A 127,352-nucleotide genomic window follows, 5' to 3' on the forward strand; every position below is an offset into this window, starting at 1 on the left:
CGTGGGGGAGCGAGTCCTCTGGTGCGTCTGCCCCGAGGACAGAGGTGGGACGACGGCAGGAATTCCAGGGCAGCGATTCGCTGCAACATGAGGAAGAGCTCCTGCGATCGGAGCTGCCCAGTCCCGGCCATCGCTGAAACTGCCCTGCTGCTGCGGGCGCTGTGACTCTGGCGCTGCCCCGGCAGGGCAGAGCCCGGTCGCCTGGCGCCCTTGTGGAGCTGTCTGCTGCCTCTGCACAGGCCCGACAGGCCCTGGCTCCACCCGGCGTCCCTGGTTTCTCCTCGAGGCACGGCCCACCGGTCCAGGCCCCACGGGAGGATCCACGCTGGGGCGGCTGTGCCCCGCGGTGCGGGATGCTTTAGTCAGGCTTAAGGCTACCCACTGGCTTCCCACATCCTGCCGTAGTGGACGTCGTCATGTCCCCGCCCGGCATACCGTGCTGGTCCCTCCTGCCTGGTGCAGACACGCGGGGCCACGACGGGGACCACCGTGCTGCGTCCTCACCACCTGGACACCCCCCAGGCAGCGTGCACTCTGTGCAATGTCACCGCTATTCGATGTGGAACTGCTGCTAACGGCCGGGACGGGGTCACTCAGACAGAGGCCAGAGGCCTGACGGCGAAGTCACGGGGCGCGATCAGACCACGGCGCGGGCCTCGCCCTCCAGCCCTTGGAAGTGAGGCGGAGGGCGGCGGCGCTTTTTTCTTCACTTTTTGTGCAACCAGCTCTGCGTCCTGAGCAGCTCTCCACCCGCACCCGACCCTGTGCTTCCCGCTCTCTCGCACTCACAAGTGTTATACGCAGCCCGCAGAAGAGCCCAGTCAGATCCCTGCGGGAGCCTGTCCAGGGGGTCTGTGTGCTAACAGCCGACCCACAGGCCCCCGGCGGGCCCAGGTGGCCGTGGCGAGCAGCGAACTCTGGGGACGCGGGGCAGGTCCCCGCGAGGGCGCTGCGTGGGTGCCAGGCCCGGTGCAGCCGTACCACATGCCCTACGGTGAGGCCTCAGGCCCGGGCTGTGGTCCTGCCCAAGGCCCTGCCCCCAGCCCGGATGCTCTGCCGTGGCTGCGCTGCCTTAGAGGCCGGGGTGACCCGCCCATCGGCGCTGCCCACGCAGCCTGACGGGGTCTGTGCGAGCGGCACCCCGCCCCCACCGCGGACGGAAGAGGAAGCGGCACCTTCAGCCCGTTTGGTGGAATCACTTTTTGGGGTCGTATCTGAGCATCAGTCCTCAGTTCCACAGGCAATTAGGAACGGCCGGCTGAGCGCCACTAAGCATCTCGGCGCCCCGGCCCGGAGCTCTGGGCTGCCCTGTTCCGTCCCCTCTCAGGCTCATCTCAGAGGGCCGGGTGCCCGTCCCCGGGGGAGTGAACTGGGCGGCCCCCTGGGACAACGGGGGCTGTTGGGTGCCGGGAGCTCAACCTGCTTCCCTAGACCCGCCCCGCCCTCCGCAAGCCTGGGTCTCCTTCCTGATGGAGCCGGGCCAGCGATGTCCCCCCGCCCCATGGCTGAGTATCAGCCTGGCTTGGGCTTTGCCTTGTGCCCAGGGCGCGTGGCGGGATCTGAGCTGCGTCGGGAGGCTGGGGAGCGGCGAGTCCGGGGGGCGGGCGACGTCCGGACACAGTGGTCAGTGGATGGTCAGAGGGGCACGGGGTGGCCAGGTGGCCAGGAGGTGGGAGAGATGCTGCCCCGGGCCACCGAGAGGGCGGAGACCCTTCCAGCCGAGGCAGGGACGGAGCAGTAAGCCAGGCACAGGCTCGGCCACTGTGCCCCAGCGCCTCTCTGCCTACAGGCAACCCCAAGCCCGCCCTTCTTCAGACCCGCGCAGACAGCACCTCCCTCACCCTGCGTGCTGCTTCCAGAAGCTCTCGCTGAGCCTCGGCACCTGGGGAGAGAAGGGCCCCGAACACCCATGACCACGGCCAGCAAACGAGGGGCACCTGGCCCCACTCACCCCCCGTCAGGGCGGGCAGCCCCTCCCCCAGGACCCCCGTGGCCTCAGGCGGGAGGGCCCCTCCTGGGGAGAACGGCCTGCCCCAAGCCAGCCCTAACCCTCGCCCTGACCCCTGCAGACCCTCGGAGTCCCTCCCCAGTCGTCCGCCTGCCAGACCACACAGCCAGGGCAGCGGCAGCTGGACAGGTGGACCGGGGTCAAGTCGGTGGGGACGAGGCTGAGGAAAGCAGACGGGGAACCTGAGCCTGGTCTCTCCCCTGCTACCACTTTGACTAGAAAAACCAAGAATTCTAAGTTCAAAGCTGGGCTCTCAGGTGGTTATGAAGGCATAGTTTATACAATTTGCAAGCTTGATTTAATACTTTTCAATATTTAGGCAGCCTTGTACCCAGGCAGCAGGGGACCTGTGGCCTCCAGTGCAGAGAAAAAGTGGGTCTGGTTCTCAAAGTCACTGGCCCCAATGCCCAGCGGTCTCAGCCATCTCCGAAGGTCCCACTCAGCTCCCCTCCAGACGCAGCCTCTGGGCCGTCCTCTTGGCTTCTAGGACCGGCGACACCCTTTTCGTGGTTAGCTGCTGGCTCTCACCACCATGGGCCCCCAGATCCCCAAGAATGATGCTCCTGGACCACCTCTCTCCAGGCCCCGCAGGGGGCGGCCAGTCTTCCCACAAGCTGGCCACAGAGTGTCTCCTGGACATGTGTCTCCCGGCAGGTGCAGCGCTGTCTCGGGGTGAGGGGGCTTCACCCTAGAAACCACGGAGCTGCCCTGGCCTGGGAGACCCCGAGCCAGACGGGACAGCTGCTCGGGACAGCCGGCTCAGCCTGCAGACCTGTCTCCGTGACTTCCCGAAACCACCCCGAACGAGGGAGACGCAGCCCCCTGACCATGCTCCGTGACCGACTGGGCGAGTATCTCAAGCCAACTAGGGGCCTTGCCAGCCCTGGGCGGGGCCTCTGCCCCGGCCTCGCCCTCCAGCCATGGGCCTCCCAAGCCACCATCAAGTTGAAACAATGCAGCTTTTTTGTCTGAAAAAAAAAAAAAAGGAGGGGAGGAGAGAGTGGGGAGAAGAAATCATTTGCCTCCCGGTGGGTGGCAGGGCTCCAGTGTGGAAGCCACTGTGTGACCCCCACTTGCGACAACCTCAAAAGGACCGTTGCTTCAAGAGCTGGGACTAAATCAAGCAACGTGTCCGTGTTTGCAGGAACATCGAGCGCTCTGAAATGTGCTTTCCATCTACCACTTAGCGTTTAGGAAGATAAGCAAGGTGTGGCTTAAACAGCAGTTCCAAACTCCTGGGTATCTCACAGAGTTCTGCCAAGGTCTGAGGGAGAGGCCATCGGGCAGAGACTCATCGGTGGGGCGCGGGCGGGGTGCCTTGGTTCGGGGACCGCCGGCCAGCCTTCTGAGGTTCACCCAACACCCGCCGAAGGGCCAGGAAGGGGCAACACCCTCCTGACCGGCCAGGGATTCACAGTTACACGTGACCGTGCGCTGCGTTTGGACTTGGGCTAACTCCTCACTTCGTTTTTCAAGCCAAACTGCACAAACACACGAAACTGAACAGCCCCCGGGAAGAGATAGCCTCGCGGCTTTCAATCAGCCTCTGACAATGGCGGGCGGCGCCTAAGCTAGAGGCGGCTGTGCCACACGTTCGAATAAGGAGACGGTTTCCACCTGGAGAGTCAGCTGCGGGAATCAGCGATCAGAGCGATGTTGGAATTTCTAAGGGTCCTCGGTGGCAAAGCGAGCTCTCTCGGATGACGTGGTTCGAGGGGGCCAGGAGGACAGCCCTCCAGCAGAGGCTTGAAATCCCATCAGCTTCTTCAGGCCGTTAGCTTAAGGCGGGAAGGCAGAGGCCTCCTCCCAGGGTCCGAATGTGATTGCTGGGCAGTGGTTCCTGGAGCGCCAGGCTCATTTCTGTCTGGGCTCAGTGGGAGAGGATGCTGGGACCAACCAGCGATGTCTTCCGTGGGCGCGGAGAACGGGCTGGGAGCATGCGTGCTGTGGAGACCCCGCTGTTCTTTGAGGTTGTCAGCCGCTGTACCTCGGCGCGGTCTGAGAGGATTCAGAGGTGGAGCGGGGACAATGCGTGGAGCCAGGCGGCACCTGAAGGGACAGGAAGGGACACGAGGTGGCTTGGGGAAATGAGCCTGAACTCGTGTTCTTGTGTAGGGCCTAGACCTGCCACTGGGTCCAGGGTGTCGCCCTGACGGTGATGAGTTATGGGAATGAAACTTTACTGCCAGTTAACACGGAAAGCGTGGTCACAAGGGGAACTGCTGCTGGAGCAGGGCCTCTCTCCTGAGCCTCTTGTTCCCAGTTCTCCCAGCACCCAGTGCAGCTTCTCGTTCATTCCCTCGTTGCTTTATTCGCCTACGCGTTCACTCAGAGATCAGTATCCTGGGATGGGCTGTTTACTGCGGAAGGCAGCTTCCACGAGCTTGCGTCTCCGTGGGAAGACGGGGTCAGGCCGGGTCCGCCTCGGGAGAAGCCGGTTTCCCGCAGCGGGGCAGGCGTGGGGCTCAGACTCGGTGACTCAGCGGGTGGCGCCCAGTCACGTGGTCACGGAGAAGCCGCCCCGCGCTGAAGGTGTCTCCCTAGGTGTGACCGCTGGAACTGGGCCCACCGGTCGGAGGTAGATTTAGTGCTTCACTAACCTAATTTTAAAGTCACAGGACAGAAGCCTAAATGGCCTTTGGCAAGATCACCCTGAATTTCCATTTCTCTTGCTTCCCCAGCTTCCCAGGTGCTGCTGTTAATCCTATAAAAGCAGCTCCTCTGCCAGCCCTGGAGAAGCAGGTCCCAGGGCCGGGCCCACGTGGGCCCCCGGGGCCTCTGAGGCCTCCCCGCCCCGGGGGAGGTGACAGACGCAGAGCCGTCCGGCCTGGACTCCCACGTGTTCAGAGGCGATGCCAACTCCAGCTCCTCGGAGCAAATGCCAAGGAACACATTCCTCCCCGGCTGAGTCATGGCCCGCTGCTAGAGCCTTCTGCTCTGTGCTGTGGGGCTCGGGGAGCTCTGGGGGTAGGACAGCCGGCCGCACAGAGGGCGCGACCGTGGAAAGTCCCGGGAAGTCCACGCGGGGTCCTCGAGGCCTCAGCCGTGGGGCTCTGCAGGCCTCGCCTTCACAGGCTCAGGGCCCCGTCAGGGCCAGAGGGCCCCCCAGGAGGTGGGGCGGGCGGGCTCCCGGTCCCCCTGGAGCTGGTACACCTCTGGACGTGGGTGGGCAGATCTGCGAGGGGCCCGGCAGGGTGCGGACCGCGTCTTCAGGGCGCACGCAGCACACGAGAGGATTTAAAGCAAAAGCGACAGCACACTGTCCAGCCTCAGGCAGTCGGGGACAGCCGGCTGCCAACCCTGGAGCCAGAGAGCAGGGCCGAGGGCCGAGAACCTTGGAGAATATCCCTGTGCCTCCGGCCCAGAGCCGGCCGGTGCGCGAACACGGGGCGTCCAGCCCTGCCGTGGCTCTGCCTGCAGTACCTCTGCTCCTGGCGTGGGCGCGGACGGACTCAGGCCCCCAGGGTCAGGGTGCGAACCGTGCCTGAGCGGTCCACGGGGGCCAGCTTTCGTCTCTGTAGTTTTCTAGAGAAATCCTGCCCAGCTGTTCACTTTTCTTAGGTTAAATGAGGGCTTTAAAGAAAGATCACGCAGTAGAATACACGCGTTATCTTCTGTGTAAACTGGACTAGTTTCAGTTTGCACTGTGGTGAATTAAGTCTTGTTACCAAGGGAAATGTAAATATATTTTGTCTCGGTGACCAAAAGGAGAGAAAGGAGGGACAGTCGGTAGGAGAACAGTCCTTGGGGAAGCGGAGGCCAAACCCTGGGGAGACTGGACGAGGCCTGGGCGGAGGCGGCGGGATGGGGGGGGAGGGGGGAGGAGTGGCACAGGAGGCCCTGCTGGCGACTGGACAGCAAGTAGGAGGAAGCCCGGCGGCTGACTGCAGGCCTCTGCCGGGGCCCGAGTGTGTCTCCCCGGATGCACACGCTGGAGTCCGACCCCGGGGCCCCGAAGATGCCCCTCTTTGCACGTGACTGGTTAGGATGAGCTCGGGCTGGAGCAGGGTGGCCCTCGCCCAGCACGAGTGGTGTCCTTGTGAAAGGGGGACATTTGGACAGAGGCACACCTAGGGAGAGGCCACATGACCACACAGACAGAGATCGGGAACCCCAGCGATTTCAGGCGGCCACCAGAAGCTGGTGAGGGGCTGGGATGAGGTGCCCCGCACGGCTCGGAAGGCACCAGCCTGCCCACAGCTTGGTCTTGGTGTCCAGCCCCAGTCCCGTGAGGCGCTTAGGCTGCCGGCTGTGGGACCTGGTGCAGGCAGCCCAGGGAGGCGACAGCCTCCAGTGACTCCCGCCTTGTCTTCCTGCCTTTGCTCCCGCCCAACCAGGCACCTGGGTGTGAGGCCCTGTGTGCCCACCGGGTTTACAGTCATGCTAATTGGAACCAATTTGCCAGACACACTGGGCAGGTCCCAACAGGAGGTGCTGAAAGGATTGGCAGGAAATTCAGGTGACAGGGAACAGGCAAGGCAGAACCAGAAGCAGATAAAGTGAACAACGCCTTCTTGAAAACACAAATCCAGGTGGGGGGTTGGCTGGCACTGGGGGCTCCCGTCAGAAGGCAGGGAGGGCCGGCCGGGCCCAGGTGGAGGGAGGGCCCAGTCGGAGACAGGCGTCTGACCAGGGCATCTGGGCAAGGGGACCAGGTGTGTCCCCCGTGCGGGGCCCATGGGTGGTTTCGAGGCTGAGGGTGGAGTGACGGGAGGCCCGAGCTGCGGCCTTAGGATCCGAGGGGCCCTGGAGGCAGCCCTGGTCGGATGTGGCCATAGTCGCAGGGCTTGTTGCAGGTCCTGTCCCGGGTCTGAGCTGGACCACGTGCTGTAAGGACCCCCGACCTCTCCTTCCTTTGTTCCCCACCGGCCCTGGGCACCTGTGACCCCACCCCCGCCCCTCAGCCTCTAAACCAATCTCTGCGGGTGGCTTCCGTGCGGTCACGCCCTTCTCAGGGCCTGAGCTTCCCTTTCGCTGGGTTGTCAGGAAAATCCCTGCCTCACGCTCGGGCCCCACGGCCTGCAGCCCCGCAGGCCTCAGCCGGCTGCGGAGTTCCCGCTACGGCAGCGCCAGAGTCCCAGGGGGGTCCTGCGGATGGAGGACAGGCCACCGACTGCCCGGGGAGGGGCGTGACGCCCGGGGGGGGGGCGTGACACCCGGGGGAGGGCATGACGGTGTGCGGCAGCCCTGGAGGAAGACAGGACAAAGAGGAAGACAGGACACGGTGGCCTCGGGCACTTCTTGTCACAGGGTCACCTGCCCGCTGGCCTTTCCGTCCACGGGGCACGAGCCACAGCACAGAGCCCAGAAGATGTGGTATCAGCTCCACTGTCAGCCACGCGAGAGGGGGCCCTGAGACCGTCACCCCCCAGGCCACTGTAAGCTTTGCTCCATGGTGACAGACATGGTCTGAGTGGCCCTGGAGGCCAGCACCTGTTTTCCCAGATGCAGAGAAGGAGGCGTAGACGTCTAACTGAGTCAGCACGGATCTGCGTTTCATCAAATCCAAGGGCAGGTGCTCAGCTGCCCCTCTTGGACGGCGGGCACGGTCTGTCCCGTCTCCTCTCCCGTCAGCCGGCCTCGGCTGCTGGTGCGCTGAACGTGAGGCTCCCGGGCAGCGGACTCTGCGGAGGCCACGTGCCCCGGGCTTCACGCTGCAGTCGCCCATGACCGAGGACAGGGCCTCGTCACGGGAGCCTCTGGAACAGAGCAGGGGCCCCACCACGGAGACACCCACGCCACCCAGCGCAGTCCTTCCCCCCGGGCGGCTCTGCCAGTCGCTGGCTCTGTGGGGCCGAGTGCCCTCTGCTGTAAAGAGGGTGGACAGGTCCCTCTGCATCTGTGAGGACGGAGCGTCACCGCCCGCCTCGGCCGCGCGCCCTTGCCGGCAAGGGGACGAGCCACACGCGTGGCCGTCGTGTGCATCTCGCGAGGAGGGACTGCACCTGGGGGTCGGGGGGGGACGACAGCCAGACAGGGTCCGGGGGGGCGGGCGTCTTCTTCTTCCAACTCTCACTGTCCTGTCGCCACGCCCAGGCTCACGGGCCTCCTGGAGGCTTGTGTAGAGCTTACAGTTTAAACGGGGCCTCACAGGACCTTGACGTCCTGAACCACATTTGAAGCAAAGCTGAGGTTCGGCCTCAGAAGGTGGTGACACAGAGTAACCCTCAGTCGAAGCCCTGCTACGAGCGACGGCAAATTTGCTTTGCCAACCTCCACTTTAGTACCAAAAGTAACGCACCCACCAAGACCAAAGACGGGAGACAACGCGCCTAGGTTTCGGGAGCAAAGGCACTGACGGCTCTGCTCCAGGAGCGGCTGCCACTGTCCGGTCAACGGCGGGCCGTCAGCAGCGAGCCGGCACGTGCCGTCGACGTGTTTCCCCGGAGCCCCTAGCCCCCAGGAATCAGCACGGTGGGGCCCTCCCACACTCGTCTCCCGCGGTTCGGCCCCAAGCACCCTAGCCCAGGTCCCCCCTTTCTCCCCACGGCTTCTGGTACATCTGGGTCCACCTGCCCGGCCGGGCTCACCACCCGCACGGGTCCAGGGGCGTCCCTGGCAGAGGCCTCGTGCGCACGCGGAACAGGGTGGGGTCCGGCGGCCAGGAGAGTGTGACTCTGGGGCCGCGGGAGGGCGTCGAGTTTGGGTGACAGGGAAATGGCACTTGGACAAACTCGAGGCACCTGAAAGCAGCACGAGCTCAGCTTTAGGCCCCTAGGGGGTGCTGAGGCCGGCGTGGCCCCGCAGACGGCACGGCCAGCGAGGGAAAGGGCTACGAAAAGCCTAAGTCCTCTACGTACGGACAGAAATAAAACCGTTAGGTCATAGCAACCTGTGAGAATATCCGTGCTTCTTCACAGCGTCCGGAGGTGTGGGCCAAGCGAGGGAGAGGGTGCGAGCACGGAGCCCCCGTCCCTCGGGCGCGGCTGGTGACCCCCGCGCGTGTGCGCAGACCCAGCTGTCGGGTTGTGGTCGGGAGCGAGGGTCCACCGTTCCCTCGGGCGCCCGGCTCTCCTCCCCTTCTCGGGGGCTCCTGGAGGCCAGGGCCTGGGTACATTTTCTTTTGTAATAACGCCTTCCCAGCCCGGCCCTCGTTGGGCACTCGGACACCCCCACACACCCTGGGACTCAACCTGTCGAGCAGGGACGGCAGATATGGTGACTCTGCTGAGCTCAGGCCTTGGGGTCCCTTCCAGTCCCCGCGTGCAGTCGCCAAGGGCCAGCCCCCCAGTTGTGGGCGATGACTTCTTTCCTGAGAGCAGGGACGAGACGTCCCACGGGTTGAACAAAGCCAGTTCTCTCCCAGAGCCCAGAGGGGTCCCGGCACGAACACAAATGCTTCTAATGAGGACGCGGCCTGCGATGAAACGCCCTGTGACCCGGGAGTGTCCGAGGCCTGTGCTGACTGCTGTCCACAACCGGGGCGCCTCCTGCTTTGGGATCCAGACCCCGTCTCCCATCTCGCCCCTCCGCTGAGCGGCTTCCCGTCCTCAACATGCCCGTCTCCACTCACCCTCTGGAGCCCTGGGTCCCCCTAATTAGCTCTGTGCTCGAGCGTCTTTCTGTATCTCCTCGCTGCCCTGGCTGGGGCCTTGGCTAACCTCCCAGCTGAGCCAGCGAGGCAGGCAGCTCCACCGTTTAGGGGGCGCGGCCCCCAACTCCTCCTCCTTAAAGAAACACTGCCTGGGATTTCATCACAAGCCCATCAAAACATAATCCAGAAAGTTTTGCTTAATGGAATAATCAGGAAATAAATGATGTGGTTAATGGGCTTCCTGGTTGATGGGGGTTAAAACCTCTTTTGTCCGAGGTTTTCCTCAGATGTATCACTAGACCACCGCCTCCAGCACCTGCTGCCGCGTGACTCGGTCTCGAACCCTTAACTCCCACGGAACCCTAAGGATAAAGGCAGGCCTTTCCCGGCCCTGCGGCCAGACGTGGCCGTGTTTGTTCCCCAGGGCAGCCTGGCGCTCCCACCTGCGTGGGCTGGAGGATGGCAGCTCAGCTCAGCCGCGGGAGGACGTTCCGTGGAGGGGCAGCTGCACCCCGGGCGCCCACACAGCCGGCGCGCGGGAAGCTGGGCTGCGTGGATCCCGGCCGCAGGACAGAGCGGGTCCGGATCTGCTCACCTGCAGAGCCCGTGTCGATACCGCAGCTGCTTACCCGCCGCCCCTAGGCGGGCATGGCCACCCACCCCGCCCCAGCCCTGGGGACGACAGGCCCAGAGCGGAGCTGACCTGGGAGGCCTCGGGCAGGGCCGGGGGCTAAGAGGGAGAAGCAGCCAGCGCATGGCAGCGCGGAAGGCAGAGCGCTGAGCGCGTGCGCACCTGTCCCGGCCGCACGTGGGTCTCTCCGGGACCAGCTCTGAACACGCCTCACCGCTGCATAGCAGGTATGGGACGCCCGCAGACAGCTTCCGGGTCACTGTGAATGTCAAGTGCGGCAACACAGAAAACTTAGAAAGCTGCCGAAGTGCCATTGCTGGCAACTCAGGCTAAAAGCCCCGAAGTGCTACAAACATGGGGCCTCGAGCCACTCAGTCCCTCCCTTAACCCCCAGCACCACAGTCCCCTCGGCTTGGCAGCCACGGCCCCATCACAGCAGCTCACGCGTCCCGCTTTGGTGTATACAAGCACATCCCTCCCCCGAGGCCTCTGCCCCGCAGGCCCCACCTTCCAGATTTCTGGCCACGGGAAGTTCCAGGCAGGGGTGGCTAGGCCAGTGGGGGCCACAGGCGTTGCCTCCATCTTCCGCTTGGTTCTGGCTCCAAGAATAATTAGGAAATCCCTGTGAGGGGAATACCAGGCCATCTGTCACCAACATCCAGGATGGGAGGAGATGGCCTGGCCAAGGGGGCCTGATGACAGGAGCACGGCTGATGGACACAGGGGCAGAAGGAAGCCTACCTACTGGACCAGCTGCCCCGGCCAGGATGCACATCTGCCAGGAAACTGCAACCAACAGATGCAGAGAAACCCAAATCTAGGCACAACGGTGGGGGGGGCAGCAGGAGGGGTCCCTGACCCCCAGCAGAGGAGGGTCACCAAACATGGGGGGGGTGGGGCACAGGGGATGAATGGGTGGATGGATGGATGGATGGAAGGGTGGATGGATGGGTGGGTGGATGGGTGGATGGATGGTGGATGGGTGGATGGATGGGTGGGTGGATGGATGGGTGGATGGGTGGGTGGATGGATGGATGGGTGGATGGATGGTGGATGGATGGGTGGATGGATGGATGGAAGGGTGGATGGATGGGTGGGTGGATGGGTGGATGGATGGTGGATGGATGGGTGGGTGGATGGGTGGATGGATGGTGGATGGATGGGTGGATGGGTGGGTGGATGGGTGGATGGATGGTGGATGGATGGGTGGGTGGATGGGTGGATGGATGGTGGATGGATGGGTGGATGGAAGGGTGGATGGATGGATGGTGGATGGATGGGTGGATGGGTGGGTGGATGGATGGATGGGTGGATGGATGGATGGGTGGATGGATGGGTGGGTGGATGGATGGGTGGATGGGTGGGTGGATGGATGGGTGGATGGATGGATGGGTGGATGGATGGGTGGGTGGATGGGTGGATGGATGGGTGGATGGGTGGGTGGGTGGATGGATGGATGGGTGGATGGGTGGGTGGGTAGATGGTGGATGGATGGATGGGTGGATGGATGGATGGATGGAAGGGTGGATGGATGGGTGGATGGATGGGTGGATGGATGGGTGGATGTGTGGATGGATGTCAGTTCTCTCTCCTCAAAGCACGAGCACAGGGAGAAAGCCACAAGTTAACAGAGACAATTTCCTCCCCCGAGGCCTCAGTAACTTCACCTGTCGACTGGGGGTTTGATTTGTCTCACCTCCCTCACGGGATGGCTTTGATATCAAATGACGTAGAGCGCATTTGAAAATACCTTTGGAAAGTGTCATTGAATCGTGTACACGAGCCATGTACCGTCTCTTTTTATTTAAAATTTTAAGTATTTATTTATTTAGGCTGCGCCGTGCAGCTTGTGGGATCTTAATTCCCCAAGCTGGGATCGAACCCGTGCCCCCTGACGTGGAAGCCCAGAGTCCTAACCACTGGACCGCCAGGGAATTCACCTTGTACTGTTATTATCTAGATTAAGTGGAGTGAGTAGAAATTAGTGAGAGGTTTGGATTAGAGGGTATACTTTTAAAAAATTCACTTTATGCCTTTCAAGTATATGTAGTTACAGGAACTAATTACTAATGGTATATTTTCAAGTCAAAGTCCTGCTGGGCCTACTACAATGAATAGGAAAAAAATCATAATTAGCAGCCTTATCTGTATGCAAACAACGAATGTTCCCAAAGACCTTAACGCCACTTACATTCTTTTTTTAAGTGATTAAATTGCTCGCAAACCCCTTTCTCACTAGAAAGTCTAAAAGTGAACTTGAACCAGCCAAATACCATTAACGTCTAATTGTTCCAAATTCCAAACGAACGTAGTCTCAGCTGACATTGTTTTCCAGGCACAGTACATGAAAACACAAAAGGTAGCTGCGTCCATGAAGTTCACAGACCCTCATTTCTGGGTGTGAAGCTTAGATGCGCCGACAGCCCACTCTGTTAGTCTTGGGTCCGTGTCGTCTGGGATGAGCCTGATAGCGGCTTTGACCTGGGAGAGGCCGCGGCTGTGAGCTTCCTGTCTTCCTGTCACAGGGACAGCAGGACACCAGGGCCGTGTGAGAAGGGTCTCACGCCACCTGAACACAGATACGTGTTTTCCTTCTCTGTTGCGTTTTGAAAAGCCATGACCAGGACTCTTTTGTTCTTCCTCCAAGTAAAAAGCATACTTGGCAGCTAAGGCCGTTTTTCAGCCTCTGTTTGACGACTTCCCTTCCGGTTAAAATTATACGAGGCCCCGAGGCATGTCTGGTGATCACGGGCCACTCTCTTGGCTAGACGTGTAGTTTTTATGTGAATAGCATTATTGTTATATGATATAAAACGCAGGGAAAATGGAAGACTGACTACTTCTCTGATTAAAATTTGGCCTACCGAAGAAGCTTTGAGAAGTCAAGCGTCAGAACGTCTGCTTTCAGTCAAGGTGGACTAACAGGGCCCAGATTTACCCTCCCACCCAAAAAAGTGAAAACTGGAAAAAATATACGAAACATGTGTTAGACGTTAGCCATCAGGCAACGAAGAACAGTGACGCCTGAGAGGGGCACCCGGTGGCGGCCCAGCCTGCGGCCTGCAGAGGGTGTTCCAGCCCCCGGTGTGGGGAGATGGACCCCAGCAGAGCCTCGCACAGTTGAGGAGACGAGAGGGCGGGGCAGGGCTGTCGAGGCTGCTCGAAGCTTAGGGGCGTTACCGCAGAGGAGCGGGTTGCCCAGAACGGGGCTTGGAGACCTGCAGAGGGTTCGTCCTCGGGCTGTGGGTGAGTCCTGACCCACACAGGCATGGGAGGGAGTCCCCTCAAGTTTTAGTAAAGAGCGGTGGTCCTAAAGGATTAAAGGGAGAGATGCTCGGTCCCCACACGAGCCTGACACACAGCGGAACATACTTCACAGGGCGTCGGGGAGTGTCCTCAGAAGGGTTTTGCCCTGTGAGTGGGAAAAATTAGCCTCGGCCTAAGTGTTCCCATCAAACAAAGTTTAAAAGCTAAAAAGACCCAAAAGGATCAAAACTTTCCAAGTGACTTAAACTGCATCCCAGAACGAGCATTCATTAAGAACACAGAACATACCCAGCCCTCAGGGAGGCAAAATTCACAATGTCTGACCTCTGCTCATGCAAAGAGGCAGGAAATTACAATCCAAATGAGACGAAAAATCAGTCCATGAAAATCAACTACATATCACACCAATCATGGAGTTAGCAAACGAGGATATTAAAACAGGTATTATAATTACCTCCTACGTGTTCAGGAAGTCAGAGGAGTGAGTTAACACGTTAACAAAAAGCTTCTCGCATTAAAGGCTGCAGTGTCGGGACTGAAACGCTCCAGAGCCACAGGGGATCGGATGCCGTGGACGAGGACACAGCACGAGAAACTAAGGAAAGCAAAACAGAAGAAGTCTGCAGAACTGAGCGTCGGTGGACCGTGGACGGACTTCACGCAGCCTCATGTGCGTGATTACAGCTGCGGAAGGAGGGGTAGAAACACTGGACGGGATCGTGGCTGCCGTGTTCCACTTTTGCTGAAAACCATAAAGCCACAGATCCTTGAAGTTCAACAAACCCCGAGCACAAACGACATGCGTGTGAGGGCAGAGGCGGCTGAGGATGGGAGCTCACACGCCCCAGCTCCCACCTCCCGCATGTGACTTAACCTTCCCCCCCAACCCCAACAGATGCTCATTAGTGTTCTTCCTCCTCCTTTTTGGAAAAAATGAGGAGTGGCCGCTGAGGACAAATGTGCCCTGGTAGTTGAGGTCATGACCACGAGCTGCAGCCCTGCAGCCCCGCAGAGGCCACGACGCTTGAAGACCTGTGGTCACAGCCTCCAAAACACAGCAGCTGCTGGAGGATGGGAGATTCTACGGGTGTGTGTGTGTGAGGGGGGTATCTGCAGCTCTGTTTGCAGAAGGGCCCTGTGGCAGATCCCACCGTCAGCAGGGAGGTCGTGTGAAATGCCTGCAGCAGCTCCGTTCTTTAAGAAACGGGGTGAGGCACCGGTGGCCCCCATGAGGTGCTTTTCTCCGCTCTTGGAATTTGGACGTGTGAAGCAAAAGACACACGTGTAATCTGGGGCCTGGTTGGTACCACCTGAACAGCTCAGGCTCCCAGGCAGAGGCCCCAGTTTCCTGGCAGGAACCAGGACAGGTTGATTCCACCCAAGAGGCTGTGGAGGGCACGGGTGAGAGCTGCTTGGGCATCAACGAACACGTAGTCATCTTATCGTTAGCGTAATTTTTTTGGCACAAAGAATTATAAATACCATGTGCTTCACATATGTGATTCCAGATTAGGTTAGTGATCCAGAGTCTGTCTGAGGGACGGATAATCTAAAAATTGAACACGGGAAAGCAGCTCTTCAAGAAGGAAAACACACAATTACAGTATTACCAGGAATTCCACTCCTGGGCGTGTACCCCAGAGAACGGCAAACAGGGGCTGGAACAAACACTCATATACGAATGTTCAGAGCAGCGTTACTCACAGTAGCCAAAAGGTGGAAACAGCCCAGATGTCCATCGTCTGATGATGGACACGAAGTGTGGTCCATCCACACAGTGGGTAGTATCTGGCCACAAGGGACGAAGCTGTGGTAAGTGCCGTGATGTGGATGAACCTTGAAATCACTCTGCCCCGCGAAAGAGGCCACGAAGCATCCAGCCCTTAGGAACCCACGCGCAGAATTAACGTGGCTCCCGGGGGCTGGAGGCGGGGCGGGGGGGGACGGCTCACAGGCACAGGGTTTCCTTCTGGGGACACAGGTGGTGGCCACACAGCACTGTGAAGGTGCCAAACGCCCCGAACTGTGCACTGTAAATCGGCTCATTTCACCTTCTGTGAATTTTACCTTAATTGAAAGAAAACAGTGGAGCAAGGACTTCTCCCACATCTGGCCCTGTTCTCTCCGCTTCAGCCGCTCCGGTCTTTCTTCTTTCAATTTCTTCTCCGCAAACACATCAACTCAAATGCAGTTTATATATTGCAACGCGGAACATATTTCTGAAGGAATATGTAATGAGGGTGGCGCAGAGACCCCCTCCTTGCAGTATCGTTGGCTGGGGCCAACGGAGGGGACCGAAGCAGCTGGGCCCGCGGGTCCCTCCTAGAAGCCAGGGCGGGGCCCACGCATCCCAGGTGGGGGGAGGGAGCAGCCTGTCTGGGTGACAGGGTTGGGGGCTGCAGGAAGTCTTCCAACCAGCCGGAGACCCGCCTCCTCAGGTCAGGGGCGCCCTCGGGCAGACAGGGGTGCTCCCACGGCGAGCTCTGCTCGGGCTGCACTTGGTCTGACGTTTAGCAGATTTTCTTCACACTGTCCCGTCCTGGGCTGGGGCCGGGCTGGAACAGCAGGCAGCGCGGGAGGGGGAGAGAGGGGAGGTCAGCAGGGCAGCCCCTCGAGGCTGCCCCGCTTGTCCCGCGTCAGCGGCTCTGGGGCCGCACCTGCCCGGTTCCTGCAGGGCCGAGGTCACCCCGGACGTCGCGGGCGGGAAGTGACCCGACGCTCCGGGTCTATACGCTTGAGCAAAACGCAGTAGCTGCCCGCAGGAAACAAGCTGCTGGGCATCTTTCCTTATTATTCAAGAGCAACAGAAAAGAAACAACACTAAGTAAATGCGTATTTGCAGAAGCCCAGCCTCCTCTGCAGAAAGCATCGTTTTATAAATGTGCATTTTTATTTCTGGAATATAAAACGCTGTTGTTGGGAATGGGGGTGGGCTTGTAAAAACTCACGTTGAAACTAACAGCCTCCAGCACACTCTTCAGCGAGGCGGGCGGGAGCTCTGCCCTCCTCTGCGCCCCCCAGCCTCCGGGACTCCCTTTGGGGCCCGGCTCTCCAGCCGGACCTGGGGGCTCGAGGGTACCTTGTCCACAACCCCACCAGGCCCTCTGCGTGTGTCCCCGATTCCCCAAGCTCCTGTGGACATTAGCGTTGGGCTCCCTTCAAATGCGTCGGCACAGAGTCTGTTGCTAACTGCGTTGATGAGATTCTTCTAGGATTTTACCTCAAGCTGTAAACCTTCTGGCCAGAGAAACAGGAATTCTTGCGGTTTGAAAGTCCTGAATGCAAGATATTGTTTCCATAATTCAGGGCACTCATCCCTAGAGAAGCTCCAGGTGTCACGCTTGCTTTATCAACAACTAGATGCTATTCTCCCACCCAAGCCTGAGGCAGGGGCTGGGGGTAGGGGCAGGGAGGGTGCTGCAAGAAGTAGAAGGAGACGGCAAAGCCAGGCGGCCACTCGCCTCGTCCTGTACGGCGATGGCGGGTCTCCTGTGAGCGTGGGAGGCCTCGCCAGGCTCCGTCTCTGGGCAGAGATGCTGACGGCCTCCCCGACGTGGAAGGAGGAAAGACACACCCCTCACACTGCTCAGCGGGAAGCCCCTCTTACAGACACAGAAGTACACGGACCTACAGCAGAGAACGCGCTTAAGAACAGAGAAGGATTTTCCACACGTGGGAAGAATCACTCTCAAACTAAGATTGTCCAGCAAAAAAATATTGCTTTATTGAATCGATTTTCTAACTACAAAGAGAGCTAACACAGTATCAAACACTTCCTTTCCATAGGACAGTCTCCCGAGAAATGTCTCATGCAACTCCTAGGAGGCTAAATGCAGGGCAGGGCTTCAGGCGGGAAGGCAGGGTCATATGTACACGAAGCCATATATCTTCAGCTCTTCACAGTAATGTGCAAATGTTACAAATATGGCTTTCAGATTTTCGGTTCTGTGACTTAAAAAAAAGTAAGACATGATCGTACAGAAGAACATTTTTAAAATAATTCTTTCTGTGGGAGAGCGCTTTCCCCACCAAAACGCCGAGTCTGGTGACAGGACTTGTCACCTCCCCCGAGGGTGCCGATTGGGCGGAGTTCCAGGAGGGGGCGTGAGTTCCTAAGGCACAGTCATCAGGTTAAACATGTTTTCGTTAAAACCATGCTTTTTGGTTACGTGAAACGACAGGTCACTGCTAGCAATAACGCGTACTAAGCTGTTAAGGGTACAAAATGCAGTAGTAAAGCTCACACTAACCTATCTGGTAACAGTAACTAGTCTGGAAACACACTACAGTCACCACATATTAAACGCTGTTTTTGGTTATCGTTTCCTTAGATGAAGCAGAGTTATAAGGCTTCTGTGAAATAATAATCTTACAGCTGAACAAATATATTACACTCCTTCTGTAACGTTATTTATAGTTTCTTTCCAATTTTGCTGTTTGGTAACAGACGGTATTGTGGACGCACCTCTCCCGGCTTTTAAAGTGCTTGGTTAACTGCAGGAGAGGAAAACACACAGACCTCCCGGGGGGTGGGTGACGCCCCCTCGGAAGTGGCTGGGAAGCTGGGTTTGGAGCCTCAGGTGAATTTTCCAGAATGGATACTGGTTATTGCTGACATGGACGCCCTTGCTGGGCGAAGAGTGAGTATCACCACCTCCGTTATGCTTATACATAAATACACGGCTATAGATGTACACGCATGCAAATTCAAGATCCATCCCGAGACAGATAGATTTCTTTTTTTGTCCAGTAACCTACCTTGTGCTATTCAACTTACCTGTGCTATGTTCGAAGCCAGATTAAAAACAAAATCCTAACATGCTATAATGAACAGCCCTAAGGCTTGAGTAACACAGGGTAGGGAAGGCAGTCATGAAAGAGCTGAGATGACACCTTGGAAGAGTTCTGAAATGCACCGAGTAAGGCAACAGAATTGTATATTACAGCCCAGGAAAAGGTGAAGAAAGTAGGAAACGTGTTAGGTTTTCCTCACCATGCCCGGCTAGCCAGTATTCTCTTAATTTATACATAGGATGAAGCCTCATGACGAAATGCCTTTACAGCTTTTGCTCTTACAGATACTCTCCTGGTAGCCAGTTCAATGCTCAATCCCATGATGCCCGGCTGCTGCGGTCTGCTTAAATAAGGCACTTCCAGTATGAAATGCAGGGGTGCCTGAAGGTACGCTTGGGGTCAGGCTGCCACGTCGGGTTGCGGTCACGAGGGGCGCATCACACGGTCTGTCTTCTGTGCTTCCCCTACCCACCCACCTTCGTCTCCTTCTTGAGATGACTTTCCTTCAGAAGATGGAGTGGTCTTTTCTTCCTTCCTTGAGCTACTTCTTTGTACGAATGATCTAAGCCTTCACTAAGGTGGAAGTTCCGAGTGGTACCAGGTGTGAGTTCAGTCTGTTGACTCAGTTGTCACCGTCGAATCAACACCACGCAGCTTCTGAGAGTCCCAATTGCCGACTACGAGTGGAGGTTGGTACTGGAGAGGTCGTTTCGTATTATCTCGTTTACTGCAAGAAAACAAAAATAGAGAGCATTAGAGAGACAGGACTCTGCACACGAGCTTACATAAATCACCAGAAATTCCATCAGTCAGTTATGTTCAGCCTGTGAAAAGGTGTCCCCAGAGGATGAGGTGTCCTGAGCCGGCAGGACACAGCTGCCCGGGAGCCGGCACTGTGATTCCAGACACCAGTTAGGCCTCGGCCTCAGGTCCCGACAACTGACCCAGGCGCCGGTGCGCAGCCTGTGCTCCCGCAGGTTTGCGAAAACAAAAGATAAACCCTGCAGCGGAAGCACCCCGGTGAAGTCCTCGCCCCGTGGGCCCCTCTCCGTGGCCTCGTGGTCAGACGGGCCAGGGCAGCTCGGGGAGGAGCGCTGGCCTCCCGGGCCTGGGCCTCCCTTTGTTCGGGGCTCTTCCTTCACGTCTGTCCCGTTGTTCGTGTCCACGATCGGCCTGTGATTTTTGGCAGCCGGAGGGGAAGTGAGAGGAGCTGGCAAAGGCCACGGGAGTGACCTGCACGGCATCTGCCCCCCATCACGGCACCAGATGGGGAAATGCTGCCCAGAGGCTGTCACCACCACTCGCAGGGCTCAGAGGTGGGGACGTGCTTGCGTCACGGAACTGCCTGGGCTCCCTCTACTGCCAGATAAACGTGTGTTTCTGCAGGGCCCCCGCCCAGCCCAGGGCGGCTTCCTGGAGCAATTAGTGGAGTGCGTTTCCCGAGCCCACTCCCTTCCCCAAACTGCCTTTCAACACCCCCCCCCAACTATTTTTAAGAATAACAATAATAAGGCCCAGCGGGGGAACCAGGAATTGTGTCACGGGAACTGATAACAGAACGCGCTGGCCCTGGTTCAGTCAGGAGCCCGCCCTGCGGACCCCAGACCCGGGCTCCTCCCGAGGGGCCGCCAGCACGCGGGAAGGGGGCGCCAGGCAGCGGCCTGCAGGGGACACGCCTGACCGACATGGCCGCCTGATGTGCACCACACGTCCTCTGCAGCCGGCCCTGCCTCGCACGGTAAACAGCGGAGGGACTGTGCTCACCCGGCCACCAAGGAGGCCAGGACGAGGCCCAGGGCGCGGGCAGCTCCTGGGTGGTGGGCCGTCTCTGTGCCACTCGGCCGCCCGGGGCATGGGGTGGCGGGACTCGGGCCACCAGGGCCAGAGCTCCTCTCCGTCCACACCTCGCAGAACGTCGCCATGAAAGAACATTCTGACAAGAACACTCACAACGTCCCGGTCTCTTGGGGGTTTGGTCTGGGTCAGGACAGGCCGCACCTGCACGCAGGGTGTCTCTGTCTCAGGCCAAGCGTGTGGAACGTACTAGAAAGATACAGTGTGTGTGTGTGTGGGGGGGACCCACACACGAGGTGTGACAGCACCGGCACCACAGAGCCCTGCGCCCCGTATTCACTCAGCAAGCGGCAGTTTACAAGGTGCTTTCGTGGCCACCATCGCATTTGTCCTAAAGCAGCCTAGGCCGTGGGCCCAGTGGGGCTTCCTAACCGGTTCTGAGAAAAGCGAAAGGTTTGGGGCCACACGTGGGCCAGAGTCCCTCCCACAGGGTGGCAGGTGCTACTGGGAGGGGGGAAGGGAGGCGGCGGGGCCACCTCCACCCAGAAGAGAAATTAGAGTCAAAACCTCAAAGCAGGCCCTGCACGGTGGGAACAGTGGTAAACAAGGTCCCACATGAAGAGGAGGCGTGAAAGTTCAATCGTACCACACAGAACTGGGGTATGCCTTCCCACTAAGGGTTTAGGACAATGAAAGTCCCAGAGCAGAAATCTGATTCTAGTAAGACCAGCAAGAGGGGTAGAAAAATGTCTGAGGGGTAATAATGACAGGAATTGGGATGGAAGCCTGAGGGGTAATAATGAAGGGGAGTGGGCGGGAGGCCTGAGGGGTAATGAGGAAGGGAATTGGGAGGGAGGCCTGAGGAGTAATAATGAGGGGGATTGGGATGGAGGCCTGAGGGGTAATAATGAAGGGGATTGGGAGGGAGGCCTGAGGGGTAATCATGAAGGGAATTGGGATGGAGGCCTGAGGGGTAATCATGAAGGGGATTGGGAGGGAGGCCTGAGGAGTAATAATGAAGGGAATTGGGAGGGAGGCCTGAGGGGTAATAATGAAGGGAATTGGGAGGGAGGCCTGAGGGGTAATCATGAAGGGGATTGGGATGGAGGCCTGAGGGGTAATAACGAAGGGGACTGGGAGGAAACCTGAGGGGTAATGATGAAGGGGAGTGGGAGGGAGGCCTGAGGGGTAATAATGAAGGGGATTAGGAGGGAGGCCTGAGGGGTAATGATGAAGGGGATTGGGAGGGAGGCCTGAGGGGTAATAATGAAGGGGATTGGGAGGGATGCCTGAGGAGTAATAATGACAGGTATTGGGAGGGAGGCCTGAGGGGTAATAATGAAGGGGATTGGGAGGGATGCCTGAGGAGTAATAATGAGGGGGATTGGGAGGGAGGCCTGAGGGGTAATAATGAAGGGGATTGGGAGGGATGCCTGAGGAGTAATAATGAGGGGGATTGGGAGGGAGGCCTGAGGGGTAATAATGAAGGGGATTAGGAGGGATGCCTGAGGGGTAATAATGAGAGGAATTGGGAGGGAGGCCTGAGGGGTAATAATTAAGGGGATTGGAAGGAGGCCTGAGGAGTAATAATGACAGGATTTGGAGGAAGGCCTGAGGGGTAATAATGACAGGAATTGGGAGGGAGACCTGAGGGGTAATAATGAAGGGGAGTGGGAGGGAGTACTGAGGGGTAATAATGAAGGGGATTGGGAGGGAGGCCTGAGGGGTAATAATGAAGGGGATTGGGAGGGAGGCCTGAGGGGTAATAATGAAGGGAATTGGGAGGAAGGCCTGAGGAGTAATAATGAAAGGGATTAGGAAAGAGGCCTGATGCGTAATAATAACAGGAATTGGGCGGGAGGCCTGAGGGTTAATAATGACAGGAATTGGTGGAAGGCCTGAGGGGTAATGACAGGAATTGGGAGGGAGGCCGTAGGGGTAATGATGAAGGGAATTGGGAAGGAGGCCTGAGGGGTAATAATGAATGGAATTGGGAGGAAGACCTGAGGAGTAATAATGAAGGGAATTGGGAGGGAGGCCTGAGGGGTAATAATGAAGGGATCTGAGAGGGAGGCCTGAGGGGTAATAATGACAGGAATTGGGAACGAGGCCTGAGGGGTAATGATGAAGGGAATTGGGAAGGAGTCCTGAGGAGTAATAATGAAGGGAATTGGGAGGGAGTCCTGAGGGGTAATAATGACAGGTATTGGGAGGGAGGCCTGAGGGGTAATGATGAAGGGGATTGGGCGGGAGGCCTGAGGAGTAATAATGAGGGGAATTGGGAGGGAGGCCTGAGGGGTAGTAAGGCAGCAGCAGAGTAGCTGCGAATCTTTTAGTTACTCAGGGTTATGCAGACCACAGGAAAAATAACATCTGTCTGACAAGAGAAAAGGGGAAGGAGCCTCAGAAGTGGGCTTCCCCCTACTACCCACTGGGGCACCTGAACCTCGGAGGGGGCGCCATTGCTCGATGTGTCCTGGACATTCTGGGCCCAGACGCAGGCCATGGCGTGGCTACTCTCTGAGTGAGGCTCGGCCCTGTCCTCCTTTGGCCCCGTCGGGAGCCCTCAGGAGAGCGGCACGGGATGCGCCAGGGCAGCCGAAGCTCTTGCCCATCACGGCGGGTCAGTGGTATCTGACGAGCCTCCCTGAGGACAACCTGTCAGCTGGACCCACTGCTGTCCACACCTGGCAAGGTCAGGCTGGAGTCACAGGGTTTCATTCCTTTTAGGAACAGACTCAAGAACCACCCCACACGCACAAACATCCTCCAGCATCTTCCCTGAGCGCCGCGGGGCCTGAGCCGGGCAGCTGCCCAAAGTGAAGCTGGACGGCCAGGAGCCCCACGGCAGATGACGCTTCACACAGCGTCCACACGGCTGAGGGTGGACGCCCAGACCTCACTCTCTTCCAGAGACACAATCTGGACAGGAACCCTGTAGGGAAGCCATGACGGTCCCATTTCACAGATGGATAAAGAAAGACCACATCAGGGAAGGGCTGCTGAGGTGGAGGGGCCTTTGACGGTGGGCGAGGGCGTGAAGCACAGGGTCCTGGGGCCCCGCCGCCTCCCAGCCACATCCTATCTTCCCTCCGTGAGGTCATGGGTCCGAGCCCGTATCAGTCCCGGCCGCGGGGCTCTGTGTGGGTTATTTTGGGGGTGGCTTTCTCTCTTTGATATGGTTGTGCCGATGACACCTACGATTTCCCACAATGTCTTCTCTCTACTGATAATTTCCATCTTCTTATTCAGCTTTTCCACCGACACAGAGGTTTTTTTATCTTTACAGAAGTATTTTGAACTGCAGGTAACATGTGACCCTCACGGATCGTCAGGAACCTGAAAGAGGAACCTTTGCTCCGCTTCACGTCAGATGTCCTTGCAACAGGATGTGGTGAGCTGTTATACCACAATTTAATAAGAAGGGTTTTTTCCCTTATATTTAATTTTTCTCTAAAATGCTCCTAAGGTGGAAACTCTTGTTTTTTTTCTAAAACTCATGTGGCAGTTTGAATTGTTGTTTCAATCTGGGGTATGTACGCAGGGTGTTATGTGTATATCTGATACACACACACAAATCCACCTCTCTATATAAATCTGGAATTGAGAGAAAAGGAAGTCAGCATTTTTTAAAATACCAAAACTAACATGTACAAAGTACAGGCATAGCTTTTCACCTGTACTTGCATGACATTTGTAAATATCCTTCCTGACACTATAGAAAGATGTCTCTGCTATTCGTAAATGAGCATGTAAATTAACTAATAAGGTGAAACGTCCTTTTTAAAGTAAAATATTTGTACTTTCATATCTGAGTTTCTTCTTTTGAGCCCCCCTTTGAGAACAGTTGGCGTCAGAGCTTCACGTTGTAGTGAAACATCCATGGTTCATCTCTCAGGTTTCACGTGTGGGTTTTGTGTGATTCTCTTGAGAACAGTGCAAACCTAAAAGGAACTGTGAGTCCAAACAGTTTTTATGTATTTCTCCCCTCTCGACGCCTAACCTTTAAGCAAAGTGCTCCCACGTTTCTGAGTGCTTGGTTTCTGAATGCTAAACTAAGGATCTCAAGACATATCTTAAGGAACGAACAAACCACGGATTTACCCAACACCTACGCAGCCTTCAGCGTTCATTTCTAAGCCCTCGCACGTACATCATTCTTCATTCTGCAGCAACCCCTCGAGAAAGACAAGGCAGGCAGTGTGACGATGGAGGCCTGGCCAGTGGGAACGGGGCCGCTGCCCTTGAGTGACAGGGGAGAAGCTGAGATCGGGACTCGGGGCCGCACACCCCGCGGCTCTGGGAGCTTCCAGGCTGCTCCCTCCCGGCTCCACGGGCAGATCCACAGGGTCGGCGTGAACTGCTCTCCTCTCAGTGCTCACCGGGAAAGTCGGGAAGGCGCAGGGGAAAGGTGGACGGGCACAGCCCAGCCCTCGGGACCCCTGCCTGTTCGTCCCCTCCTCCCGGGCCTGCCCCCACCCCCAGGTCCCTTCTGTCCCTGGTCCTCACGTCCTCCGCGGCGAAGCCGGTCAGAACACAGAGGCGAGGGGAGGCGAGGGCACAGCCACTGCTTTCCTTTCCTGTGCACATTTCTCTTTCAACAGAACAAAACATCAACACACCCGCCAGCCACCACACACACACAGTGCTGTGTCTGAGCTAAAAAGACCTTTTCTTTCAGTCATTTTTCCTGTATAGCTTTTACGTGCTTCAGAAACTTTTTTCCAAAAAGGAGGACAAGTGGCAGGTGACCGAGGACTACTTCCCCTGCCCTGGGGAGCCACACGCCAGCAGCGCGGCCCCGGCTCTAGAACCGACGGCGGATGAGCTGGTCGGTACCAACCTGCTGGGGCAGGTACCGGCGCCAGGAGGGGGCGTGCTGGCCGCTGTCGCAGGAACGTCACCCAACGCCGCAGCCGCGCCAGCCTGTCACATGAGCAGCCCGGGGAGGCTCTGAGCGAGAGCTGCCCCGCGCCGAGGCACCTGGCGGGCTTCTCACCCTTCTCTTCTCACTATTCTACCCGACTTGACTTGGTTTTCAGATTTGACATCCGAGCAGCAGCGGCCGGCCGTCGAAGCGCGGGGGCCGTGGCCTGCGGGGGGCCTCTCGCCCTCCCAGCCCCGAGGCGGGTCCTCACAGCCAGCGTCATGGCCTTATCGGTCCCAGGACTTTATCAGCAGCAGTCCCGCTTCCCTGACTCTAAGTGAAGAAGCGATAGATATGCTTCTGTGTTCAACTCTGAATAATCGGGACTTGGACCACAGTGATAATAACATCACTTTGCTCTGCGAGAGGAAAGAATGACTACGACGGAAAGCCCAGGGTCCTGACACCCAGCAGGTCCCCGACACCCCAGGAAACACAGGACAGCACGTGGTCAGAGTCAAAATATAAAGCAACCCCTACGGAGCGACAGAAGCCACAGAGGGCTTCAAGGTGGAGCTGTTTCTAAAGACGGCCTGGCCCGGGTTCCCTGGGCAGCACCTGGGCCCCGGCTCCTCCGACGCCAGTGGGCAACCTCGAAGCCAAGCATCCTTTACTGTTTCAACTTCTCTCAGACCTAAGTTCTTGCCATGTCCACGTTGTAGCATTCAAACCATCACTCAGAGACGTGTGAGCAGCCTGTGACCTTCCTTTAGAAAACCTGATACAAGGCCTTCGCCCTGAACACGCTGTGGGTAAAGTGCTGGACAAAGGCCACCCGTCCTTTCCTCATTCTGCCTCCAAAGCCCCCCTGAGACTGTCCTGCCCCTGTGGGGCCTGGAGGTTTTCTCTGTGACAACAGGAGGCTTGACTAAGGCCCCTTTCTGCCCCAAGAATCGGGGAACTCCTCAGTCATGTCAGAGGGAGAAACAGATTCCTCCTGGGTTAGAGTTCTGTGTGCTGGGAAAGGCATGCCCCCGCATCTTCCCAGCTCTGGGGGGCAGCTACTGCTCTGATTCTTACTTTGGATGGGACCAGAGAGGGCAGGAGATGCACCAGTGCTCACACAGCGGGGACGGCAGGGGCCTCCCTGGGGGGGGCAGCCCGGGCAGAGGGGCTGGCGACAGGGCAGCCCCTCGGTCTGTCTCAATGTGGCAGGATGACCGCTGAGAAGCCTCCATCAGCGGGCTCGCCATCCTGCATGGGTAAAGGGAAGAGAAGTGCTCTAGCACCTTCTGGTGAACTTTCAATTTACCGACTGTCGGAAAAAGAGAAAACGACTGGGCGTGTGAGTGGCAGCCGCCCTGGTCTGCAGTTAATGCAAAGTCTGGGTTCAACCACAAGACACAAAGCGGGATGAGGGACAGGGCCACCTCAACTCTTTCAGTTTCCTTATTCCTAACAACGTGTGTGTGGATCCCTTTATTATCAGAACCAGTATCTGTGTAGGGTTTTCAGGTTAATGAGAACATCAGCCACGTCCTTTCGTTGGTCAGAGAACCGGCAGTGTCGCTAGTCTCTCATCGGACACAGCTGTGAGTGACGACCGGAAAAAGCAACGGGAAAGCTGCCTGTGCCTGGCCCCAGGCTGGGAGCGGGTGGTGGGCTCTGTCCCTTTCCCTTGTCGGGACCCCAGCAGAGACGTGGCCCTGCCTGCGGGGCTTGGGGAAGGAAGGGCCAGGAGAAGCAGGTGCTAGAACCTTCCGGCTGGCCTTCACACAGACACCATCCTAGTTTCTCAGGCCTGGGCTTGAGGTTAGAGAATAAGAAATCTAGTTCAGCAGTGTTAACCTAGCCACACTGTTTAATCCTCGCTTAGAAAAAAAAGCTTAATTAACTCGGATAAGGACCATACTTTACAAATAATACCTTTGTGTGAATTAAAAAAAAACATATTTGTTGATATAGCTTATCACACTAGCCAAATTCCATGATTACATACTTAACTACATACAACACACTTTAAAGCGTCTTTCTCTTTTCCAATAGTTATGTCAGTTCCAATAAGGAAATGAACTGTACTATGAATTGTTAAAAACTAACAGTATTTATCTGCTGCTACTTAGTAAACCAGCCAGCCCAGCAGGGATACTGTCATTCTTTCCATCTCTGGCTTTACAACGTTCTGCGATGCTGCTTTCACGGAGAGAACGATTTCTTTAAAGCATCGATGTCCTTTAAACAAGAGCAATCCAGGGAACAAAGAAGGTCTTGGCGATTCCACTGTGGGCCCCGTAGAGCTCTGTCCCCATCCCCGTTCCAACACACCACCACACGCTGCATGAGGTACCACGATTCTTTCCGTCAAAGCTCACCATCAAATTAAACACTCTACAGAAATAAACGCATGGCACAAAAGCTACTGTTACTTGCCCACTCCATTTTCCTCCGAGGGACAGAAAAATGCGTATTCTTCCAGAGGACAAGTCATCAAAAACATTTTTATTTTTAAGGGAAAGCCAAAATAGCTTTTTGAAGAGCAAAACAAAACAGGAAGGACATTCTTTCCCATTCTTATAACTAAAAGATAATTAAAAAAACTATTTGCTAACTTTCCCAGAAAATACACCTTTGGCTGAAGTTAGTATTGTAACCTAAGAGGATGATAATTTGGGTGGACAGAAGTAAAGATGTCTCAGGCCAAATCTCTTCTTAAAGAGCTAACTTCTAGGAAGTCTCCAGATGCCATTTGCTGCGCTAAGCCTGCAGATCTAACGATTCTTGGATAAGGAAGCCCCTTGGTGGTGGCTGAGAATCCTAATGGACGTACGGACTGTCACTGCGGCGACTCTGTTACCGCTGGGACACACGTGCCCCAGGTGATGGACACACACCGTCCCCGCTTGCACTGCGCATTTACACGCAGTTCTCACTTCGGGGAGCAAAGTGGACGTGAGCTAAGCCGAGGTTCAACACGATTAAAGCCGCAATTCAGAGATCAGGGCACAGCCAGGGAAGCACGTGCTCCGGTGCCACTGGGAGGGGGCGTCAGCTCAGGTGCAGGAAACGTGAGCTGGTGGCTCCCGTGTGGGTGTTTAGTGTCTTGGGAAGAGGCGGCCTCCTGGCAAGTCCGCCTCCCCACAGGTGGGCCCGGGTCAGTCGTCTCCCCGGTCCGGTGGCCTCTGTGTCCACAGTGTGGCCGCATCTGGTCCACCAGCCGCCCCGCCCACCCACCTCGGGAGGCGCTGCCTCCGTGAGACTCTGGGCTGAAAACGGTGATTTTGCCATGAGCGCATCACAACTGCTGTAATTCTGAAAATGCAGAGTTGCAACATCACTAAAATCCTTTTCTGCTTTTCTGTTTTTTTTCCAGAGATGCTTTGTGAAGCAGTGGAAAATAAAACAGTTTCTCAAGTTTCATTAAAAAGTAAGTTCTCGTGTTACCTCGGGTGTCCTGGACCTATTTCAGCCTTCACTTATTTTTATCTTTTTAATCATAATAAGCCACTGCCACGGGGCCTGCTATTTTTGGAAGGAGAGAATGGGACAGCGGAGGGACTGGATGACGACAAGTCACGGTTTTAATAAAATATGACCCTCCCAGCTGGATGCAGGCTTGGCTCTGATGGACACCATTGTTAGGTGGAGCTGCCAGCCATTAAAACAGAATAATTGTCCTACCTCCGTGGCTGCTTCCTTATTTAGCCTGAATACGCCAAATAGCGCAAACGCCCCGCGTGGAAACTCCAGGGCCCGTGGGGAGGGGGCGGCCACCTGACCGGGAGGGTCCCCTGGCTCGCCCCCCCTCCCACTGGTGTGCGCCAGTGAACGCTTTCCATGTGACCGGCGCCATTATTTCATCTGTGCCAAACTCACTCTGCTTTACTCGCTGGGGTCATTAAATCACCAACAGCATTTTTCCAGGGCCTGCTCTGTGCCGCTAGAAAACACGCTGCCCCAGTGATGAAATTCCTATTCCAACAATTAACAGAGTTGGATAAATAACAAATTTAAAAGCACTTTAATTAAAAAATAAAATAGAATAAATGCACGCGGACGAGGAGCCACCGTGGGCTGGCAGGTTTGCCCCCGTCACCCGGCTGCGGGAGCACAGGCCCTGCTCTGGTGGCGGGCACGTGACGTCAGGGCGCCCTAAGGCCCAAGACACACACCACGTGGCTGGTCTTACTTTGTGGGGCGTCAGAAGGGACAGTGAGGTCAGACACGCCCACTCCGAGTCTGGGGCACTTGGGCCCCCCTGGGACCCGACCCCCCACCTGGCGCCAGTTTTGGTCAGAAGATGCTGCTCGTGAAGGAAGCACAGGAAGACCCTGGGTTCGCAGGAAAAGAAACCACACCTCAAAGCTAACCGTGACCTTGAACTAAACCCTCACCTCACGCGAGCATCATCAGTAGTTCTGTTAGGTGTGATCGTGTAAAAAATGGCCGTTTAAAAGGACGCCTGTCGGACTTCCCTGGCGGCGCAGTGGCTAATAATCCGCCTGCCAATGCAACGGACACGGGTTCGAGCCCTGGTCTGGGAAGATCCCACGTGCCACGGAGTAACTAAGCCCGTGCAACACAACTACTGAGCCTGAACGCCACAACTACTGAGCCTGCGAGCCACAACTACTGAAGCCCGCACACCTAGAGCCCATGCTCCGCAACAAGAGAAGCCACCGCAATAAGAAGCCCGCGCACCACAATGAAGACCCAACGCAGCCAAAACAAATGGAAAAAACAAAAAGGATGCCTGTGTCTGAGGGACACGGTGAAAGATGTGAGTCCGGGACTGATTTTTAAACATCTCGGCACGAGGTGGCAGATGCAGTGACAGTGCCATACTACCCCCCGGCACCCGGCCTTGAATCAGGGTGAGGGGCTGCGGGGCCCTTTACGCTGTCCATTCTGCCCCAGCAGACGTCTGGAATTTTCATAATTCAGCAACAGCACCACGATCAGAGAGAAGCTGGGGACGGGCTGGCTCAGCACCCACGGTCCTGCGGCGACAGGGACACGAGGGCCCCGCGCCCTGCCCGGCCATCACCCCCCGCTCCCCACCCCCGGCCACGCCCCGCTGCCCAGGCCGGGTCCTCGTGCCGCCTGAGCTGGGAGGATGCCAACGCTTAGGCCCACCCAGACCCACTGAACGTTCTAAGTAGATCCCCAGCGACTGGATTTGAGCCCACGAGAGTCTGGGGGGCCCTGGGCTAGTTGGGGGATGGACAGGGGGCAGACAGGAAACCTTCGGTACCACAGAAGAGATTTACCTTAAAGACAATTTTCCAGAGCTGCTGCCGTAAAGGCCACGCCTACACCCCTGTGGACAGAAAAGCACACTTTTCTCACCTTCAAACTATTCTAAGCTATCGTTCAAACCGTTGAGAAGAGGTGCTGCACCACAGGCCCCGGGCAGCCCAGGGAGGGCACAGGTGCGCTCGCCCACTGGGAGCAGCCCGGCTCCTCCGGGGCGTTGAGAAAAGAACTGAAGTAACACGCAGAGATTGTCACTTGTATCGGTATAGTTTGCAGGCGATACTGCTTTTAAAGCAGTATTTTAAATTATTATTGGTGCAACTCCCCGTTTCCTAGACTGAATTCCTGCGAGACCACCTCCACTTAGGGTGCACAGGCCGCGGGGGGAGGGGAGAGGGCCGCGATCCGACGACCGGGCCTCACTGTTTCCTGCGGGGTCGCGCGAGCTCACCATGCTCCGCCGTCCTCCCCGCATGCGCCGGGGCCTCAGGCCCACCAGGGCCGTGCGTCCGTCAGGGCTCCAGCTCTGAGAGCGCTGGGACCGCAAGGCCTCGGCTGTGGGGAGCAGACGCCGCCCTGGCCCCTTCCCGCGTCCCTGCCCAGAGCAGCGCTCGCCCTCCGCAGCTAAGGAGGACAGTCCGGGCGTGGGTGTCGTCCGGGCCCGGCATCGTCGGGGCGGCTCTGGAAGGACAACTAAGAATTTCGGGGCCCGGTGGCTCGGGGCGAGGCCGGCAGCGGGGGCGCGGCGTGGACACCTTGGCTGTTCACAGGACAGCGCCTCCAGTTCAACTTCAGCAAAAGGTCCAAACCATGGCCTCGGGAGCCCTGCGCGCCCCCGCGCACCGTCAGGGGTGCGGGTGCACGCTCCCGGCTCCCACGCCGTCCCTACGGACTCAGACATGGCCGCCACGCGGTAGCAGGGCCCCAGCCTTCTCCTGGGCTCCACCGTCCGGCCCAAATCTTGCCGAGCCCCGCGCGGGTCCTGAACATGGCGGCCGCCCCGTCCGCCCGCTCGCACGGGTCACCTGCGCACCAAGCGCCGCTGTCGGCCAAGCGCCCGGAGCCCCACCCGCGGCCGGCGCGAGTAGGCGCAGGACGGACGTCACGGAGGGTGCGCAGGGCCCGTGCCTGCAGCCCACCTGCCCCCCGGGCAGCCCCCAGCCCGTGCCGACCGCTCCCCCGAGACCAGACGCCAGCCCACTCCCGCCGCCGCCTCCGTGCGGCCAGTCTGCCCCTCCTCACGGCTCCGAGGCCGCCTTGAGGGTCACGCTGTACCTCTGAGTGCTGACAAAAGCAACCGACAGCAGATCCTGTTTGCTCACTCAGTAAAGATCTGAACAGAAAAACCACAGACGGCGTGAAGAAAGTGTGCAATACCAAGCCGGCAAATGACTCAAAACTGCTAATTTGGAAAAAACAGGCCGATAGACAGGGAGGCGAGGAGTCAGAAAATTCGGGCAACTGAGACAGGCCCCACAATCCTCAGGACACACTGACCTGGGGGTAGGAAAAAGGCAAAAACCAAGACTGCATTTTTGTATTGATTATCCAATTATGAATCTTTACAGAAGCTATTCCAACACTGCACGTAATGAGCAATTCATCAAAGTATATTAGGTGCCATGGAAGCTGCCTTCAGTATAAAGGGCCATTAAGTTTCTTGTAATTGCACATCACTGGAGCTTTCGTTAGCTCTAAATCAAATCAGCAGGACCGGCATGCACGCACTCTAATCGACTTCATGTAATGACGCCGTGCCCCCGGTGCTTACCCAAACGAGCAGCCCTGCAGAGTCGCCCTGCCCCAAGCCCACTTCTCAGCCTGAGGAACGGCCCAGCCGCTTCTAGCGACACTTGCAAGAACCCGGAAAGGACGCACAGGCCTGTGGACCGGGGACCACCGGGGGGTGGGGGGCACCAGGGGCACATCCCCGTGGGAAGGGTCTTACAGGCCGGTTTCTGGAGGATGTTCTATAATTGACCGCTCCCGAACTCGACAGACGTGGATCCCAGGGCTGGAAATGTATCCTGCAGAGGCCTCAGGCCCAGTGACACTGAATTTCCCAAGTGAAACAGAGACGCCAGTTGAGGTAGAGAAGACAGCCTCTGAGGCTTAGCTCCCATCTCTGAAAAGTCCTTCCTGAAATGATCTCTAAGTCCCTCAAACCTAAAAGCAAGAGCGTTGGGATCACTGGCCTCCGTAATTTACTAGGCAGCCAATCGGGTACTGTCTGGAGCCCTGCTTTGTCATCCTGAATTGTTGTTTATATTTTAAATACTATTTAGCTGTTTAACCTGCTCTCCCAGACCCCACTCTAACTTCGCAGGGGTCAGGAGTCTGATGCAATCATGTGTCTCGACAGCCCTGCGATGCCGGAGCAGAGCAAGCAATCTGCAAATACTGGTTGGGTTCTGTCGTCTTTGAAGGTTGAATTAATCCCTTGCAGGAGCCTCACCGAGGCTGAGTCTGGGCAAGGTCTGCCCTGCAGGCCTCAGAGCACTTGTTGCCCAGCTGTGAAGTTACAACCACAGTAACCTGCACATCATCTTCCTGTCCCTGGGGCGGAGCTGTGTGTTTGGAAATTTAAATTCCTTCTCTGTTTATCTAAATTTGATTTCTGAAGAAGCCTTGAAATAACGTCCTTAAAAAAAAAAGAAGAAAGGAAACAGTACGTAGAGAACAAACTATGTAGAACATTAGTTCACAGTAAGTGTCAACTCAGACTGAAGATAAACGAGGCCTTATGGCAGCACCTTGAGGGGTCGTCGCTGTGCCTGAGCCGTGCTGACTTTCACGTGGGATTCAGAGTGAGCTTAAGGATAAATCGGGGCCCATTTCCATCACAGGGCATGAAGAGATCCAAGATGAAGTGACAGGAGTCTCAGGCCAGGAGCTGGGGCTCTGAGCTCCACGCCTTCCCTGCTGGCCACCGTCCGCTGCTCCATGAGCTGTCGGACAAGCTTCCTGCGCAAGAGCACAGGCAAGACGTTTTATCAAAACACTGTGTATCTAGCAAGCCCTGGTCCAGCGGAGATCACTGATGCAAGCAAAGGGATGCAAACTCCTTAAAAAATCCCACAAGTGTCTGTAAAATTCCCCGTGGTGAGCAGGACATGTTTCTAAATCCAGGGGGTCCTCTAACCAGCCAGTGACAGTGAAGGGCTCCGTGAAGGAATGTCATCCTGCATTTTTAAGTCTCCTCCTCACCCTCCTACCACTTAGTTAAGTGCTCGCCGCCTGCGGAGCGAGGCTCGCGCCCCATGGCCCGGCTCCTGCCCTCTGTGTCGCCGTGTCCCGGCGGGGCAGGTAGGAGCCAGGGGGTCTGGGTGACCCCAAGGCCGGCTCTGAAGACTTAGCAACGGTGGCGATCGGACAGCTCCAGCCGACTGTGGTGGCGGTGGATGTCGGCCTGTTTATGAGTCAGAGGTCATGAGCCGACCTGGCCTTGAAAGCAGAGAGAAACAGGACGCCATGCGGAAGAGGGCACGGCAGGTGAGGGCAGGGGTGCGGTGCTGGGGAGAGGTTGCCCGCGAGCCCAGGTCAAAGCCCATCCACAGGGAGCCCGCCCAGCTTGTCACATTCACCCATCGCGGAGTTTCTATCCGCATGTCTCCCTGCAGCTCTGTGATTCCGCAGCTTCACGGCAGGAAACTGCTCGCAGGATGGAAAGCTGGCATGTGATCCAGTGGAAATCACCGTTTCCAGCGAGGGAAGGACGGTGTCACAAGAACATCGCAGGCTACGGCTGGGGGCGGCAGCTGCTCTGCGTTTCGGGGCCTGATCAGTGGACGAGCTCTGAAGGACGACGACCTGTGCTCCCAGCCGCGGCTTTCTGTCCAGCACGAAGGCCGAGTTAACAGACAGACTCTGACAACAGGATTTGAGCTCTTTCCTCAAACTAAAGCGCATTAAAACCGCCTGCGCAGCACCCCGCCTCCAATGCGGGCCAGCCGCCCGGCCGCGGCTGTTCCAGGGCGGCTGCAAGCGCCCCTGCCGACGCCAGAGCAAACACCCAGGTGACGCCCCCCGCGGCCACCGCGCTCCAGCCACGTCCACCGCCTCTTCTGCTCCGACCGTCTGCCAAGAGGAAATCACTCCGCTGCGCTGGGAGCCTGTGAATCCCAGAAAACAATCTTAAATCCACAAAAATAACTGACTTCGCTTCTCCTGAGCTGCCCGGTTCCATTCTGATTTTTATTACAATGTCAACAAGAGTTTAATTTGCTTTAAAGTTTACGTTCTTAAATCTGAGTGATAGAGGGTAGTTTACAGCTTGCTGGCAACAGCTACTGTGGAAAAAGAAGGAACGCACATATAAAGGCGATTCTAAGTTTGACGCTGTGAAAGCAAGGAGCCGTGCCAACAGCAGCACACGGCAGGCCTTCCCCTCCGGACAGCGGCCCCGACACGTGGCCACGCTCCGTGTCCCTCCCTGACCAGTCTCGCCCAGGGACAGTAATTAAGAGGAAATGCCCTTAAGTCTCATTTCTCTCCCTAAACACTCGAGGATGCCAGCTGTCTTACCTGGGCTCCTCCCTAAAAACCGATTCCAGAGAAAACCCTTGAGGGAGAAGGAGGGTGCTCTCCCCGCCCCTCACCAGGTGACCTTCTCATTCCCTAGACTTTGGTCCCCGAGCTGAGCAGACGCCGCACGTGTCTGCACAGGACGCTCCGACCTCAAACGCAGTCAGAGGCGAGATGTCAGCTCCTGAGGCCTCTGCTGGGGCCCAGCTCTCATCTCTGCTGAAACTCTCTGCAGAGACTCGAGACTAGCCGGCCAGCCAAGCCGCCTTATGGAGAAAGGACGGGTCAGGCCTTGAAACAGGGCTGTCCCTGGAGCCCCTACCCCCGGCAGGGCAGCAGAGGGAGCCGTCGGGCCAGCGGTTCACAGCCGAGGCCCCCGTCTGCTGCAGACGCCCCGGCGGCATCTCCCCCTCTTTCCTCCTGCCAGGCCTCTTTCTAGCTGTCGCCCAGGGCTCTTCCAGGCACCCTTCCTGCGTATTTGAAATAACAGGCTGTGGGGCCTGATAGGGCAGAGATGGGGCAGCCTTCGTGGGGAGGGAGGGCAGGCTGGGCCGATAAAACCCCCCAGGTCCCGGCTAAGGGCTGCGTCCAGCACTGTCTACCCGGCTTCGGGACAAAAGAAAGCTGGCCACCGGGCTCTGGGAGCGATAAGCGTCCACGTCCTGGAGAGGCGGGGGGCCTGGCCCGCCAGCTTGGCTCATTGTCCCAGGACCAGGCCGTGATTAGCCGGGTCCCCCGGGCCTGATAAGGGCGGATGTTTTAAAAGGGGGAATAGACTTTCTTTGTTCTTTACTGTGTGGAAGAGTCCACATTATAATCTGGAAGGAAGGAAGGACGTTGTGTCAAAATTCAAACTGAAAAAGGTAAAGGGACTCAAGATTTTGTGTGCCCAGCCTACGTGAAGAACCCACGTCACCACGGTCGGCAAACGTCTGGGGCTGGTCCTGCATGCGGCCCACGTTTTGATGAAGAGAATCCTTAATTTAACTAAACAGGTAAGTAACGAGAAGCACACACATTTTTATTCCACGAGAGAAGCTCTCCCATCAGCATTATGTTCGTGTCATATAAACACAGAATTAGAATTTTCTCCCAACACTCCTGAAAGAGGGCTGCGCGTGTTCCACGGACAGAGGGAAACGTGCACGGCACACACAAGCCTTCGCTTCAACACAAGCCTTCGCTTCAAAAGCACTTTTCTCCTTCTGCGTTTTAACAAAACTGTACTTAATGAACCTGCATAAGAGATCAGACCAGAAACATCCCCAAGCCAGGCTGCTGGCTGCTTCTGGAGAGTTGCCTTTCTGGACATCTTCATACAAATGGAACCATAACACATGGTCTTCTGTGTCTGGCCTTTCGATTCAGTGTGATGTTTTCAAGGTTCATCCATGTCCTAGCATGACTCAGTGCTTCCTTCCTCCTTCTGGCTGAATAATACTCCATTGTATGGGTACATCACACGTTTTCTATCTATTCCCTAGTTGCTGGACATTTAGGTTGTTTCAAATGTTTGGATGTTATACATAATGCTGCTAAGAACATTTGTGCACAAGTCCTTGTGTGCACATACATATGTGTTCATTTCTCTTGGGCAGACGCCTAAGCACAGACTTGTTGGGTCTTAGGGCAAACGTATGTTCAACTTTAGAGACACTGCCGAAGTGGCTGCACTGTTTCGTGTCCCCACCAGTAATGTGTGAGGGTTCCAGTTTCTCCACATCCTCTCCAAAAGTTGCTATTGTCTCTGTTATTTTTTACAGGTATGCAATGGTATCTCATTGGCATTCCCTGTGACTGATGATGTTGAGTATATCTTCATGTATTTATTAGCCGTTCATATGCATTCCTTGGAGAAATGTCTATTTAAATCTTTTACCCAGTTTTTGACTAGGCTTTTTGTCTTATTACTGAGATATGTGTTCTTTGCATTTTCTAAGTATAAGCCCTTTATCATACGTTCGTCTCGTACGTTGCTTGTCTTTTTCTGGACATGCTGCATGGCTTGTGGGATCTTAGTTCCCTGCCCAGGGTAGAACCCAGGCCCTGGCGGTGAAAGCGCTGAATCCTAACCACTGGACTGCCAGGGAATTCCCTTGTCTTTCTTTTTCTTAATGGTATCTCTTGAAGCACAAACATTTTGAATTTTGAGGAGGTCTAATTTATCAATTTTTAAATGTTATGGACTGTGTTCTTGGTGTCATATCTAAAAAAATCTTTGCCTAATCCAAGGTCTCAAAGATTTTCTCATATGTTATCTCCTAAAAGTTTTGTTTTAGCTCTTACATTTAAGTCCATCATCAATTTTGAGTTAACTTTTTCGTGTAAGGTGAGAGGTAAGGGTCTAAGTTTACTTCTTCCAGTGTATCATTTAAATGCTTTTTTTGGTCTTGTTTTGTTTTGTTTACTACATATATTCTTAACATTTTCTTAGTGGCTTCTCTAGAGATTACAGTATACTTAATATCTATTTCAGATTAATACTTATTTCTAATAATATATAGAAACTGTTCCAATATAGCTTCCTTCCCTACTCCTTCCTTTCTACTATCATTGTCACAAAAATGACATTTTTATCTAAGCCCATCAGCACAGGTTTGTAATTATCGTCTTATGCTTTCTTAGAATGCTTATGTTGCTTTTTTAATTATGTAATTATTTTTATCAGTGTTTTACTTCTTCATGTGGACCTGAGTTACTGTCAACCTGAAGGACTCCCTTTGGTACTTTCTGTAGGCCAGGTCTGACGGCACTACATTCTCTATGGCGTCTTTGCTTACTTCTCCTCTATTGTTAAGGCTAGTTTTGCTAGATAGAAACTTCTTGGCCACCAGTCGTTTTCTCTGAGCGCTTTCGAGGATGCTGTCCCACTGCTTTCCGGCTTCCATGATTGCTAACGAGAAGTCAGCCGTTGATCTTTCTGAAGATTCCACGTACTGTACCTGATGACTTGGTTTTTTCTTGTGGCTTTTAGAATTGTCTCTTTTCTTTGACTTTTGACAGTTTGGCTATGATGTGACTTTCTGAATTTATCCTACTTGGAATTTGTTGACCTTTTGGGATGTCTACAATGTTTTCCTTCCAATCTGGGAAGATTTTGACCATTATTTCTTCAAATACTTTTTCTACCCCTTTCTTCTCTTTCTGGATTCTTATTATACACACATTTGTATGCCTGATGGTGTTTCACTTCTTCAATTTTCTTTAATCTTCTTACTTTCTATCCCTCAGACTGGATAACCTATTGACTTTTCTTCAAGTCTGTTGATTCTTTTATGCTGTCAGCTCCAAAATGTTGTTCAGCCCTTCTAATGTTTTTTCATTTCAGTTATTGTATGTTTCAACTCTAGACTTTCTACTTGGCTCTTTTAGAAAATGTATCTCCATTTGGTCAGACGTAGTTGTCCCACTTCCCTTTCATTCTCTAGACGCAGTTCCCTTTGGTTCCTTGAGCATCTCTATGGTGGCTGATTTGCTTTGCTACAAAGTCCGATACCTGAGCCCGCTCAGGGACACTGTCCACTGCATGCGGGTTGCTTCTTCCCCTGTGTACGGGACATATTTTCATGTTTCTTTGCATGTCTCATAACTCTTTGGTTGAAAACTGGACATCAGAGATAGTACACCGTAGCAGCTCTGCAATCAGCTCCCTCCCCCCCCCAATCCAGGATTTGGTGTTATTGCTGGATTCTTTTTTTTCCTTAGTTGTTGCTTATTTGATTAGTGACTTTCCTGGACTAATTCCATAGATTCTGTATCTCTGCAGTGTGTAGCTGCGAAGTTCTCTGTTCCACTTTTTTTTAAAAGCCTTGCTTTTATTCTTAAGCCTGGCTTCCTAGGGGTCACCCTCAGGTTAGCGTCCTTCAAGGATCAGTCTGGTTTCTCTGAATGCCTTGAACCATTAGGCCTCCCCGTTTTGTCGAGGAGGTATGTGTGCAAAGGCCGCCTCTGACATGCCCTCAGTTCACAGTCAGCCTGGGCTTCACTCCTGTTCGTACAGTCGCGAGGTGAAGGAGCCACAGGTGAACGGCTGGGCCCTCTCCTTGCCCACGTCTTCTGAGCGTGCACACACCCACATGCATGCGTGCAGCCTTCCTGAGTGTGCACATATCCATGTGCACGTGTGCAGTCTTCCAGACCCCCAGGAGCATGTCAGGGGTTTTCAGAATCCCCTGTGGTCACCTAGCTTGGCCAGGCTCCTTTGCCCTAATTGAGATCACAGCCTTGGGCAGCTCCAATGAGGATGACCCCAGCCATCTGCTACTTTTTATGCTGCCCTGGGAACGAGGCTTTTCCAGGGAGCTTCACAACCAGTCAAAGGACTGACTGTGCTGTGGGGATGGGGTTTTTTAACAGAGCCCCAAAGAAGCCAATCTCCTTCACTGTCAGTGAAGCTGCTGGCTTTTCACAGCTACACTCCATGGAGCTGGGGAGGGGGGACGGGAGTAGCCCCAAATTACAGCACCACAGATCCCACGTTCATTACCAAGGTCCGGTTTCCCTTGAATAAGTGCTTTTCAGTTTTTTCTGCCTCTGGTTGATGTTCAGACTCTGGGATAATTGATTTGAAACTTTCGTCACTGTTTTTACTGCTTTTTAGGGGGTGCTCTCTCAGTGAGGTCCTCTCTCCACCATTTTGGAAGTCCTGCCTGTCTTCCAGACCTTCTTGGGTCATCAAAAGTGCCTCAGTTAATAACCAGAGATTCTCTGATGAAGAAAAAAATATACCAGCTTCTCTTTGGCTCGCAAGGCCATTCATACTTGGAAGCTGGACTTCTGCGCAGGAGTCTTTGCTCACTGCATTTCTAGTGGGCTAAAAGAAAAGCTCAATAACACAGCTCAGCCTTGAGAGTAGAGAGACAGTGTTGAAATCAGGACTGGCGGGTCAAGGTGGTGTCCCTGGTCCCGTCACTCACCAGCTGTGTCCTGAGCAGGTCGAGTGACGTTTCTCTCTAAGCTGCAGCCTCCGTCTTTGTCCGCTGGGGCTGAATCGGCAGTCTTGCCCCCTCACAGGATTGCTGTGAGGCTGAATAGGTCAACAGAGACTGTATGTAAACGTCGCTCTGGAAGGAGCCGAAGGCCACACACAGGTGCTGTTTTCGCCATTGGGGTTTTCTGTGTGCTGGCAATGATGTCAGGTTGGACTGGGAACCGCCTTCTCAGCTCGACGGGAAGACGGTTACTCCAATAGCAGTTTTCCAGGTTCTTCTCTGCCTGGACGTGATGCACGGCTGCACCAGGCACTCTCTGTCCCTCGGGACTCCACGTGAAGAGGGCACTCGTATCAGGGGTCACTTAGAAGTCCCACGCCGCTGGCCCTGTGCGTGGCGTCCAGGGCAGGGCCGCCACGCGCCTGGCGGCTCTCGCGGAAACGCAGGCGCCCCGCAGAGGGAGTCGTAGCCCTCTGTGGCCCTGGTCGCCACTCTCCCCAAAGAGACGCCAAGCCCTGATGGTCCGTCATCACCTGGGCTTTTGGACGTGGCTCCTGTGCTGCTGGACACCTTTCCTGCCGGCTTCACGCTCTGGTGAACACAATACAGCCGTGTGCTAGGTGCGGCTCGCAGATCTGAGAGGACCTGTCAGGTGTGCTCGTTCTTCAGCGAGAAAGCGCTCTGAAATGTATGGCATCAGAGAGAGAAAACGCAGAGACCAGGCCAAGGTTGTGCAACCTGGTCTGAAAGGGAGACGGAGCTGATTAAATCCCCCTGGAAAGATGCTCGCCTCTGCAGAAGTACTGCCACACTGGAAAACTGCGTCACGGTCCTGACGCGCTCACTTGCCAACACTCTCCCACCCTCACAGCCTGCCCGAGACTGGAGACAACGCACCACGAGGCGCCCAAGTGCCCCGCACGCAGCCAGGTCTGAGCGCCAGCTTCCGTCGCCGGTGTTTCCGGCACCAGGTAGACCTAAGTGGTTCTAGTTCCACAAGACCTTTCCAGCTCTTCCCTCGCTTTCTCCCCTGTTTCTTTCCCTCCAATTAAGAACGTCAAACAGCTCTCCCATCTACAGTAGGAAATCAGCTAAGACCTAGGATTAAGGGAGGAGGTGAATGTTAGCTGAAAGCAAACCACCAAATTCCCCTCCAAGTGCACAGAAAATAATTGGGCTGGAGAAGACCTGATTAGAAGTCAAAGCAGTCCACGCTTCTAGCTAGCGTCTACATCCTGCAACTGAGAGGCGCCCCGAACCTCGGACACCTAAGCTGCAGTGTCATACGAGCTGCAGGAGACTCTCAAACGTCCTAGCCTAGCAAGCTGTGTCCCCGGGGCCAAAGGCAGTGCCCTATTTATAGAGGCCCTGACTCAGCGGACACCTCAGAGCAGTCCCTGCCTTCCCTCCTCCTCCGCCAGAGGCAGATCCTAACGGCTGCTGCCCTGCAGCGCAGCCGCAGCGGCGAGCACACACCTCCCAGGGTGCAGCAGACGCGCAGTGCTCGAGCGCTGCCCGTGGCGGGCTGACAGTGGTCGACCGCTCCCGCCACTCACTGGCTGTCGCTCGGGTCCACCCAGTCGGGGACGAGGCAGAGACTTGCGCCCAAGCCTGCACACCGGTCTGACCCACTTGGAGGCACAGCGGCCCTGGAAGCTCAGCCCCGAGTCCCCGTGCATACGGACTCCGGCGCCCGGGAGGCACGCACCGCCACCGGGTGGGCAAAGTGGAAGTGAGCGGGCGGGGGCTCCGCTCCTCCGGGTGGCAGCTTCAGCCCGGGCCCCGGTGGACTCCACCTCAGGAGATAAAGCCTGCGGGTCAGCGCGCCACCAGCATCCGCCGCCTCTGGTGGTACCCCAGGGGCCCGGGCCTTAAGGACTGACCCTCAGGAACCGCGTGCACGGCTGAATGCGTCCTCCCACCCCCGGGTAGCAGCCCACGTCTGCAGTGTTAACAAGCCCTTGCGTTTGACCTGCAAGGCAGGCTCTTTCCATCATCACCAGGAGCGGGGAAGGCCTCAGAGCCGGGCCCTGGGCCAGGTTAGTAAGACTTTCCATGAGGAAAGCACCGTGTCCTCCCCCAGAGCAGCCCAGGCTCAGGAAAGAAGGGGGGACGCGGGGGACGCACAGCCAGACCCGGGGCAGACACGGTCCTGGCCTCCTGCTCCACCTGCTTGCTGTTCTAATGACATCTAGACCTGTGGAAACCCGAGAGCCCCTGCAGGGGACCGAAAGGGCCGACCGTGGCCAAGGCCGCAGGGCGGGCGGGGCATGACGCGGAGGGGCTGCTACGGTGGCAGACAAACCGACACCCCGGGAGCCGTCGCTTGGGTTGCAAAGGGGGACCCTCATGTCAGCAAAACGGGGCCGCTTCACGTTAACGCTGGCTGGATAAACTCTGCGAGCTTCAGGGACGTTCACGATGGCTTTCCAGCAGATGTACGCAAGCGGCACACGGACTACCGTGCGCGTGTGTGTGAGCCGCCCACATTCACACGTGTGTCGGTCAAGGACAACCCGTCACCCAGAGAGGGGTGCTGCTGTGCGGTCGCGTAGCGCAGCTCTGCGAGGGGCGGGTCCCAAAAGTCCCACCACGGAAATGGCTCACGTGTGGCTTTTATGACACATTTCATCTACATTCAAAATAAGTGAGGCCCATAAGGCTAATTTTTAAAAGAAAAGCTGTGCCGTGGTACCGCCACGATCGAGACGTCCGAGCGGAGAGCATGTTTCACGAATACTGTTGAACTAAGGAATAAATCATAATGGGAACTATTTATGGTCCAGACGCTTTTGAAACAAAACCAAAGAGTAGAAACAACTAAAAAAAAAAGAAACCCTATCGACAGGTCGGGGTTCATCTGAGGCGAGTCCTCGTGCACTCAAATTGCTCCTCGAGGTAAGTGGAGGCTTGGGACGTGCGTTAACCCGCCGCATCTGGGGAGCCGCTCCGCACGCTGAGCAGCTGGCCCCTGCGTAAGGCACGGCTGCTTTGCGGTCTCTAAATGGTTCATTTACGGGCCCCAGATGCCCCAGGCTCTCTGGAGCTGGACATAATATCCTATTGTTGCCTTTTTCATTCTACGTTCCTGGAAAGCAAAAAACCCAAATAAAAAACCAGAACACGTGTGAGATAAGCTCTCACCCCTCACAGACCTGGCGCCATTGGCATCACAAACAAGCCCGAGGAAGCCCAATCGCCCCCGACTCAGAGTGGTTGCACCCACGAAGCAAGCAAGGGCCAGAGTCACTGCAGCCTCGGCTCCCATCAGCCTCTGACAGCCCTGAGGGCGGTGGTGGTGAGGGGCGGGGCCAGGCGGGATGTCACCTAACCTGTCACCTTGGGGTCGTGACGCGCAATGGCTCTGCGCGCCTGCAAGTGACACGGGGCTGAGTTCGCTGTGTGAGCCGTGGTGCACAGCTGGTCCCTCCTGCCCTGGGGGAACGGCGCCACGGCTCTCGGGGCAAAGCCCAGGCGACAAGCAGGTCGTATCCGCCAGCGGCCCCCGGCACCAGCTACCCCGTCCTGCTGAGACGAGGCCTGGGGAGGGGCCGCCGTGCACAGCCTGAATCGCCCCCTCCCTCCTCCCCCTGCGCCCCCTCCTGGTCCTTGTTCCCTGGTCCCTGTCGTCAGCCACCCCAACTACTCGCCTCTCCCTGGGTGTAAATGACAACGATGAAGTCTCTGCCTTTTAACGTCAAGGTCACTTGAAATCAGCGTCTAGTTTTCTGATTTAGTTTTTCGCCCTCGTCTCCACTTTCTCTTCTCTGCACCTTCCTGGGCTGGGCTGCCAATTAAAACCCAGACATACCAGGAAAGTCGCGTGTGCCTTAGAGTGAGGCGACGACCCCCTCCCCGGGCCCCCTTCCAAACCTTTCACAGGGGCCTCTTTTCTAAATCAGGGATCGGCCTGGCCGACCGGCTCCCTCTCCCACCCGGGCCTTGGGGGCCGCGCTCTGTACACGCGCCCTCAAGGCACGCCATCCTCCCCCCAGAACAAGCGGGAGTGTGGACATCGTCCCTCTTAACAAACTAACTTTCAAACCCCTCAACCACAAACCTTTAACGGTGGGACCGGCCAAGGATCAGGTCACTGGTGCCAACTCAAGGCGTCCAAGCTGTACAGGAACCTCGGGGGCCCACACCCACCCCACGACACCGGCGTACCCCTCCCCCCATCCCCGTCAGGAGGGATCAGTAAGAACCTGCCCCGGAGCCCCTCAGCCCCTGGGCCGAGGACGCTGGGGACTCAGGTCCCCACGCCCACCATGTGGGCCTTTATTCTGCACTAGGCGGTCTTTCGAGGACTTACGAGGGACTGACCTGTGTCTACGTCACAGCTCCTGTAAGCAAGTGAGCAAGCGGGTCCCAGGCGGAGGAACCACGGTGAGCACGGAGATGTGGCCTCAAGGTCCCCCAAGAGCCCCCCGGCACGCAGCTGACAGCTCCGGCCACCCGCTCACGAGGACAGACGTGCTTCCTGCTGCTTCCACTACAAGCCTTCTAGCAAGAGCCAGGCCCCTTCTCTATGCTCACTGCCTGTGGACGCGGGGAGTCTTGAGCCGCTCAGACTGAGCAACAAACACTTGAACTGCTTTCCTGCGCGGGGACGGACGCCTGACCGGAAGGCGTGTGGTTCCAACTCCAGGAGAGAAGCCCCGTAGCCTTAGTTTTCAGTGGCCACTTCCAGGGCCGTTCCTCCGGCCTGTGTGCTCAGACCGACCCCGCGGGCCCGAGAGCCCCCCGCAGGGAAGCTGGGCTCGTGCGGGGCCGCCTCACGGCCACGCGGCGTGTGCACCCGAGGCCTCCCTCCACCTCGGGGGCCTCCCTCTGGGAAAGACCGCTCGGGGGGACGCTGGGCGCAGCGTCCACGCAGGGGATGTCCACCCACAGGGACGTGGCGGGGCCCCTCGGAACGGGGCCAGGGCAGCGTTTACTCTTTGCCGCTCAGGGCTCCACCCTGGCGTGGCTTTAACTGGGGACGAGCAGGGTGGCACCGAAACGTCACGCGTGGGGGTGGTGTGAAGATACACGCACGTTCACGGACACGCGTTCACCGCTTTCTGGGGAAGCCGCACACCGTGACCCCAATCCTGACCAAGGAAACCGACGTCACTTCGCTCTCGTGGCCAAAACCGAAAGGCCGCGTTGACAGCTGGCCCGGGCGATGGCTGCTGAGTACAAAGCAGGGCCCACGAGGATCCTTTCGGGACCGAGTCCCTGAAGCTGCTGTCCCAGGAGTGGCCGCAGGTGCCCCCGGGGCCCCCGCTCGCCTCCCCGCCTGACGCTCAGGTGCAGGCGGGCCTGGAGCACGGGGGCCTTCCTGCTGGTGAAACGCCGGCTGCAGCCCCCAGCCCAGCAACAGGGCTGGACCCCGTCAGCTTGGCCACCCCAGGCCTCAGGGTCTCACAGGTCCCTGTCTGCTCGGGGGGCAGTGAGGCCCCTCCCAGGGCCTCCCCTGCTCTTTCCTGAACCAAGGCCACATGCTTTCAAGTGTCCTTCTTCTGTAAACGCAGGCGGCCCCTCTGTAGGGTGTGCTGGTGGGACCCTCGAGAGGCCAGGTCCCTCCCTCCCACCCTCAGACGTGCTTTCAGAGGCACCGCCCCGAGTTCAGGGGCTCTTCCCTTGAGGACCACGTTCTGGGCCCTCAGCAACCTTAGGGGCTTGGTCACGGCCCAGGAGGTGCCAGGCTCACCTAACCAGACGCCTGCGCTCACGATGGGACCGGGACGGCGGTCAGGACGGGAGGAGGCCCTGCTCCGCACCCCCGCTCACCCCGGCGCCTTTGACCCCAGGGTCCGGCCGAGGCGGGCCCGTGTCTGAGGTTGGACGCTGGCCCTCAGGTCTGCTTTGCGCCAGCAAGCTCGCCGTGGTCCCGCTGGAGTCAGGGCGGGGGTCGCAGAAGGCGCCCGTCTCCCTCCTCCAGGCCCTGCCCCGCCTCACAGCTTTCGGGCGAGAGCAGACGGCTGGGCTTGGGCCCCCGTCCCCCACGGGCTCTCCCGGCCCTGCACCCGCCGACGGCGCTCGTCTGCCCGCTGTTTTCGGGGCACACGTGTGGTCCCGGGGCCCCTCAGGCAGAGGTTCTGAGACCAGCCCGGTGCGGCTTCCTCTGGGGGACGGGTTCTCGCTGCCTTGTTCCAGGCTGGCTTTGTGGGCCCACACGGACGGACCGTCCACGCAGGGCCCACGAGAGCACCGGTGACCTCTCACCCACCAGATCACGGGGCCCCCGGCACCTTTTCCCAAATGAAAGAGAAAAACAATCCTTCGACGAGGTGCCTTCTGCTCTCATTTTATAGGAAGACCTTGGGGCTCAGATTTTTACACGAATTAGCCTGACTGCAGGTGTCTCGAGGACGCCTGGTTTCCAAATCACCCTGAACGCGTCTCCATGGAGTCCGGTGCCGCGCTGGGACCCGAGCCCCGGTCCAGGGAGCCACCGGCACCTCATCGCCTGATCACTGAGCTTCCGACAAGCCTGTCACGTGCTTACAGTGTTCTCACGAGCCAAACAGGGTGTCAGTCGCTCACTTTCAGCTGCGCGAATACATGAACGGTTCACGCGACTAGAGAAGCGGATCGGACACTAGGCATCGAGAAGCTGGAGCCGTGGCCGAGGCCAGGCGGTCTTCCCTCCTCACAGGGCACGTCAGCTCCCGGGGGCGCTTGCTCCACGCGGCCAGGGCCGGCACACCCGGGCGCCCCGAGCTCTCCCCGTGTCGCCCCGTGGACAGTGTACCCGAGGGTCGACAGCCACAGGCCCCCACCGGGCAGAGCTGCGCGACCCCGCTGGCTGGCGGCAACACTGCCGGCCGCCAGGGGCCACTGAGGGCGGCAGGGGCGTCCCGCAGGACACACGCCAGGCGCGCCCCAGCTGGGCGGCTGGTGCACGCGCCCCTCCTGCCGCGGCGGGCCCACGGCGCCAGGCTGGCCGCACGCCTGCCCGCGAGCACTTACCGTCGTCCAGGTCCAGCGGGTCCAGCTCCTGAGGCTCTCGCTTGACCGTTACGGGAATGGGGGCCAGACTATGATTACTGTCCTCACGCACCTCGGGCGCTGGCAGGGGCCGGGCGGCTGCAGGCTCGCTGCTCGGAACCTCGGACGGCTGCTGCTGCTGGTGGCCCGTCCCGGGGGGGCGCGCGGGGCCGCAGGGCTGCAGGCGGGTGGGCTCTTGGGTCCCGGGCGGCAGCGGAGAGGAGGGACTGTGGGGACAGAGCGCTGGCCGGCACCCCGGGGAGCAGCTACCGCTCGACGGCGGACTCACCTGTGGCTGCAGTGGGGCGGGGGGCGGCGGCTGGGGGGGCCCGGGGGGCACGCCCGCGGGTCTCGGCGCCTCCTGGCCGGCGAGGACCCCGCCGACTGGCCGCGGAAGTCCGAGGGGGCCGCGGCCCGGGCCGGCCGTGGCCGGGCCGTAGGGGGCGCAGGAGAGGTCGTGGAGCTCGGGGCTGGCGCTGCTCTGCGGACGGGGCGGGAAGCCGGGCGCGAGGCAGGAGCCCGGGTCAGGCGGCAGGGCGAGCGGCTGGCCGTAGCAGGGCTTGGGGAGCGGACTCAGGCCCTGGCTCATTGGTCCACAGGTGAGGGCAGGCTCGTAGTCATCACTGGGCTCCGTCTTTATGATTGGAACTGCGAGAAAGAAAAGAAGTTAAATAAACACGCGCTGCAGATGGGAGCCGCGGGGCGGGCCCGTGGCTAGGATACCCTCCGAAAACAAACAGCGCTTTGACTGAGTCCCTGTGTGTCTCCTGCCTGCTTCTCCCACCCGATTAAAAGGAGGGTGTGAGTCATCGGCCCAGAAAGCTGCAGCTGGCTCTCATACGAGAGCACTGTTTTCCTTGGAATCTCCCCCAGCACTAATGTGCTAGAAGAATCCATTCGCAAACTGCAGTAGAAGCCTTGGGCCCAAGGGCCCGTGGATTTGTAGTAATCAAAGGGACATTTTTAACTTGGATGTACTACTGCATTTCTGCTGCTACTGACGCCCTATCTGATAAATGTCTGACATTTGGTGAACCTGAACGGTAAGATGGCGTTTGGAAGTCAGTAAAAATCTGACAGAAAATATGAGTGTCCATTTGCTGTAGGAGAGAAGCCTTCAGCCACTCGACAAGGAAACCAGTTCCACACGAGCAAATACGGCACCCCTCCCTCCTGCTGCTTCGTTTCCACTGGAGACAACATACAACCAGCGATCACGGGCTCCTGGGGCAGAGCCGGAAGCCCCCGGACGGCCTCCAGACGACTGCCCTGTCCACCCCTCGCTAGGAAGCCGGCGGTGCCGAGAACCGGGCTGGGAGGAGGGCATGATGGGCACTGGAGGGTCCCCTTCCCTCCCCTCCAGGCCGTGGGCCCGACCAGGCGCCGAGAGGGCCAGGGAGAAGGTGAGCAGATGTGCCGTGGGGTCTGCACAGGGGCTGGGGCTCCACTCCCGCCCTTGCTTACTTCCTGTGTCCCGTTTTCTCGTTGGTTCCTGCCTCTTACACCAGTTTACAGGAGACATCCCGGTGGTCAGATTATCCTGCGAGTGACTGGTAAGAGTGCAGTTAAATTCGTAACAGATGCCCGGCGCTGCCGTGGCAAACGCAGGATGGGTAATGAGCTGTCATCAGATCCCCCTAATCACATTTTCACCTCTTCGTGTGTGTGCTGCCGGATTCCCGGCGGCCGGGGCAGCCACACGGAGGGAACGCCCCTCGCAATCCCAGCCTCCTCCTTAAGTAAATAAAGGTTCTCTCCCAAACATAGCTTTGCTCTAACAAAGGTCTCGAGCCAGCAAGGATGCACATCTCTTCCGGAACAGCCGGCGCCTGCGAATCCACAGCAGCCGTGACGAGGAAGACGGCCTCTTGCGAAGCCTGTCCGCGGGGCGCCTGGGTAGCACGGTAGCCACACGGCTGGGACCCAGGGGACACTCCAGACCCACTGACGCAGGAGCACGTAACTCCGCTGAGCATCTCCAGGCCCTGGGCTTTCGACTCAGGATTCCCAGAGAAGCTGTTTCCTTTAGTCTTGCCCTCGTTGTGCCAACTTCCCAGCCCCTGCTTCCCGTCATTCTTCCCGCGTCTGACGTGTCTGCATGCTGGGCAGGGAGGCGCCTGGTCCCCGGGCGGCGCTGACAGCTGGAGGGCAGGGAGGAAGCACGCGGGTGATGGTCATTGCGGGGCCGCCACGGGAAGTATCCCTGCTGCCTGCAGGCCGAGCCACGGGCGGCCACTCGTCCCCAAAGTCACGTCGGGCCGAGAGCTGTAGGGCGCGGCGCCTCGGACGCCCAGACCCCGGTGTGCCCAGCATTCTTGGACAGGACGCACCCAGCACGGTGGGTGTGGGCAGTGCAGGCGGGGGCAGGCGAACCCGCGGAGGGTGCACGGGGCGTCCTCACCCTGGGTGCTCCGCGGGGGTGTGCATTTGCTTTCATCAGCCAGGCCGACGACCCACAGGGCCTGGCCCGCCCCGGTGCCCACACTCACGGGCCTTTGCTGGGGAAGGGACCTCTCTCCCTCTCTCTCTCACAGTCAGCTAGGGCTCTGCGTGAGGGGTCGGGTCCCCGCAGGACTGGATTCCAGGGAAGGTGTCACTGGCTGCCGGCAGGACACCGAGAAGGGCCGCTGCCCGCCGTCCTCAGTGGCACTGATCTCCGTGTGGCTCACACGTGGGGGCAATGCCCGCAGGTCCCGGCAGCAGCCGCATGTGTCTCCCGTGGCTCCGAGGGCTTCCTCCGAGCAAGGGTGTGAAGATTCCCCACGTGAACGTGCCCTGACGCAGGGCCGCAGGCCCCAGGGGAGGGGCGGGCACTTGGTACAGGAGCTGTTCACAGCCCAGGCCGGGCCCCCAGACTCGGTGCGCCTCTGGCCCCGTGTCCCGGCGCGAGTGCAGGAGCACTTGTGGCTTCGTCGGGTGGCCCCTCAGGACCAAGGGTCTCTCCGCTCCCGATCCGCACGCCCGTGGCGGCAGCTTCTGCAGCCCAGGGGTTCCTTCTTTTAAATTAATTTATTTGTTTATTACTTTTTGGCTGTGTTGGCTCTTCATTGCTGCGTGTGGACTTTCTCTAGTTGCAGTGAGCAGGGACCACTCTTCCTTGCAGTGTGTGGGCTTCTCATTGCGGTGGCTTCTCTTGTGGTGGAGCACGGGCTCTAGGCACGTGGGCTTCAGTAGTTGTGGCACGTGGGCTCAGTAGTTGTGGCTCACGGACTCTAGAACGCAGGCTCAGTAGTTGTAGCGCACAGGCTTAGGTGCTGTGCAGTGTGTGGGATCCCAGACCAGGGCTCGAACCCGTGTCCCCTGCATTGGCAGGCCGATTCTTAACCACTGCACCACCAGGGAAGTCCCAACCTGGGGTTTCTGCCGCGAGCACCTACCGGCTGGGGTCCCCGCGTGGAAGCCCACCTCAAGGAGGGGCCTCTGCTGGGTCCAAGCTCTGTGTGCAGCCCGACACGGGCTCCTGCTCCGAGCTAGGCATCCCAGGGAGGCGGGCTGGGGGTAGCGGAGCGGCCTAGGGCAACCTTGACACAGATGCACGTCCTCGCCTGTAAGAGAACATGTGATGTGCCGCGCACGCTTCCCGCTACAATGCCCAGGGTGTGAAGGTGGCCGTCAGCTCCAGCACAGGCAAGACGGCCTCTCCCAGGAACAAGCGGCCCTGCCTCTGGTCCTACAGCCTCAGGCTCCAGGACGTGGCTCTGCAGACGGCACTGCGGAGCTGGGGGCAGCCTCCAACCAGAATCATCCAGAAACGGCCAGTGGGCACAGCTGTCACTAAACACAGCCCCGACAAACCCATATGACCCGGGGGGGGGGGGATTCGAAAGCTGCCCGTGTGGCCTGTGGCGTCCAGAATGGCAAGGGTTAAGCTCTGCATCAGCGCGCTGAGGCTCAGAGCTCTAGACCTTAAGAAAATACGTGTCTAGCAGGTTAAGTTAAAGCCCTGCTGGGTGCCTCTCTCCTGCACCGGATTTTCAGCCAGCACGAGGGCCAGCTCGCCCCTTTCGTCCAGGGTCCCCCGAGCTCTCTAAAAACCCTCACCCTGTCTGCTCTGCCGGCTTCGGAGGTGCAGCCGGGGAAACGGCCGTGGGCCTGATTTACATGCCACGCGGCCAGCCTGGGCCCTGCGATCCCGGGGGCTGGCGGAGGGCAGGAGCGATCGGGCATCTGTGCTGCTGGCCGCTTCAATGTCCGCGGCTTATGACCTGTTTAAAGCTGCCCTGTGGCACCCGCGTTCACTCCCTCTTTGCCCTGGGGGTCTTTCTGGGAAAGTCTCAGCAAGACGATCTTGGGGGGCCTCTGTGGGCCAGACCCGGCCGAGGGCGCGAGGCGAGGGCTCAGGAAATGCATCACCTTCCCATGGCGTCGGGACCCACTGGATTCTTCCCACGGTCGGGTGGAGACTCGACCCGGGCGGGACCCCTCCCCACCGCAGCCTCCGGGCCTTCGCGTGCGCACGAGTCCTTGGTGACCCAGCCGAGCTGGGCCTCCTTGCTCGGCTCAGACGCCCTCCCCTGCATTTGCAGCCTCTCCGCACCCGCGCAGTGGGCCAATCCCACCTCTGGAGGCCCCAGCACGAGGCCACCACTACGAACTCCCTTTGGGCACAGACTCCTGTGCACTTAACGGAGATAATCCCCACCCTGCCTGCCCTGAGGGCTCCGCACAGCCCAGGGACAGTGACCAGGACAGAGACCCCAGCGCCTCAGTGCCAGGTGGGGGCAGTTCCCGGCAGACGTGGAGCAGACGCGGGACCCGGGGCACATGCGCCCGCTACCCCCAGGCACCTACAGAGTCTAAACGCACCGAAAGCAGAGGGTGCCTCCCGCCTCCTCTGGGGACGAAGGGGACCTGCCCGGCCGTGGGCCCGCCTGCTGGCCACCCAGTGGGATTGGGGAGGCCCAGGCAGGTCCGGCCGCCTTTCCGGATCCGCTGCCAGACCCGCACCTCCTCGGGTGGACGCTCTCCAGGTCCTCGCGGTTCACAGACGCGGCCGCACTGCCGTGTCACTCACGTGGCCAAGCAGTGTGAGCCTTGCTCTGTCCGCAGGGCGCGGGGTGGACACGTGGCCCCCCAGGCACAGCTGCCCCATCCCATCCGCACGCCCTCCCGACGCCTCTCAGATGGCATCCACCCATGGGAATCGGTGCCCACGTCCACACCCTGCCCTTCACCCCGGGGTTCAGTGGATTTTGCAAATGGCTGATTTAACGGAAGATCAGACAAGGGCAGCAGAGGCCCTGGGCTCACGGCCACTCGGCCCTGGGCCGGTACCAGGACCTGGGGCAGAACTGAGGCCTGGGGTCCTCAACTCAGCCTGACCCCCAGGATCCCACGTGGATGGAGAAGCCAGGGGGCAGTGTGACATGACCCCTGCCGGGGAGCGGGGCTCACACCCTGGCCTGCCGGCCGTTACACAGAAGGACGCCGTCTCTCGTGAATCACGCCATCACCTTCCCACCGTCCCCGGGCAGACAGGTGGAGCACAGCAGCCGTCCCAGGCTCCCCTCACACCTGTGCGCCTGGGGCTCGTGCCCAGACCAGGACCCGCACACGAAGCAGGAGGAGCTGGGCGCCCTCCACCACCTTAAGAGCACGGCCCAGGGGTCCGACCACGGGACGCCCGTCCTCTGACCCCCGGGAGGCCAAGGCCACGGCCCAGGGGTCCGACCACAGGACGCCCGTCCTCTGACCCCCGGGAGGCCAAGGCCACGGCCCAGGGGTCCGACCACGGGACGCCCGTCCTCTGACCCCCGGGAGGCCAAGGCCGACTGCCTGGCAGCTACAGGGGAGACATTTGGGCCTCGGCCCTCTTGAGTATCAGAACCACGGGAACCCAACTGTTTTATTCAGAAGACTTTTCGCGCCTGTGACACAAGCTCCTCTGTGAGTCCCCGGAGCTCAGGGTTTACAGACGTTCGCATCTCTGGCAGTTCGCACGGCGTCCAGACGCAGGCGAGTGAAGAACAAAGGCAAAACGGACGCAGAAGAGCAGGCCAGCCCGAAACTGCACCAAGAGAAAAGCAGGCACTCCTCCTACACGCACAGCTAGTGTCCTGCACACACGGACGGACGCACAGACGTGGCCACACCTGGGACGAGGGCGAACGTCTGCGCTGCTCTCAGGTGGATGAACTCAGAGCCCCGGCAGGCACCCGCCGGCTGCGCGGCCCTGGGGCTGATCCTGTGACCCACAGGCCTCGCCTTTCCAGGTGTAACACAGACGTGACGGCCACCTAAGCGGTGGTGAGGGACCCAACGAGCCGTAAGGGCCGCGGCACCCAGCCGCCCCACACGGGGACAGCGGTGCAGGGCCCTCCCTCTTCCCAACCCACTAGCACAGGGAGCAGCGGGGCCAGGGCTCAGGCTTGGGGCCACAGCCCAGCTCTTTGGCCTCGGACAGGCCAGGGGTGCTGCTGCCGACTGAACTGTCCCCCAGACGCGGGGGCTGAAGCCCTAACTCCAGGGTGACTGTGTCTGGAAATGGGCCATTAGGAAAGGAGTCGGGTTCAACGAGGTTGGAGGGGCCCTGATGCCATAGGGCTGTGGTCTTAAGAGGGAGAGAGGGTCTCGCTGTGCACGGGGGACATGGCGAGAAGGGGGTGTACGGGCGCTGAGCATCCCCCGCAGGCGAGGACGCCCCCCGTGACCGCCCCCCGCCCCTCCCACCAAGGCGTCAGCGGTTCGGCTGCGGCCACCGCCCCGTGCAGAAGAGGTTGCCCCGAGCCCGGAGAACGGAGAACGAAGCTCAGACCGTCTTCTGTTTGTTACGCGTGAGCCGCGGACACAAACGCCAGCAGGGCAGCTTCAGGGCGCGACTTTTCTGAGGCCGGAGACGTGGTGGCAGGAGCCTTCTGCACCGCCGGCCCTCAGCAAGCGGGCGCCCACGTCTGCGTCCAGGGCCGAGAGGGGGCTGGGGCGGATGGACCGGAGGACGAGGAGGGGACTCACAGACCCCACCGCCGCGTGACGGCAGGCACAAGCTCCTACCCCCCCTCCCCCAGCACAGCCAGCACTTGCGCCAGGTCCTCTGGTTCCCAGAGGACAAGGCTCTGGGCGCATGGCAGGAACCTCCTGACCGAGACACCACAGACTCCGCCGAGACCCCAGCTCCGCGGTGGCGGCAGTGCCCGCCAAGCCAGACGGGGTGGCCCGTCCTCTCTCAGGTCCTCCCCGCCTTTCTGGGGGTGCTGCCTGGCAGCCTCCGCGGGAGCGTCGAGTGGACACCGGGAGACAGCTCTGTCGCGGCAGGCGGGGCGTGAGCAGGTGTGGCGGCCGCGCCGTCTGTGGCACCAGCCCCATGGCTCCAGGGCCCTTACCCGGGGCTCCGGCTCCCCGCGGCTGGGCTGGCCACGGCCCTCGGGCAGAGCAGAGCGCACGAGCCAGCAAACGCGCCGCTCGGACTTCACCCGCTGTTGCCAGTGCTGCGTCCGAAGGGAATGCGATTCACTCTCCTGTGGTTTGACCCGAGCAGCTGTGCACAGAGGGCTGTGACTTGGCGGGGGGCCGTGCTGGGGTAACCCCCGCGCCGCGCGCTGTCGTGGGCAGGCCCCGGTCCCCGGGGGAAGGGGTCACCAGGTCTTCCCTCCGCAAGGCTGTGCTCAGACTTCTTGGGGGTCCGGCCTCACTCCCGCATCGCGTTGCCTTTGCAGTCGGTGGCCGTGGCCCTCAGGGATCTGATCAAAACCACCCTCCCCCTCGCTGTTCCGCCACGGGTGATGGTCTCAGTGGGGGAGCCTTGGGTGTGGCCCCCCCACGGAAAGGGCACTCGCCTTCTTTCCCAGCAGCTCAGGCCCCACGATTCACCCCCTCGTCCTACTCTGTTCCAAGCTCAAACCCCTCCCTGCGGATTCAAGGCCACGTCGGGGGCCTCAGGCCGGTGTCTGTCAGGACGGTCGACAGAGTTGACCCCGTGGTGGCCTTTAGAGGGGAAGCCTCCTCCCCTTCACACGCCTGGGCTCTCCTGCCACCGGGTCTGGACACCTCACGGGGAGGCCAGCGGCGTGCGAACCAGACACACCGTGAGGAGCTCAGGCCCGTGGAGAGCGCTGCGGGGAAGGGCGGCTTCCAAACCCTCCCCACGGGCCCCGGCCCGGCCCTGACTCGTCCCTCCCGGGGGGCCCGGTGGGGCAGCCAGTTCCCTGCCTCTCTGCGGCGGCAGGTTTAACGTGGAAAGAAATGAAAACATCGGTCCCTCGTTCTCCTGCTGGAACAGCGAGAGCGCCCGAAAATTGGCAATTTACTAACAGCGGCCTCCGGGACGCGGGAGTTCCCAGGAGAAGGCGCATCACAGCGCCTGCATGAGCCCGACGTGCGTAGCTGTGCACCGTCCCCCTCCAATGCACGCTCACCGCCACGCGGTCGCCACGCCACTGAGCTGACTCAGGAAGGTTCCAAAAGGCCCATGGGCAGCGGCCGTGCCGCCAGCCACAGCGGGCGCCCCGTCCCGGCTCCCGCCGGCCTGCACCGGGACCCACCCGGCTCCCCTCAGCCTTCAGGTGGGAGTGTCGGGTGGGCTTTAGGCCCAGGATCAACACCCCCAGGGCCTCCCTGGCTGACTCTGGTGAAGCTCCAGGACCCTCACCCCGAGCCACAGGTGGGCAGGGGGCCTGGTGCCACTGCAGGCGCTCCTGGGGACCAGCCAGACACATCTCAGGGGAACAGGCAGACCCTCCAGGCCCGAAGATCTGTCATGACTGACCTCCTCGTTCTAGGAACATGCTGACTTTGGCCCATGACTCTGAAGTCATTGGCTGGGATTCCCCCCTAGTGTGTGAGCTGCCGTCCCTGCCTGCTCGTCCCGGGGTCACTGGGCAGCGTCGGAAACGGAAGCCCTGGGGACACAGCCAGTGTGGACGCCATCGTCCCCCCGAACCCAGGGGCCGCTCCCCACAGAGTAGGCTGCTTTCCCTCTTCAACTGGGGCTGTTTCCCCGGGGTCTCGGCCTCGTGACAGGTACCAGGGCCCCTCAGCTCACAGCGCTGGAGAGAGCGGACGCTTTCTTTCAGGAGACTGCGGTTAAACCCAGACAGCGACAAACAAGAAACTGAGGAAAACCTCCCTGGCTGCACGTGGGTGGGTCCGTGGCCTCTCCTGCAACTGCCCGGCTGTCTTCTCTGCTCTGCCCTTGACGTTCCCACCAGGAACCCCCGCTGTACACACTCTGCCCGCTCAGGGCATCCTACACGCACCTGGAGACTTTCCCCCAAACACGGCCCCCAGAGACGGGGAGCGGCCCTAGCTGCCCAGGCCCCACGCAGACCCGCAGCCGGGCTTCCTTGCGGTTTGAACAACGACACTAATGATGTGTCAGACGGCGGGCGGCGGGGTGGTAGGCTTCTCTGCGGCGGAGGCTTCGGAGGGTAAGGACAGGCTGGGACCAGACGTGGGAAGGAGGTGCCCACCTGGCCCCTAACCAACACCACCTGCTGAGCCGCGTGAAGACTCAGCCCGAAGCTGCAGGGGGCAGAAGCGACCGCGAGAAAAAACACCAAGCCTAAAGCTGGGAGCTCGAGCTCTGCTCTTGCACTGGTGCATTTATTGTTCACAAAAGAAAAGCACAGGAGGACGGTCCCCACGATCTGGGCACGGAGTCAGGGCCGGCTGGGTCCCTGCTCCCAGGGAGCTCACAGCCCCACGGGGCACGGCCACCCAGGAAGGCAGGGCAGGACCGGGGCTCTCGGGCGTGGGTGGCATGGACCCCTCGACCCCCTGGGGATGGGGCAGATTTCCAGGAGAGAAGTGAAGGGAGACCAGGGCCTGATGAGAGCAGCACAGGCCACAGAGCCAGAGAGCCATGCTCCGGAGGGACAGACGGACGGACGGCTCTGTGGGCGGGGCTGGGTCACCAGCTCGAGGGACCGGGGGGTCCGGGTGACGGTCCACACAGCATGAGCGATGGCTGTGCTGGGCTGACACGGGGGTGAAGGGGTGCGGAGCGGGGGGCAGGTCAGCCCCTGGCGGGAGGGAGCCTGCAGGACTGAACGGCAGCTGTAGGGTTGGGGGGAGACGGTGGCCCCTCGACAGCCCTGCCCCAGGATCTCAGTGACGTGTCTCTGGGGGCCTCGGTACCCCCCCCGAAAGGGGGACCCGGTTTGCACGCAGACACCCTCCCTCTGACTGGGGGCGTCTGTGTTAAGCGGGAGGTGAACTTCGAGCAGGAACTGCAGGAAATGATGTTCGAGCTGATTTCTAAACTGCTTTAGAAAGGAATTTTTCTTCATAAGCCTAGGTTTTCTTTAAAGCATTCAATTTTTAGTCAACCATGCTTGAATTTTAATTAGGACACGATCATTACATTTCCAAACAAAGACTGAGTATTTTCTGCTGTAAGGAGTGTAGTACCACATCCGAGAACAGGCAGGATTAGTGGAGTGCGCAGTACCCATCCCAGAAGTCCCAGAGGGGCCCCCCCAGACGGCCCCACGGCAACGCACACTCCTGCAGGTCTGTTCACGTACACGCTCGTGACGTGATGAGCACGAGACCACGTTATTCAAGCCTGGACAGGCGTGGCTAGCGTCTGCCCCAAAAGCAGTTGATTCTGCTTGCTATCCCCTCGGGTTTTCCAGGGCTTTCTATCACCTCGTCTATCGTACGTGACATTTCACACTAGGAGGAGACCGAAGCCTTCAAAAACGTCTTGCTTTTACTAAGGTGATGACATGGCCGCTCTCGCAATCAGTCCCAGTGCGTGGTTTCCCTCCTAGGTTACATGAATCTCAAGTTTTTAAAACAGCAGTCACAGTATGACAAGACCGTCGGCACAGCTGTGCTTACGTGACACAGGTGAATCAGGACGCGGCCCTCTCTGGACACACACCCTGCCGGCCTGGAGGAGGGCGGCATGGGCCCCAGGCGCCAGGCCTCGGGTCTGGGCAACACCGAGAAACAACTTTCTACTAGTTCAGAAGCGAAACAACACACGATGCTGTCCTCCTTCAGAAAACAGCCTGAAAAGTGGAGAAGGTACACACACAGGTCTTTTTCAGGCCAAGAAACCATCCTCAGAGCGTGTGAGCGGACAACCTGAACGAGGTGCTTTCTGGTCGAGTGAAGGGTGTTTGGGAGCGCAAGCCCCCTGGTCACCGGAGACGCAATTATCCAACCAGGAGTTTTCTGTGGGACGTTAGCTCGAGGACAGAAATCATTACCGTCAGTTAATGATCACACCAACCACCAGCCTTCAGGCTTCATACAAGGGTTTATTTCTAAAGGCACCTGCAAAATCATGATAACTATTTGCTTCTCCGCCTTAAACATCTCTAGAATTTAAACTCACACCGAGGCCACCTCAGCTTCTGTGTACAGAAGAGCTGCACCTTTTCCCCCTTGGCGGTTGTATATCTGCAAGCAGCTAGCAAAATGATCAGTAATTATCCCCAAATGCAGCCCCCAGCCCCAAGAGTAACGAAGGAAAATACACTGAAAGCTCCACTTTTCTCTGGAAGGAACCGACGACGTGATCTTGCTAACAGGACGGTAACAGCTCGGGCGTGCAGCGCGACCACACGGTCTGAAGCCACCACGTGTCAGGGTTCCTGATTTTCTTTCAGGAAAAGCACCCCGTGGGTTGGTTCGCAGCGTTTAGGGTTAGAAAGAGAGCGTTACCATTGGCGGGCAGGTAGGTGAAGTGCTGGTACTGGCTCCTCTTCCGCTTCCCGTTGCAGACGTAGAAGTTGACTTGGACCGGGCTGGTTATCCTCTGGTTGCGAAAAGGCGGGATCTCCACCACCAGCGAATTCTAGAGAGAAAGCGGCAGAAGGAGGGGGCGGTGAGCATCTCGCAAACGCACAGACACACCCAGGCCCTCCCGGAGTGTGAAACACACGGCAGGTTTCCCCTTCAGAGAGGCCACCCTGAGAGCCTGCAGGGACCCTGATTCCTCCCAGCAGAGCCGAAAGGTGGGCTGGGGTGTGTGCGAGGTAGGGAGGCGGGGGCTTCACCTACGATGCCACCGACTGGGCCCAGGAGAGAAGCCGTGAGCACAGATGCTAAGAGCGGGCCCGCTATCGGGCAGGGAAGTCTCCACAAGACCCCACACCCCTCTGCCCTCACGCCAGGGCATGACCTTCAGAAAACTAAGCCCACATTCACCGACTTGGTGCTCCTGGGGAAGCCGGGAGCAGCAGTTCAGGTAACTGGCAACGAAGACCCAGGGGAAGTGCTCGCCGCAGACGTTCTGTGCCGACGGCCCAAAGCCCAAGCCATGACCCTCTCAAATCGAAGGGGACGGGAGAGTCGGACTCAGCGAACTTGGGGGGGCGGACAGTCAGGCACGGATGCATCAGGGTGGCTTGCGGAAGCTGCTGTTACCTTTCCATGTTTTCAATGAAAAGTCAGCGACACGTTTACAAAAGTGGCCCTTTCAAGTACAGGTATAAACACAGGTCGCCGTGGGGCAGCACGCGTGTGGGACAAGGAAGCAGGCTGGGGTCCGTGTGCCGAGACCGGGCGTCCACGTGAGGGCCTGTCCTTGGCGCCAAGGAGGTGCCCTTGCTTTGGGGGTGGGGAGGAGAGTTCACATCCAGAAAGTTTCTTCAAGGTTTTTTGTCATATGATTTCGGTTAACAAGTAGGAAAATGTATACGAAAAATCCATGGCATCCCTTTTTTTTTTAATTAGAGTAACTGTAGCCTGTTACCCAATTTAACAGCAAAATTGATTGAATCCTGTTAATAATGAAATCTGAAGAATGTTTAACCAAAACTGAGGAGAACTTCAGGGCAACCTCTTCCCTTTCCAGGTGAAGAAATGGGGCTCAGAAGCCTGCTGCTGAGGGCACACGAGTGGCAGGGCCGGAGGGGCCGGGACCCGGGCTGCAGCCCCCTCTGGGCTCCGTCCCCTGGGGCCACACTTGCGTCAGGCAATGTCCCCTGTTGTTCTAACAGCCTCATTCCATTTGGAAGAAGCCACAAGCACGCAGGTCTCCTGCCTGAGCAAAGGAACCCCAAGGGGACGGACCCAGTGGGGGTGAGGGTGTGCGCCCGGCCAGACCCCTGCAGAGAGTCTGCACCCCAGCTACGCGGCCCGTGTTCGGGAGCCTGGCTGGGGCCCGACGGGTCTGGGTTTCTGCCCTGGCTCTGCCACCTCTGAGTCTTAGCTCCACCACCTGCGCAGGGAACCGGAAGAGAAAGACACTCCTTGGGGGCTGTTTTCTGAGAATTCAATGATATGAGGCGACCCTGCAGGTGATGCTGGCCCCCGGCACAGAGCTGGTGCGCCATGATGGCAGACACGGCGGCCCACGGCGACCAGAGCCCGATCTCTACAGGAGGAACCAGGACAAGAGACAGAAAGGAGGAGGGTTTGCCTGAGCTGAGGCCAGAAGCAAAGCGGGGAGGCGTCAACAGGAGCGGCTGCAGGAAGCACCGGGGTGCGTCCGGCAGGGCAAGGAGCCTCGAGCAGGTTCCACGTCGCGGGTCGGCTTCTGTGGGTTCTAAGAGGCTGGAGGGCTGTGTTTTGATGTGGTCACAGACTGATATGCTAGACAAACTATGAAATTTTGTGACGAAGTTCTGTCCTCGTGGGAGCACTAATGCTAAATACACAGTAAGGTAGAGGTGGGAAGGAAAATGCAGTGACAGGAAAACCTGTCACGACAGGAACAGAGTAAGGGTTACAAACGGCACTCGGTACATCCATGTCACCTACTTTAAGAACACCCACTGTCTGGGGGCTTCCCTGGTGGCGCAGTGGCTAAGGATCCACCTGCCAGTGCAGGGTACATGGGTTCGATCCCTGGTCCGGGAGGATCCCACAGGCCGCGGAGCAACTAAGCCCGCGAGCCACAGTTACTGAAGCCCACGCGCCTAGAGCCCGTGAGCCACAACAAGAGAAGCCGCCGCAACAAGAAGAAGCCTGCGCACCGCAACTAGAGAAAAGCCCGTGTGCAGCAACAAAGACCCAATGCAGCCAAAGATAAATAAATAAGATAAATTAATTAATTAAAAAAAGAAAACCCATTGTCTAAATTGCTCACGATAGTACATAAACTATATATACAGCACAATCCGACCATGTTTTAAATATGCACACAACATGAGGTACGTGTATATATGTATGTGCACATGGAGACACACACCCGTGACAGGGAAAGGATGGAAGGAAATACGCCCAAATGTTAATGGTGGCTACATCCAAGTGGTGAAATTACACTAGGCGTTTTCTTTGGTTATACTTTGCTATATCTTCCAATTTTCCACAGTGAATATGACACTCTTTTATAATTAGAAAAAAATATATAAAAGTAAACTTCATTTAAGAGATAAGAAAGATGAAATGGTGAACGTAAAGCACACCATTATTCACATGTCCTACGTTTCTTTTAGAACACATGACTGATAACCGTTAAGCTTTCTTTAATATATGCGCTGTTCACAGTGGAAAAGGAAACTCAACAACGGAAAATCTGAACATGCAAACTTGGCAGAATTATTTCGATGCCAACAGATGCATAGCTTCTGCAGGCCTCTCCTTCCTGCCCAGGGAGAAGGGGTGGGCGGCACTGGGGCCTGGGGGCAGAGGACTCAGGCCTGCGGTGGGGCTGGAACTGGGAGCCGAGGGCCCCCGTTTCAGGGTGACGGCTGGTGGCCAGTGTCTGTCACAGCAAACCTGAGGGCCGGCTCTGCGACTGCTGGGCCTGCGGGACCCAGAGTCCCCATCAGAAAGTGGAGCTGCCTGAGACGGGGCACTTTCCCGGGGGGGCCAGGAGGAGCCCAAGAGGATGTGTGAGGTTAGAGGCCTGGACACCCTGGGGGGAGCGAGGTCGTGGACGCAGGTGTCGCCCCTGGGCCAGGGAGGAAGCATCTCCTTCTGATACCATTTGAAAAGCCTTCTGGTAAATGGGTCGGTGCTTGGAAAAGAAAGCTTAAGTCGCAGGTGAAAGATGCTTCTTCCTGACAGCGCCGCCTGTGCGGAGGAAGTGCAGGCCCCAGGCCTCCTTCCCAGCACGTGTCCTCCCGGCCACCGCGCAGAGGGCGCCTAGATCCCTTCGGCAAAGCGCACAGCCCGAGGTCCCCTGTTCACACGGGGGAGCCTGAGGAAAAAATTCAGTCCTTGACCTGGACGAGATTCTGAACCGTGACCCCCCCATTCCCTGCATCCACACACCTGCGTCAGGAGTGGCTGGTGGGCCGAGGCAGAGAGCCTGGAAGGTCTGTGAACGTCTCCAGAGAGTCACCTGCTAGCCAGGACGTTATGTTACCTGAAGGTTTCTACTGCTCTTCTGGGACCAAGTAGGACACACACGCACTCGGTGGTGCACAGTTAACCCAAGCCCGGCAATAATCGCTTCACACACAACAGTCTCAACACCCCGACGAGAAGACAGAGGCTGTGAGGGCAGGTAAGAACACCCTGGCTCTTTGCTGTCTGCAAGGGCCCGCTTAAGACACAAGGACACAGACTGAAAGGCGGGTCAGAGAACGCTGCGGCAGCTACGACTCCACACAGAAAACATCCTCCGTCGACAACTCGAGAAAGTCATTCTGCCTCAGGTCCCTCCGTGCGTGAACACCACGAGGGCCACGGGAGGCCGCGCGTAAGGACGGGCTCAGGCAGGCCCTGGGCCAGCGCAGCGACCCCTCAGAGGTCAGGCGTGTGCGGCGGGCGCCCGTCCCCGCAGGGGCCCCGGCTGCCGGCCGACGGACAAGCCGGTTGAGCACACTGAGGTCTGACCTCGCGTCTGTGTCCTGGCTCTTCCCTGGGAGGACAGCAGTGAGGGGTCACTGTCAAGGATGCTGGCGGAACCCCGAGGTCCACCTGCTCAGGAGTGGGGAAGGTGTGCTCAGGTTCTGGACAGCAGGTCCTCCCGGCCGGGGGGAGGGGGCAGCGGGCCCCCTGGGGCCCTGGTGACAACGGCAGCCAGAGGGGACAGCAGGCCCCGGGGGTATGAGTGCATTCTGGTCTTCCTGGTGGGGGGCCTGCAGCACACGAGGCGCCCTGTCCTCCCTGGTGGCCCCACGTCCGAGTCTTCCCCGAGAGCGCTTATGTCGGGAGGCATTTCCCAACCATTTCCGTGCCTCGCTCTGTCTGTTATGTTCATCAGTGGTTCGTTTTAACAAAGTAGAAGCCATGTGCCTTGGGCCAGGAGCCGCCGCCGATAAAAAGCCCCGCCCGGAGAGCGCCGCCCGCCGCACTCACCGGCTTGCACAGCGCTCCGTCGATTTTCGCCTCCATCTCCCAGATGTGGTGGCCGTCTGCAAGAAAGGGCGCGAGAAGTCCGTTACTCTGTCCTGACCGGGCACCGCCCCGAAATCACACCCGGATGCAGGCAGACGGGACTCGGAGCGGGAACCCTCTGATGAGAGGGTCCACCCTGGCCCGGCCGGCCCACTCACAGCTGGTGAGACTGGGATGCCGCACCTGACTGACCGGCTGGAGAGAGGCCACGAGGCCCTGGGGAGAAACTCAAACCCAAACCCGAGAGCATGGACCTGGCGGGGCCTGGAGACCCCCGCTCTGCAGGAAGGAGCCACGTACCAGCCCCGGGAGGGGTCCACGCTCGGGTCTCCAAGGGGAGCGAGCCCGGGAGGCGCGCGGATGACCCGGGTAGGAAGGGCACTGTCTGGGGACTCGGACCCGGTTTGAGTCTGGCCTGCGGCGTACAGGGGGCTGCGGGGCCTCGCGGCCGGGGCCACAGAGCCCTCGGTGTCTCGGGGGCAGGGTTATTCTAACGAGCAGGGGCCCGGGAGCCTCGGTCCTGCCCCAGCTCAGGGGAACCGCCGGGTGAACAAGAAAATCCGCTCTGTGACTGCGCTTTGGCGCATCAGGATACAGAAATGCAAAACACAAGGTATTTTTAACCTCACCCTGTGGCGTTTGCATGTTTGAAAAAACTGAAAAGGCTCCAGTGCCGTGAAAGAAAGGGTTTATTGTCCCCGGACCAGGCCCTCGAGGGAGCCGAGGCTGGAAGCCCGCCCTCCGGGGTGACGGAGCGGAGCCTGTTCTGGGAGCTGGGAAGCACTTCTGGCAGGCACGCTGTTTGTGGACCACGTCTGGCCGCTACTTTGAATTAATAGACGTCAGTCTCCTACAGGGGCCTCCTTCCTCTGCATCTTGTATAAAGTCGGCTTCCCAAACAAACCATTACAGCTGGATGGGCTGAGCTGTTGCTTATTCTCTGTTTTCCAAGAAGAAATGTGTGTGTGTTCCAAATCCTAAATTATAAATAAATTAGACAAAATCTCCTTTTTCTCCCTGGCAGTGCTGGCCGGGCAGGGGCGGAGGGTGGAGCAGAGAGGAAATGTGACTCACAGAGCGGCTGGGACGTGCCAGGACCACACCAGCCCCTCGGGACGCGGAGGTGCCCAAGCTGCGTAGCCAGCAGATGGACCCACTCGGTGATAAGACAGGGGCCGGGGCCCGAGGGACCCGCATCCAGCTCTCCTCGAGGAAAAAATAACAGGAAACGGAAAGAACACCCGCCGCCCTAAAGGCATCGGGAGTCTGCAAAGCAGCGAACGCTCCAGAGTCCTGCGAGCACAGGACTCGGTGAACGAGGTGCCCTGGCTCCAGGCCGATAAACGAGGGGGATCCCAGCGCCTGTGCAGAGCGCTACGGGACGCAGGCTGCTGCGTGGCGCGGCCCAGACCTGCCGCGCACGCGGACGTGCTGTCGGGCCCCCCACCGGTTTGAGGAGATCGAAGTTACTCTTCTTGTAACCAAGGCTCCCGTGTCCCTGGTGCCTTTTAAGATCAACAAGTTTTCTCACGACAAAGCCTATCTTCGTCCCTTTCCCCCAAAACAGCTTTAAGCGCTCAAACCTGAACTGTCGGCAGCCGCTCCGTCTTTCGTCGACAGAGGCTGACAGGCCTCCCGTCAGGAGAGGGGAGACTGAGGCCGCCCGGCATTACCCAGCGTCCACCTTACCACCACCGCCCTCCAGGAGGGGCCCAAGACCAGACCAGCCTCCCGGGAACGCTGTTGCAGGTTCACCCGTGGAACAAAAATTAAGGGAAATACAGGCGTGGAGTGGAGCGGGCGGTGGGGTGTGCACGCTCAGGACACGCAGGGCGGGAGGGGTCTCTTCCCTCCAGGGCCTCCCGGGCCTTTGGGACACCGTCCTTGTCACAGCGCCCGCCTGGGGGCCGGCGGTCCCACTGTGCGCACCAGGGCTGCGAGCCAGCCGGGCCTGGCCACCGGCACGGTTTCTGAAAGTGCAGACCCTTCAAACCACACCACTAAAGCCCGACTCGCAGGCCCAGGGCTCCCTGTGTCCCCGCCACCTGGCCCTGGGGGGCTCTGCCCCGAGGTCTCTATTCTGTGGTTGGGTCACAGCCGAGGGGCCGGCCTCGGGGATCCCAAGCGCAGCGTGAGCTCTCGGAGGCCAGGGTCTCCTCGGTCAGAAGTGCACACGCAGCCCTGCTCAGGGCCAAGACCGGAGGAGCCGCCCAGGGCTGGTGACTGCCTGCTCTGTCGTCACACGGGGACCCTCCCCACCGGCACCCGGAGCCCCGCTGGCTGCTGACTCCCCAGAGCTGCCCTGGCCTCCCTCGGGTGGGAGGCCATGCGGCCTCTGGGCGGCCTCTTCTGCACAGGCCTGGCTGGGCGTCCTGCGCAAGTTCAGCCTCTACCGGGAAGGGAAGCGATCGGCCCTGAACGGCCCTTTGTGTTCCAGCCTTATCAGGAACTTGCTGGCTTTCTCAGTAGGAAACTGCGCGCAAGCCCAGAAGTAAAAATATTCCCAATCATTAGGGAATTCCCTGCGGCGTGAGTCATCAGAAAGGCTTCCCCACCCCACCCACGGCCAGGAGGCTTTCACAGCCGCCTCGGGAGGAGCTGCCTCCGTGGGACAGGGCTGAGCGGGGGCCACCGGCAGAGGCCCGAGGGTCCCAGCAGCCTCCCTTGTTTCCGGCCCTCCGCAGGGCCGGGGGGGGGGGGGAGGTGCTGCCTCTGACCCACACGTGGTGGCACACTCGGGCCGTCGGAGCCCCGCGGACCAGCAGATGTACCTCCAGAGTGACGGAAGGTCCAGCCGCTGCGGCACCTCTGAGGCCCGACACCCCCACCAGGAGCACCCAGGGGAGCAACACATGTGTGCTCTCGGGAGCCCGCGCACAGAGTCACTGCAGCGTCACGCATGACACCGACGGCCGTGCACGGCAAACGATGACCAGGAAGGACATTCTCTCTCCGGCCCTCAGAGGGTGACGTCCTGATGCTCCCGCGGGATGGACCTCAAGGACCTCGCTGGGTGGAGGAGCTGGGCCCACAGGACGCCCTGAGCAGGCAAGTCCGTGGAGACAGAAAGCGGTCCCCGGCTGCCAGGCTAGCGGGTGAAGCTTCTCTGGGGTGAGGAGAATGTCCTGGGATATATGTGCTGGGCTCCGAATCAACCCAAGCCCTTGGACTTTAGCCGGGCGAGTTGTGCGGTCTGTGAGTTACAGCTCAACATGGCTGACACGGAAAATGAATCCTCCCACACGGCCGCACGTGGCGTCGCCACACGTGGTCCTGAAAGAGGCGGAAGAGGCCAGAGCCTGGAGCCGCTCCCCCCGCCGTGCCCACTCCCACCCCGCTGCCCCTCCCCGGGAGGAACCCGGGCCCACTCTCTGGAGCGCTCCTGGGGAGGCGCCGGAGGAAGGGACGAGCGAGCCTGGCTAAGCTGAGGGGGCTCTCTGGTGACACCCACGCGTGCACAGGACTCCACTCTGGCTGCTGCAGCCCCCGCAAGGCTCACAGCCGGCCTCACACCCCCGCACCCTCCACTGCAGGCGGCCGTGCCCTGGAGGGAGAGGTGCAGCTTGGGCCGTGAAGGCCAGGGAGGGCAGAGGTCACGCTGAGCCCACCGCCCGGTCCAGCAGCTGCAGCCCACTCCCCTCCCCAGCCTGTCGCATGCGCACCCACGAGGAGAGCCCTGCAGGGAGGGGAGGTCCCCGGGGACAGGGGTGAGGGCGCGTCCCGGGACACCGACAAAGGGGAGAGCTCGGAGCCGGGAGGAGAAGGGCCCTCGGGCCCCTGACGCCAACAGAGCCTGCGCACCTGACAGGGCCCTGCCCGTCTGCCCATCTCTGCGGAGGGGTGCCGGGGTAGCGTGATCCCGCCCAAGCCGGTTCAAGATGTTGCGTAGTTTAGAAGCGTGGGAGGATCACTGAATTCCGAGGCCACGAAGTGAGAAAGAGCCTTCTGAGGACAGGAGGGGCCCAGCCGCTGCTCTTGTCTGCTGACTGGGGTCAGGGCCGTTTCCCGGACGGTCAGGCCCAGGCAGGTCGCAGGCTGGGCTACCGGGGGCAGCAGCTCCCACGCCCCCGCCGCCCCACGAGCCCACACCCGGAGGCGTCTCGGCCCAGGGCTACCCTAAGACCCCATCCGCAGAGGTCAGCCGCCCACGACCACAGCCGTCCTCGTGGACGCGCAGCACCTTCCCCGCCCGCCTTCCTGGGTCAGCACCAGAAGCATGTGAACGCAGCGTCTCCCCCGCACCAAGTCTTGGCTTCTGGGTGTGAGCGGCGCACCAGCCAGCGGGGGCCGTTCTGTGCAAGTTCCAGAACCCCTGGGACCAACACCTGGGTCAGCGGGGCCGCAGCCTGAGCCAGCTGGACAACCAGCGAGTGACACCTGACCCGCAAGGCCCTACCCGAGATGCCGCCTGGCAAAGGTCGACCACAGCGGCCAGACCCCAAAAGCCAAAGGACCGCCGGGCACCACCCAGCCGGGGTGGCCCCATGACGACCCGACTCCGATCCTCTTCCGTAAAACGGGCAACGTCTCCGTCTGGTTCAGTGTGGACTCCGGCTGCAGACGCTTCCCCGCAGGAGGCAAGTCCTGCTTCCGCTTTAAGGTCTTAGGAGACCCTGGACACAACCTTTTCTTCTGGGGTCTGTCTCTGTTGGCTCTGGGGCCTTAGTAAGAGGTCTGACAAGGAGGTGGTCCAGTCGTGTGGCAGGCGGTCACGCTGTGCCTGGTGACCCTCCACGTCTACACCCTGGGCGTCCTACCTCCAAGTCTGGGCAGGCGGGACCTGGTGAGCCCCAGTGTGGTGCGGCCCCTCTGAGTCTGGGCCTTGAGGAGGCCTGGCGCCCACGGAGGGTGCCCGGCGCCTTGTGTAGGAGACCCGGGGGCCACGGCTGCGTCCAGCCACACGCGAGGGCCGGCAAACTGTTGTCTGTTGAAGCCGCCAAGTTCTGGTGAGGTCCGTCGTGCAGCAGAAGAAGCCCCAACAGGCTTCACACGGTTTCCAGGAATTGCAGAGAACAGGCCGGGGCTGCACACAGTGGGGACTTTCAGCGTCGGCGTCAAGAACATAACCTTCACGGCAATGGAACCTCTGAAGCCTCCCTCTCTCCTGTCTCCAGAAGTGGCAGTTCGCCTCCACGCGGGCGCTCTCTCTGTGCTCTCATGTATTTGTCAGGCTCTTTCAAACACTCACGCCTGCGCACAGATATGTCCCCCGCGCACAGGTCTGAAGAGAGACCCCCAGATCTTCAGTGGGAGACGGGGCACAGCATCTCACTTCCTGCAGGTGGCCCTGCCGTGGCGTCCCGCACCTGCCGCGCCCCCTATGTGAGCCTGTGCCGGTGTCCACGCACACACACGGCCACCGTGGGAGGTGTCATCTGACGCGGAGGCCGCGGCTGTCAACCGTGAAGGCCAGGCCCCGCAGCCTCTTGCTGGACACAAAGACCTCAGAAGAATCACAGGACGGTTCCGAAAAGTTGTCACCTGATGCAGCCAGAGCTGAGCGTGGCTGGTCCACGGCGCTTTGTGACGGGCCCCTCGTCCACAGACGGGGCTTTGCTCCTACATCCCGAGGGCCGTCCTCCTGCGGGCACCCTGCTCGGTCACCATGATGAGGACACAGGTGATGGCGGGGCCTCAACCAGGAGGAACCCTGAAACACTGAGGACGCTCCGAGCGCGGCCCAGTGCAGCCGAGGGGACACGGTGACGTGAAGCTCGGCTCCCCCGGGCCTGACGTGGCGGCGTTCACAGCAGCTATGGACTATATGCTCCTGCAGCGGCTGCCACGGGGCCCACTGCCCACGTCCAGCGGCTCCAGAGACCAGGCTCACTGTGTGCGCCGGCCTTGCTGCCACCAAGCAGGGGGTGAAAGAACTTTCAAGCAGACCAGGCGGCCTCCTCGCAAGCCTAGAGGACGATCAGGCTGTGAATCTAAATTGACTTCAGTGGTTTCTCCTCCCCGCAAATCAACCAAGAGAAGCCCAGCGACAGTTCGGCCGGCCAGGCAGCGTCGGCGTGCACTGTGCTGAGAATGAAGGCAGAGGCAGAAAGCGTGTGGACACCTGCCCCTCCTGCAAACACAGAACTGGCCCGAGTACGCGCGCAGACGTGCCAACAGCCCTGCTGGGACACAAGCACGACGTGACAGGACGCACAGCCGCGTCTCTACGTCTCCCTTGTCGCACGGTGTTCACGGGACGTCTGGCCTCCACCCACTTGCTGGTTTCTCGCCTTCCGCCTGCCAGACGCAGATCTGCCGCAGGAGCGAGCGGGCTGGGGACGGGCCCCGACGTGACAGCGAGCGACAGCGGCGCTCGGCCTGCATGGGGCCGGGGCGGCCCGGGAGGCCACGTGAGGGCGACGGTCAGACATCCGAGGACTCGGTTCCCGCCTGCAGGCGGGTGGCCGCTGTGAAGGCCCCGTGACCGGGCCGCGGTAAGCCACGCCAACCTAGGAGCCCCACGGGCACCCACGACGAGCCGAGGGGGTCAGGAGACGTCTCACAGTCGCATCCTGGCACCAAGGTCAAAGTCGGGGCTAACTGGTAGAGGAAACAGCGAGGGGCGCCGGCTGGTTCCCACCACAGACGTCTGTGCGCGGTGAGGACGCGGCGAGGACGCAGCACCGGGCCTGGGCTCCCCCCCCCAAAGCACTGCGCATGTGCACATGTCTAAAGCACAAAAGCTCACACTATTTCCGAATTCACCTCATCCAAAGGGGGGCTTTCCGGGAGCACAGATTCCTCCCCTACCACTGTACTTGGTCGGGTTTGCTCCAGCCTCTAAAACAGTTTCCAATCACACGCGCGACCGTACAGGCAGAACACGTTGAACGTGAGAGACTTTTTAAGCCCACTTTGATTGAAGGACTTAAGTTTCCTGCAAACTGTACAAAACCAACCCCATTACGGAGGCTGAGTGCCTCCGCGGTTTGCGGTACTCAGCACGAGCCCTGCCCCGGCGCTCAGGAGGGGGACCGTGACCGGGAAAGAGAAGGCAAGGGATAAGGCAGCAGGCCCGGACCCCACAGGAGCCCCTCCCCAGCCTGGGGGCCAGCTCCCTGCAAGGACCCGCCCCCAAAACAAACTCTGGAGTTTGAGAGAGACAGAAGGTCCACACGCTTCCCCTATTGCCACGTGGCCACGTGGTTGGGCCGGGCGTCCCGGGGCAGGAGCTGTGCCGCCCCTGCGTCTCCCCTGCAGCACAGCGAGAGGCTCATTGCCTGGTTCCCCAGACACCAGAGGGAGGAGACCCTTCCCCTTCAAACCCGCAGCCCCCTTTCCCAAGCACACATGCAGAGGTCCACACAGGTGTGCACACACGCACGGAGCGGCCCAGGGGCCGCCGTCACTGAAAGAACAGCGGCTGCCTGTGCACCTTGGGGTTCTGTGCTGACAAGGGCGAGGGCCTGAAGCGTGCCCCGGGGGTACAGCAAGGTCTCTGGGCCCCAGTGGGGTTCCGCTCGGCCACCGTGGCCGCTCCATGCCCAGGCGCCTGCCTCGGACGGTCTGTGGTTCTGAGAAACGAGAAGACGCCTCCGCACGGGCAGGTCCGGCAGCAGGAGCTGGTCGGAGCCCACGAGGGAGGCGCCCGCTAGCCAGGCAGACGCGGGGCCGCCCCTCAGCAGAGCACAGCCTCCTGCAGGCCCTGCACCTGCAGCCCCTCTACGGCCGGCACGGCGTGCAGTGGCCCAGGACTGTGCACGGCACCCATGGCCGTCCGCGCCCACCTCCTGCCAGCCAACCTCTGCCGGCACCCAAACAGCAAGGGCTCGATGTCGGTTTTTAAAGAAGATACCTGGCGCTTTCTCCACGAAAATGACCTTGGAGTCCTGCAGAAAGTTGTGGCCGGACAGGACCATCCTCTTCCCGCCGAGGACGGGGCCGCTGGCCGCGCTCTGCTTCTCCACGAGGGGCAGCTCCTGGGCCGAGCGCTGGGCTGTGTGGGGCAGGAGAGCAACGGGAGTGAGACGCCCAGGCCCCTCTGCTTGGCCCTCTCGGGGGCGGCCGCTATACCCTGCTTTCAAAGAGTTCCTGGGTGAGCAGTGCGACCCGTCCCTGGTACACGGAACAGAAGAGTAACCACGCGTGGTCCGTGTCTTCACAGTCTACTCCAGGTTAGAGTGACACGGGAAGGCAGCCACGCCTCTGACTTGTCCATGTGGAGACAGCTCACCTCTCAGTGACGAGCGTGCACACGCGTGTAAGTGAGTGGGCGCGCTCTGCCAGGGTGACTGACTGCCAGTGGGAAGGGCCCGGGGAAGCCGTGGGGAGCCCTGCTGGTGATGGGGAGGCCACGGCCCGGAGAGCAGGCGTCCCCAGCTAGGAGGTGGGATGTGGGGACCCGTCTGAAGCAGGCTCTGGCTTAAGGGCTGGCGGGCCACAGGCGGCCGAGCTCAGGCTGTCGGGGAGGGCGGGATGGGCAAAGGACCAGACGCAGGAGGAGGCAGAAGTGTGGCTGGAGAGGTGGTGAGGCCAAGCCAGGGGTCCTGACACAGTCACCCAACAGCCAGGGGACCCGAGAGGGAGGGTCCCACTCCTCCTCATGGGGCGGGGGCCTCGGGGCAGGGGGGCAGAGCCATCCATGGCAGACCCCACGGCCTGGAGATGGACTGCTAGAGACTGGACGGGAGGGTCCAGCAGCAGCAGGGGGGAGGGCTGGGACGGAGGTGAAGACCACACAGCAGAGAAGGAGAAGGGGCTGCGGGGGAGGACGCCCCATCGCCGAGGTCTGGCCGACGCTCAGGTCAGAGGCCGAGGAACTGAATCAGGACGTTCCCGCCGAGACGGGTGGGCGGCTGAGCCGCGAGGTCGGGGGTGTCCTGAGACAGCCCACACCGGAGGGGTGGGGCGGTGCTTCAGAGATGAGAGAAGGAGGAGGGCGGGTGGAAAGGCTCTCGCTGGGGCCGTGGCCAGTGGAGACTCTGGTCCCCCCCGGGTCCGGATGCCGGGTCGGGGGCGGGCACTGCGGGGGTTCCACGCGGAGCTGAACCGGTCACCCGACTCACTAACTAAAACGAACAGTCACTGCAAGAGGAAGCTGACCCCAGGCCGCGGCGGTCCCGGCTCCTGGAGGAGCTGCGTGGTCACGGGCATCCGAGCCAGAAGCGTCTCAGCACCGGGGCCCATCCACGCACACCGAGGGCCGTGAACCCAGGGCCACCCGGGACAGAGGCCCGAGTTACATACGGGCAGGCTTGCAGATTTAGGTCCCTTCAGTCCAACAGATTTCAAGGCCAAAATGCCACTTTCTCAAGTTCCCTGAATCGTGAGGGGATTAAGTCAAATTCGGTCACGGCAAACATCTCGGTACTTCGGGACAAACCTCCTTTCCCTCTACGCCCTCCTGCAGGTGCCGGGAGTCGGCGGCAGCCCTCACACCACGCACGCACAGGAGCTGCGGGCGCCCTGGCCAGGGTGCAGGTGTTTCCGTGACTGCACGGGAAGGTGCGGGTGCTGTGGGTGGGACGAGCACAGCTCAGGGGCTGCGCACGAGAACCAAGGTGCTACTGAAGGAAACCTGCGGCAGGGGCTGGCCCCGCTCAGCCTGGAGAGGGGGGGTGGCGGGTGGGGCAGCACTCACAGCACTCGATGGGGTTGGAGGCGACCTGCAGCGACAGCGTCCGGCCGTTGGGCTGCGGGACGTGGACGCGGAAGACCAGCCTCACGCGCGTGTTCTTCCTCCCGATGTCCGTCTCCCCCTTGCGGAGCTCGATGTCAGAGTTCCTGAGCTTCAGGATGCCGGCGCAGTCGATGCTGCCAGAAACAAGAGTCTATGCTCAGCCCCGGACCCCGCCCCATCCCGGCGACCGCTCACCGAAGGGTCTTTGCGGCCCTGCCCAGGGGCCGGGGCGGCCAGACACCCTCCCGTCGACTGAGCTGGGGCCGAGGCAGCAGGAGACGAGCCAGCCCCGGCTCAGGAGCCCGGAAGCCAAGCAGGCAGAGCTGCCACACGCTCAGGGCTCCAGAAGCCCCAGCCCCGCTGCCCTGGGCTCGGTGGGCGCCCCGGAGCAGGACGCGGCGTCCAAAGCAAGGCTCCCCCGGCTGCTCCAGAAACCTCCTTCCACTTGAGATTCCGGCGGCGCCCCCTTAATCCAGGATCCTGAGTTTTCTAGGGCCTCATATGATTTCACTTAATTTCATTTAACTTAACAGTTCCATTCAACACCAGACTCCAGCAGAACCACCCAGGCGTCATTCATCAGATGGAAACCAGCCCTTTCCCTCTGTCGGAAGCTAAGGAAACGAGGCCGCGTGATGCCTCTAGGTCAGGACCACAGCCCAGCCCGGAGCAGCAGGGAAGCCCTGGCCCTGGAGCCCGGGGCCAGTCCTGGTCCCGTGGTGTCTACACCGTCTCCGGGTTGGATGGTATTGTGGTAAATGCAGCCACCGAAGGAACGGCTGCTGCTGAAGGAACCAGCAGTTCTCTCAAACCATCTGCCCTGGTCCGAGGGAACTGTGATAACAGCTCTTGAAGCAAACCCAAGGATTTAGAATGAATTCCCCCAAATCCGTGAAAAGCCAACCTGGAGAGAAGGCCTTCCCTTTTTCCTTTTTTCTCTCTCTTTTTTTTTTTTTGTTGCAAGCACGGGCTCTAAGGCACGTGGGCTTCAGTAGTTGTGGCATGTGGGCTCAGCAGTTGTGGCTCACAGGCTCAGTAGTTGTGGCTCATGGGCTCTAGAGCACAGGCTCAGTAGTTGTGGCGCATGGGCTTAGTTGCTCCGCGGCATGGGATCTTCCGGGACCAGGGCTTGAACCCGTGTCCCCTGCATTGGCAGGTGGATTCTCAACCGCTGCGCCACCAGGGAAGCCCCTCCCTTTGCTTTTGACTTAGAGGGTTTATGAGTTACAAACAACTTATCCAAATCCCATGCAAAGCTCTACACGATGCGGCTTCCACACCCGCTCCCTCACCCGCCACAGCCCTGAGCTCCTCGCTGCCCCGTGGATGCCCCAGGCTCACTCCTGCCTTGGGGCCTCTGCACTTGCTGCCTTCCTGCAGGGTCAGCTCTCGGCTTCTGTGCTGCCCCCGCACAGACACTCGCCCCCAAAGTCTCCAACAGGCCCCCCGTGCTAATGAGTTCCTGCCTTATGTCCCCCGCCCCAGAGGCCCCCAGGAGAAGGCAAGTCCTGTGGGACAACCGTGTCCCCTTTCTCTGCTGCATTCACAGCTCAGGAGTGAAATGCATGTAGCAGTCACTCAGTTCAGGAAGCCACGAACACAAGCCCTACTTGGACACGAGAAGATTGCCCTGCAGCTCGTTAACCAATTCACCTCTAAACTACTGAGTCAGATCTGACCTGCACATTCCAGCTGGTCACATCGGAGATGCAGAAACCCTCAGTGAAAATACGACCCAGACACACCGGTCTCTTTAATGTTTCAACGTTTGCCTTTTGACCATTGCTCTAACTTTCACAGTGCAGTCACAGAAATAAATGCGTGGCGCGTTCACACGTGGAGGAAGTACTGACAGCTGTGAACTGAGATACTTAAAGTGGCAACACGCACAGGGGCTGAAACCCCAGGAAGAAACAAATCCATTGTCATAAACATTTGTAACGTTTACTGAGGTGTTAAGCCCAGGGCACCCAAGGCCCCTGAGCTGTGGAAACGCGGGGAGACATGCAGGCATGCAAGCGCCCACCGAGCCCCCGCCCCCGCCCACTGAGCCCCCGAGGTGCAGCTTACATTGCTCGCATGTTGTTCTCCGGCAGCAGCGGGATTTCCAGGACCTTGGTGTTGGAGAGGATGGCCTCGTGGCTGGTGGTGGAGACGGTCTTGCCCGTGATCCGGTGCACCTGGTAGAAGGCGTGGGGCCTCAGCAGCCGGTCGTCCGCTGTCCCGATGAACAGCTGCAGGGTGAGCGGCTCGCTCTCCATGTAGCCGTGCAGCTGGGGAGAGAGGGGGACAGGCCTGTGAGCGCCGCGCCGACGCCAGGACCCTCCGTGCTCCCCGTGTGGAGGCTGGTTCAGAGGGGAGCGTGCACAGGCCGGGTCTGGTCCCCCCGCCCCTCCTGCACCTCGGGCCCCAAAGTCTGGGGCCTCTGCTCCGCAGTCGGTTCTGAACACTTGGCTGCCCACGCTGGAACACACACACACAGACATGCAGTGCACACCTGCACGCATGTACCTGCATCCCAGGAGCACACGTGCCCCATGCCTGGGACCGTGACGGGGACCCGCAGGGGGAGGCAGATGAGAAGCAGAGCCAGTCTCTCCGGGCCACTGCCTCCTCCTCAGGCCACCCCTCTGCCCACACGCGGGCGACACAGCAGCTTGTGGGGCCCCACCCGAAGCTGGGCCAGTGCCAAGCTGTCCGCACAAGCTTCCCCTGATGAATTCAGACACTCGCCCAAGAGGACGCCATCCACTTTCCCCTGCTCAGGCCAGTCCGAACCAGCAAACAGGATGCTTGCAAACGAGATACAAACAGCATCGGCCCTTTTCGGCCTGGCTCGGCAGGTGGTGGCTACGGGCTGCCCTGGTGCCCGCCGCAGGCGCCCCTGGACTGGCTGCGGGCAGCCCCAGGTCGTGGCCCGTCTGCCACCAGCATCAGACCCAACACGGGTGGCCGCGCGTGGCCGTTCCGACCGTGTGGGCCAGCCGGCTAGGCGCACGGTCTTGAAGACAAGATTGTGTGTGGGCACAAAACCCAGTGAGACTCGGGCCCCAGAACCGGAACGAGCCCATCGTGCACCAGGAGCCCATGGGAGAGCGCTGCTCCCGCATTTCAGGACCTACACTGGCCGCCCCCGGGCTGACCACCAGGGGCGCAGGTCAGAGCCCTCCTCGTGCCCCTGCACCTCCAGCCGCTGCCTCCCTCGGGGTGAGTCCTTTTCAGAACTGAACTTGACTCGCCTTCTCCGTCCAGGTCACAGCTGACCGTACTCAAGAGGCAAATCCTGAAGAAAGCAGAAAGCTCAGGGCGAGGCCCAGGCCCGGATTCCACAGGACCCCTGGGGCTCACCCCTCCTCCTGCAGAGGCAGGCGATGCGTCCAGCCAGAGCCCCCAAGGGTCCCGACGCAGGACCCCCACGGAAGGGGCAGCCCCACGAGCAGACAGGCTCAGTCAGCACAGCTGTGCTGCTTCTCGCGTTGTGGTCACGTTCTCCCTGGACTAATTTTAGCCGCTTTGACAACAGGTAGCAACTGTAACACGGTCTGATGGGCCAAACTAGTGCCGTCCCCGAGAGCGCTGTCACTGCTTCCACAGCAGCAGAGACCCTGGTGCGGCAGTGCCAATGAGGCCACCTGCAGGCCCCAGACCCGCCTGCTCCCCTGCGGGATTCTCAGGGGGTCGCGAGCCCCTCCCAGCCCTGCGGCCGAGTGGAAGCCACGGAAGAACCAGCCTGCAGCGGGGTTGCGGTCGGGTCCACGCGCCCCGTGAGCCCCGTCCGGGCTCCGTCTCTGCCCTGTGGGAAGGCGCCCTGACAGTCACTGCACAGCCCACGGGGAAGAAGCTCAGGCTGGATGACCAAGACCTTCCAAGCCGCACTGGCTCAGGACACGGAGGGGGCCGGGGCACAGCGCAAAGGGCCAGGCTGCCAGGTGACCGAGGGAGCACAAGAGGGGCATGTGTCAGTGACCCGAAGAAACGGGAAACCTCCGGTCCAGCTGCAGCTGACCGCGGTGACCGAGATCCTGCTTCCGTCTCTACGGGTCATTTTTCCAAGTTGGGACGTTAGAATGGAAGCTGAAGCGCCGTCCAGATGAGTGAGTCGGAATCCGCTGGAAGGTCCAGCGCTGGGAGCTGAGCGCCTTCTCTGCCCGAGTGTCTCGCTCGCTGTCTTCCTTGCAGAGAACTCACTATATGCTGCCCTGGCTGGTTTTCCATTTCTTTCTACGACATCCAGTTAGCAGCGCCCGCCTTGTCCTCCCCCCGCACTGTGGCCTCCCCGAGCTCTCCTCCGTCCCTGCGTTTGGGAACAAATGTCTCTTCAACCCAGAGAAGCGAGCGCCTGCTGTTTCAAGTGTGGTTCACATCAGCAGTGAACCGTTCATCAAAGCCGCGCTGACAAAGACCAGCTACTGCGCTGACTTCACTTAATTACGAGATGAAGAAGCACTTATAAATTTTCAGAGCTCAGGAGACAGTCCCAACGACAGACCGTTCACGGGAGCCTCACAGAGCTCAGGAGACAGTCCCAAACAACACAGGCCGTTCACGGGAGCCTCACGGGCACTCAGCAAGCAGAGGGCCAGGGCCCGCGCGCCACCCGCTTGGGGCCCCCGGGAAGGATGTGCCTGGGCGCCAGGCCGCTGGTGGGGCTGACAGCCGGGCCAGACGAGGGATCCGGGTGGCGCCTTATTAGGGCGGGGCCCCCGCAGGGTCAGCGGCTCCTTCCCCCCCCACCCCGTCCCGTCTTCCGGCCAACAGGGTCTGCATGGTGTCGCAACTATGGATAGGAGATAGCAGGCCACGAGCCAGGACTGACCGCTGCTGGACCGCAGCCCCCAATGAATGAATTTACAGCTTCAGGTGAACGTCCAGCAGCTCTGAGGCTCCCACACGAGCTCACCACGGGTGTCTGGTGTCTGTGGACATTCCAGAGCATTCCGTAGCACCCGGTTAATATTTAACAGCCCGTGTTTGTCACAGGCTGTGGAGTGGCCCCCGGGGGCTCTGAACGTCACCCTTGAGATTTTCTGGAGACAAGCAGGAGCTCCACGTAGGACAGGTGTGCACGGACGCACACGCAGCACACACCGACACACGTGCACATTCACACTCAGACACGCGCACACACGCACGCGCTCTCCAGACTGGTCTGGAATTCGGTAGTTGGTTGGGAAGATCTTATTTCCTGGCGGCGGCAGGAGTTTCACGCGTCAGGCTCCCAATTTTCATCGTTTTCGTCTGTGACGTGTTTCCAAGCACCCGTGGATGTGCTCGTGGTCGAAGTGGTTCCTTCCTAGTAAAATACTCGAGCTTTCACACCGACCCACAGGTGTCCGGCCCACATGGACCGGATGAGTGTCTGACGGGCGTGCACAGAGGAGGGGAGTCGGTCTCAGGCCTGCGGCTGAACCCGAGCGGCCGTGGTGAGCAGAGAGCTAGAGGAAGCGTCACGTTTGCTGAGAGGCCCACGCGTCCACTCGCGGCCCTCCTGGCCTGCTGCGCCCCTCGCGAGGCCAGTGCAGAGCCTTTCCTGCCCTAAGGCCGCCACACAGAGAACCTGCCAGGAGCCCCCCAGCGCCTGACGCTCATTTCAAGGTGGGTCCTGCTCACGTGGCTTAGTTCTGCAGAAACAAGATGCCTCTCCTGTTTGAACTGAAGAGCTTTTTTCCTGTGTGGACACGGGAGCATCTCTACACACAGAGCTCAGTTAGGGGGGAACAAGACCAGCTTGCCGGGTCCACCCAACTTCTCCCTGTTGGGGAGCGGGAGTCCGGTCTTTTGCCAACTTAACGAACCTCCTAAGAAACCTGTACTCTGTGCTGGACTTGACCTACATTTTTAAAACAGGAAATGTAAAAATAAGATCAGAGACCGATGAAGAAACAAATTTTGCCTCTTAGCATTCCATTCTGTGACATTTAATATAAGAATACGTAAATGAGTCTTTGGCTAAGACTGTCTCTTGTGTGGCCAAGGCGTATTCCTCCCAGCCCCCAGGCCAGCACATGGCCTGGCCGGGGTCAGACGATTTGAAAATGACAATTTCAAATCCCACGGGACTCACACCGGGGCCCTGCTCTGACGGCACATAGGATGCAGCGGACTGTGGGAGTAACTTTGCCTTTTTAAAAACATGCCATTTCAGTGAAAATGGGAATAGTTAAGGTTTAACCTGGAAGATAAACATCTATTATTGAAAACATGAAGTTCATTTTAAGAGAAGTAATTTAAATACGTCACATATTCCACTGCATGGGTTTTCTGCCCCTGGCATGTTCTACTAGCTGTCAAAATAATATTTATAAAATTACCTGTCATATTTTCTCCAAAGAAGATATACAGACTGCCAACAAACACATGAAGGAACGTTCAACATCATTAATCATTAGAGAAATGCAAATCAAAACTACAATGAGATATCACCTCACACCGGTCAGAATGGCCATCCTCAAAAAATCTAGAAACAATAAATGCTGGAGAGGGTGTGGAGAAAAGGGGACCCTCTTGCACTGCTGGTGGGAATGTGAATTGGTACAGCCACTATGGAGAACAGTATGGAGGTTCCTTAAAAAACTACAAATAGAATTACCATGTGACCCAGCAATCCCACTACTGGGCATATACCCTGAGAAAACCATAATTCAAAAAGAGTCATGTACAACAATGGTCATTGCAGCTCTATTTACAATAGCCAGGAGAAGGAAACAACCTAAGTGTCCATCATCGGATGAATGGATAAAGAAGATGTGGCACATATATACAACGGAATATTACTCAGCCATAAAAAGAAATGAAATTGAGTTATTTGTAATGAGGCGGATGGACCTAGAGTCTGTCATACAGAGTGAAGTAACTCAGAAAGAGAAAGACAAATACCGTATGCTAACACATATATATGGAATTTAAGAAAAAGAAAGTCATGAAGAACCTAGGGGTAAGACAGGAATAAAGACACAGACCTACTAGAGAACAGACTAGAGGATATGGGGAGGGGGAAGGGTAAGCTGTGACAAAGCGAGAGAGTGGCATGGACATATATACACTACCAAACGTAAAACAGATAGCTAGTGGGAAGCAGCCGCATAGCACAGGGAGATCAGCTCGGTGCTTTGTGACCACCTGGAGGGGTGGGATAGGGAGGGTGGGAGGGAGGGAGACGCAAGAGGGAGGGGATATGGGGACATATGTATATGTATAACTGATTCACTTTGTTATAAAGCAGAAACTAACACACCACTGTAAAGCAATTATACTCCAATAAAGATGTAAAAAACAAAAAAAGTAGACAGACAAGCAAAAAAGAAACAATCACCCTTCATCCCATCACCTAAAATAAATCAGTATTTTGAACGCACACACACACACACAAATAAAATAAAATAAAATAAAATAAAATTACCTGTCATAACAATGACCTCTCTTTGCTTCAACCTAAACTGAACAAAATGTGCTATTCCATTTTCAAGGTGTAAGACCTGGTGAGTTTCCTCCACATAAAAATGTTTGTTTTTAGCTGCTCTGCTCACCTTCGCACTTGCACGGCAGGATGACGGGCAGAGGGAATGACTGACGCCAAATTTACTCGGTGCTGAAATTCCCACAGCGCAAGCCCACAGTGGCAGAAGCGTCGTACAAAGGACCAGTTAATTGAGGGAAATTACTTTCCAGTAAGTGTTGAGATGGGACAAACGTACACTGAGCAAGAGATCCTCGTGCACAGCGCGGCAGGCGGTTTAAAGGGAAATCACGCGTTAACCCAGATGTCAACTCTGCATCTTTACACAACACCCAGAGGGACTCTGCAGGAAGGAGAGAATCAGCGCAACACCCAGAGGGGCTCTGCAGGAAGGAGAGAATCCACGCAACACCCAGAGGGGCTCTGCAGGAAGGAGAGAATCCGCGCACAAGCTGCTTCCACTTCTTTCAACCCCAACTTTCCCAGTACTGGATTAACTTAAGAGACTGCGTCGTGTGAGCTTTTGGTCTCCAAAACCACAGGAGAGCTTTCCCCACGGGGTGCCGCCCGCCCCCCCACCCCACGCCGGCCGGGGAGGGAGGACGGGCCCAGGGCATGCGGTCAGCTCACAGGAGACCAGACCTCAGGCGGGCAGGGCCAAGGCTGTGCTCCCGAACCCTCCTTCTCCGGGACGGCCTCTCTGAACTCACTGGAAACACTGCACGACGGACGGGGCAGTGGCCACCCCCAGGCATACGGGGCGGGCAGAGGGCCTGGCCCTTGGTGTTTATCACCAGCGCCCAAAGGGCGGCCTCGGGCAGGGCCCGGACGAGGGCTGACGGAGGCGCTGTGTGGGCCGAGGGTGCTGCCTGCCCGACACCCACATGCCCACGCGACGGTCACTGGCCTGCCGTCGGGCCAGCCCTGCCCTGGCACCAGCTGCTGCTGAGGGGACGGCCACCACCGCCAGCCACGGCACGATCATGAGTTCCGCTGGGCGGGGCCCGGCCCACAGCAGGGCCGAGCTGGCTGGCTACCTGTGCTGACCAGAGCCCAGTGTCCCGTGCAGGAGAAGGAGACTGGGGCCACGCCGCCCCACCCTCGAGTGTGCAGACGGGGTGCTCGCGGCTCCCCAGCTGCGTGCGGGGCAGGGGCAGCGCTCAGGGAGCCAGCACACCCCAAATCCAGAGCGCCCCCCGGAGACAGAGCCGTCTGCAAAGCACAGCAGGAAGGGGTGCCCAGGAGGACCTAGACACGGGGTCGCTGCCGGGAGCCACCCACCTGCGAGCCGGGCGTAGACACTGGGCCCCAGAGCTCGGGCCGGCCTGCCCTCCGTGGCTCTCGTCCTCCTCCTGCCCACGGAGGGCAGGCCGCGCAGCGGGCGCACCTCCCTACGTCCCTGTGCTGGGCGGTGCCCCAGGAGGACGACGCCCAGAAGACCCTCCCTGGGGAGAGCTTGGCCCGAAGGCGAAGGACAGGGTTCTGCACGGGGCAGCAGGCCGGGGGCTGCCAGCGGGAGGGAGACCCGGCCCCGAAGCAAACGAGGCGGGGATCTCCCACCGGGCCACCCCCCAGCCGAGGGCACTGGGCATCTGTCTCAGCCGCCCGTGGTGCGGCCCCCAGGAGACCATGGAGCCCCCAGTGAGAGGGGAGGGCCGGCCAGGGCCACGGATTTTCCTATTTTGTCATTTTTATCAAAGACAGTGGTTTCTCACCATTATCTCCGTTACACCGTCTGGCAGCCCCCCCCCCCCACCTGCACCGCGTGTGAGTGTTCTGACAGCTGCGATGGGGCCGGAGTGCCGACGCATAGCTCTGAACTGAAACGGTCCGGCACATGGCTCCGCCCTCAAAAGACATCAGGAAAACATCCCGGGATAATGCAGAAAGCACAGCAGAATTATGGAAAGTCATCAGGGGTTCTGTGCCCGAGGCGACTTTTATTCTAGAATTCCCGCAGCCTGGAACACAGAAGCCAAAACTCTTGAATTAGAAGATTTTTGGAGGCTGACGATGTTGTTTATTGCTCTGAAAAGGTTTCCACTGCTGAGCTACTCGCGGACTTTATCCCCCAGTGACTGTATCGGCTGCAGGAAAACTTGAACTGTGCTGTCCTCAGTTCTGCTGCCCAATGAAACTCTAAAACAGGTGTTTAAAAACCACTGTGCTGTACCTGAGATCGAGTGTCTGTGCCATGTGTCAGCAGACAGCAGCAAGATCCCAGCTACGTTCCCTATTAATTATCACTGGCAACGACTCCACTGAACGCCTCGGCGAGACCACACAGGCACAGGCACCTCTCTGCTTTGGCAGGAACGTAAATGGCAAACCCCCCGCTCGGTGCCCTGAGCTTCCGCAGAGCCCACTGTGTCGTGGGAACAATGGCAGCGGCTCCCGCGACACCGGTGTGTCTACAAAGAGTGAGACCGTCCAGGCCTGTGTGCGCGGCCGGCCCAGAGGGAAACGGCCACCTGCCCGGACGCTGCTGGAAGAGCAGAGGGCAGCTGTTCGCTGCCCAGCTGCCCCATAAAAGATTAATCCGCCCCACGGGCAGGTCAGCGGCGTTTGGCTGCCGGACGACCGGGGTCCGGGCTAGGGTCAGACCTGCGTCCGAGCGCTGTCTCAGCTCCTGGGGTAGGGGGTGGGGCCTGGGCTGGAGCAGGGCTGCTGCTATAGGGCAGTTCTGACCCTCAGCTCCTCACTGGGCCCAAGGAATTTCTTCCACTAGCATCTATTTCTCTGGCTTTTGTGAAAACCTTGGCTTCCAGGTTAACGATCCTGTCTCAATCCGGTTTCCGTAAGAAAGAATGGAGCAAAGCTTTGGGTAAAACAGAACATGCCGCGGACGCCAGATGAAAGCAAGCACTGCTGTGTGTCCGCAGTACTCAGACACCCCCAGGAAGCCTGCTTCTTGAAAGGCTGATGCTTCTGGACCCAGGGGTGCGGGGTGCTACAGGAAATGAAAAGTGATAACAGCCGACCGGCTGATTGTAACGATCTGGAAAGAATGGCTGGTTCCTGGCGTGTTCCTTCCTCGGTGTCAGCTCGAACGTCTTACACAGTAGAAAAATACCTGTCCTGGCCTACGGCGGCAAACGTGAGCCTCAAAGCCGACCCCCCTAAAGAGAGGCCCCTGCACCACGCAGGGCACCAGGCCGGGGCCGGGACCCCCCTTGGGCCAGCCCGGCCTCCCGGTCCCCACTGCCTGGGCCAGTCACCCGGCCTGACAGGGGTTACACTGGTCACTCATAACTGACAGGAACACAAATTACAAACCTAAAGTGCTGTTTAGGAATTGACAGGCCTCCGCCGAGTCTCACGTTTCTGCGACCTATTAATTATTCACACAGGCCTGGCCTCCTGTGTGACGGGCTAGATGCTATCGAGCAGGTTATTTTGGTAACTGGGTAAACAGAGCTTCATCCTTTGACCCCTGGGTCAGAGATCGTGACGACCCCCAGCTCACTCCCCCAGCCCCCATGGGGCGGCAGGAACCGGGGACCTTCCCGGAAGGGACCTCTGCTCTCGGGACACGGGACCAGGGATGCAGCGCAGCGGGCAGGGAAGAGTGACGGCCAGGCCTGGTCAACAGCCCAGGAGGGTAGAAGGGAGCCGGGGACACAGCAGGAAAGAAAAGCAGAAAAACGAAGTGCACAGAAACGGCCTCCTGGAGTTGCAGTTTTCTCTGCGGAGGCAGAGGGGACACAGGGACCCCTTTGGGGACGCACACTCTGAGTTAGCAAAAACACACAGCCCGACGGCTCTCTGCTCTCCCTCCCCAGGGAGAAGGTGGGGGACTCTCCCTCCTCAGCCCAGACCCACTGACGGCAACGGCAGGGAACCAGCTGCGGCTGCCGTCCAGGCGCTGGGCGCGGACGCGGGGCGGGCTGCCAGCAGGATGGGCTGGGAGACTGGACGGAAGGGAGGCCCCAGACGCACCCAGAACACCTGGCCCCGGGGCGAAGGGGCCCCGCACTCATCCCACCGGAGAGCCGCTGTGAGCCCTGCAGCTCAGGAGACACAGAACAACGGTGTGAAGCCCCCGCTCCGACGGCTCCGGGTCGGTCTGTCCTGCCGGCACCGCTGGGGAAGGCCTTTGCATCCCCGTCGGAAGCTCTCGGGGCTCCTGCATCTTAAACCAGAGAGCGGCCCATGGATTTACACACACACGCGGGGCGCTGGTGGCAGAAGGTCTGGACCGATGACAAGAGGGGCCCTGGGCGCTGGGAGCCAGGACACTCCACCCTGCCCCCAGCTGGACGCCTCCCGCCCGGGAGGATTCTGCGTGTGTCTGAATCCTTTGGCAGTAGGGGAAAAGGTACGATTTTAAAGTTCAGGGAAACCCACACTCCCTTCCTCCCTGGTCCCATCATTACAAAGTCAGCAGAGGCCAGCGCAGACCCGGGGCCCCTGGCGCTCGCTGTAGCCGCATCACACGCACACCCGCCGGTGGAGCCGGGGGCCTCGAGGAGGACGGCCCGCACCCGCCCAGCTCCAGCCCGCACCCGACAGGGCCGTCACAGCAGCCTCGGGGGCCCAGACGCGCCCGCCGGGCACACCCACCAGGGCCGTCAAGGACCCTGGAGAGTCTGGGTGGTGGACGGTCTGGAACGCTCACTCCCGGCACCAGCCCCCGAACGATGCTGGGCGAGCCCCGTACACATCCGTGTCCCCAAATGAAAACGGGGACAAGACCACGTGAATGCAAGGTCCTTTCCTAATCTGAAGTTGCAGCCTGATTCTGCCTGGAAAGAAGGTTCTGCATTTCGTCGCGTCTCCTAGACTCAGCGGAGGGGCCGCGGAGGTGGAGGCAGCTCCCCCTGCGTCTTGGGTGCTCGGGAGATGCAGGAGTCCTCCCTGGGCCTGGCAGGGCCTCTGTCCTACACAAGGCCACTGCCCCTGACTTCACGGCAAGCTTGGGGATGCAGAAGCAAGTCGATGAGCTGGCTGTGCTAGGAGGGCAGCAAAAGCCCCGGGTGCAGGCCTCCTCTGAGCTCCATGTGACAGCGGCTCCGAGGGACGGCCTGGGTGCCCGGAGCCAAAACCCGCCTTCCCTCTGGCCAGCCGACCGCAGAACGGCCAGTGGGAGCGCCTGTCTCCCCAGCATGTGGACCAGCCTGCGGCCGAGCTCCGGGGAGCCGCGGTGTCGGAGGATGTGCTAAAATAACTCGCAGCGCAGAATAAAGCCCTGCGGTTACTGGGCTTTCACGGCGACTGAGAGCTTTCTGTTTTCATCTGTTTTACAATTGTGTGCAAATTCTATTTTTATCCAGTTTGTGCTCCACTAACTGAAAAAGAAAACAAACCCCAAAGCCCCTCTTTTTACCTGCTCACGTCACCTTGCACACAGACTCCCTCTACCGCAGACAGATCAGAGAAGTCTCCAGTCCTAACCCTCTTGCAGGAGGAATGCTGATAGAGGCTGACATTTCTGTTGGGCCTGGTTTCCTCTCGCGGTTCAGCTGTGCAGCAGGGGGAGGGGCCTTCATTCTGCTTAAACCCAGAAGCAGCCTCTCCCATCCTGCCGTCACTGAACTCGAAATAATTTTGGAGGATTCACTCTTAAGGTATTTCCAATGCGGTTTCAAGTTTCAGAATTCCTCCGCAAGTCTCAGTCCTCTCCATCTCGTCGACACTGAGAGATCAACACCGCCCTGCGCCCAAGACACCTGCCCGGTGGGAATGGGAGCACGGCGCTGGGACCCTGCAGGGGGTGGGTTCCTTGGGCTCCCAGAAGAGGCGGGGCACACCCTCGTCCCCAGGGCCACAGCCACCAGGCCGAAGGACAGGGACGGCCCTCGCTCAGGGCCTCAGCCCCGCGCTTTGCATCTCACGACAGGAGTGTCCACGTGGCACGGGGCTCCCTGCCCTCCAGGGCCAGCGCCCCTCGCCAATGTAATTGACAAGAAACGGGGGCTTTGGGCCATTATTTCTCTGCTGCTTTATTTTAATTTCTCCTTATTGAACAGCCTACTTCCTCACCTTTGTAATGTCTTTTCCATTCAGCAGCAACGTACTTTCTTCCAGTGGAAACCGCAGCAGGAAGGGACTTAAACACCGTTCATGGACTTGGCTAAGCGCAGGCGTTATCCGACCTGCCTCCGCCCGGAGGGGACCTGAAAGGGCCGCCGGCCGCTGGGCGCTGCTGAGCCCGCTCTGCCTTTCCCAAGTCAAGCGGCCAACCAATACCAAGTGGGTATTAACCGGCGTCGAGCGCACGGCCTCCGATGTCGCCCTAACGTCACCCCGCAAACTCCAGGCCCTGAATGCCGCGTCGGCGGACCGGCACTTGTCCGCGCCCTCCTGCCCTTGCAAGCTTTATTTTTATTTATCTAAATGGAATCAACTACAAACACGGGGTGCCCTGCTGCTTCCCCTTCGGCTTGCACCATTCCCTAAATGACAGGGTTGGGGAGCAGACTGGACAGGCGGGGGCGTAGCTAGACGGGGGAGAACGGTCTCCATCAGCGCCGTACGGCTGCAGTTCCGGGGCAAGAGGGCAAGCTCACGTCCAAGGGGACGGTCACAGGTCACATCACAGGGGTCTGGTGGGAGACGCTGGGCTGATGAGGTGACACGTGTGACCAAATGCCAATGCCTGCAGGACAGCCTGTCCGCGAGTTCACCTTTACCTCCTGGGCTGGAGGGGAGCGACAGGTTTGGGATGGCGGGCGCGGCCTGGACACCAGCTCTGAACACGTTGACTCTGACGCCGAGTACACCCATCCCCCCCGGGGTGTGTGAGGCTGGGGAGTGGCCCCCGGAGCCACACCGACGGAGCCCCGCCGGCTCCCCATGAGGCCGGAGCAGCCCCTCCCCGAAGCTGCCCCGGCCCCGACACCCCACGGCAGGTCCCCACTCCTCCTGTCCCCAGCTGAGAAGCAAAGTGGCGGGTCCCAGCCGGCACTCCAGGGCCCAGTGGGGCGCGTGGGCCAGAAAATCGCATCTCTGAGGGACCCTGGGGAGGCTTACTTTGGGAACCACCGCCTCAAAGGGTCCAAGGCTTCAGAGAGGAAAGGATGGAGTCTTTAAAAGTAGCCTCTGAAAACCCCAAACCAGAGGCAGCAGCCGTGCAGACGGACTTCGCTGCCTTGGACAAATCTTAACGTGGCCCAAGGAGACCTCGGTCGAGGCTCTGTTGACGGCCGTGGGGAGACGTGCTACAAGGATGGTGGCCACATTTGGGGAAGCAGCCCCAGGAGGTGGGCGGCCACGGCCAACGCAGGAGGGGAACAGCGGCTGCGGGCGAGCAGGGCTGCACGCTCTTCCCATCTGTCCCCATCTGTGACCTGGGGGATGGGGTTAATTCTGAGCGGAGGGCTGGGCAGAGGTGGGCTCCATTCCCCTTGGGGCTGGAGAGGGCAGAGGGCCCCTGGATTCGATTCTCTGACTCTCCCCAGAGCAGGGGCGCCAGGAGGAGTCCTCTGCCCGTCCGTGTGTGGCGTGCACGGCACCCAGCGTGTGGTGTACGCTGTGGAACGTCTGCAGCAGGAACGATGGACAAAATGCAGCTGGGTTAGAAATCGAGGGGGAGCTTCTCAGCAGAAGCTTCAGTCCTTGGTTCTAATAACCCTGAACACTTATTTCTACAGATTTGTTAAAGAAAAGGTCCTCAAAAATAAAGCCCTTTTATTTCAAAGGTGTATTTCTTTTCTTTTAAATTTTCCTATTCCAGGACACCTTAAAATGAATAGCACCAAGGTCAAGTCTCCTGAGAGGTCTAGACAGCACCCCCAGGCCACACTGCCCACTGGCCACCATCCAGGCAGCGAGATGGACCCTCAAGGTGGCCCAGGGCATCTTCCTGGACACACTGTCTCCCCTTGGCTTCTCTCTTCCCTCTTTCCCATCTGTTCTGAGTGGAACATGACTGCTCAGGGACGCATGGGGATAAAGGGCATTGTCCACCGGGACAAAGCAGTAGCCGGGCTGTACCGAGGTCCCCTCAGTTACCCACCAGGAGACACAAGCAAAAGCTACAGCCATTCTGCCTCCTCGTTGAATAAAGGCTTGCTGGCAACACCCTCCAGGGGAGTCCTCCCAACCCCGCCGGGCTGGTCACGCCCCCACAATCTTCAGGGTATCGCCTGCTCCCCCAGAGCAGTCCCACCGAAGAGGAGCCTCAGGTGTAACGAGTGCAGCTGGTCTGTGAGCTCCAGAGGCAAGCAGAGCTTGGCACCTCTATGCCATTGTATATTGTACCATTGTACCACTCTATGTACTGAGGAGAAAACTGGGGCTTGACTGTGTATAAAATATTTAGCTAAACTGGTTGGGAGATGAGAATATTTTTTAAAAAAGACAGAAAATGAAAGGCGCTGTTAGCTGTTACCGCAAAGTGGCCTTTGGATTAAACCAGCCCCAGCTGCTGCCCCTGCAGCAGGGACAGGACCTGGGGTCAGAGCTGAGCGGATACCTGCACACTGGGGTGTCCTCCGGCCAACGCCTTCACGGCCCCCCGGCTCCCCTCCGTCTCGTAATGAGCTCTGTGGTGGGACTTGGGCTGCACCTCGATCCTCAGCTCGTATGGTCCCGAGTGTGACGGCAGCTGCCAGTCGAGGGCAGGGAGAGACGGGCTGAAATGGAACACAGAGCATTAAACATTCATGCCACGCTTCCCGCAGACCACAGACCCACCTAAGACCCTGGGGCCCTGGGAAGCAGCTCATCCTGCCGGGCTTGTATCTGAAATTCCCATCGATAAGGATAACGGCCTGACACAGCCAACGGCAACCCGATCGTGATGGACGCCCAGAGCCTTGTCAGGCCTTCATGACGAGCTTCTGAATAAGATGGAAACATTTTCCCGCACGACCTTAAAATATTTTCCTTCCTTCACGATAGGCCTATGAATTATTTAACCTCCCTAATAAGATAGGTTCCAGAATTAAAGACCTTTTCAGAATCACAGTTCTATCAGCCTGGCCTCAGAACTGGGCGGCCTGGCTCCCCTCCCCTCTGTCCCACGCGCGCTGGCTGCGGGCAGGAGTGAACCGTCGGGGGTGCCGCCAGGCCCCTGATAAAATGGCGGGGTTGCGGCAATCTCGCCCAGCCCCCTACATCCCGTGCTCCGTGCACGACAAGTGGGCAGCCGCCCACCCAGGGCACGAGTGAGCTGCAGACAAAGACCGCAGAACCAAGGGAGCGGCCCTGGGGCCCAGGGCAGATTTGCAAGGCGGGTTTGTCACTTAGAGGCTGAAGAGGGGAGAGGGGAGTGAGCCGGGCCCTGCCTGAGGGGTCCACGAGGCCCACGACGAGCTCAGATCTCTGGGGCACTGACAGTCTCACTGTACAGACGGGAGATGGAGGCCATTTGCCACCTGAAACCAGGTCCACGTGAGGCCAAATGTCCTGCTCTCCCTACAGAACGTGCTTCAGGGTCCTGCCCTGTAAAAAGACAAAAGGCTGACCCCCAAAGCCACAGTCCACAGGCAGAGGCCGCCAGGCCCTCACAGGAGCTGGGGTCTGGTCCACCCACTGCCTTCCTACAACGACAGCCCAGTGGGGGTGGGGTGGCTCTTGGTCCCCACGGTGACAGCCCCTCCCCCTCCCCTCTCGGATGCAGAACCTGACCCAACAGAGATGCTGCTCGTCAGACCTCAGAGGTGTCTGGAAGCCAAGCCCGGGCCGGCCAGGAGGGCTGCAGAGCGGGGGCAGTGTGAGGACCCCCTGCCCCGCAGAGGTGGACGGGAGGCGCCCAGGCCTCGCCCTCCACACACGGCACTGAAGGTGCCCTTGCTCCCAGAGTCTCCGCCGTCCGGGCGCCACTGTCCCCTCGCCCCGCTCCGCCTGTCGCTGATGTGTCCGTCTCCGCACATGCAGCAGAGACCGTGCGTGCCGGCGGCGTGTCTGGGACAGGTGGCTGGGAAGGGTGGGTTTTGTTTAGAGGCCCAGACACACGGACGCAGCGCTCGTGGCGTCTCAGCCTGGAAGGAGTCGGTACACTACTTCCCCGAAACGTCCCCCAGCCTCTCCGCCTCATCTCAGACGATGAATCAGGGTGATTTTTAAAACACAAAACAATAGATAGAATAAAAGTACTTTTCGAAAGGAGAAAAAGCCCAGAAATCAGCTTGAATTGGAATCAAACATGTAATTTCTAAAAAACGTGCAAAATACTCCTGGAAAGGACAGTATATTTCCGGGCATTCGTGGTTTTCTAGTGACGGCAGAAACGGAATCATCTCGCCACGCACGTGCAGTTACTGCTGACTCAGCTTTGCGGGCACCCTGTCCACCCTCGGGTTCTGCAGCCCCGCCCGCTGGGCTCCTCTGAGAGCACACGGCGCTGCTGAGAGCCTGGCGGGACGCAGGCCGCGCACACCACATCCCACTATAAGGTGTTCACTGGGTCCCAGGGACACCGCCAGCCCCGATGCCACCCGGGCGGACGGGCCTCACAGTGGGCCTGAGCTCGACCTTCGAGCAGCAAATCAAAGGCTCTAACGTGAGAAGAGGCTGCATCTGTGTCGACGCAGCGAGAAATTCAAAATCCTAACTGGAATCCACCGCAGATACAGTGAAGTGGGCGTGTCCAACAGTCAGAAGCCAGTGGAGGTGGGGAGGCCAGCGCCCCCCGGGGGCCAGGACCTCCGTGCAGGCAGGGACGCGGCTTTGGAGTGTGGTCCTCAGCCCCCGTGTCCACCCTGCTGGGCCCTAAAATCACCGTCTGCATGGGAGGCCTTCCAACCCTGGGAAGCCCCTCCTCCAGACTACATGTCGGATTCCAGGACCAACTTGCACTTGCAAACCCTCTATTCAACGGCCAACCTAAACCCAGATTTCTTCAGGAAGCGAGACCGCAGGCGGGTGGGACGCTCATCGCCCACCCGCCGGGCCCCCGTCTGCTGTCTACATTTTGATTCCACGTCAACAAGATGCCCCCCGCCCCCCGGTTCTCACTAAGTACAGCCTCGGAAAACTCAAGACGAGGTGACCAAGAAGAATGGGACGGACACGTGTGTGCGCAGAGATTCCGAGATGCCCAGACAAGGGAAACGCCCAAGTCACGGGCTGAGCGCAGGAGCCCCCCGCCCCGCCCCCAGTGCCAGGTGGCTTCTGAGAAACGCTAAACAGAATCGGATGGGAGTTTTCCTGGTGGGCGAAGCTCCACGATGCGTTTAGCAGTCTCCCGGGCTGTGGTGCGCAGAAGCACTTTCTTGACGTGTTATCAGCGACACATGCGGCCACACCGCCAGGATGAAGGACCAGCGAGCCACGGGCTTCGAGCGCGAGGCCGGCCCTCGGTAACTAGCATCTTACGGGAGCGGCCCCGACCCCCAGACAAACTGCCCAGCTCAGCACACCCCGCCCGGAGGGAGCGGACCACGTCTCCGTTTAGAATATCCAACGTACTAATCTGTTCTGTTATCTTATACATACTGTTGATCTAAGTGAAAACACTGTCCTCTGCTGTAAATAGAAAAGAAACAAATGAAAAACAAAATAAAAGTTAGGCTCATCTGACTCCCAGGAAATTAAAAAACGAGAGTGTGCGACGGAAAGAGAAGCAAAGGAAGGATGGAAAGTGCAATCCCTCGCCGTCTGCGCAGGGCAAGCATCTTCTGAGCCGCTCCGCACTTGAACGCCATAGAGGAATAGATCTGGGGAAATGATTGGCTCCTGAATCACGGACAAAGCCAGCAACACAGCGTGCGCGCAGTTTCAAGTTAGAATGGTCCGCAAATAAATACTGTAATACAGACAATTTAAATTATTGTTTGGGGTTGGACGTTTTCAGCATGAGTTTGGCAACTCCACAAAAAATGTAACTGTATCTCTGATTCAGAGAAAAGGCCTAAGACTGGAAGCAATGTTCCAAGACGCAGCGGCCCCTGCCGCGAGGACGGTGATTCACGGCTGCGCTGTCCCAGCCCAACCCCCTCACGGGCCCCGCAGCCGAGCGTCATTCCTGGGGGTCACCAGCGACCCGGAGAGGAGCCGCCACGGGGACCACATCAGGAGAGTTCTCTCATGGCCTCAGCCCAGGGCTGCTGAATAACTTCAAACTCACCTCCAACTTAACTGGATTGTTTACAAAGCCACACTCAATGCAGCCAAGACAACACGCGGTTCAATTCGAATCTAAGATCCCGCTGATCTGTACGAACAGAAGCTACCTTACATTCTCTCCACACACACACGTATATATCTCATAAGCAACCAGAGAAACTACCTCCACAGCTGGGCGTATATCTGCAAGTATTTTTACACAAAAGGGATAGATCTTAACAAAATAAAATACGTAGTGTGATACCCTGGCTTTTTTAACGTAAAGATGACATGTTGAGCATTTTAGCACATTGTTCAAAAATGGTTTGATCTCAGCGTCACGTCTTGTCCTGTAGATGACTGATCAGTGCTCTGTGGATGGACTTGGGGGTTGCTCCCAATTTGTTGCTCTTATCAGTACCAGAGGTGTGAACATCCAGCGTGAGATCCTGGTGGCCTTTCTGGTCATTTCCTCAGCACAGATCCACAGTCTCCGTCAAAGAGCATGAACACTTGGGGCTCCTGACACCTCCCGGGGGTCAGGTCCCCTGCACGGCCTCGCCAACACAGGGCCCGATGGATTTAATCTTTGCCAAACCACACAGGGAAGGGCGCTCTGAGGCTGCATCTTCCTGTAACGCTGTAACACGCACCCATCACGTGGTAACAATAAACTGAAACACTCTGAACCCCCAGTGGTAACGTCTCTGAAAGTCTCCAGGCCTCTCAAACGTCCCCTGACCTCTTACACGTGTTTGACTAATGGCAACGTGGGACTCCAGGCCCCCCACACCCCAACTCTGGCTCCTTCGGGGTCTCCAAAGGCCACTCCGGGATGACGGCCACTGTCCTTAATATCAACTTGTCATTGCTGGGGACCCTGGCTGAAGGGGACACAGATCTCTCTGCAACTCTCTGTGAGTCTGGAATTCTTGCAAATAGAAGGTTTTTCTAAATGGCTGTTGTGCACTTGGCATGTAAGGACCTGAATCACGTTCCTTTTGCTCCCGTTTAAAGAAGAAGAGGCTGGAGGCCGCATCTCACGCACCGCCCCCCCCACACCGAGGAGCGACGCTGGTGCCCGTCGGCGCTGAGTGCCTGTGGTTTCCACCCGTCACCACCGGCACCATCACCCCACCCCCAGGGCCGAGGGGTGGACCAGGCCCATGGCCTCCCCGAGCCACCAGGAGCCCCGCTGTGAGTAGGTGTCAAGCAGCCTGGCTTGGCCTGGCTGGCCCTGGCCTCCAGGCTGGGGACGCCGGCTCGTGTGACACGAGGAAGGGAGTCACGCGACCTCCGCCGGGGCCCCCGGGCCCCAATCTGAGCCCTGCTCCTGGAGCTGCTGCCACCACCCACGTCCCAGCGGAAGCCTTTCGTGTCCTATCGAATCTCTGTGCTTCCGTCACGCGGGAAAAGGGTGAAGGATCTTTTCTGACGCTTAGTTCACGGCCTGGAGCCTGGAGCCCACCTCCCCACGGGCATGCAGAGCCCGAGACGAACCTGAACTTCTCTCAGCCCGTGTCTCCCGCCCCCATCCAGGCCCTGCCCCAGCTGCCCGGGGCCCCTCCCCCCTGCCCGGCCACTGTGGTCACCTGCTCGGGGCTTCCCTGGGTGCCCGCGAGTCCGGGGCAGTCCTTCCAGTACACAAAGGATTTCACAGACAGCCTCCCGCGCTTCAGCAAAAGCTGTGCCGCCCCGGAGCAGGTGTTTACGAGACCGCAGCTCTGACCTCGGCACCGCCGGCCGCCTGCACACGCCTCGACACCAGCCAAACCCGGCCCTGAGCAGGACCCAGGGACACCCACCGACCTGCCAGTCTCCGCGGGTGCAGCCTGCCAATGACGTGTTTCTCCAGCACAGGAGACCCGGCCTGGAGCGCGGCTGACCGCGGGGACACAGACGGACGGAGGCCATTCGCACTGATTCAGAACCAAGGTCATCGCAGGGCTCAGGGCTCGGAGAGCCTCACTCCGTCCCCACCACCCCTCTGTGCTCCCGACGGCCAGCGGGGCAGGGCTCGGGCTGGACCTGCTCACCCCGGGCCTCCCCATGTAAACCACTTCATCGCCACTGCTGCCGCCACGGAGACGCCAGAACCCGCCTGAGGGAACGGCACGCACCGCTCCGCCAAAACTCGGACCCAGATCCCAGCAGGGCCCCGATTCTGCACCAATTCGAGGAAAAACCGCGAACGCCAGGGACAGAGGAGTCTGCCAGGTGCCCCGGCCTGGGGCCTGCCGAGCCCCCTACAGCCGAGTGCGGGGAAAACAGAGATTTCTGCGCCTGAGCCCATCGGGAGGCCTGGAGCTGGAATCCGACCACCTCGGAGAAAGTACGTCAGGGGAGCCTGGACACTTGCTCGGTGATACCACGGGATTCCCTTAAATCACATATCAGTGTCGGGTACGGTATCTACTGGTGTCACGATTCGTTTCTAAAACTGAGCCCCCATCTCTGAGAGACACGCTGAATATCGATGGGTAAGACTTCACGAGGTCTGGGAGTTACTGCCAAGGAACAGGTGTGGGTGACGAGGTGAGGCAAGAGGACCACAAGTAGTCAGTCCGTTAGGTGTGGGCGTGGCGGCCCAGGACTAGTCTCTGACTCGTGTACAGTTTGGTTTTCTGTGATACAGAGCGAAAGAGCAACGCTGAGAAACAGGCACTCAAGTTACCCCAGTGATGTTCCAGGGCCGGGAGCTGTCAGGGATTCACTGCCCTCTGTTTATGAGCATTGAACAGTCTCCACAGAGAAGGATGTGAACTGTAAACCCCCCAAACCGTCTACTTTCTCACCTTCCTGTTCTCGCCCTGCCGAGCTCGGTGACTGAGTCAGAGGCAGCGACTTCCCTAAACTGGCTGCACTCGAGCCTGGAGCCCTTCCGGAACCTTCTCCCAGAAAAAAGGCCTTGTCCACTCAACGTCAGAGAACCCCCGTGCACTGGACATCCCACCGCAAGGTGCCGAGACGAGAGCCTCAGCAAAGCCCCTGTGCTGTGGAGTTCTCCCTCCGTGTAGACACCCGGGAAGGGGGCTGCTCTTTGGTTCAGATGGTTTGGGTGGAATCCTTTCAGTTCTGAATTTTCTGAGACCTAAGGCTCACATGGACTTATCACTTAGAAGGAAACTGTAAAAGCTTTCAGGACTCTTCTGTTTCTGAAAGAGCTGAAGCTACAAACTCGGAACTTGGCAGGACTGAAGTCCGCCCGAATGAGAGTGAGAACCAGAGCAGAAGGGGAAGGACATCACCCCAACTTTAAAGCAACACATTTTCCCAGGGTCGGGAGCCCATGGCCGCCTCTTACTAGCTGTGTTTTGTCTTTTCCCCTCCAATTTTAAAAAGGTCATCAGCTCAGTTCTCGGCTATTTAATCAAGCAGGGGCTCCCGCAGGCCAAGGCTTGGCCGGGACCACACACCTCGCCCCAAGGTCCACCCAGCTCCCCCCGGCGCCCCCAAGAGGCACGGGTGAGGAAGCGCCTCCCATGCCAGAAAGGTCGGCCTTCCTGGAGGGCACCCTGGAGAAGCCGACCTCTCCGCTGATGACCCCCCAGAGGTTCGCGGGCCGTGGGTGGCGTCCTCACCCACCCACCCACCCTCCCAGGGAACAGCCCTCGGGGAGGGGCTGGCTGTGATCCACGAAAGGCCAAAGTCCTTCGGGGCTGGCCTTGCACGTCTGATGGGTCTGGAAGGGATGGGACTGGGGGGCGGGCCTCAGACAGGAACTCACGCCCGGGGGTCTCGGGTGGTCAGCCCCAGCTGTTGGGACCGGCTTCCTCTGCACTGTCACTCAGATGGCGCTGAGGGGACTCGGGGACAGGACTGGCCACGAGGAGGACGGTGGCCTGGAGGAGATGCCCTGAGCACCCCTGGAGGCTGGAAAAGTGCTTTTATGGAGACGTTGGTGGGTGAACAGGGGGCCGAGGGACAGAGCTGGGCAGTACAAGGCAAGGAAGCGGGCGAGGCGAGAGGAGGGAGCCCCACGTCGGGTGCTGTAGGCAGGGCCCCCGCACCCCGAGATTCTGCGGCCAGCGACCTGTCCTGAGGCCCAGGATCCCCCCCAAGAGGCCCTGTCTGGGTCACACCAGTGCCAGATGCCTCCCTGCTGCCACCTCGGCCCTGACTTGTTCCCGACCGGTCCCCAACTTGTCCCCATGCCCCGGGGACTTGGGGGGGGGCACGGACGGGGTGCAGTGCCTGGGGCGTGCTCGGGAGCTGGGCAGCCCAGGAAGGGCCACCTGCTCGTTCTCCACACTCTCGGAGGCTCTGCCAGGCCCAGGTCTGCTCAGAAATCCAATTCAAACTCAGCCATGGACCTGGAACTTTCAGAACAAGAACAGCGAGGCCACCGTGGAGAGATTCTTTTTTTTTCTTAATGATCAATTCAGGAATTTCATAAGAATCCGTTGCTTTCAGTGGCTCCACCGAACAGGGTGTGGAGAAATCCAAGGGGCAAAGACTTCCTTCCAGCTTTCCGGAAAACTGCCATCATCCTTACTCTGCACCACTCATCCCCCCGCCGCCCCCCCCCAAAACAGGCCAGTTTCACGTAAGCCTCTCAGGCCCTGCCGTCCAGACTTGCATCCCGACAGTTCCCACCGCCCTGCACCTGTACGGGGGGAGCCAGGCAGCCTCCAGGACCCCCAGGCAGACTGGACCTGGCCCCTCTCCCGGGCGGACAGCCACCTGGGGTCTCCTCCTCGGCTCGCGAGAGGGCATCGCTGCGGGGCCCTCCTCTTACAGAGCCGGCCCTCTGTTCTCCAGGAAAACAAGCCCTCCAACTCCTAAAACCTCTCCCGAGAGAAGACACGTCTAAGGACACCAGATGCTCCTACAACTCAATGTGGGGGCAGCCCAGTGGGACACAAAGAGCTCTTGTCCAGAAATCCAGCTGAGGTGGAAAATAAGCTACTTTGCAGGAATTTCTCAAACTACTGGGGCCTCTCCTCCTGACCCAAGACTAGACAATTGCATTTGCACCCAGTTCCTCCGTCCCCGGGGACCAGAACTGTCTAGACAAGGGAGGACGCCGCCTTTCCCTCACGTCCACTACTGGAGTGGAACAAAGGGCACAGGGAGGGCCCATGCCTTGGGTGGGTGGATGGATGTCTGGGTGGATGGGTGGATGGATGTCTGGGTGGATGGGTGTACAGATGGGTGGATGGGTGTACAGATGGGTGGATGGAAAGAAGGGTGGGTGGATGGGTGGAGGAATGTTTACTTGGTGAGGACCCCCGCGGGAAGCTGAGCTCTAGGTGGTCCCTCTGCTTCTCCACTGACCCTCTTGTTTGTTACAGGGGGCAGATGCCAGCGAGTTTGTGACTGTTACTGGGCCCCAAATGCCTTTTCAGATGCCACTAGAGCCTGCTGCTAACCAGTCATTACAGGGCTTGAGAAAGCTCAGATGATACCTGCCACACTGCTCATAAAAACCAAGAAACAGAATCGCCGAGCTAGCGTGGGATGGGGCATAAACAAGCCATGAAACTGACACTCGGATTTGATTTCTACCCAGAGACGCCAGCACCGTCAGGGGGCAGCTCCCAGAGTTCACCCTTAATCTGTTTTAATAGGGGACCCACAGAAAACCCTGGACAGTCATGAAATAGTAACCATTCCATTTCCAAACTCTAAGTTTAAAACAGACTTCAGGGGCTCAGGACGTAATAAATAAGCTTCTCAGATCATCTGCAGGAACGCACCTGCATCAGGCACGTTGCTCCCTGAGGACTAGAGAAGCTCACGGCCCCAGCGAGGGTCTCGCTGAAACAGAGCTCAGCCTGTGGTCAGGCCAGAGGAGACCCCGTGCCCGACAGGCACAGCCTGCTGGGCGTTGCGCCCGTTGCCGTGCTCTCTGGACACCAAGGGCGAGTGACCGCAGCACCCCGGACTCCGCCTCCCCCCACCCCCCATAACATCCGACTTGAAATAAAACAGTGGGACGCCAGTACCACCTACAGGTGCATGTCCAGCCCCGAGACGTGCCCCCGCAGTGGGGGACTCACGGCCATCACTGGATCCTCCCAGCCTTGAGCCCTGCAGTGACCACCCTCGTCCCGCACCCCCAGACTCGGCAACTGGAGCCTTGCAGCCTTTTGTCTTTCGTTTTGTGTCTAGCAATTTCCAAGTGCCTCAGTTTCCCCATCTGTAAAGTGAGACCCATCCACGCCTCCCGTGAGCTCGCTGGCCCCGAGCCCAGGTCCCCGGGGAGGGATGCTGAGGCCACAGTGCACGCACGTCCCGACAGCCCTGCAGAGCTCTGGGCTCAGGGGAAACAGGCATCATCACGGTGTGACTGCCCTGCAGGTGGCTACGCTCACCTGTGGGAAGTGACTCTTGGAAGAAAATCAGGCGTTCCCAGGGGCCCCGGGGCTTCCAAGGCTTGAGCAGAACTGTCAGATCCCGGAAACAGCCCGCTTAAATCTACATGAAGCCTGAGCGGGGAGAGGACAGAACCATCCACCTCAACAAGCCTGTAAAACATGGCCGGAGTGACAAAGGCACCGTTGCTGAGAGCACTGGACGCAGGGCGTAATTAATGCACCGCTTCCGTGCTCCAGTCGTGAGGGTTTTCGCAGCCGGTGCCTGTTGGGCGCTCAGAGCACAGACGAACCTGGACGGGAAACCTCAGAGGGAAAAACAACATGCGGGTCGCTTTTTTTTACCAAAACCCAGCTAGCTCAATGCTGTGGGTCAAGCCCCAGCTTCCAGAAGGTATTTTATTTTATTATTTTATTTTTTTGCGGTACGCGGGCCTCTCGCTGTTGTGGCCTCTCCTGTTGCTCCGGACGCGCAGGCTCAGCGGCCATGGCTCACGGGCCCAGCTGCTCCGCGGCATGTGGGATCTTCCCGGACCGGGGCACGAACCCGCGTCCCCTGCATCGGCAGGCGGACTCTCAACCACTGCGCCACCAGGGAAGCCCCAGAAGGTATTTTAGAAGCATTTATTTAAAAAGCAAAGCCCATCATGACATATAAATACAATTTTGCTCATTAATTTTCACGGAAGGCCGAGTTTTAAAGCTGCCTCACGATTACATTTCAGTCTCCGGCAGGACTGTTCCCTTGTTTCCCCGGAGGCCCAGCCCAGGTGTGCTGCAGGTGCACCGGGTCCCCGACGAGCGCCCCACACTCTCCTCGGAGGAAAATGTCTGAGCAGAAAGCAATTCTGTTGTGTCTGTGGTCACTCGTGCGTGTCGTCACTGGACACTTGCTCCTGGTCGAGTCTCCTCACGGTTTGGAAAATCTCAAGATTGGAGACCCGGGAAGGGGCCCCGGGATGGGAGACCCCTGAGCGCAGCAGCCCCGCCTTCACACGCAATGGGTGGACGGCCCGGCGGGAGCAGGACCAGGCCAGGAGCTGACGGTACCATAGCCGAGACTGCGGACATTCGGATTATCTACAAGATCAGCCAACATGGCAGAGCTCAAGGGCTAGACTTAAACATCTGTGTGTAAAGCCACAAAGATTCAAATTATTTTATCCTCTCCAGGAACGCAAAAGTACCTGAGATCCTCTTTCTCCTTTTCGTGGCTAAAAATAGACATTCACAGAACAACATCAAAAAGAGAAATCAGGGCGTCCCTGGTGGCGCAGTGGTCGAGAGTCCGCCTGCCGATGCAGGGGACACAGGTTCGTGCCCCGGTCCGGGAAGATCCCACATGCCGCGGCGCGGCTGGGCCCGTGAGCCACGGCCGCTGAGCCTGCGCGTCCGGAGCCTGTGCTCCGCAGCGGAAGAGGCCACAGCAGTGAGAGGCCCGCGTACCGCAAAAAAAAAAAAAGAGAAATCAGGGCCTACGTCCTCCACGTACACCTTGGGGGAAGAGTCCTAAAGGTGGAGCAGAAGCCTCTCCCTCTGCCACAAACCCACAGATCACAGCTGAATCTGCAAGGCTAACTTTTCCAGTTGGAAGTCAGTACACAGAGCACCTTTTCTGGCGTCCGCTGTGAACTCTGGGAAACCAGAAAGAGCCTGCCCCGCGGGGATGAGGGTTTGGGCCTCTGAGACCACATAGTCCTGCAGCAAGGAAGCACAACTGCAGAAACGCACAGCCCGGGTCTTGCACTCAGACTCTGAATTCACCTGCAGGAGCCTCTGCAGGCCTGTGGCCAAGGTCAGCCTCTGGCCTCGTGAGGACCTCTGTCTGCGGGGCTCCCACCCTCCCCGAGCGCCACCAGCATCCTGGGTGCAGGACGCGGATGTCAGAGAAAGGTCCCAGGCTCCCCGACGCCCCCTGATTAGAGGGAAAACTCGTCAGGGCTACGGGGAGCAGGGGCCCAGCCAGGGGCGCCTCTGGGGTGAGCTAATCACGGCGTGAGTCCAGCTCTACCTCTTACTAGTGGGGCCTGAACACGTGACCCTGGCGCTGGGTCTTGTAAGCAAGTGCTCAGGGGGACCGTGCAGAGACCTCCCCACAAACTGTCTTCTTTTTAAAGCTCGCTATCAGGGAGCTTCCTTTTTTTTTGGTAATCTTTTAAAATTTTTTTTTAACTTTCCGGCCGTGCCGCATATGGGATCTTAACTCCCCAACCAGGAATTGAACCTGAGCCCCCCGCAGTGGAGGCGCAGAGTCTTAACCGCTGGACCACCAGGGGAGTCCCCAGCGAGCTTCCTTTTGTGATCTTCAGATGATGTGGCTGAGGGTCCTTTGCCAGGTCAGAAGAGAGAAAATAACCCAGAAGTGACTGACTGGTCCAAAAGCCCGCGTGGGCTGGCCCGATGGAGACCACCGAGTGCAGACGGGCCGGGGCCAGGGGTGCCCCAGCGGAAGGACGTGCAGTTGGATTTGTTACCACCTCCAGCTTCATTTAATTTTATTCCAAATTAGGATACACTCTGAAATATTCAAACAACTTATAAAATGCAGTCAGAATCAGCAGTAGTTTCATCGGACTTTTGGAAACTAACAGTTAGACACAGCATAAAGGTTATGGATGTTATTAAAGTCATCGATCGGACCCAACAACCTAAAAGAAACCCCGTCTGAAATACTGATTTGGACACGCAGCCCCTCGGGTCACTGAACCCAGTAGCCCCAAGTAACCCTGTTCATCGCGTGCCCTCGCCCCTGAAGAAAGTCTACTCTTTAAGTACTCAAATCACAACAGCAAAGTCTGTCTGCAGGAATTTAATTCAACACGCGTGCTGTTGATGTCACAAAAGGCTCACCTTAAAATGCTCCGCATTCCCAAAACTAGTTTCCTTTTAAGTATTATACATTCCTCGTGTAACTCTGCCCCTTTAAAGGCAAATCCAGAGGTTATGCCGGGCACAGACAGAGACATTAAGACCTCAGAAGTTGGGGTTTCCTAAAGGAAACACAAGTTCACGGGACACACACAGCGAGGACCCTGGATACGGACCCTCGCCCAGGGCAGACGCTCAAGTACGTTCGCTTGAACCAACGGACATTTAAACTTTAGCTCCTTTGGGACAATACAACGTCCTCTGAAAGCCACCAAGGAGAAACAATCCACCGGGAGTGGGAATCGGCCGGTCGCCTCCACCCTCACGGCCGCAGCCGATCGTGGGAGCCGCGTGGCACCATCCTTGGCGGAATCGCTTTCTCGTCCACAGAAAGAAGCGAGGTGGGAAGACCGTCCCCTTCCTGAAGAGGCTCGTGGCCTGTCGGACGTGAGCGCGGGGGGCACTTAAAACAAGCCGCCTGCGTGTCCCCAAAGCTTTAAGCGCAGCAGCGCCATTCTCTGAGGCGCTAAAATAAGTCTAAACTCCTAGTTAAAACCCATGAACTTCCATCCAACACTGCTGCTGGCTTCACAGACCTCCTGTGGGAAGAATTCAGCAGCATTCCGTGACCCCGTGGGCCCATCAGAAGGCTCTGCACACGGGCGAGCCACGCACGCTGTACAGACAGAAAGACCCCAAAGGGGCAGTGAGCCCACGGCCCCCAAGTTCCTTGGGTAGAGAATAACGCTGCTCACTTCTCATTAAGAAGTTCCTTTCGCCGGCAAGACGGAAGCAGAAGGGCCCAGAGGTGCCCACCACAGGCTGGGAAGTGGATCTGTCCCGATATGCCGTCCACCCCAGACGTCGCAGCCTGGCAGCACTGGGCACCCCGGCTGGGCAGCCCGAGACCCCGTGGGCAGGAAGTCTGGCCACCTTCCCGGCAGGTGAGTGCCTCGACCTCTCTCTTCTCACGTGGCCTCCAGCCGCCCACCCCACCCCCACCCCCTGCACCTGCTGACGGGATCACACGGAAACACATCGCCAGGGACCAGGAAACACATTTTGATGTGGAACCAAAACAGAGGGAAAAGTGGACTTCAAACCCTCGGGGGGAAGTGTGGGGCCTTCACAGCGTTCGTTGGCGTGAACTCACAGGAACGCCGGGAGCGTCACACCTCGCCCGGAGCTCTGGGACCAAGAGATAAATGGAGCAGGGCACTCAACCAGGGAATCATCACCGAGACCCCGGAGCAGACAGCAGGCAGCAGCTCTGCGTCCTGACGCAGGACGACCCCCCCAGAAACACCCGCGTTCCCGCAGGCTCCCCGTTGCTGAGGTCCTGAGGAAGCCACCCCATCTGCCACCGGGGGTCACAGGCTGAGCTGGTCCCTCCAAAAGTCCCAGGTTGGAGTCCTAACCCCAGGACCTCAGAAGGCCACCGCGCTTGGATGTGGGGTCTTTACAGGGGCCGTCGAGGTAGGGCAAGGCCCCTGGGTGGTCCTGGTCCAAGGACTTCAACGCCGGTGCCTGGATCGCAGACTCCAGGCCCCAGAACCCTGAGGGATAAACGCCTGCTGTTTAAGCCGCCCTGTCTGTGGGGTTTGGTCACAGCAGCTCCTGGAGACACGGTAGCTACCTTTGCACCTGCAGTGATGATGTGGGTTCACTGACGCCCCGTCACGGTCCATGAAAATGAGAAGGTCCTAAACTGTGTGTGGGCCTGTGTGCTTGAGCAGGTTAGCTTCAAAACCTTCTTCTTCTTAAGTAATAATTATAAAGAGAGGACAGCTTGCATAAAGTTTTTATATTTTAAAATGCCTCCAAATGGGTTTTTAAAATTCCCACATTTATGAATTAAATCCAGGTCCTGATTCCCAGTCCACGGTAACCTTTGCTTCTCTACCTCTCGACTCCTAAATGTGCCACCAGAAAGGAAGCATTCACTGTCCGATGCTTTAGAAACTTTCATCTCTCACACTGTTTCTTTGCCACAAACTTCCAAAAAGGTTTAGCTGTGTTCATTCGGCGCCTGGAACTACATTATCCACTGGCAGCTCTAACTCACTCATGTGTGCTTTAGTTGTGGAGAAAAAGAGGGTCTGAGCACAACAGAGAAAATTCTGAAACAAATGAAACCCTACCGATTTGCTCTCCTCATCTAACGGGCACGACGGCTGGAAGGCACTGGGCCCCACCATGCAGTCTTGCCGCCAGAACAAAAAAGGGAGCAGGGACAAGAAAACCCTGAGCCTCGAATACCTGAATCTACAGGCAGACGCCTGCATGCCTGTCACACACGCCTCTTCCTGGAGAGGCCCCCGCAGCCCCCACGGCAAAGGCCGTGCACCTCCTGGGAAGGCCCGTGTGCACAGCCTACGCCTGACAAAATCCTGGAGCAGAAAGCACTCTGCCAGGGGTCATTAGCGGCCCACCTGTTGGGAAAGCTGTTCAGTTAAAAATAAAAACCCCGGGCTGAGTAAGTGGACCCAACAGAGCACCGGCAGCCCCAACGCTCGGAGGAGCTGAGGCTCCTGCCAGGCAGCCCGCCTCCTGGGAGGAGAAGGCTGCGCTGTTTCCAAACGCCGGCGGGTGGGGCTGGTGCGGGCGCGCTACTCTGGGGAATCGCGGAGCCGAGGCCCCATCTGCACCGACAGTGCAGTGACGGCAATTAAGTGCGAGCAGGGAAGCCAAAACACAGACACGAGCGTCACCTGGCTTTATAGGAAACAAACAAAAACTGAGCCCACGTGTCGGTAAACCCTTGTGACGGGCTGACTCCTATCCCCAAAGGTCTGACCCCGCTCCCCCCTCCAGCACCTCGGATATGACCTCACCTGGAGACAGGCCTTTAAAAAGGAGAGAATTCGTGAAGGTGAGGTCTTGGGGGTGGTCCCTCGACCAACACGACTGGGTTCCGACAGAGGGAGATTTAGACACAGACACAGGCCGGGAGAAGGCCGAGGGGTGTGAAGGCAGAGGGACGCCAGGACGGCAGCAGACCCAGCGCTGGAGAGCGGGAGATCCTCCCTGAGCCTTGGAAGGAAGCAGCCCTGCCGGCACTGGGCCTCGGGAACCCGCTGCCGCGGCCCACGCCCACCTGCACCCGCTTACCTGGTGTAGGACGTTGGGGACCTCGGCCGGGCCCACGGGTACAGGTGCTGCGGCACCGACAGGTACTGGTCGCAGAAGGCGCCCTTGCGGATGTGCTGGAAGGATGGGAACTCCTCGGGTGGGAAATCAGACGTGGGCGGCGTGGCCCCCAGGTCCTCCCCGGCTGGCTCCACCTTGAGCGCCACTGACGGCGAGTGGTCCAGGGCGGTCTTGCGGGCCTTGACGGGGACGCCGTCGCCCAGGTCCAGGCTGCCGTCGGTGCTCAGGGCGTTGATGGCGGCCACGATGGCCGAGCTGGTGTACTGCGTGGTGTTGCCCAGCCAGGTGTCGTCGGTGACGCTGACCCGTGGCGATCCTTGCGGGGACGGCGTGGGCGAGGGGTGGGGGGAGCAGGACAGCTGCCGGCCGTTGAGGCCGTACTTCCGCTTGTTGCAGGGGGACGAGGGCCTGGACGTGCGGGCCCCCAGCCAGCTCTCCTCAGTGACGCTGGTGCGCGGCGACGTGGAGGGCGAGTGCCTCGGGGACCCGAGCAGGCCGCAGGCCCCCAGGCCACGGGGGAAGCCCTCCTCGGGGTCTGTGGTCTTGGGGGACACGCAGGGGGACTGCCACGGGGACGTCTGCGGGGACGCATACGGGTACGAGAAGCTGGACTCGTAGGACGAGGCCTCGGAGTTGCAGCTGCGGGACGACAGGCTGCTGGCCGGGCTCAGGCACGAGGGGTCGCGGTAGGCCTCCAGGCTGGGCAGGTTCAGGGTGGCCGTGGACGGGGACCGCTTGGAGCTGGGAAGGACGTCTTCCGCGTCCGCGTCATGGAAGAACTGGCCGTTGCCGTGGTGCAGCCCCAGGTAGGAGGTGATCTCGATGCGAGGGCTCTCCAGGGCCGGGGCCCCGTTGGGCCTGACTCCGCCGGAGGAGAGGAAGTAGCTCGAGGGCCCGCCGTCCAGGGCGGCCCCGTAGCCTGCGGTGGAGACGCCCGGGGCCGAGGTCTGCAGGCCGTGGCACGGGGCCGGCAGCGAGGGGTGGGCGGAGGAGAGGGGCAGGCCAGAGCCGATGCCGGAGGTGACGTAACTGTAGTGCTCTGGAAGGGAGGGGGAGACGGGTGAGGCGCTGGCCACGGAACCGCCACCCACGTGCTCAGGGACCCCGCGATCCGGGACCGGCCTCACCCCTCACCCCGCAGGCCTGGCCTCCGAGATGGGCTCGCTACTGCTGCTCCAGCGGAGAAGCAGCCCGAGCCCCGGCCTGGCCAGCAGGGTCCCTGCGCCCCGCCCGGGCCCCTCCTCTCTCCACTCCAGCCACCGCCCTCTCACTTGGACACGCGCCCACCGGGGCTTCCCTCTGCACAAACATCCTTCCCGCAGAGCCGCAGCGCCGGTCCCCTTACTTTTTTCTGCTTTTTCTCAAAAATCACATCCCCCACCTGCCCTACCCCAGTCGCAGCCCCCAGCCCAACAGGCGTGTCACCTTCCCCCACTTTCTTTCTTCTCCTCACGTTCACCATCTCCCCCATCACGTCCTGCACCAGCAGAACCCATGCCTCTGAGGGCCGGTTCGGGCCCACCCAGGTCTACCCTGGTCCACCCCTGCCTCCAGGGCCCAGGCCTGTGCCTGGTCCACGACGGTGCGCCATCTGTCCAACCAAGAGACGGGTGGGCGGGTTTTCGACACGGGGGCCTGGACGCTTAAAGACGCTGTGATAGACTCATCGCCAGCGACAGAGAAAACACCCCAAGGGTTCTGGACGCACACATCGGTTCCGGGATCGCTCGTGTACCTTCTGATGGTGGCTCATGGCCTAGGAATCCTTCTTTTACAGGAAACACGAAGCAGACGATATTGAGGTACGGCCGTATGTTAAATCATCATATATTGATTACAGCCTCAGTAAAATGTTCTAAAAAAGTCACACTAGCGTAATTAGTCATTTTTAGCAGCAAAGCCACACGTCTGGACTTCCAATTTGAACAGAGCCTTTGTAACACGTGGGTACCTCATTATCGTGTGCCTAGAGCTGAGGCTCCCAAGGTCTCTGAATAATGGAGCTGCTCGTGGAAACCCTACACCACCTCCCGGGCCAAGCACACCAGCCCGGAGACGCTTCATCCAATGACAGTGCCGCCCTTCCGCTGGGCTGCAGAAACCCACCCGGGCGTACCCCAGAGAATCAAGGGCCTCAAAGTACAGGCTCACATCCCATCCGATTTATTAACGGAAGTGGGTCCAGCTCCCCCAGTAGGGAGATATCTATTTCCATTATGGCTTATTTCAGAAGGAGCATACAACCTCCCTCTGGCAACCCAGACCCTTACATCTTTGCTATCAAGAAACTCTGGCTTTACACTCTGAATCCCCTGCCCCATAAAACACTGTTCTCTGCTGCTCCCCAAAAGAGCGGCCCAGAGGGAACACACAGGCCTTGCCCTCCCCGCCCCCCGCCCCGGGGGTCAAGGCCAGGCTGTCTTCTGGGGAGAAAGCGTCAGTGTTGTCCAGATGCTCAGATTCGGGGCCGGATTGTAAACGGCCCCAGGGAGAGACTGAGCCGTGAGGAGGAGAGAAGCGAAACTGCAGCGGAGGGAACCAGAAGCTCTGAGTGGGAGGTGGCGCCTGGGCGGAGGGGGGCTAGGCGGGTCCGCAGATATGCCCCCCGCAAGCCTCGCCACCCCCTCGTCCCGAGAGGGAAGGACGGGCGGCGCGACCAGGGGCCGGACCCCGACGCCAGCGCCCGGCCCACCTGGGGCTGCTGGGTGAAGCTCCCCTCAACTGCCGGGTCCCCCGCTCACACCAACACCCTCGCAGGCCCACGGACACATTTAACACAAAAACCGTACTAGAATGTTAAAAATCGGAGGACAGTCTTTGCAAAAACCACACAGGAGGTTAATAAGCCCGGAAAGGCATGTCCAGAGGAGACAGTCAAGACTGCTCAGAAGGAGGGGGCCGGGGGCTGCAGGCCAGGCCGCTGAGGCCCCGCCCGCCACGCGGTGACCCCTCGGGACAGGTGCGGACACCCCTGCCTCAGCCCCACCCTGTGCCTGGGTGAGCGGAGGCCCTGGACGCAGAGGAGGCCGGGCCAGTGCTGTCCAGAGGGACCCCGGCAGCGGGCGGGTGCGGATCCCACAGGAGGCCCCGGGGTCTCTGCGAGGGCAGGACCCATCAGGGGCGGCAGTGGTGTCAACAAGGAATCAGTCTTCTCTCAGTTACCATGGGAGCCTAAATGCTGCTGTGTGTTTCTTCCCAGAGGCACCTGGCTGATGCGCCGGGCAGAACCAAGGTCCCCTTCAGGCCACAGCGTGGTGGTACCTTACACGGACCTTACAGCCACATCCACAGACCTCCCACTAAGAGGGTCTCCCTTCACCGCTGGCCCAACACTGTCCAAACCATTCTAACCAGAACTGCCAGTTTGAGAAACAAAAAATCGTTCCCAGTAGCTGCGTGGCTTCAGGTAAGTCAGATGTCGACCAAAAGAGGCTGGACGGGCTGGAGCGTCCAGCACCACCTGTTGTTGTGTGGTTGTGATGAGGGCTGCGTGGCCAGTAAGCAGAACATTGACAAATCGTATTCCATACGTCCAGGGCAGGAATTTCAGTAACGACACTTCAGCAAGTGGCTGTATTACGTTTGACGTGTTCCAAGGTCAAGTGTGAGTTACACAGACCCTGGCTCCCTGCCCCCCCCCCCACCATCCAGGCGCCGTGTGGGCTAAAGCATCGGAACCAGCATTTCTGGCATTTCTCAGGCGGCTTCTCATAACCGGCTCTCCAGCTCCACCTCAGCGAGTGGGGTCTTCACCCCGCCCGCCCTGGCTCCCCTGCAGGCCCGCAGCCCAACACATGGGCCCCGCCTCTGCCTGCACCCTGACACCACAGGGTACTCGCCGGCCTGAACCAGCCTGGATGCGCGCCTTCCCTGGCCCACAGAGGAGGCCCATCCCAGCTCCTGCGGACAAAGAGCCCCGGGCAGCAGCTATGATGCGGCACGAGCCCCATGCCTCCCTGACGTTCTGTCCGCAAGGGGACAACACGCCAGCCCCCCCCCCCCCAGCTGAAAGAGGGCCCCAGACCCGGCCGCTCCGGGGAGCAGTGAAGGTGGTCACCGTGTGCTTTGAGCCCTTTCCTCCACGTGAAGAGCACAGGCCATCCGGCCTTCGACGAAGAACGGACTTCATTGTAAAGACGAGTCACGACTCCAGGAGGGAAGCCCAGGCAGGACACGACGGCAAACATACAAACTGTGCACAGAGCCCAGGCCCGGGTCCGCACACACCCTCAACGGGCCTGCCGGGCCCCTTCCCCAGCACCCGGAGGCCTTGGGGGGCCTTGCAGGGGTTTAGTGGACAGAGCCCACACTTCCCGCCCAGCTAAGAATATTATGCAAATCTGTCATTTATTTTAAAAGATACAGCTGATCCCACCACTGAACTACCATTTGCTGGCAGGAAGGTAATTCCAAGAATTCAAAAAAATCCTAGCCATCAGCTTGGGGCCTCCCCACCACCTGCCCACGGGACGCCGCCACATTCGCGGTCCCGAGCCCAAGTCGTGGCGGGGACCTGAGAGCGTGCCCGCCCCTGCCCCCGGCCCCCAGAGGGAGATGGGAACAGGGGGTCCGCTGACTCCCAGGGCATTCCGAAGGGGGGCCTTTATTTAACCAGCGTCTGTCAATAAGCGCGACGCAACGAGGGAGAGAAGAACACGAGCCTTTATGAGCCTTTATTAAACACAGAAAAGACCACCTCAGCGTGCGTTCGCCTTAATTAACTGAATTGCACAGCAAAAGCCTTAAGCGCCTCAACCTGATTCTGAGCTCAGCCACCGTCTGCTGATGGAAGTTCTCCCTTTGCGGACAAAACGTGTCCAGGTAGGTCCCGGCCTGCCCGGGGCCTGCCTTCCTGCCGGGGCTGGGGCGGGGGGGGCATCTCTCCCCTCCCCTCATCCCTCCCAGCTTCCACTCAATCTCCTACCTAAACCGTAATTCAAATCTGAATTCTTTAACTATTCAAAGGGATTACATTTACCTGGAATGAAAACATTTCCAGTGACTTTCCTGACAGCCCTGAGATGCTCAGGCTGACGCCTGCCACATCGGCGGCCACTGGGGAGCTCCGCACCCATTACTCCCAGTTTCTGCTGCTGCCTCCAGAGCCTGGCTGCCTGCCCAGGAGATTCATCAACTTACAGCGCAGGAGTCTAAGCAAATATTGGGGAGAGCTTATTCAAAACGGCTTAATATAGTGGACATTCATGAAAGCGTGGCTCATCTCTGAAGCCATGCCGCCTCCAGGTCCCCGGCGGGGGCAGGCGCAGAGATGGACGCCAGCGTGGGGAGTAGGGGTGCCTGGAGCCTGCGGACCGCGCATCAGCTCCCAGTGGGTCCAGCGCCCACTGCGAGCTCCATCCTCAGCTCGTTCAACGGGCCAGAGCTGGCGGAAGTATTTCCTCTCATTCTGAAAGCTCGTGTATTTCAGAACCACACAAACGCATCATCTCTGCACAACCACCAAAAAAGTCGATCCGTGTCCTTCCACCATGGCCGACTGCATCTCAGCAGGTTCCCGAGTGCTCAGACCCCTGCCCAGCGCCATCCGGGGCCTCGAGGGGGACGCAGAGCGCACTGCTGGCTGCGCCCTCGCCCCACACACGGCGGCCGTCTCACCAGAGACAGGGGGAGCCACCTTGCCCCTGCCCGCGTCCCCCGTCCGTCACAGACCCTGAGAGGAAGCCCGTCATGGCGACTTTTGTTTTTCATTGTACGGAACACCCCCTTCAGCATTTGCTGGGGTTGAGCCGTAGGACACGAAGCTAGAAATAGAACTGGAAGCAGCCTGGCAGCCAGGCCTCCTCTCCCCAGCCGTGGGCACTGCCCTCGCGGCCAGATTATACTTCGCAGGTAGTGGAAACAAAACAAAACACAAAACAAAAAAGACGCTCCACGCCAGGACCTTTCTGTCGGGAGCTGTTTACTGGGCAGGGCAGGAGCCAGGCCCGTGGGTGACAGACAGACACAGCTCTGAGGGCACCGGTCACCCCACTGCCTGCCAGGGAGATGACTTCCAGAGGCAACAAGCAGCCGTCCTCACAGGGGTCCCCTGCGTCGCGACGGGGACGGGCTCCAACGCCCCAGCCTCACTGCCTTAGGTCTTCACCTTCCCAGGCCCCGCGTTTAAGGAATTAAAAACAGCCTGTGGCCATGAGTCGCTGTGGCCTTCCTCTGACAAACATCACAGAGAATTAAAATGTCCTCTGGGACAAAGCAGCCCGCTGGTGGAAACATCTCTGGAACTTTGGGGCTGCTGAGCTGAAGGTGCAAGGGCAGTCACCTGTGCTAAGAGGCCAAGGGGCCGCCTGCGCTCTGGGCGCTGGGCCCCGCGCCCTCCTGCGCAGACACGCGGGCCTCTGGGGCGTCCTCGCCATCACCATCACCACCGCTGAGGAGGGAACTGAGAATAAAAACGCCCCCAAGTCTTCACGTCATCAGAAGATGCCCCCTTTCACACGTGAGCCGTGAAACGCCATCCTGCACAGTCAAGGTGGCGGCGAGGGACCTGCCCTCGAGGCCAGGAGGCCGAGGCCAGGCCCATTTCCTCCTGAGTTGCCAGGGCTACAGTCCCCAGCCCAGCGGCCAAAATAACTTAGAAAACAGGAGCCCCAGGCGGGCGGGAAGCAGGGCCACGCCCGCCGCCCGGCTGACAGCAGAGCAGCTATTTCCTGAGACCCAGAGAGAAGCAGGAGGCCCTCTGCCTGCTTCCCAGAGACGAAAGCCCACCGCCCAGCCTCCTCCCTAGAGGGGCCGGGAGTGCCCCGGGAGGGCAAACAACACCCTGCCCAGCCCAGCCCAGGGCAGATTATTTTTAAAATTCTCTTTTCTTTCTCCCAACAAATGGTGGCTGACTGTCCATCCGCACCGCCGAGCGCTCTGGAAGTAAAGAACCCCAGGACCCACGGCCCCTCGAACACCCGGGGGCCACGCTTCCCAGCGCACGAGGTGGCGGGAGTGACAGGGTGACAGGTGAGAGGATGCCGCTCTCAACTCAGAGAAAATCGTGACAGGGACAAGGGACCCCAAGGTCAGGGCTGGCCGTGTCCTTTTGAGAAGGTGCCCACTTTTGGTTCAGTATCATCTCTAAGGCTCTGCACCAGCGCCCTTCGCACTCGATCTCAGAATTAGTCATTCATTCATTCATTCATTTCTATCCAGGTTCATTCCGGAAATAATGAGAAGGCACTCCCGTCACCCATTAAGAGCTGAAGAATTTAATATAACAATGTAACCATGAACTTAATAGTTACAATATAATGTTAGTAACTAATAAGAACAAGAAGAAAGTACTTTATTCATAAATGCCAAAACTTAGAAGCAACCAAGATGTCCTTTGGTAAGTTGAATGGATAGATAAACCGGGGTCCATCCAGACAAGGGAATATTATTTAGCACCAGAGCCAGCAAGTCACGAAGAGGCATGCAGGAGACGGAAACGCATGTTGCTAAGTGAAAAAAGCCCATATGAAACGGCTGAGCACTGTGTGTCCAACTACGGGACGTTCTGGAAAAGACAAAACTGTGGACCCGGTGAGCAGATCAGTGGTGCCGGGGGCTGGGGGAGGGAGGGAGATACGGGGGTGCACAGAGGATGTTTACGGCAGTGAAAACACTCCGTATGACCCCACGATGGTGGATACGTGTCATTGCACACCTGTCCAAACCCACAGAATGTACAACACCCAGAGTGAACCCTATGTAAACTACAGACTTTAGGTGATGATGTGTCAGTGTAGGTTCATCGACTGTAACAAAGGTACCATCTGGTAGGGATGTTGATAGTGGGGGAGACCATCCCTGTGGGAGGAGGGGGAAATCTCTATACCTTCCACCCAGTTCTGCCGTGAAGCTAACACTGTTCTCAAAAAGTCTTAATAAAAAAGAAAAAAGTATGAGTGCTTCTCACATAAATAGGTAAGAAGGAATGTTTTCTATCAACTGCTTCCTAACACCATGACAAGGGGAAGGAGCCCTTTCCATCTCTGCCCAGAGCTCCCTCCAGCTGCCCTTCCCCCAAAGCCTGGTGAACGCTGGGCCCCAGCTGCCAGCACCCCAGAGGCCTTCCTGCAGGAGGCTTTAATGGGACTGTGGTCCCTGGAGGTTGGGGTGGGGGCTGTATGCTTGGCAGTGAGGCTGAAAAGGCCCCTTGAGAGTGTTACTCAGCTTGCTGTCGGGGGGAGCAGACGTGCAAAGAGACAGGGGGAGGCCGTGAGGCCTTCCCCAACTCTGGGAGCTTCCCAAGCACCAAGCGGGCAGCAGAGCCCCTGAGGACACAGGACGAGCACGGCAGTCCCTGTCCTGGACTGGCTTTCACACCCTGAAGAGGTCAGGAGTGTGGTCCACACATCACCAAGCCTCTCATCAAAGATATCTGCTAAACAGACTGAAAAGGGGGTTGGATACCAAGGGAGAAAGTCTTCAGGTGGAAACAACCCAGGAAGCCCAGCCAGGACCTGCGCACAGACAGCCGAACCCAGCAAGTGCAGACGGCCTTCAGGGCCTGTTTCTCCACTTCCGCCCCAGATCTGTTCAGACAATTGCCTCGGTCTCCCACCCGCGCCTGCCTTGTCACCGCCTGACCCAAAGGCCTGGAAATGGTACAGCCGAGGAAGTGGAAAAGAGAAGACGTTTAGGGAGGACAGATCCAAGCAGCCTTGGCCTGGTTGGAACATTTATTTTTTAAAAAAACGAGCAGGGGGCTTCCCTGGTGGCGCAGTGGTCGAGAGTCCGCCTGCCGATGCAGGGAACACGGGTTCGTGCCCCGGTCCGGGAAGATCCCACATGCCGCGGAGCGGCTGGGCCCGTGAGCCATGGCCGCTGAGCCTGCGCGTCGGGAGCCTGCGCTCCAAAACAGTGAGAGGCCCACGTACCGGAAAAAAAAAAAAAAAAAACACAAAAACGAGCAGGACGTTGCACTTTTAAAAGAGGGGCAGTGAATGATACGGAAAATATTATACAGTCATTGCAGAGACGGGCGCCCGCCAGTGCCAAGTGTGCTGGGCTCAGCTTCACCACTTCACCGCCACGTGGGCAGGGACAGAGAGAACATCTTGAAGACAGACACAGAAAGAGGGCCGACAGGGGGCAGAAAGACAGGTCGGGGAGAGCCAGGCTGCAAGGAGGGGGCTCTCGGTTCCCTCCACGCAGGGCGACCCTAGGCACAGACTGGGTCTTCCAGTAAAAGGGGGCGTGATCGTTCAAGGGCTTACTCTTATCCAAGAGCACACACCCTAGGGGGCTGGAGGATTCCTTTATCTTCTGTTTAAGTAGAACCTTTATTTTTGACCGAGAAGAGAAAACGAAAGAAAGGCAAGGCCCGGGGACTTGGTGGTCCGAGGTACCGGAGGCTAGTTCTATTGGAACTTTTCCTGGTGGCGGGGGGAAGGGAGGCTTCAGCGCTGAGGGCACAGGGAGCGGGCGGGCAGACTCGGGGAGCTCGTGGCCCCCGCCCCGCCGGGACGTCCAAGTCCAGGGCCTGGCACACTGTCCCCTGGCGGGAGCGGCGCCCCGCCCTAAAGAGGAGGCCCCTCCAGCGGGAATGCGCTCAGGGCTCAGCTGGAGTGCGGCCCCGAGCCTAGCACACTTGGCCGGGGGATCTGCCTACTCCAAAGGGGCCTCTCTCGCTACCCCGCTCGCCCCTCAACTGGACCCGCTGGGGAGGCTATGGGCGCTGCCCCCGCCCCTGGCGCCGCGGGGGGTCGGGGACGGGAGACTGGGGGGCGCCCCGGGGCAGAGGGGCGGGAGCCGCGGCGCGCCTCCGGGCCCGCCCCTCCCGCCGCGGATCCGGCCCGCCCGGCCCCGCGCCCCCTCCCTGCGCCCCGGCCCCGCGCGGACCCACCTGCGGTGGCCGCGGCGGCGCCCTCGTCGCTCTGGTTAAACTCGAAGAGGAAATCAAAGTCGAACTCCTGGTCCTCCTCCAGCCCCGTCATGTTGGGTCGGGGGTCAGATATCAGAGGGTCGGGGCCCGAGGTCAGGGGTCTGGGGTCCGGGGTCGGGGTCGGAGGTCAGGGGTGGGATCGGATCCGGGGTTCGGGTCTGGTCGGGGGTCGGGGACCTGGTTGGGGTCCCGGGTCGGGGTCCGGGGTCGGGATCTAGGCTGGAGTCGGGCGGGGTCCGGTGTCAGGAGTCAAGGCCTGGGTCGGGGTCCCGGACTGGAGTCAGGCTGGGGTCCGGGGTCGGGGTCGGGATGCCAGGTTGGGGTCGGGGTCGGGGTTAGGGCCCTGGAGGGGGTCCGGTAGGGGTCCAGGGTCGGGGCCCCGGCCGCGGGCACCTGTGGTCGAGGCGCCCGGGGCTCGGCTGCGCCCTGCGCTCGGCCGCGCGTCCTCGGGTAACGTGACTCCCGCTCGCGCCCCTCCCCCCGGCCCTCCCCCGCCGCGCCCCTCCCCCCGCTGTTTCCGGGTTTACATAAACAAGCAGCTTGCCGGCCGCCGGCTTCCGAGTTTTAAATAAACTCTCCCCGCGAGCTGGAGCGCACGCCTTTCACTGGTGTCCCGGCTCCCGGCGCCCACACCCGCGCCCGGGGCCCCCAGGAGGCTCTCGGGTCCGCCCCTCCGCGCGAGCGAGACCCCCGAGTGCCCCCCGGGTCCGCACTCGGGGGGATACGCGTGCGCCGGGGACTGGGGGGAGGGGACACGGAGTCCAGCCACCTCCGTCCGCCCCGCCGCCCGAGCGCCCCTGCGGCCGGAGCCGGGTGGGCAGAGGCTGGGGGCGGGCGAGGACGGGAGCCGGCGGTGGACCCCCGCCCGCCTGCAGCCTCACTGCGGGGAGACGGGCACCGCTAGCGGTGCCGGCTGGCTGCACCCGGAGGCAGCGGGTCGCGAAGATCAATAGCTGCGTCCCGAGTTGCTGCTGACGCCGCACCAACCTACTGAACGTGCCTAGAGGGGCCTCCCCGCTGCCTGGCCCCTCGTAGGACGAGGATCAGCCCGTCTCGGTTGTTGCCGAGTCTGTAACGCGCACGTCCAGCCGAAGCCCCGCAGCCAGGGCCCGGAGTAGAATTCCCTGGACCGCAGGGCTCGCTTTCAAAGCAGCGGCTTCTTCCCCAACCCGCTGCGGAAGAGCAACGAACACAGGGAACACCGTTTTCCAGCCCCCAGAGCCCGAAAGAGGAAGGTGGGAGGTTGGTCGGGGCTGGGAGCGCGCTCTCCTTCGCACCTTGAGGCCGGGCTGCTTACGCGGCCTTCCGCTCGCAGGCTGATGCCCAACTGGCACCCCTTCCTTTTTGGGACCCCGTTCACGTTAGTCCCTCAGATTCCTGAAACACGCGTGCACACGCCTGTGCGCGCACAAGTAGCCTGCCAGCCACCCGTGAGTGACTCCAAAGCTTTCCCAGGTTGGGGGAGAGCTCGCGGGGGGGTGAAACCCAAGGCCCGGACACAGAGCAGCCCGTCCGCACAACAGCAGTATAAAAGGCTAGGCCCGCCTGAGCACCAACTCTCCCCAGGACTTTCTCCCAGGTGTTTGTTCTAACTGCCCGAGAATCTTGGCACCCCGTGACACCAGCATCTGGAAGAGCAACGGGATGGTGGCCAAGACGGCGGTGTGAGAGGCTGAGGACGACCCGCGCGGGGGGAGTCGAGTGGGAAAGGGGGAGGGTGCACAAGTGTCCGTTTCTGCAACTCCGCTGCTAATCAAACGAGTCCTGCTCTCTGCCCCGCAGGCCCTCTGGCCCCGTGGGGATTGCTTTTTTCGGAAGCAGATAACCTGGGAATCACGTGACCCCTCCCCCAAACCCTTTCCCTCTCATGACCCTTTCCAAATCGCTGGTTTTCTCCAGTGATAAACTATAGTTCACTTTGGCCTGATTTAGTTTCTAATAATAGTTCCATCTTTGAGATGTATGTTGGAGGGCTGTTTTGTTTTAGTTTGCTTTTTTTTGCTGACCTTCAGGCAAATGGAAGTTCTGTTTTCCGTTCAGAAGCCACAATATTTCATTTTCTCTCTTTTCGGGTTTTTTTTTTTTTAAAGTTCAGCCACCTTCTCACCCCCACCAAAAATTTACACACAAACAAGAGCCTCTACCCTCTGTTTAGACTAAAACTTCTCGCTCAACTGTTCTGTCCAGGAGAAAGTGGGTTTACCCTTCCGGGTGCACCCGAGCCCTCGGGGTCAGGACTGGGGTCTGCTTTATCCTAAGGCCGAGCTGATCCCCACCTACGTGCGGATCCCCCACCGAGGTAACCGGATAGGGTGGCCGTGTTTTAACTGCTCCTCTTCCCAGCACCCCCGTGCCTTTCGTCTTGTAAATGGTTTGGAGCTATTTGCTAATTCAGCAGACACTCCCGTCTTGATGGAAACGTTTAGCTGGCTCTTCCTGTCAGAGGCTGCCGGTGTGCACCGGGCCCAGAGCTCCAGCCCTGGGTGTGACAGAGCAGCAGGGCCTTTTCTAATCTGGATTAGGAAACAACGCCGCGAAGTTAAGTGGCAGGAGAACAGCGCGGGCTTTGTTCCGTTCTGGAGAGCCCCGGGCACTCAGTGTGGAACCACCTCTGGATGGGTGGGTGGGTGTACCTACGAGGCCTGCGTCTCTCTGCATTCCCCACGCACAAGAACGAGCACACGGCCTTCTCCAACAGCAGTGCCCAGTGAGCTTTGACCACATGCTCACTAAACTGGAGGGAAGCGCTGGGGAATCCCTGAGATTCTCACATGGGCAACTAAAGCCCAGCCGGGCCTGCGGGGGAAGGCCTCAGCACGGCAGGCGTGGACCTGCAGGCCCTGCCTCTCATACCCTGTGCCTGGCTCTATGAAGGATTAGATCATACTTTCTGTTTAGCCTAATTCTGTGGTCCTTATAAATACACCAATATTTGTTTAGTCAAAGGGCATCATCACGCCTGGCGTGCTGCCTCTTAGCAGGGACACCTTCAAATGTATTTTCTTAAGCTGGAAACCTGAAAGATAACCACCACCCCCATAGACGCCTTTTCCTCTTGTAAGATAAAAAAGATTCTCTATCGCAGACAGACCACCGACTGTTGAAGTAAAGAAACCTAAACTTTGAAAGACCCACATTTATAAAAAGCAGTGATAAGAAACTTTGAAATAAGTGTCAAGGATGTAAAATCAAAATCTCGACAACTTTTAAAACTTTTTTAACAGTAAGAGCTTGTCCTGTAAACGTCACCTGCTGTTTACATTTCAGCATCTTCTAAATTGGGATGAAATGGTGAGAAACATGAGATACATCTTCCTCCCTTGATGAAAATACGTAGAAATAACAAGACATCAAGACACTGACCCCATACCGATGTTCTTATATTGAATGTACGGTCTTGAGCTCACGTTTGCTAAAGAGAAGGAAGTTCTCCCGAACAGGCAGTCTTTGAAAAGTGCAGTTGTAACGCAGGAGGGGCCGTCACGTTTATTAGATCGTGCAGGAGACGGCAGCAGTTACTTCCTAGCTCTCCCCACAGGGGTGTCTGCCCTGCGAAGTACGAGCACTCATGATGCACTGGCAGGCGAGGCGGTTTTCTTAAAATAGTTTAGACAAAGTACTTCAGGGTTGCTACGGCATTTGGAAAGGTGTCTCCCAGCTTCCATCGTGCTCCCTGACGAGGATGCTCGTCACCCCTTTCGGAGGCTATCTTCAGACACCTTCAGGAACGCCGTAGGAACTCTGGGCTGCTTTGGTCAGGGGTGGGAGGAGTGTTGAGAGGGTGCGGGTGAGGGGACTGTGGACCTAAGACCGCACGCGGGAGGGTCGCAAGCGCACCGTCAGTAGCGGCGGCCTCGCCATCACCAGCCTTCAGGGCAGGGCAGACACTTATGCCATCTTCGTGACTATGAACAAGTAGCTTGAAACTCGGAGGTCTCTTTTCCAACTGTCCTGGAACATCTACGTTTGGAACTCTCAAGTCTCTAAGGCTGCAAACTGTCTTGAATCAGGGGCTGTGCCCGACCGCTCCTCTGATGGCTTTTAGTCCTGCGGGTCGAGCCACCGGCGGGGCAGCGCCACACGGAGCGGTTCGCGGGGCCCAGCGCCTGGAAGGAATCTGCTACCGACTGAGCTCATGGAGGGGCGCAGAACACCGCCCCCCCCCCCGCAACCTCACCGTACGGCTGGTCTTCCTGGGGCCTTGCCCCACGGGGGAAGACACCGGCCATCCCTCTTTCCCAGAGAAACCTCGCTGCTTTCCAAAGTGTCCTTCCTTCGTGGTTCTGACGGCCCTAACCTCGCCCCGTCCCCCAGCCGCCTGCATTTGAACTGAGTTTCTATAGCCGGAGCAGCCGCGAGGCTGCACCAGCGAAGGCCAAGTGCGCGCACTCAGCGCTAGAGAAGAGGAGACACCTATTGGCAAGAAGGCGCGCACGAAATCAGGGCTGCTCTGGGGAAACACCAGGGGGACACCGCTTCCCAATCTGTGCAGCGCGCCCGCCGCGCGCCCGGCCGCCCGCGCCCCTCCCTGCGCGCGGACCCTGGACCGGCCTGCTCGCCCCTCCGCGGGCCGGGACCCCGCCGGGCGTGGGTCGGACGGGCGCGGGCGGCACGGGCGCCGGGCTCAGAGCGCGGGGCCGGGGGCCCCCGGGGGCCGCGGCGGGGGTCTGCGGCCGCTCCGGCTTACCTTCCTCTGCCGACTTCATGGTGCCGCCGGCGGGCGCAGAGGGCCCCAAAGTTTCTCCGCTCCCGCAGACTGCAGCCGGAGGGCCGAGTGGAAACTTGGAAGGGACTGGAAAACTGGTACTTGGCATCCACGCGGCGGCGGCGGCGGCGGCGGCGGCGGCGGCGGCGGCGGGAGGAGCGGGAGGAGCGGGAGGAGGAGCGGGCGTCTTGCGCCGCCGCGCGGGGCCGGGTCTCCCGAGGAAGGACGCCTCTCCCCCGGCGGACGCGCGCCGGCCCGGGCTCAGCGCCGCGCGCCCCAGAGAAGCGTTGTGAGGGGCGTGTGCGCGCGTGGCGGGTCCGGGCTGCGGCGGCCCCGGGAGCCCGGCAGGCTGACGGGCGGCGGGGGCTCGGAGGTGTGCGCCCGCGCCCCGGTCCCCGCGCCCGGCCGCCCTCCCCGGCGCGGTGACTGACTGTGCCGGCGAGTTCGGAGCCTCTGAGTCTCGCTCTGACGCAGGGCCGCGCTCTGCCTGCTGCCTTTTTAAAGCTGGAAAACACCTCCCCCGCCTCCCCGCCGGCCCGGCCGCTCCCGCGCCCCCTCCCTGCCGTGACATCACGCCCCAGCCCGCCCGAGCCAGCGCTGGGCCCGGGGGACCAGCGGCCGAGCGCCCGCCCCTCCCCGCGCCGGGCAGCCGCTCGACCGGCCCGCGGGGCGCAACGGGGGGCGGGCGGGGGCGCACCCGGCGCACGGCCCGGCCCGGACGCCTGGGTCCACGCGGGTGTCCTGAGAGAGCCACACTCTGCTTTAATGAGGGGGCGGGGAGGGGGGCCGGAGACGAGGGGGTTGCCGAGAGGGCCCTGCATGCTGAAGTCATTATGTAAAATCGCAGGCTTTCCCTGCTGTGGAAATTTGGAAAAGCGCTTCCACTGGCAGGCCCGAGAAAGGAAATTCCCATCCCGCTAAATTACTAACAGATTGCACGGCAGTCCCGGGACGTGGAGTTATTGTCATTTTTCTTCTGTAAATATCTGAGCGACCCAGATTGCCTGTTGCATGGCGGGCTGGGGGGAGGGGGTGTCTTGGAGAACCGCGAGCCCCTCCCCGGGCTCCCAGCCGCCGGCACCCGGCCCGCCCCAGAGGGCCAGGGGCGGTTTACGGGCGCGACTTCGGGATTTCTAACCGACGGGGGCTGGTCTGAGAACCGAGAGCCGGCGCTCGGGGAAACCTCTCCAACCGGCCCGTTTCACTTTACACTTTCCTCTTTCAGACCCTGCTGCTTCTCCTCGGCGCGGCTCAGCGGCCAAAACGGGACCGTAGTTTCGTGTTGGCCTTGGAGGGAAGGGACTGGAGTGTTTGTTCGGGCGGTTAAAATGTCTGGTGTATAAAAATAATAAATCTATTGCACGACACCCTATGTGGTTTAAAATAAACCCAAAGCAAAAAACTTGTCTGCCGCGGGGACCGGGAGGCCTGCAGGTCGCGCGGGTGGGCACCCTCAACGACTTCACGCCCGGGACCTGGGGAAAGTGGGGTGCGACATTTGACCCCCATCTGTGTGTTTCGCTGCCCCTTGGGCGCGATATTAAACAGTAAGAAGGTGCCCGGCGGGGGCGATACCCGCGTCACCGCTGCCGGTTATCGGTTCATCGCAGCGGCGTCGACCCGACAGGGCTGAAATCCCTTCTTCCGGCTCAGGTCTCCCCTCGGGTGTCTGGTGGGTGTCAGGACCCTTTTCGGGTGCCACTACCTGTGGGTCTGCTCCCACCGCGAGAGCCGGGCCTGGCACGCGCCTTGTGCCCCAGGCAAAGGGAGGGGGAACCCCGCGTGGACACCGGGGCTGGGGGTGGGGGGACCCCACGAGGAGGCTGGAGGCCTAAGAGTGGGACCTCGCGAGGATGCTGAGGCTCGGGGGAGTCGCCAGGACACCGAGGCTGGAGGGACCCCGCGAGGACGACGAGGCTGGGGGGGACCCCTCAAGGATGCTGGACGCGGGGTGGGGGCGGAGGCGGGGCGGGGGGGCTGGGGCGTGCAACAGAGCCGGAAGCCGCCAGGGGGCGCTAGGGTCGGGCCGCCCACGCCCCTCCCTCGCCCCTCCCTTTAGAATGATCTGGCCGCTGTTCGTTCTGGTGTCCCCAGACCTGGGTGCCAGGGTTCTGCCAGGAGAGTGTGCGTGGAGAGGTCCCGCCCCGCCACCGGGACGGGCCAGGAGGAGGGGGCCGAGTCCTTGCGGGGGGCGAAGGGGGGTGTGGAAAGTTGTATTAAAATAAAGACTGACTCTCACCCCCTCCCGTCCGCCCCTCTCGCGCTTTCACACGCGCGCGGGACCGTCTCCCGGTCCTGGAGCCCGCGGGACCCCCTGAGGCCGGGGGCGCCCCTGGGTTGCAGAGGGGCCGAGCTGGGGGCTGTTGGCCGCCACTGCCCCTCCTCCTCTTCCTCCAATAAATAATTTTCACTCCATCCAGAAAAGCTCTTTTCCTGTCTGCTCTCAACGCGCCCCTTATTCCCCCGCCCGGGTGACGGAATCCCCGTCTGTTTCCCTCTGTTTAATTCCGTTGCCGGGACCACGGTGGCCGCGCGCCAGGGCGCAGGGAGTTCCGGGGGCGGCGGCGCAGCTCGGCGGCCAGCGCGCCCCCGTGTCCGCCTCGGGCCGGTCCTGCGGCCACCGCGGGACCACGGGCCTCCGTCCCCGCGGCCGCGGCCCCCCGCGCTCCCCTTCCGCCTCTCCGGCTCCTCGGGCCTCCTCTCGAAGTGTGTTTATAGCTGCTACTAGGAGAGACGTTACACGGGTTTTATTTTAAGGATGGGTGATGACTAACGAAGTTAAAAGGAGCTTAGGACAGAAAACAAGACTATTTTTAGATTACTGTTGTTTCTGTGGATTATTGGGGCAAATACACCCAAAGAAGCTTACCATTTTCAAAGTCGCTTCGGATGCCAAATCCTCTCTCTTGGCGCACACTTGGGTAATCCATCCCCCCTGCCTAATATTTCCTATAGACTCTGCAGTTGCTCGGGCTTTTGTGTTTAAGCACAACTGCTATGGAGACGCCGCCCTCAGTGACGTGGGCGGTCCGGGACCTGGTCAGGAGGACCTGGGAAGCCCTGGCCTGGCTGGAGCTGCCCTGAAGGGGATGCTCTGTCCCCCGCCCTGGGAGCCCCGCTGGGGACCGTCTGGCCCACCTGGCCTGGGGCTTTCCAGCCTCCAGGGAGGCAGCTTCCGTGCACACACTGCACTGGCAGGGGCTCCTGGGCAGGTGCTGGGCCCTGGCCCACCCTTTCTTCCTGTTCCTCAGGCCACGGCCCACCCTTTCTTCCTGTTCCTCAGTCGCACACCCAGGCGCCACTTCTTGCTGGTGAAAATCACCTCAAACGTCTGCGGGTTGCACGTGGATGCTTTGTGCTCGCCAGGTCCACGCGGTGAGCCCGGCAGTGGCCAGCTTGACGTTCTCCCATTTGGAAACACTTTGGGCACCTGAATCCTCTATAAGGGGCAGGTGTGCGTTCTTCCTGCAGGCAGCGAGAAGCACACGGACTGAACAGAGGCGCTGGCAGGTGCGCTTGGGGACGGAGGCAGCTAGCCGGAGGGTGGAGACTGGCATGATGTTAAAAATCAGAATTGTGAAGAGGGTATTTACTTCTGAGTAAACTTAGCTGAGGTGGTTTTCAAAAAGCCAGTGGCAGTGCATCTCCAGGTCGTGGCTGAAGTTGAGAAAGACGGGGCTGCACACCTGCGTCAGCCCCTCCGGACGTCCCGCTTCGGTCTGACGTGTCCTTAGAGGTCCATGGATTTAGGGCTTGGAAGTTTACACTGTGCGTTTACTTGTGAAATCGCTCTTTAATCCACCCCTCTTCCCTGGAACGGTGCAGGGGCCTCCTTCGTCTCCCGAGCACGCACTCCAAGCACCACCACCAGGTCTAAAGCCTCAGTCATCAGTCAGTCACCTCCCCTGAAAACAGCTCTCAGCGTGGCTCCTGCCCCCCCCCACCCTGAGTCTCAGCCTCACCCCCACCAAGGCCCAGAGCCCCCCTCCCGTCCACCTGCCCCCCCTCCCCGGGTCCTTATCACCGTCTGAAACATCTTTGCCCACCTCCGTAGCCCCTCGCACTGCCGTCCAGTGTGGTGGCCTTGGACAGCCGAGTCTGCTCTGTAGCCTAAAACATCCTTCCTGGAGAACGTTCCACGTGACCGCGAGAGGAGTGTGTGTCCCGCTGTGGCGGGGTAGTGGCTCAAGCCTTCTGCTTCCCGGTTGGCTTCCGTCTGGCCGTTACGTCGTTATCGACAGTGGGGTATTGACGCCTCCACCTGTCGCAGTAGGACCATCTATCGCTCCCTTCCTTCCATCAGATTTGCTTCATATATTTTGGAGCTCGGCTGTTAGATGCACATGTTTCTAACTGTTATGTCTTCCTGATGGATTGGCTCTGTTATCATTACGAAACATCCCTCTTTATTTGTAATAACACTTGTTGTGTTAAAGCCTATTTTGTCTGACATCGGTGCAGCCATTCCAGCCCTCCCGCACTTGTTCTTTGCATAGTATACTTTTCCACCCCTTTAGTCCATTCGTGCCTTGAATCTAAAGTGTGCCCTTATAGCCAGCTGCAAGTTGGATCACCTTTTCTTCGTCCAGTTTGACAATCTCTGCCTTTTTATCAGCTTGTTAAATTCATCCACACTTAACGTGATCGTTGATATCGTTGGGTTTATGTCTGCCATTTCATTTTTCCTGTTTCTTACGTTTCTCAGGTCTGTTTTGTTCCTCTGTTCTCCCTTTATCGCTTTCTTTATGTTAAGTGAATGTTGTCTCATGTAGCAGTATGAATTCTTTAATGATCTTTACCGTTTCTAAAGTTATTTCCTTAGTGGTCATTCTAGGGTTTACCACTTACGTTTTAACATCACAGTCAGGTTAATTCCAGTGATATACATAAACATTAATCTCATGTGGGTCTATTCCTTTTTCCCCTGTTTATGGCATTATGTTACTTACATGACCAATAGCAATGCTGCAAACTCAGCGGACTCTGCAAGCGCGCTTCCTTTACCACCTGTAGTCAATTCCTCAAGCCCAGCTCTGCTCCAGCCACTTCCTTGGTACTGTTATTGATGAAAATATTACACATGTATTACATTTCCACTGGTAATAGGCCTGCCATTACATTATATCTATGTAATTTTATACAATTGCTTTTTAAATCAGTTATTAGAACACAGGAGGAAACTATACATTTGCGCTGCCTTATGCAGTGACCTGCTTACCTTAACAGCACTCTGTTTTTCCTCGTGTGGATTCAGTTTCCGTCTGGGGTCGTGTGCTTTCAACCTGAAGAACGTCCTTTACTTCTCGTAAAAGGTGGATCTGCCAGCAGCCACGTCTCAGTTTTTGTGTATCTGGGAACACTTCATTTCACCCTCGTTTTTGAAAGACAGCTTTGCTGAGTATGGGATCCTTGGTTGACAGTTTCTTTGTTTCCTTTGAGCACTTGGGATGTGTCAGCCACTGCCTTCCGGCCTGCGGTGTCTCTGCGGGAGGCCAGTCTCATTTGGAGGCAGTCCTACCGGGGGCCCCTTGAAGGGACCACACTCTCCTCTTGCTGCTCTCAGGATGTTCTCCTCGCTGTGGTTCTCAGCGCCTTCACTGTGATGCAGGTCTCTCCTGGCGTGGAACCACCCTCACAAGCGGGGGCGAGGGCTCTGGGGGTCCCGGCATTCTCAAGGTACCGCCTCCTTTCCACTGCAGGAGTGGGGGCTGCGTGGGAGCAGGTGCCCCTCTTCCCAGCCGCACTCCCCGGGGACTCAGCCCACGGGACCAGGGAGCCCCGCGTTGGTGGCTGCAGCCTCTGGACTGGAGCCCCCTCCTCGCTGAGCTGGGACGCTGGGGGAGTCTCGGTTCAAATACCAAAGACTCCTTTTTAAAGCAGTTCCCGTAGATTTTCTTGAGTAGATGTTTCTTTTGCCATTTTGTCCTTAGGAGCATTTGCAGAGGCTTTGAATGGTTGTTTTCTTTTAGATGATTTTCTGCGTTTTCACTATGAAGCAGGTCAGCTGAGCTCATGCTTGCAGTGCAGAAGTTGACGTGGCGTCTGCATTGCAGCCCCGCGCGGCACCCAGGGGAGCCGTCATCGAGGCCTTCAGCTCGTGGGCTGTGGTGAGGGTTAAAGGAGGCCCTGCCCGCTTTCCTCGGTGACCGGCCCCCAGCCGCTCCACGAACGTGATGAACATCTCAGAGCCAGAGTGTCCTGGGCCAGATTGCATCTTCCGAGGAGGCGCTGGAGCCCTGACCCCTGGTACCCATGAGTGGACCGAACGTGGAAACAGGGTCCTTGCAGATGGGATCAGTGAAGAGGAGGTCATTATGTGGCCTGACCCAACGTGGCCGTCATCCTCATGAGAGAGAAGGTGATGGGGCAGCGACACGGGAGTGCCCCTGAGGACGCCAGCACTACCGGCCCCTGGGAGAGGCAGGAGGACCCTGCCCTGGAGCCTAGGAGGGAGCGCGGCCCTGCCGGTGCCCTGACCCTGCACTTCCGGGGCTGTGAGAAAATGTTGTTCTGTCAGTTTGAGGCCCCATTTCGTGGTACTTTGCTCGGCAGCTCCAGGGAACAAACTCAAAGGCTGGGTGGTGTGTGTTTCCTTCCGGGAGCCCGGCTGACGGCCCGCTGGGGGCCCTCCTGACCCACTGCCGGGCTGGTGGCCGTGGTGCCACCCCAGGCCCCTCTTCTCCCCACGGTACCCCCGTCAGGCAACTTCGCCCGGGGACCCCTCCGTGTGGGCCGTGGGCTGCCCTGCTCCCCTTGGGACTCAGCTCCTGGGGGCCGTGGGGGGGGTGGGCCCCCGGCTCTGAGGCCCCCCCGGTAGCCGTGCCCACTGGGCCCGCGAGGAAGGCATGGCCGCAGGCGGATTCCTGGGCGGTTTGATCACCTGGACCCAGAGGCACCTGAAAGCCCAACTCCGGGTTCCTCACGAGGGGAGGAGACCCCTCCCCTCTCTCGCTGCCTCCGTCTATTCTGCTGTGGGGTTCGGCCTCAGCTAGAACCTCAGCTAGAACCTCAGCTAGAACCCCGGCTAGAACCCCGGCTAGAACCTCGGCTAGAGCCTCGGCTAGAGCCTCGGCTAGAGCCTCGGCTAGAACCTCGGCTAGAGCCTCGGCTAGAGCCTCGGCTAGAACCCCGGCTAGAGCCTCGGCTAGAGCCTCGGCTAGAACCTCGGCTAGAACCTCAGCTAGAACCTCAGCTAGAGCCTCAGCTAGAACCCCAGCTAGAGCCCCAGCTAGAACCCCAGCTAGAGCCTCAGCTAGAGCCTCAGCTAGAGCCTCAGCTAGAGCCTCAGCTAGAACCCCAGCTAGAGCCTCAGCTAGAACCTCAGCTAGAACCTCAGCTAGAGCCTCAGCTAGAACCCCAGCTAGAACCCCAGCTAGAACCCCAGCTAGAGCCTCAGCTAGAGCCTCAGCTAGAGCCTCAGCTAGAGCCTCAGCTAGAACCCCAGCTAGAGCCTCAGCTAGAGCCTCAGCTAGAGCCTCAGCTAGAGCCTCGGCTAGAGCCTCGGCTAGAACCCCGGCTAGAACCCCAGCTAGAGCCTCAGCTAGAGCCTCGGCTAGAGCCTCGGCTAGAGCCTCGGCTAGAGCCCCGGCTAGAGCCTCGGCTAGAGCCCCGGCTAGAGCCTCGGCTAGAACCCCGGCTAGAGCCTCGGCTAGAGCCCCGGCTAGAGCCCCGGCTAGAGCCCCGGCTAGAGCCTCGGCTAGAGCCCCGGCTAGAGCCTCGGCTAGAGCCCCGGCTAGAGCCTCGGCTAGAGCCCCGGCTAGAGCCCCGGCTAGAGCCCCGGCTAGAGCCTCGGCTAGAGCCTCGGCTAGAGCCCCGGCTAGAGCCCCGGCTAGAGCCCCGGCTAGAGCCTCAGCTAGAGCCCCGGCTAGAGCCCCGGCTAGAGCCTCGGCTAGAGCCCCGGCTAGAGCCCCAGCTAGAGCCTCGGCTAGAGCCCCGGCTAGAGCCCCGGCTAGAGCCTCGGCTAGAGCCCCGGCTAGAACCTCAGCTAGAGCCTCAGCTAGAGCCTCAGCTAGAACCCCAGCTAGAACCCCAGCTAGAACCCCAGCTAGAGCCTCAGCTAGAGCCTCAGCTAGAGCCTCAGCTAGAGCCTCAGCTAGAACCCCAGCTAGAGCCTCAGCTAGAGCCTCAGCTAGAGCCTCGGCTAGAGCCTCGGCTAGAACCCCAGCTAGAACCCCAGCTAGAGCCTCAGCTAGAGCCTCGGCTAGAGCCTCGGCTAGAGCCCCGGCTAGAGCCTCGGCTAGAGCCCCGGCTAGAGCCTCGGCTAGAGCCCCGGCTAGAGCCTCGGCTAGAACCCCGGCTAGAGCCTCGGCTAGAGCCCCGGCTAGAGCCCCGGCTAGAGCCCCGGCTAGAGCCTCGGCTAGAGCCCCGGCTAGAGCCTCGGCTAGAGCCCCGGCTAGAGCCCCGGCTAGAGCCCCGGCTAGAGCCTCGGCTAGAGCCCCGGCTAGAGCCCCGGCTAGAGCCCCGGCTAGAGCCTCAGCTAGAGCCCCGGCTAGAGCCCCGGCTAGAGCCTCGGCTAGAGCCCCGGCTAGAGCCCCAGCTAGAGCCCCGGCTAGAGCCTCGGCTAGAGCCCCGGCTAGAGCCTCGGCTAGAACCCCAGCTAGAGCCCCGGC

At 59.2% G+C, this 127,352-nt stretch overlaps 1 protein-coding gene and 1 long non-coding RNA gene across 8 annotated transcripts; one reads left to right on the top strand and one right to left on the bottom strand.

Moving 5' to 3' along the window:
- Nucleotides 1-17,139: 17,139 nt before the first annotated feature.
- Nucleotides 17,140-119,195, bottom strand: NFATC1 (nuclear factor of activated T cells 1). Of its 7 annotated transcripts, XM_060121840.1 has the most exons (11): nt 114,432-114,494; nt 114,000-114,139; nt 104,123-105,200; nt 88,252-88,411; nt 74,450-74,652; nt 72,341-72,513; nt 70,556-70,696; nt 62,722-62,777; nt 58,189-58,321; nt 46,561-47,226; nt 17,140-18,961 (listed from the first exon to the last, which is right to left on the bottom strand). In XM_060121840.1, the coding sequence occupies exons 2-11, from the start codon at nt 114,088-114,090 to the stop codon at nt 18,912-18,914; spliced, it is 2,751 nt and encodes a 916-aa protein (XP_059977823.1). In that variant the 5' UTR covers nt 114,091-114,139; nt 114,432-114,494; the 3' UTR covers nt 17,140-18,911. The 7 variants fall into 7 exon arrangements, with proteins under 7 accessions (XP_059977823.1, XP_059977825.1, XP_059977822.1 ...); XM_060121842.1 differs by lacking the exons at nt 114,000-114,139; nt 114,432-114,494 and adding an exon at nt 118,726-119,195 and having other exon boundaries at nt 46,652-47,226; XM_060121839.1 differs by lacking the exons at nt 114,000-114,139; nt 114,432-114,494 and adding an exon at nt 118,726-119,195.
- Nucleotides 118,674-120,110, top strand: LOC132504444 (uncharacterized). The gene is made up of 2 exons (XR_009534888.1): nt 118,674-118,841; nt 119,969-120,110. It is a non-coding gene; the product is annotated as an uncharacterized LOC132504444 (long non-coding RNA).
- Nucleotides 120,111-127,352: the final 7,242 nt, after the last annotated feature.

This window comes from Lagenorhynchus albirostris, chromosome 14, assembly GCF_949774975.1.
Source record: "Lagenorhynchus albirostris chromosome 14, mLagAlb1.1, whole genome shotgun sequence".
Classification (NCBI taxonomy): Eukaryota; Metazoa; Chordata; class Mammalia; order Artiodactyla; family Delphinidae; genus Lagenorhynchus; species Lagenorhynchus albirostris.

What these genes read in the sequence shown, in the direction of transcription:
- NFATC1 (XM_060121839.1), bottom strand. Translation starts at nt 118,852, where the DNA reads ATGCCAAGTACCAGTTTTCCAGTCCCTTCCAAGTTTCCACTCGGCCCT. An exon ending in TTTCGTGGAGAAAGCGCCAG is followed by an intron (nt 62,778 to 70,555) that starts GTATCTTCTTTA and finishes CCTTTCTTGCAG; the next exon opens with ACGGCCACCACATCTGGGAG. An exon ending in CACCTACCTGCCCGCCAATG is followed by an intron (nt 47,227 to 58,188) that starts GTAACGCTCTCT and finishes TCTTTCTCGCAG; the next exon opens with TTCCAATCATAAAGACGGAG.